Source organism: Emys orbicularis, chromosome 6 (genome assembly GCF_028017835.1).
Source record: "Emys orbicularis isolate rEmyOrb1 chromosome 6, rEmyOrb1.hap1, whole genome shotgun sequence".
Lineage (NCBI taxonomy): Eukaryota > Metazoa > Chordata > Testudines > Emydidae > Emys > Emys orbicularis.
In genome coordinates, this window is record NC_088688.1 from 13,455,356 (window position 1) to 13,581,340 (window position 125,985).

At 43.8% G+C, this 125,985-nt stretch overlaps 2 protein-coding genes across 2 annotated transcripts; one reads left to right on the plus strand and one right to left on the minus strand.

The window, feature by feature from the left end:
• Positions 1-8,486: 8,486 nt before the first annotated feature.
• On the plus strand, positions 8,487-46,411 carry LOC135880592 (elongation factor 2-like). The gene is made up of 15 exons (XM_065406935.1): positions 8,487-8,521; positions 18,453-18,667; positions 20,590-20,771; positions 21,249-21,460; positions 22,467-22,648; positions 27,241-27,346; positions 27,949-28,062; positions 29,297-29,435; positions 31,747-31,942; positions 32,241-32,499; positions 38,480-38,587; positions 40,068-40,421; positions 40,992-41,174; positions 42,861-42,993; positions 45,538-46,411. The coding sequence occupies exons 1-15, from the start codon at positions 8,519-8,521 to the stop codon at positions 45,729-45,731; spliced, it is 2,580 nt and encodes an 859-aa protein (XP_065263007.1). The 5' UTR covers positions 8,487-8,518; the 3' UTR covers positions 45,732-46,411.
• Positions 46,412-48,876: 2,465 nt separating this feature from the next.
• Positions 48,877-98,481, minus strand: PIAS2 (protein inhibitor of activated STAT 2). Its single transcript, XM_065406936.1, has 14 exons — positions 98,345-98,481; positions 91,442-91,916; positions 73,194-73,278; positions 71,687-71,737; positions 71,470-71,560; positions 70,394-70,528; positions 66,261-66,366; positions 65,077-65,150; positions 62,728-62,888; positions 59,184-59,317; positions 58,301-58,472; positions 54,912-55,051; positions 53,034-53,071; positions 48,877-50,928 (listed from the first exon to the last, which is right to left on the minus strand). Exons 1-14 carry the CDS (start codon positions 98,465-98,467, stop codon positions 50,746-50,748), a joined length of 1,968 nt encoding a protein of 655 aa, XP_065263008.1. The 5' UTR covers positions 98,468-98,481; the 3' UTR covers positions 48,877-50,745.
• Between the last annotated feature and the right edge of the window lie 27,504 nt (positions 98,482-125,985).

The window sequence follows — 125,985 nt, forward strand, 5'->3', positions numbered from 1 at the left end:
TTAACACCCTTGACATTTCTAAATCTCCCCCTGTACACTACAATTTTGCAATACAGCTTTTGCAATACAGCCTTTTTCATCACATTTCAAAGCCTGTTCAACTGGCATTTCTTTAAATACGTGCAATGCTTTACTTGAGAGCTTTGTAACCAGCATGGGGATTTTCTTGTCTTGACTTTATGGAACTCAGTCTTTCAAAGTAGTAAGATATTCCAAAGTACAATCTGATTCTTTGTATGCAGGCCAGAGCTTGTACCAGCTGGGTGTTTCTTGGGAAGAGACTCATAGACTTTAAGGTCAGAAGGGACCATTATGATCATCTAGTCTGACCTCCCGCATGATGCAGGACACAAAAGCTGACCCACCCACTCCTGGAATAATTCTCTCCCTTGACTCAGCTGTTGAAGTCCCCAAATCATAAGTTAAGACTTCAAGAGAGCGTACCTCTGGGCTGTGGGATCTGTTCATGCTTCATCATGTCCAGGTTATAACAGCCATTCTCTCTCCCTTTCTTGGGCTTCCTTTTTGTTTAGTTCCATGGTTCATTGGTGTGCTTCCTTGCTGCCTCCCTCTCCTTGGCTCTGAGCTCAGCTTCCCACCTCTAGTGCTCTTGGTCCTTCTCCATTTTAGCCATCTCCAAATTGTTGGTCTGCTCTGCTACCTCCAAGTTCTGTACCTCTGTCTCAGCCAGTTTGAATTGCATGGGGCTGTCTCTTTGACCACCGTTTCTTTTGTTACTTTAGTCTATCTTCTCATTTGACACTTTCTTTTGTTCTATTTCCTCGCCCAAAATAAACAGAAAATAACACTGTAACCTTTCTTTGACTGTTCCCAGCCTTCTCACCTGAGAATCAATTAGCAGGCTGGGTGTAAATCCTGTTCGACTACACCAGGATGACACTATGGGACTTCACCCAGACCACCAAAAGGTTCTGTCACTGCCTGACCTGTAACCCTGGGAGCCTTGTGCTGTGCAGCTTTGGTTCACAGCCCCGACACCAACAGCCTGATCACAGCCCAATGGTCTCATCCTGAGCTTCCACCACCCAGTTACTCCTTGCCAGGTGGCATCAACAACCCATCCTGGGATAGTTTTGTAATAAACAAGAATACATTTATTAACAAAGAACAGACAGTTAAATGATAATACGCAAGAATAGAAGACGCAGATGTGGTTACAAGTAAAACTAAACAAAACATGCTTACAAGTGACTATAACTTCTGCATGTTACAATCTTTGTCTAAACAGGTTTCTCGTGTATAGTCAGATCCAGCTACTCTTGGATTTCAGGCCAAGAGGATACACTTTTCATGAGCTCATAGGGCACTGCTCCCCCTTTGTCCCCTAGATAATGGATACCAAAATGGCTTTCTGCTTCTGCTTCTATTTCCCAAAGTCTATTGCAGGGGTGGCCAAACATACTGACCCTCTGAGCCGCATACGATAATCTTCAGAAGTTTGAGAGCCAGCACTCCTGTTGAAGCTCTGAGCCCTGGCAGGTGCCTACCATGGGGCAGAAACCCTTAGCTCCCCCCACCCCAGTCTGGTGGGTTGGTAATGGGGGGAGGGGAGGGAGGACTCCGTGAATCGTGCTTTACCTGTAAAAGAGCCACATGCAGCTTGCGAGCCACTATTTGGCCACTCTTGGTCTATTGTGTCTGTTCAAGAGACAGGAAGCTTTCCTGGGGAGTACAGGCTCCATCACTCATCCTAATTGTTAAATGGTATTTCCGCCCCTCTTGTTTTAACTTGACGGGGTTTTTTTACTTTATATGTACATGTACTTTTCATTGTTCTTGGAGGCATTACCTGGTTCAGTTTACATCAGAGACACGGGGAAACAAGAAAAACAACACCTTTGTTTAGGGAAGGCTTGGCTTTTGCACTGCTTGCAAAACACCTTTTAAGAACATATTTCCAGCATATTGTGACAGGTTGGATCATAGAAACCCCCTGGGGCTGCCACCTGCCCTGGCCGCTTAGGACTTAAGTGCTCTGCCTGGTTGAGCCAGACCCACTAGCCTGCTGCAAACCCAGACCCAGGGTCTGAACCACGTCCCCTAACAGCTGTAGGCTTAACTGAAAGCAACTTACAGAAGTGTTCCTGTCTTTAACACTCAGATGTCCAACTCCCAATGGGGTCCAAACCCCAAATAAATCCATTTTACCCTGTATAAAGCTTACACAGGGTAAACTCATAAATTGTTCGCCCTCTATAACACTGATAGAGAGATATGCACAGCTGTTTGCCCCCACCCCCAGGTACTGATACATACTCTGGGTTAATTAATAAGTAAAAAGTGATTTTATTAAATACAGAAAGTAGGATTTAAGTGGTTCCAAGTAGTAACAGACAGAACAAAGTGAATTACCAAGCAAAATAAAATAAAACACGCAAGTCTAAGTCTAGTACAGTAATAAAACTGAATACAGATAAAATCTCACCCTTAGAGATGTTTCAATACGTTTCTTTCACAGACTGGACACCTTCCTAGTCTGGGCACAAACCTTTCCCCTGGTACAGCCCTTGTTCCAGCTCAGGTGGTAGCTAGGGGATTTCTCTTGATGGCCGTCCCCTTTTTTGTTCTCTTCCACCCACTTATATATCTTTTGCATAAGGAGGGAATCCTTTGTCCCTCTGGGCAGGGCTGCCCGGGGGGGGGGGGGGGTAAGTGGGGCAATTTGCCCGGGGCCCCGCAAGCCCTGGCCCGGCGGCGGTCCGGGTCTTCGGCGGCATTTCAGTGGCGGGGGGCCCTTCAGTGCTGCCGAAGACACGGAGCGACTAAAGGGCCCCCCGCCGCCGAAATGCTGCCGAAGACCCGGACCGTCGCCGGATGAGTACAAGCGCCGCAGCTCCCCCACTTTGCCCCAGGCCCCCTGAATCCTCTGGGCGGCCCTGCCTCTGGGTTCCCACCCCTCCTTCTCAATGGAAAAACACCAGGTTAAAGATGGATTCCAGTTCAGGTGACATGATCACATGTCACTGTAAGACCCCAAGCCTTCATTCCTCCCAGCCTGACTCACAGGAAGGCCTGCCTGCAAACAGAGCCATCCACAGTCAATTGTCCTGTTGATGGGAGCCATCAAGATTCCAAACCACCATTAATGGCCCCCACTTTGCATAATTACAATAGGCCCTCAGAGTTATATTTCATATTTCTAGTTTCAGATACAAGAGTGATACATTTATACAAATAGGATGACCACACTCAGTAGATTATAAGCTTTGTAATGATACCTTACAAGAGACCTTTTGCATGAAGCATATTTTAGTTACATTATATTCACACTTATCAGCATACTTTCATAAAATCATATAGAGTGCAATGTCACACATACATCTACAATACTTTACACATACCCCCATACATACATCACACAAAAATAATAAACCAGCATTCTACCAATTTGCATACTATACATCCCAAGACACCTTTTAGATACAGATTATGGCAAAAGTTGGGGCAATGAGTGTGCCAGGCCTGTGAGTGATAGTATGGTATGCCCACTGTCAGTTGGCACTGAGGGACTCCCTCGGTCACAGGGTGCTAACCCTGGTGTGCTAGCTGTATTCCTACATTCTGCTTTTCCAAACACCCTTGCACATCCAAAACTGATCTCTTCTTGGGGCTTTCTGTTGCTCCTCTGGCTTCTGCAACGTATTTGCTTTTGTTGCATGTGTCTAATTTGGGGCATGATCCTACAAGCCCTTCATGCGCAGATATTCTGGGAAACTCCATGGTAGTTCCACATGCAGACAGCTCACATGGTCAAGGTTTTAGGTTGAAAGATGTTTGTTGACAAGGACCTATTCTTTCTACGTGATTGTAAAGGTACATCTATGGAGCTATATAGATAGCATGTTAATAAATTAATAAATAATAATAATAATAAATATTCATTTCCTGTCTTACATTTTTGCGTAGTGTTGCTCTATAGTTTTGAAACAGCTGCCATGTTCCAACCCAGAGGCTGCTGCATTTCAGAATTGGATAAAGAGATCTATGTACATGTTTTCTGCACTTCACAGCCTGGTCTGAAGCTTAGATCGTTGATATTCATAAAGGATATTCTTGAATGAAAAGCTGTATGAAAAAATATAAAGTGCCTGTGACGTTATCTAATTAAAATATGACCACGTAGATCTTTGTTGCTACCATTGTTATATAATTGCAACAAATCTTGTACAAAGTGTGGCATGTAAAATGTCTATGGAAAAGTTATGATTTGCTGAATATGATTATGCTATTGGCATGCATGTATTATTTTTGTATTTGAAGTTGTGAGTTTTGACTCTATATCTGTATTTCAAATGTGTTTGCTTCTGGGTAACACACACAAGATATTTAGCCAGCACATTGTGAAGGAACTATTTAAGTTGAATGGCCCATCAAAGAACACTTAACTCAAAATGGACCATGGGAGATGCCTATCTACACTTAATGGAATTTCTTGTGATGGCTTCTACTGTGACTAAGCGAAGCATGCATGGACATGTGACTTGCCCATGTGACTCCAAACACCATCTTGTTCCCTGTAATTTTCCACAGTGAGAACAATGGGTTTCCCTTCACTTGGCAGAAGCTATAAGAGGCCCTGGAAACAGCTCCATTTTGCCTCTTTCCTGCTCAAACATCTGGACTATGGACTTATACTAATGGGATCATTCTAACCAAGGGACTGAGGACCTTCCAACGATTTGGAAGCAACCAGAGACTTAACAAGCCAGCAGTTTATTCCATCACTACTATGAGCATGATCCAAGAATTTTGCATTTATTGTATGCATTTGATTCTTTAAACCAATTTTAACTCTCACTTTTCTTTCTTTTTTATAAATAAAGCTTTAGATACTAAAGGATTGACAACAGTCTGATTATTGGATAAGATCTGAGTTGTAGATTGACCTGGGTATGTGGCTGGTCCTTTGGGATCAGAAGAACCCTTTTGTTTGATGAAATTGGTTTTAAATAACCGCTCCTCATTAAGTCTAGTGTCTGGGTGTTGAATCCAGGACTGGAATACCTAAGGAGGCTGCATTTCTGACTTCTTGTTAGCCAGTGTGGTGAGACAGAAGTTTACTTTTGTTGCTGGTTTGGTACATCTCATGGAAGAATAACCACCAGTTTTGGGGTGTCTGTCCTCTTTCCCCAGCAGCTTGTCCTGAATTTGGTATTCTCAGTGGTGACCCATGGAGGCACGGTGACAGTGCCGTTCTTACTTGAATATCTTTAATAAAAGAAAAAGTTCCACAGGAACAGAATGTTTTCTTTGTATTTAAAGGGAAACTGTTAAGTTAATAATTTTAAAGTAGATTCCATAGCTAATGGCTATGACAGCTAGAGTCTAAATATCTGTTTAAAGCAAGCAAACAATCAAATCTAGCACTGTGCCACCAACATTTTACACAAAACCTTATGCCACCATATTTTCAAGATCAAAGCAATAAACTATCAAAAGAATGTTTTTAACTCCCCAGCAGGGGAAACTGCTGGCATGCTACTGATATGCAAAATAATAAATGTTGCTTCTGAAATTCCCCTTACAGGCAACTGAAGTTGCAAGGCTATAACCTACTTAAGACTGCAAGGTCTTTGGGAGCAAGGGGCTATTTTGATTCTATTGCTTGTACAGCCCCTATCACAATGGGGTCTTGGTTCCTGACTGAGGTACCTCGGTGCTACCATAATATAAATAACTCCACAGAACACTTTTGAAACAGTATTGGTGGCATGGGGGACCAGCTGGGTAGTGGGGGGGAACCGGCACTGGAGGGGGTGAGGTAGAATAGCTGGGGGAAAGCTGGCACAAGATGCTGGCTATGACATACCAGGGTACAATCCAAACTAATGAGCAGCTGTGTCACCTCTGCTCTGCAACCTTGGGTGCCTTACAATGCCTTGCTAAAGTAGTTCCCACTTGGGCCGCTCACAAACAGCATAACAGCATGTCAAGCCACATCCTGAGTGTTTGTGTGTAACTGCAGCGTGCCAGCCACACTTCAGTTACACTCTGGGCTCTCACTAGCCTGGGTCATACTGCAGGATGACCTCAACACACCCCCAGTCTTAGATTTTCCCCAGAAATGTAAGTCCTGTACTGCCCAGCCCTCTCCTGGACAGTACAGGTTATATTAGGTCCGTTATTTCTTTAAAAGGAATAATATGCACACAATTTGCCACCCCAAATAGATCTTCCCTGACACTTCACTATAAACACACTGGATTAGATAAAACAATACAAGTTTATTAACTGCAAACAGATAGAGTTTGAGTATGTACAAGTAGTGAGGCATAAAAGTCAGAAATGGTTACAAGAAAAATAAATATAAAACACTGCTGGTGCCTAACTTAACAAACTATGTTAAAATCAAAGCAATGTTTCCTCACCACATGCTCTCAGCAGTCTTATCATCCAAACGTCTTCGGTCAGGATCCCTTCCCCAGTTCAATGGCTGCTTCCTTTTTCCCTCCAGGTGCAGCAAATCGATGAGGGGTGGATGTACCTTGGGGTGTTTGTCCCCCTGCCTGAAGAACATTTCCCTCTGGGTACCTGGAGACAAAAAGTCTATGTGGAAGGATGTTCCCTGCTACTTTTTTCTCACTTGTTTGAGCTTCCTTTGTTTCCCTTCCTACTTGATGACTCTATTTACTGCTTACATTCAAATTAAGCAGAACACACATTCCCTTGTTTGAGACAGACCTGTTTGCCAACCTCAGTTTGGAACATTTGTTAATAACACCATACAGAGAAGTCTTATAACTTCACACATAATGTTGCCACACATAGTTTAACAGGATTATACTGATAAGCAAATGATGAGTTTTCAAATGACACCTTATAAAGTGTACTTTGTACAAAGATTATTACAATAGTGAGTAGGATGTGACTAAAGGGGTATGTTCTGTCACAGTGGCATAGGGAAGTTGGAGGAGCTAGGTGGTGGGGGTAAGGTGGCAATGGAGGGGGTAGGAGGAAGCTCATAGTGGGGGGAGGTGTAGGGCAGTGGTGCCGGAACAGGGGGCCAGGGGGCCATGACCCTCCCACTTTTCAAAAGTGGACGGGCCTGGCCCGTCCACTTTTCACCACTGCAAACCACGCCCCCTTCCCCTTCCCCTCCAGGAATAGATGGGTACTGAGGGCGAGCTGGCATGGGAGGGAATGGGGGGAAGCTGGCATGGGAGGGGGAGGGGGAGGGGGAGAAGGTGGAATAGCTGGGTACGGGGGCAAAGCTGGCATGGGAGGAGGGCAGGGGGAGGGTGGAATAGCTGGGTACCAGGGGGAGCTGGCATGGGAGAGGAACCGGGGAAAGGTGAAATAGCTGGACACTAGGGGGAGCTGGGATGGGGGGGGTGAAATAGTTGGGTACCGGGGAAGCTGGCACAGGAGGGGATGGGAGCAGGGGAAAGGTGATATAGCTGGTACTGGGGGGAGCTGGCACAGGAGGGGACGGGGGGAAGGTGGAATCGCTGGATACTGCAGGGAGCTGGCACGAGAGGGGAACTGGGGGAAGGTGGAATTGCTGTATACGGCGGGGAGCTGGCACGAGAGGGAACGGGGGGAACTGGCATGGGAGGGGAACGGGGAAGGTGGAATCACTGGGTACTGCGGGAAGGTGGCATGGGAGGGGATGGGGGGAACTGGCACGAGAGGGGAACTGGGGGAAGGTGGAATCAATGGGTACTGCAGGAAGCTGGCACGGTAGGGGACGGGGGGAACTGGCATGGACGGGGAACCGGCATGGACGGGGAACCAAGGGAGGGTAGAATTGCTGGATACTGCGGGGAGCTGGCATGGGAGGGGACGGGGGGAACTGGCATGGGAGGGGAACTGGGGGAAGGTGGAATTGCTGGGTACTGGGGGGAACTGGCATGGGAGGGGACGGGGGTGGGGACTGGCACAGGAGGGGAACCTGGGGGGAGCTGGCATGGGAGGGGACAGGAGTGGGGGGTGGGGACTGGCACGGGAGGGGAACCGGGGGAAGGTGGAATTGCTGGGTACTGGGGGGAACTGGCGGGAACTGGCATGGGAGGGGACAGGGGTGGGGACTGGCACAGGAGGGGAACTGGGGGAAGGTGGAATCACTGGGTACTGGGGGGAGCTGGCATGGGAGGGGAACCGAGGGCAGGTGGAATCGCTGGGTACCAGCAGTAGCGTGGGAACCATTTGTGGGGTGCTGAAAGCCACTGAACCAAAGTAACCCCGCTGTGTATGATGGAAACCAGTTCAAGCCAGGGGTGCTCCTGCACCCCCAGCACTTGTGGTACCAGGGGCCACTGGCGCTGGGTGAGGGGGCAGCTGGCCCCGCCCGTGAGGAGCAGCCCCCAGCCCGGCGGCCGGAGCACGTCCCGCCCGCGGGGGAGGCGGGCGCTCCAGCGCGGCTGTGTTGCCCCATCCGGAATCTCCCTGCTCCGGGCCCGGCTCCTCCTGGCTGGGTCTCGGCTGGGGCGGAGGCTCCTGAAGCGCAGCGGTAGCCCGGGGTTGAGGGCGGGGGAAGCATCCGGAGCCATCCGCCGCCATGGTGAGTGCCCCCCGGGCGGAAGGGCTCCGCAGCCCTCGGGGGCAGCCCGCCGCGCCGCTCCGCTGGGGCAGCGCCCCCCGCATGCTCCGGGGCGTGAGGAGAGGGCAGCCGGGGCTGGGCGCGGCCATTTTCCCCGCAGGGTCCCTCACACCGCGGCGTGTCTGTCCAGGGGCTGGCTGGGGGCCGCTGGCGTGGCCGGGGACTGGTGGGCCGCGGAGTCTGCCTGCGGCCCCGGGGTCCCGAGCGGGATTAGCCCCCCGGAGAGCCCGCCCCGGGGCTGCTGGAGCCTTACAGTGGGGTGGGAGCTCTGGGGGCGGGGACCTTCCCAAACAGCTGCTCTGGGCCTTACTGCTGCGTGTGCAGGAGTCACAATGTTCCGAACGGCCCATGACTCCGGTTTGGGGCCGTTTATACGGTGCTATTGCTCCACCTCACTTCCGGGTTCTCTTTCTGATCCCCTGATAATTCCTGTTGTTTCCATAAAGATGGCAGGCGTGTGAGTCAGGCAGCAGAGAGACATGCTGCTCTGTTTTTAGGGGGTGAAGGGTGCTGGAGATTATGACACAGGCTACGACTTCGTTTTGTGTTGTACATGTTGCCCATCCTTCCTTGAGCCACAAGTTCCCATACGGTTCTGGAGTTAAATAATAGCCGGCGCCGGTAGAGAGCGGTTTAGAAACACGGGTAAGGGAGGTAAAAGGTACCACACCACGTTAGACGAGATCTGAAAGGGGTTTTGTGTGTGTCAGTACACATCCTGTGTTATACCTGCTCAGACCTGTTGTGCCTGAGTCAGATCATCTGGGTTTTCCTAGGAAATTGGAGACACTGCTGGGGTTTTTTTTTTTTTAATTTATTTGTGTTTATTTTGTTGGCAAGCCAGCCCTATTACTTTAAATAGCACTAGCTGTTAATAATGCATCTCATCTCTGCTGAATATTTTTATCCTAGGGATCAGTCTGTAATGAGCCTGGTTCTGTGATAAATAAATGCCATCACGATTTTGCTCTTTTCTTTAATGTTGTTAAGATCTCTCAGTTCAGTCCTTCTATTTCTATAACTTTTTGGAGGGGGGGGGCATGACAATATGTACACCTTTTACTGGCTTATACCTCCCTTACTTGTGTTTACATCAGCAATAAGTTTAGATGGGGTTTGTACATATTTACTTTATATCACTGTCTGTTCCTGACTTGAAATTGGATCGTGGGTCATTCCTCCCTGCCTTACAGTGGGGATCTAAACACTTCCAAGAGAAGAGGGGGAAGCTTGTTATGGGGGGAGGGAGGTTGATTCTCCTGTGTCCCCGTGCTGCTGAGCCGGTGAGAAGCACTGCTGCAGTATTCAGCCAAGATGATGTCATGTAATTGCCCAGGAGTGATTCTGGTTTCTCACAGTTGTGGCTGTAAAATTTGTGGGGTTTGTTGAAAATCTGCTGTATTTTACTTGTGGAAGGGAGAAAAATACTCTACATTTTTGGATTGCCTTTTCACCTGCCCTGTCTCCATACTATTAAGCCCCATCTACTCTGTTGCAAGCTGGACCTACGTTTTGTGGCAGGATTCCTTTCTACGGCAGTCTGGTGCAGCATACTGGAAATTCAGCAGCAGCTTTGTTGAAATGTAAAACAAAATCCTGTAAATTAATTGAATATAAAGAATAACATTTTTTATGCTGTGTCCATATTTCCAGTTTTCTTTATGCCAAAAAATTTTGTATGAGGAATACGTTACAGTAACATAGAATTTGTCAGGGGTGGTTTTAGAGGTTTTTACAGTTGAGTAAGGTTTTAGAGGGGGCTTTTGGGACGCAGTTTGGGAGGAATGTGAGTAGTATACAGCTCGATAGCATTCATCACCATGTATTTTTGACAGGTTTCCACACCCCATTTTGGGCTTATGTCCTGCCCTCCGTTCCCATTTCCATTGGTGTCGAGGTTTGGCACAGTTGGCCATTTCGAATTTTTTTTTCCCTTATTTTTTATGTTTGGTCAGGGGAATGTTGTGTGATTGTGCTTTGATACATTTGGTTGATTATTTGGAGGAAAAGGTTGAAAGAATAGAGTAAGAGAGCTTAAAGGAAATGAGTTTTTTTGGTTAGGTTTAGAGCAGGGGTGGGCAAACTACAGCCAGCGGGCCGGATCCGGGCCCTCAGGGCTTTGGATCCGGCCTGCGGGATTGCCACCCCCATGGCGCCACGGGCCCCGCGCTGCTCCCCAAGTCCCTCCTGCACCCCGCACCCCAACTCCCTGCCCTGAGCCCCCTGCCGCACCGCTCCTGCACCCCAACCCCCTGCCCTGAATCTCCTCCCACAGTCCTCCCTGCACTCCTGCTCTGAGCCCCCTCCCGCACTCCACACCCCCTCCTGCACCCCAACCCCATTCCCTGAGCCCCCCCATACACCCCACACCCTTCCTCTGCCCCAACCCCTTGCCCTGAGCCCCTTCCTGCACACCGACCCCCTCCCACATCCCGCACTCCTCCCAACCCCCTGCCCCAGCCCTACATTCATTGCCCTGCATGCAATTTCCCTACCCAGCTGTGGCTCTCGGGCCAAAAGGTTTGCCCACCCCTGGAAAAAAGGAAAGAAAGCTTATTAAACAGAAGAAAGATTGTTTGGTTAGGTTTAGTAAGGAGAGATGATTTTTAAAGAATAGAAAGAGAGGAAAAAATAAGCACAGGGCAAAGAAAAAAGGTTTTAGAGAATAAAAAAAAATAACGCAATAAGAGAGTCTATGTTACTGAACACATGCAGAGCGAAACATCCTAGCCTAGTGACTGCCGGTTGTGAAATAACTGTTCTGGGAGACAAACCTTGGGAGCTATCCCCGCCTCTTGGTGGACCAATCAGACGCTGTTTTACAGCTACGTCACAGAATGCACTTTTTGAACCAGTCCTTTCATGCCAAGACTTTAAAACAAGAGCCTTTCAGAAATGGGCTATTGCAGAGTGGATTATTTAAAAAACTCTAACCAATGAGCATTGACTGTGTGTACAAAGCCACGTATTTTTTCGAACTGCGGCTTTAAAATCAGGAGCCTAGACACAACAGCCATGTCCTTTTACGAGACGCCCATAGACGCCAAGAAGCCTGAATTGCATATGGGTGGGCCAGCTCGTGTTCAGAAGAGAAGACCCATTTACACTTATTTTGCTAAAGAGGCAGCACTGAACCCCGCATTTCATCCTGAAATTGAACTGAAGAAACGGGAAGACTTTATAGAGTGGGAGGTGCTGGGGGAGAGGGGAGGGCAGGAAGAGGCACGGGGAGTGGGTGGAACGGGGTGGGGCAGGAAGAGGCAGGTCAGGGATGGGGGAAGGGGTAGAGTGAGGGCAGGGCCTGGGGCGGAGCAGGGGATCGAGCACACACACACCCCGGATACTGGGGAAGTTGATGCCTCTGCCTCTTTCATATCCAGAACATTTATAGAAGCTTATATGGGATGTTTGTAGTTGTATGTTAAGTCTCTTTTTAAAGCTGTAATTTAGAACAGATGGGCATATTTGGAAATAAACATTTAATTCCAGAATTCTTTGATCCTCTGGAGATAGTGGAAAGGAATGTTTGTCTCCTAAACCATCTAGACATGTCATAACTTAAATTGTCTGCAAACCATTATGTAGATTGTCCTGAGAAAGCTCTCTATGGGAACCCTACAGGGTGGTTCTGTCTTCTGCTCCTTTCTCTTCTCCCTCTAGACTTTATTCCTGGCTATTCTCATCTGCTTTTATAATTTCTACTTTCATCTTTATGCTGCTGATTTACAAGTCCCTCTTCCTATCCTGTATATCTAACTTTGTTGGTTTGATTTTATATAGCTGAAGTTTAGGGCCAGATTCACTCCAAGTTTGTTGATTTTGCCAGTGTAACCCTGCTGCAGGCTACCTTTATACATTGTAAGCAAAAAAGGCACAATTTTAATTTCTTTGTTTTCTAAAATCCTTCCAATTTTAAGAAAATGAGAATGTAATCAGTTGTGATTATATTATCATAAATGCACTGATTGCAATGATACATAGAAACATATAGTATTCTTCAGCTTATGAGAAGCTAGTCTTCACTGCAAGTTTTAGAAGGACTTAGAGGGGCCTGCCCAGGGAAGCATGCCCAGCAGCCTCCCTCTTCCTCTCTCCACATATTGAGCAGTAGTGAGAAAGCTTATAATGGACAAACTATGGAAATCTCCAGATCCTTGGGGCTCCTTTCCTAAAGTAGCTTGCACCAACCACAGCCAAGGCCACAGAGTTTAAGTCAGGGCTTTCCACTTCTCTTACATTCCACCTGCTACGGACACATGCACTTGAAACAGAGGGATCTGCCCTGGTTATTGGACCAGTGGCCTCTCCTCCCCATGCGAGACAGAAACCAGGAGGAGCCTCCCAGGTCTTCTGACACCAATATTCACTCAACTCTGAATCTTGACGTCTGGGAGCCTGCTTCTCCACTCAGTGACTTCAGTGGAACTACACTAGCAACTCCCCTGGAATTTTCCCCCCTTCCATTGGTTGTTGGTCCCCAAGGCTGGCCTTACCATGAGGCAAACTGAGGCGGCCGCCTCAGGTGCCAGATGGTGGGGGGGCGCCACTAGGACCTAGAGTGTAGAAAATTGTGTCTGCTGCTGGTGCATATGTATTCTCTCTGCTCTAGCTGCACAGAGATGGTGGAGTGCTGTGCTGGAGGAAGGAGGGCACAAGAGACATAAGCGACAGGCAGGAGAAAAGATGAGAGGGAATAACAGAAAGCAGCAGGAGCTGCAGGGAGAGAGAGGAGGAGCCTCTTATGTACCTCTGTAGCACCCCCAGGAGCCTGGACTGATTCACACCAGCTTCTCATGGAGCTTCCTGTTTCCTGCCGCTTCCCTGAACCCACTTGAGGAGAACAGGCAGTCAACTGAAGTAGTAGGAGCCAGTTAGCAGGGCCGGCTCCAGGCACCAGCTGAGCAAGCAGGTGCTTGGGGCGGCCAAGGGGAAGGGGCGGCACGTCGGGCTCTTCGGCGGCAATTTGGCGGAGGGTCCCTCGGTCCCTCTCGGAGGGAAGGACCTGCCGCCAAATTGCCGCCGAAGAAGAAAGCAGCGCGGTGGAGCTGCTGCCGATCGCGATCGCTGCTTTTTTTTTTTTTTTTTTTTTTTTTTTCCACCGCTTGGGGCGGCAAAAACCCTGGAGCCGGCCCTGCCAGTTAGGCCCTTAAGATGCTGATATCTTCCCTCACTCAGGGCCTACTACTAGCCTGCTTATTTGTCCCCTTCAACTGAGTGTTGAGAGCCACTATAGCTGGCACAGAACAGCAGTCATGAGTGAAAGAAGAAAACGCCCCTCTGGGGCAGCATTCAGAAAAAGCAAGCAAGCAGAAAAGCTTCCTTTATCTAAGCAGGAAGGAGCTCTCCTGAGATACATAGACACAAATGTTCACGGTGAGCCTTCCGGCCCCAGTGAGGCTGTGAGTGGTGAGGAGATGCCTGATCTTCTAGTTAGAGTGCAGGTGACCTGGCAGCTACTGCAGCATCCATATCTCCATCTCAAATGGATGTAACCATGCACATTCCTGAAGAAAAGTGTAGATCAGAGAAGAGTGTGGTGGAGGCACAAGAAACAGCTGCTGCTGAGTTTAGTTCCTTAAGTCTAGATGATCCAGGACTGTGGACCCACTTGAGCAGTAGCCTGAGAGACTTCCTTGTACTGCATGGGCCACAGCAAGTGAAAAACTTCATGTTCCCCAAAGACAATGAAAATAGAAGTTTCCATCCAACACATTACTGGCGTGAAATCCCCAATAGTGACAAAGTGGAGAGGCCATGGCTTATGTACTTAAAAACCCAGAATGCTGCATACTGTTTTTGTTGCAAACTCTTCCAGTCTAACGTTCCAGCCACATTGGGTTCTACAGGAACAAAGGACTGGAAAAAGCTGGCTAGAAATCTGGCATGCCATGAGAAGGCTGCAAATCACCAGAGAGCATTCCATAGGTGGAAAGAGCTTGAGATGAGACTAAGGTTAAAGGCCACCATAGATGATCAGCATCAAGAGAAGATTGCATCAGAGTCTGTACTGGCAAAATGTTCTGAAAAGGCTCATTGCCATTGTGAGAATGCTTGCTACCCAAAACCTAGCACTGCATGGCACTTCAGATCAACTGTATGTGCCAAACACTGGAAACTTCCTTAAAATTGTGGAGCTGATGGCTGAGTTTGATGCAGGAGCATCTAAGAAAAGTCACCACTCAAGAAATGTACACATACCACTACCTTGGAAAAACTATTCAAAATGAGATCATACAGTTACTGGCAACAAAAGTCAAACAGAAGATTGTGGCAGATCTGAAGTCAGCAAGATATTACTCTGTTATTCTGGACTGCACACCTGACATCGAAACAAATTACTTTAATGGTGCGTTTTGTAACAACAACAGAACCTAGTGAAAATGTCCCTGCAATGGTGACTGTCAGAGAGCATTTTCTAGAATTTATTGACATTGATGATACTACAGGAACTGGTATCACAAATGTGCTTCTTAAAAAGCTGGAAGATACAGGAATTGCGATAGCTGACATGAGAGGTCAGGGCTACGATAATGGTGCCAACATGAGAGGAAAGAACAGAGGAGTGCAGACACGGATCCGAGAGTTAAACCCTCGAGTTCTTTTTGTCCCATGCAGTTCTCATTCATTGAACTTGGTGGTCAGTGATGCAGCATCAGCTTCTAGTGAGGCTGCTGAATTTTTTAATGTAATTCAAAGCATCTATGTATTTTTCTCTGCATCAACTCATTGATGGCAAATTTTGAAGCAACATCTGGGAACAACTTCTCTGACACTGGAAACCACTGAGTGCCACACGATGGGAAAGTCAAGTGGAGGCGATAAAGCCTATCAAACACCAAATTGGGAAGATAGATGATGCCATAGTTCCCATAATGGAGGATAATGCTATGACAGGAACTGTTTGTGGGAAAAGAGTGGCAGAGGGAAATGGAATCACCAGAAACATACATAACTTCAAATTTCTGTGTGGCTTAGTGTTGTGGCACGACATACTGTTTGAAATAAATGTGCAATACAGTCAGTTGAAGAACGTTTCATGCAGCTCAAAGAACACAGCAGTATATTTGGGATGTTGTATGACATTCCAAAACTCCTCACTATACCTGAAGAAGACCTACACCAGCAATGCAGGGCACTAGAGACAGTGTTGACACATGATGACATGCGCGATATTGATGCGAGTGATTTAGGTGATGAACTGAAAGCCCTTTCAAGATACATTTCAGCAGGATCAACTCCAAAGGATGTTCTGGAATATATGTGCACAAATAAGATGACCACCCTCTTTCCAAATGCTTTTGTTGCTCTGCGCATACTTCTAACACTTCCTGTAACAGTTGCCAGTGGAGAACGCAGCTTCTCCAAGCTGAAGTTAATAAAAACACATCTACACTCCACAATGACACAGGAGAGGCTGGTCGGCCTTGCAACCATCTCAACAGAGCATGAGCTGGCCCAGACTGTGGACCTTCAGGAAGCAGTTCAAATCTTTGCAACCAAGAAGGCACGGAAATCACCACTTTGATTATTCAAACAGATAAAAATGCCAGTGTTTACTATGCAGACAAGAAAAGTTACATTTGCTGTTCAGGTGTTTGAAAGTTAAGTGTTACTTAAAATTTTTGAACAAGGCATTTTAAGTTGTTAGTTCTCCTTTATTGGGGTAGGTAGCAGAGCAGTACCATGAGAGGAGTAGAAAAGGAAGAAGGCAGAATTGAGACCTTTCAAAGTTTTGGCCCAAGTGATGGGGTATAGGGGTGTCATTTGAGCTCCCCGCCTCGGGTGCCAAAATGTTGTGGGCCGGCCCTGTTGGTCCCCTTCATCCCGCCCTGACCCTGCCTAACTTCACTCTTCTGCTGTTGTATTTATCTCCTTTCCCCTCTACCACTCTCCTCTGTTTCCCTCTACTGTTTACGTACCCCCTTCAGCCACTCCCCCAAAAGCAATAGTAATATAAATAATATATTAAACATGAAAAAGCAGACAAACCCTTAGAACTGACATTCCACGTGCGTGGGATTAACTGAATCACTTTGCTTGTATGCTGTATGCCTTTCCCGTGTCATTAATTAATATTATTATTATTTATTTGCATTGCAGTTTGCATCTGAGGCCCCAATAAGGGACGGGGGCTCAATTGTGCTAGGCATTGTACAGATATATAACAGACAGTCCCTGCCCTGAAGAGCATGTCCTTCATCTGTTTTTTGTCTTTTCAGATCTCTTCGGGATAGGGACTGTATCTTCCTATATGTTTTTACAACACTTAATACAAAGCCCCCTGCCCCCCTTCCTGGTTGGGCCTTCGGTTGCTACTGTAATATAAATAGTGATGTTGGAAATACATGGCATTTCAAATCTGCAATGTACAAATCTTCTCACTGATATCAGTGTAACTCAAATGATAGGAGCAGCTTTAACACCTTTTAGAGAACATCCAGTCCTGCGAAATAAGTGTGTGAAATGTAATACTTTTATTCAAGCTGACAACTAATACTGAAAAACTAAACAGCTGCATGGAAAGCAACTGTGTTAAAGCAAAGAATACAGAAAATTTAAGGCCATGTCTACACTACCACTTATGTTGGCAAAACGTATGTCATTCAGGGGTATGAAAAAAACTCCCCCCTAAGCACCATAAGTTTCGCCAGCATAAGCACTCGTGTGCACAGAGCCAACATAGCTACTGCCTCTTGTTTAGGTGGTTTTATTGGTTTTATGATGTCGACAGGAGAGCTGTGCTGTTGTAAGTTCAGTAGTGTAGACGTGGCCTAAACAGGTAATGTGACTCTGACCCTTATTTCAAAAAATAAATAATCAAAACAAATATAGTATAATTGTAGGTATCCAAATTCCCTTTGTCTGGTTATCTGAATCCAGGTGCATGCCCATGTTAGTCACTAGAACTTCTGCTTATCTGAATGCCCAGTTAGCCAAAAGTTTGGGATGTCCCCCAGGCCCTTTGGATAAATGGGAGTATACAGTACATTGTTTGCATGTGTATGTGTAGAAATAACTTTCTACTTATATAAGCATTATTGGGGGGGAGAGTAGCAAACCAGGTATGTTTTTGAGAAAATAAATGATAAAGTTAAAGGAAATAAAGATACAATATTTACATAAATTAATAAAATGGCTTAGTGTAGGCCTGGCCTAGATTCCTATGACATGCAAGTAAGGGTATCTACAAATATAGAAGGAAAGGGTTTAATTAGTGAGAGCACATCTCATAATACTTTTGTTTTGTTAGTTATCTATAGCCACACATGTGTTTCACCTAAACTCTGTATCTCCTGACTTGTGGGAAATAGGAAGGGGTGACATTGGGCCAGCTCATGCTGCCTCAGCAAGTTGATACATTTTTTAAAGAAGTTGCCAGTTTGTGCTGTGAAATCAAAGTAATTTTTAAAATGAAGTTTCTAGACTTCAAAGTTACAAAAACTATCTGCAAAATTCCCCCATTTGGTAAGGGAACTCCCATCTTTTCATGTGCTGTAATATATATACTGCTTACTGTATTTTTCACTTCATGCATCTGATGAAGTGGGCTGTAGCCCACGAAAGCTTATGTCCATATAAATTTGTTAGTCTCTAAGGTGCCACAAGGACTCCTCGTTGTTTTATCTGCAAAATGTGAACTGAGTATATCTCAATGCAGTGATGTCTGTAACAATAGCTCAGAGAGTTAGAAACTACTCCATTCAGCTCTTTTGTATTTGAACTCTGAAGCCTAATGATGATTTAAAATGTCACAATTAACAATAATACAAAATAAGCAATTTTCATGAGGGGAAATGTGTATGTAATTTGCTTCAGATGTCAATGAAGTATAAAATACTATCTTTTTATTCTATAGAAGTCATATATAGCGCTGGTTCTTTCCCCCCTTCAGGTGAATTTCACTGTAGACCAGATCCGAGGGATCATGGACAAAAAATCCAATATCAGGAATATGTCTGTGATTGCTCATGTTGATCATGGCAAATCGACACTGACAGACTCTTTGGTATCTAAAGCAGGTATCATTGCTTCAGCCAAAGCTGGTGAAACACGATTCACAGACACTCGGAAAGATGAACAAGAAAGATGTATCACAATCAAGTCTACGTAAGTACCATAAAGTTATTTTTAACCTTTGTCTGAATCTTGTAATGCAACACTGTAAAATTTCCTCCTCACAACCCCCCACACACTCGGATTTTTCTGAGCATAGGGGGAGGGATAGCTTAGTGGTTTGAGCATTGGCCTGCTAAACCCAGGGTTGTGAGTTCAATCCTCGAGGGGGCCACTTAGGGATCTGAGACAAAAATCAGTTCTTGGTCCGGCCAGCTCCAGGGTTTTTTGGGGGGAGGGATAGCTCAGTGGTTTGAGCATTGGCCTGCTAAACCCAGGGTTGTGAGTTCAGTTCTTGAGGGGGCCACTTAGGGATCTGGGGCAAAAATCAGTACTTGGTCCAGCTAGTGAAGGCAGGGGGCTGGACTCAATGACCTTTCAGGGTCCCTTCCAGTTCTATGAGATAGGTATATCTCCATATATTATATTATATTCATACATGGATCAATGTTAGTGTTAATAGAATGAATGTTAATAGGCCATGCTGTCTGATGACTGTATCACCATACTTTGCTTAAAGCATAGTAGCGATTATTTTCAGAATTCCTTACCTACCGAAGATACAAATGTTAGTGCTATATTCATTTTATTAATTCAACTGACTATCAAAGCATTGCTACATCAATGCCAGGACCTTTAATTTACAGGATAGATGGGGATATCTTCTTTGTTAATTATTTGCTGTTCCACTTCTTTCTTTTGAGTCAATATGTCCTGCAGCTATGCTTCTTGAATTGAGAATATATATTATATTCTCCATATAGATGTGACGATCTTTATTTTTAAAGTGCGAAATCATCAAGTGGAGTCTTATGGGTGCACTCTTCTCCGAATGTAATATTTTCTATTTGTTACTTGAAACAGCACACATTTAAAATGAAATCCACGAATTGACATTTCATTCTTTTTAAGTATTAAATTTTTGCCATTTTTCTTCACTCGAGCACTTAGAATTTAAATTTAAATACTGTGATGGCTTTTAGTTTTAAGAATCTAATATGAATGTTTTTAAATGATTTTAGTTTGTAGATAACTTGTAGGTAGTGCTAATTATATTCGAGTTATTTTTGTAACAAATACTTCTGTAAAATGGAGGATATCAGGGTTCAGCTTATAAACACATGTAGTGGTCTCTCCTACTTGCTTTGGGCCAGATTCTGACACTTTTACTCATAATGAATAGTACCTTACTCTGAGTAGTTCCTTTGATCTTAACAGGATTACTTGCAGTAGAGTAAGGGTATGTCTATACTACCCGCTGGATTGGCAGGCAGCGATCGATCCAGCGGGGGTCGATTTATCGCGTCTAGGATTTATCGCGTCTAGTCTAGACGCGATAAATCGACCCCCGAGCGCTCTCCTGTCGACTCCTGTACTCCACCGGTGCGAGAGGCGCAGGCAGAGTCGACGGGGGAGTGGCAGCAGTCGACTCACTGCAGTGAAGACACCACGGTGAGTAGATCTAAGTACGTCAACTTCAGCTATGTTATTCATGTAGCTGAAGTTGCGTAACTTAGATCGATCCCCCCCGCCAGTGTAGACCAGGCCTAAGATACTACTCACTGACCAGAGGTGGCAGAATCTGGCCATTTGTGATGATTGAGAATAGCATCTCGACATGTGACATATGACTCAGTGCAGCAGTGTCAACCAGTTGAAAATAAGTTTATAGAGCAAATGATTTGCTGACAGCTATTCTGCTATGTTGGTCATGAATCAAAATAGAAATTCCTTACAGTCAGAGCAAAATATTGGATCCCAAGAATTTTATGAGCCCCAAAATAGTGTTGAGTAGTTCCTCTTTCATTTTCCTTTAATTTATGTATATCATGATGATCGTGTTTTTTAAAGAGGAGCTGCAGGAGACTACATAATGTAGGTTTAAAATTACTGAAATAAAATGTTCTCTCCTGCAGGGCAATCTCTCTGTACTATGAACTCTCGGACAATGACTTGGCCTTTATCAAAGAGTGCAAAGATGGTTCAGGTTTTCTTATTAATTTAATCGACTCCCCTGGACATGTAGATTTCTCCTCCGAAGTTACAGCAGCTCTTCGTGTCACTGATGGTGCCCTTGTAGTTGTTGACTGTGTTTCAGGTGAGTGTGCTTTAATTACAAGGTTTTGCTGCATCAGTAAAAAAAACCTGGTGGGTGACTTAATGCACTGGCCTTCTTGCTTTGAAGGTTTAGTTTCAGTTTGGAACTAGACTGAAAATGAATTGATGGTGGGTCTTAGTCCCTAGCATGTTCTCCTGTTCACATTACAAGGGATGAATCTGACCATTCAGGCTCTGTGGGTGAAGTGCAGAGTGGCTGGGGAAGTGAAATCCATCCTCCAACCCAGCATCAGCGTGCAAGGCTGCCGCTCAGACTCCCCATTTCTCCTCCCAGCCTTTTACAATTGCTATCCCATTTTATAGACTGGAATAATACCTGCAGCCTGTCCCTGCCAATTGCACGAAGCACTGAGGCTACACAAGGAATTCTGTGCTAGGATTCTCTGGCCAGTTTATATAGCGTAAAGTGGTCTTAGCAGACTGAAGAATCTGAACCATTGACTTTTTTTCCTCTTAGGGGTGTGTGTTCAGACAGAAACTGTTCTGCGTCAAGCAGTTGCTGAGCGCATCAAGCCAGTACTGATGATGAACAAGATGGATCGTGCTCTGTTGGAGTTACAGCTAAAACCAGAGGAACTTTATCAGACCTTCCAGCGTATTGTGGAAAGTGTCAATGTCATCATTTCCACCTATGGAGAAGGTGAAACTGGACCGATGGGTAATATTATGGTAAAGAAAACTCAAGTTTTGCTTTAAATGATACCAAGAATTAATGTATCAAGAAGCTTCTGTGGTAGTTCACACTTCCTTATCAGGATCTCGTCGCAAACGTGTTTGTAGATTTTATATAGGAAAATGAATTAAAATATTTCCACAGTGGAAGCTGGCAGTTTCCTGAACTCAAGATCCTCTGGCCTAGCACATGAACATACCTCTGATCAGCCCCCTGCCGCCTGTATTGCTTCATCCTCATGCAGAGCAGGAAATGCACCTTCATTGGCTCTGTCTGATGGCCAGGCTGGTCAGACAAACAAATACACTGGTCCATTAGGGCAGACTGGGCTTATGCATTGCTTGCCAAGCACATAACTCTAGCATATATTCATAACTTTCTATGCACCCGGTACCTATATCATGCAAGAATGTTAATGATCAGTGAGTTATTAGTTTTGCACTGATATCTTACACAATATCTTTTAGATACAGATTATGATAACAGTGTGTTAGGTGTAGTAAGTATGTCAGGCCTGACAAGAGCTGCTGCAAAGAGTACTGAACTACCAGATGGCCTCTGTCGCAACCTACTACGTCATGGTCTGGTGGTTAGAACAAGGGTTTATTAGCTAGGATTGTATCCTAGGCTCTTCCACACGGGGGTTCAGTGGAGCTGCAGATACCCAGCCACTAAAACTCAGACCACTTTGCCTAACTTTAGGCACGTAGGTTTCAACTTCCAGAGGTAATTCAATACCAAAAATTCACAGAAATTCATGGAAATATTTGGAAGGCTTTAAATACACTTTCGCTGTAGATATCTTTGTAAAATATAATCAAAACTCCTTGGGTGTAATTGGATTAGCAAAATGGGACAAAATAGAACTCTTGCTTCAAAGTAAGATCCAATAAGACCAGTCTTGTCAAGACTGCGGAATATTTTGGGAGTCTCAGTCACATGCTACATCCCACTGAAAGCAAAGTGTCTTGTCACAGGCATTAACTATCATTCTGTTTTTAGATTGATCCCCTTATTGGTACTGTTGGGTTTGGCTCTGGTTTACATGGCTGGGCATTTACTTTGAAGCAGTTTGCTGAGATGTATGTGGCCAAATTTGCTGCCAAAGGTGAAAAAGCACAACTCCCTCCAGCCGAACATTCAAAGAAAGTAGAAGATATGATGAAAAAGCTTTGGGGAGACAAGTGAGTGATGAAATACACATGTATACATAGGCACATGCTTAGATACCACAGCGATAGGCTGTTCAGGAATATCTTAATGAAGTGTATATATTTAGCACAGTGGCTTGGTTTTCCCTCCCTCTTTAGGACCCTTTAAGAACTCATAATTAGGGCCCTACCAAATTCACTGCCATGAAAAATGTGTCACGAACCATGAAATCTGGTCTTTTGGGTACTTTTACCCTATACTGTAAAAGTATACAAAAGTACACGTCGTTTCTCAAACTGGGAGTCCTGACCAAAAGGGGGTCACAAGCCTATTGTCAGGGGGTTGCGGTATTGCCACCCTTACTTCTGCCACGCCTTCAGAGCTGGGTGGCCAGAGAGCAGCAGCTGCTGGCTGGGTGCCCAGCTCTGAAGGCAGCACTGCCACCAGCAGCAGCCCAGAAGTAAGGGTAGCATGATATGAACACATCCATGAAATTTGCTATTTATGCCTTGACCAACTTGCAAAAACTGTGTGATTACTCCACGATTTAAGTAGACCCCTACTTATAGTTCAAGAGTAGTTCAACCAGTCTCCACAAGGGGTCCCATTTATTTAGTCCACAGGGTACTCACTGGCCCTCCAGGCCCCAACCCCAGTTCAGTCTCTCTCTCTCTGTAGTCAAAAATACCACAGTGTATTTGAAAACAGAACACAGACTCCCACCATCTTCACCCCAGTTTCAGCTAGACACAGCCCCGTCCTGCCTGAGGGCCTGTCTGCTTCCCATTACCTCCTGCCTGGAGTCTGTCCTTCTCTGCAGGCCTTTGCTATCTGTCCCCTGCTTCTTGGGCAGGATCTCTCCTTGCCTTGAAAGCTTTCTCCTGAACTTCCTCAGCTTAGTATCAGGCTTCCTGCCTCTAGCAGTCTCAATTACTCTCTCATCCACCATCCCCTGCGTTGCCTGCTGCACTTTATATAGGAGTCCCCTGATTTCTCTCAGGTGGGGCTCATGTTGTAATCAGGGCTGGTTTAGCCCCAGGCTCTCCTGCCCCTGGGCAAGGCACCCTGTTACTGTATACATATTTAATGCAGACAGTTTGAGGAGAAGTAGCTTATGCTTTTACAAAAAATAAATGTTAATGAGCAGCCTGAAGAACTAGACATAGTTAACATGTATGGCTCAACAATATGTCTGTGCGCATGTGTGTGTATATATAAAACTATTAGGAATACTACACGTATGTGATACAAATATATTCCAGAGGGGGATTCTGATGGCATAAACCATGGGGGGATTGGGGGAGAGAGAGAGAGAGAGACTGGATTTTTGCCAGAACTTGAGGATGGAGTTTGCTTTTATTACAACGTGTGGATAAAATGAATGTGCAGCAAGTTAGATTATGGGCCTGATCCAAAGCCCACTGAAATCAGTGGCAGTCTTTCTATTGAATTCAGAGGGCTTTGTGTTACCCAGGGTTTTCGGAACCCAAAGCAGTGGTAACTTAAATGTTTCTCTCCAGGCGGTGTCAGGAATAAATCAGTGGGGACACAGCAACTCCATCTGCTAAATGATTGGCACAAACCAGAGTGCTTTTACCTAAAAGTACTTTTTTCTCAAGTTTTAAAGACACACACATATATGCTCTAGCGGTAGGTTCAGAGTATCCCAAATATTATAGTTACCCAATGTTTGAAATGGTTTCACGTGATCAACAGCCAGGCTTTGGGGGGCCCTCCTTTTGTCCAGCTGTTGGGGAGTTTAGGTGTCAACTCCTTGCCCGAAGAAAAGCTTCCTCCGACTGCTCCAAAGCGTATTCTTTTGCTTAATTTTTTTATAGCTAACTTAAACAAAGCATATAACTCATAGTGACTCCTAGTGGGTCACAATACTAACTCCTAGTGGATCACCAATTTTCCTAATTTTAGCAAACTACTCATTATTTCTTCTTATTAAAGCATTTCTGGTATTTCTAGTTATAACAACAATCAAACAGGAGCACTTAACACCAACTTTGGCTGTCCAAACATTCCTTCCATTTTCATGATACGTTACCTTTTTGTCCCATCCTCTGATTCTGATTAGCAAAATGGCAATCATGCAGCTGTTTGGCCTTGCCTCTCAGAGCCCTAAAATTATTTCTAGCTATGTGGTATTTGGTTTTCAGCTATAAATGGCTGGACACACAAAATGGCTGACTGCAGTAATATCAAGTTCTGGGGTTACACTTGGACCATGCCTTGTAGCAGGAGGAATAATTATGCACAAATGAATTATAACTGCATTGTTTGGAAGTTACAGGCTAATTATTAGAAGATGTATTAATGCTTAGAAAGAAATTTTCAGGTGAAAGGCACTATGGAAGTGCTTTACAGATGTTAAATAAAATCTAATATCACTCCATGACTAGGGCTATACCAAATTTGCAGCCATGGAAAACACATCATGGACTGTGAAATCTGGTCTCCCGCTGTGAAATCTGGTCTTTTGTGTTTTTACCCTACACTATACAGATTTAATAGGGGAGACCAGGGTTTTGCAAATTAGGGGTCCTGACCCAAAAGGGAGTTGCAGCGGGGTCACAAGTGTATTTTGGGGGGGGGGGGGGGTCGCAGTATTGCCACCCTTACTTCTGCTCTGCCTTCAGAGCTGGGAAGCTGGAGAGCTGTGGCTGCTGAGGATCCAGCTCTGTACGCAGCAGCGCAGAAGTAAGGGTGGCAATACCAGACCATCCTTACTTCTGCTCTGCTGCTGGTGGCAGCTCTGCCTTCAGAACTGGGCTCCCGGCCAGCAGCCGCCGCTCTCCAGCTGCCCAGCTCTGAAGGCAGCACCGCCGCCAGCAGCAGCACAGAAGTAAGAGTAGCAGTACTGTGACCCCCCACAACTCCTACAATTACAACACCCTGAACTTTCAGATTTAAATAGCTGAAATCATGAAATTTACAATTTTTAAAATCGTATGACCGTGAAATTGACCAAAAAGGACCATGAATTTGGTAGAGCCCTATTCATGAGATAAGCAAGTTTATGGGGATATTTAGCATACAGTTGAAGTGATTTATCCAAGATAACAAAACGTATTTTAGGTAGACCTGAGATTAGAATTCAGGAGTTCCTGGCACCCAATTCTTTGCTCAAGCCACTAGACCAATTTCGGTGATTGAAAACACAAATCTAATTCCAGAGCATGGGTATCTCTTACAAAACAAAAACACTTGCTCCCTGTACTTCTTTTATCCAAAGCAACTAACTCTTCTCCCTATGAATGGAACAGCTCTGAAATGTTCCAAGTAGGAATCTCTCCTTTTCCTACTATTTTAGTGCCCTGTACATAATTCAAGGTGTTCCACACTGAAGCACAGTCTTGTTCTCAGAAAGTGATTGATCAGTAGAAATCTGGAAAACTTTTCAAACCATGGATGATTATCATCTCTTTAAATATTTTTCCTCTAAAGCTCAAACTGGATGAGTAAAGCACCTTAAACCAGTGGCGGATTAACGCATGGGCCCCATGCCCAGGGGCCCCGGCCAATCTGGAACCTGTTGTAGTAGGAAGAGAGCCTGAGACATAAGCCCTTGTATTAGAGGCCTGGTATGAGGCAAGACCTGCTTACAAAATTTGGCAAGAACAGGGCTAATAATGCAGAAATACACATTCCTAAGAAGTGCTAAGCACCAGAGTACTTATGCAAACATATTCCAATATTAAGTGGTACCAGAACATCCCAATATTAAGGATGGTATAAAAACATTCCCCAAGGATAACAGGAACACACTGACCCCTTCTTAAAGATAAGGCTAGGATGACAGTACGTAACAGAGATGTTTTAATTGAACCAACATGTACAAGGTGTTGGGTAATAAATAGCTACGTCAGGGGGCTGTAACTATGTCAGAAGCAGTACTAACTTGTTTGTATCAGGGTATAAAGATGTATCTCAGAGGGAGTACTTTTGTCCAGCCGAGGGGGGAATGGAAAGTCCCGTCATTCACTGAGCTGTGTCCATTGTCACAGGCATACATGTCTTAGTATTCTCGTCGAGTTTGCCAGGTGCTATTACTGTGCTTTGTTGACAGTAAACCTGGCCTGGTGCCTTTGTACCTTAACGGATCTTGTGGTCATTGAGCGGTTCGCTCAAGGTCTGCTGTGCCGGCTGTCTGTGCAGAGCTGGGGCAGCACACAGGGAGAACACACACACGCAGCCGAACATCTAACCGCACCTGTGTAAAAGTAGGGGCGGGGGGGCCCACTGGTGCTGGAACGGTAGCTCCACCCCTGCTCCTCTTCCCCCTGGGGCCCCACCTATTCGCCAGGCTGGAAGCTGGAGCTGGGCTGTGGTAAGAGCCACCAAGGGAGCCTGGGCTGCTGTGGGGAGCCCCAGACCTTTCACCTGCTCTGGGCAGGGGCTGGGGTGCCTGAGAGCAGCCCCCAGCCCATGTCCCTGCTCCCCGGGGCGCTCTGCCCAAGGCTACTACACCCAGGTTAAAAAGTGGGTGGGCCATGACCACCCTGGCCCACCCAGTTCTGGTGCCCTCAGGCCCCTGGAGTGTGGGAGGTCCAAATGTTCTTTGTGCCCAGGGCCCAACTAAATCTTAATTCGCCTCTGCCTTAAACTTTTTATTTAGATATTTTGATCCAGCAACCGGAAAATTCAGCAAATCAGCCACCAGCCCAGATGGAAAGAAATTGCCACGGACGTTCTGCCAGCTCGTTCTGGATCCCATCTTTAAGGTAAAACAGAAAGTTAATCTGTAGCTGTCCCAACTTCTGGCATTTTCATCCAGTGGTATAAGTGTAGGATTCAGCCTAGAAAAAGACAGAAGCTCACTCACCAAACGTGGGCTCCAAAAGCTGGTTATCTGGTATATCGCAGAGTGTGTGCAGTCCCTGCATTCAGGAATTTATGATCTAGGTAAACTACATACAATGGCACTAAGGAGAAAGAAGGCAACACAAAGTCTGAAAGAGGAATGGAATGTGGCACAGGTCTTGTCGTTCTCCATTAAAAAAAAAATTGTTAGTGCAGTGAATTTGTTTTAATATACAAAAGAAATTATTTTGGTGTTATCCAAATCAAAGGTTTAGGAATTATCTTTCATTGGGAGGCTTAGAAAATAAGTTTGGTGTAACTATCATTTTTCAGATCTTTGCAGGAAATCATGAATTTTGTTTTTTATAAAGAACAAAGAATTATTAAATAAAAACCTAAATTTGGAGACAGTGTGAGGACATTTTCAATCTGCATGTTACAGATCCACTACTTACAGCAATATGTCGGAACAGATTTAAGATGTATAATGGTAAATCTTCTTTTACCAAACATTTCTCTGTAGATCTTTGATGCTGTTATGAACTTTAACAAGGAAGAGACAGCCAAGCTGATAGAGAAACTTAACATCAAGCTAGATGTTGAAGATCGAGACAAAGAAGGCAAACCACTTCTGAAGGTATTTTAAAAAGATTTAATGTAATCATTCAGTTTGACTTTTTTCCTTTAACCCAACAGTCAGGATTAATGGAGTTGCAACATTTGCTGCTGGTCCCCTTCTATTTTTGCTACACAGCACAGCCTTCTAGAATACTTTGTGGGTCTTAGAAGGACCTACCTTATTTGTCAGTGGCAAATCTCAAAGTTTATCAACTAGTCATAGGGGGCCAAACAAAGACAACCTTGTGTATCTAGAGTGCCCCAGTTGACAATAAATGATTTGGAAGTGTGAGCCCTTGAGATATGAGAACAGGACTTGAGTCTGATACTGCACAACCAAACAAAGGCATATTGGTTAAGAGGGAGAGAACTTGGATTCACATTCAGATAAGCAATAAATAAATAACTGAAGAAAACTGCTAATGCAACACACACACACACACATATGTATTTTACATTGGTTGCCTTGAGAACTATAACTTTTTCAAAGTTGCCTCTGCATGTTCCCACGTATGGGATGAGCTTTGGGAAATGTCTAGAAAAGCAGTGACTATTGGGACCTCACAGGTACCGTTTTGCAGCACTCAGTGTTCAGAGCAGAGGCTGTAAGAAGCTTTATCTCAGTTCTTCTGCTAAACCCCAGAGTCCTTAAGGGTATAAGACTCCATGGAAGAGGGAAAGGCAGGTGGGTGGTGTGGATGTGCAGAGCCAGCCGTCACAAAGAACTGCAATTACTACTGTAGAGCACAGAATTAATAACTCATAGAAATGTCATGAATAATGGTGTAATTGGGTATCCCTTCTACAATTTTCCACAACTGATTAGTTAAATTTGATGGCAAAACTACACATAGAAAATTTACAGTTATACTAATGGTTTGTCAATAAACATTAAAACTGCTGCTTCCATTCACAGCTTCAGAGTTTAAGGTGGCCCGAAGCATAGCTTCCTCCTGAAATGTAGTGCACCAGCTTGGAAAAAACTGAGTTTTCAGAATGCTCCATTTGAATAATTCAAATGTGAAGGTTTTCATTAAAAAAAGAAAAAAAACAGGCAATGAGTGGAATAACTGCTTAGTTAGATTAAAGTCTTTTGAACTTTTAAATGGTCCCAGGAGATTAGTTGTCCTGGTTTTTGCCCCAACTCTGTTTTTGGATAGTGTGTAGAAGGGCATTCGTTATTTCTGGGGTCAGTTGTTACGTTTATCATCTCAAATCTAGTTAAGTGAGGATGCAACTTTTGTGTTTCTCAGGCTGTGATGCGCCACTGGCTGCCTGCTGGAGATGCCTTGCTTCAGATGATCACCATGCACCTTCCTTCCCCTGTAACGGCACAGAAATATCGCTGTGAACTTCTGTATGAGGGGCCACCTGACGATGAAGCTGCTATGGGTAAGGAGGCTGCTCTTTGACTTTGCAACACTAACTACACAATGCCCATAGCAAAGATTAAAAATATGTTGTTATCCCCAACCCGTGGAGTAAAACTGACTAGGTGACAAGCCACATAAATCTGGCTCAGAGTTGGTTATTACATTGTGCTGGCCTTTTTTAAATTTAATTTGTTCCATTACTCTGTGTTTGTACGATGGGGCTCCAAACTGATTGAGGTCTCTAAGTACTACCACAATACAATTGTTCAGTAATGATAATTGAATGTTTTCATGCTGCTGCACAATTCACTTTAACTCCTTATCTGCTGGATGGTCCTTAATTCAGTCTCTGAGAATACATGGGTGGGATGAGTTTGGAGGACGGTGTGCACTAACCCTGGGATGTACAGCACGAAGCAACACAACAGCAAGTCTATCATTGCAGCATTGGTTATTATCAAATATGGAATCCTGCTGTCCCACCCCAGAGACATGACGTGTTAGGGGGCTGTGCAAGTACGCTGTTCACAGCACCCGCTCGGACTCTTCCAGTCAGTTACCCAGGCCGGATTAGTTCAGAGCACATACCCACTTTGTGGAGTTCTGATCTATTAAATCACTTCTTTAGTTGCTGGAATTCATGCCCACTCCGGCTCCATATAAGAGTCTTGATAGGTTTTCTTGCCTCTATTCAGGAGGCGCTCTTTCCTGGAGCTGGGTTTGTACTTCAGATGGTTTCTCCCAAGCAGGAGTTCCCCAGCTCCCCTCTTGGAGCTGTGGTGGTAGCTTAGGCCAGCTGTCGGGCCTTACCCAGCTGCTCCTTTTCCCCAATTAGTCCTCAGGTTCATCAGGCAGGCCTTCTGCTGTGAACGAGGCAGTATATATGCTGATCCCCTTCCTAAAGATCATTCCAATTGGCTGGGAGAGAGGAGAGCCTTGTCCCACCCACTCGGCAACGCTTGTGGTCCCTTAAAGAGACGGTAATGGTATGTCCTCCCAACACTAATTCCCAGAACCACTTTCTCTCTACCAATATATCCGAGTGTCCTTGTATCAGACCTCCCAAAATCTTAAAAGGCCACAACAGGTGATGGGGATGGGTTGATCTGTAGGCCTGAGCATGCATAATTGGGCAGACTACCCCATCATGCTGAGATGTCTTGGTTATTTGTATCAGACCATACCTGGAGAATCATGATGGGCACCTGCTCCTCCACTTCCAAACTCCTTATGTGGAGTCCCATATTAAACTATCATCACCTCCATCTTGTTCAACATCTGTATGAAGCCACTAAGGGAAATTGTGCATTACCATTACATCAGAGGCAAATGGTGCCATCTCCCAGCTAACCAAAGGCTTAGCTGAGATCAGCAACTGGATAAAGAGTAAATGGCTGAGGCTGAACCTGGGTAAGACTGAAATGATGCTGGTAGGGAGAAGGAGGCACTGTGCAGAACTCATCGTCTCTATATTGCCCTTCATTGATAGCTTCTTCTCTTAGGTCACGAAGACAGTCTGCAGCTTCAGTGTCCACCTGACATTTCACTGCTTTTAGAAACCCAAATAAATATTGATCCAAAAACCATCTAGATTTGGCAAGAAGATTGCGCGGCCTCCTGTTGGATCTGGACTTAGCCATAGTGAACCAGGCATTCATGACCTCCAGACTTGATTTCTGAAACTCTCTGTACCTAGGTCTGAAACAGGTGACCACTTTAAAAACAAATCAGTTGGTCACTAATGGCAGGCAATCTCCTCTGTAACAGACCACTGGCAACATGTGACTTCAGTGCACAGTGTGCTGTTTTGGTTCCTGGTGAGTCAAAATCAAAGCTTTTGCCCTCCTCTTCAAGATCTACATCCAAGTAGGCCAAGTTACATGAGGAACCACCTCACTCTGTAATCTTGGCTTTCCATAACACGTGTGTTCTACTAGAGCAATGGAACTTGCAACCAGAAAAGTAAAACTTGTGCTTGCAGGAGACAGAGATTTATTGATGATTGGCCGAATTCTGGAACTCACATATGGAAGACATAACGTTGACCACAAACAACCATGCCTAAAGAGGAAAACCCAAAACCCACTCCTTTGAGCTAGTCTACCACACTATACACCTGCCACACACATACATGCCCTCTGGACTGGAAAGTAGGAGAGCTGTTAATTATAACTTTAGGCATATTTAATTTTGGAAGGCATTCACAATAATGGGTACCATATGAAAAACAAGGCTTATAAAGTGGAAGGGGAAGGAAATGCTCAGTAAAGTGTTAGGCCTAGTTTTAAACAGATTTTGAAGCCTCATTGAAATGCATTGTTTTACTGTAGGTATCAAAAACTGTGATCCCAAGGGCCCTTTGATGATGTACATCTCCAAAATGGTCCCCACAACTGATAAGGGACGTTTCTATGCCTTTGGAAGAGTCTTCTCTGGTATTGTTTCCACTGGACAGAAAGTTCGAATCATGGGACCAAACTACACACCTGGCAAGAAGGAAGATCTCTACCTAAGATCTATTCAAAGGTAGATGGAAATAGTTTGCTTCTGTTGAAGAAGAATGCATGCATGCATGCAAAAAAAAAAAAAGGTCAAGATGCTTGCAAAGCCTATTTTTGGGAACCTAATTAGAGGAGGATTGTTTACTTTTTTCTATTAAAATACCAAATTTGTATGATTTTTTTTTTTTTGGCTTACATAACAGAAAATGAGTACCAGAAGGAATGCAGGCAAATAAGGAAGTTTCTATAACTGCCTTTTAGGTATAAAAAGGCATTGTTTCAACAGATATTTAAGGACTGTTACCCAATCTCTGTCTTTATAGAACCATTTTGATGATGGGTCGTTATGTTGAGCCCATTGAGGAAGTACCTTGTGGCAACATTGTTGGTCTAGTTGGTGTTGACCAGTTTTTGGTGAAGACGGGTACAATTACCACCTTTGAGCATGCACACAACATGCGAGTGATGAAATTTAGTGTTAGCCCTGTTGTACGTGTTGCTGTTGAAGCTAAAAACCCTGCTGATCTACCAAAACTAGTTGAAGGTCTAAGGCGTCTGGCCAAGTCTGATCCCATGGTTCAGGTGAGTGTTAGTGTTCAGGTGAGTGTTAGTTTTAGAGTTGCTGGTTTGCTGTGAAGTACTCCTGAGGGACTAGACTTTATTCAAAAAGAGACTTATTCATGATAGCTTTCATAATCTGATGTTTAGAATCTGCAGCCATACCACTTACGTTTTAATCATTTGAAACTGAACAAGCTAAGCAGGAATGGGCCTAGACAGAACTTGGATAGGAAGTCTCTAAGGAAAACCCAGGTTTTGCAATGAGTAGTATTGGTATTCATTAGGCAGCACTCTTCCCTTTGATTTAGTATTGAAACAATGTCCCAGCATGATGTTGGGAGTTGCTTATCTTTCAGATGAGATTGTAAAACCGAGATCCTGACTACTTGCCATTACAGATTTTCCAAGTGTGGGAATGTGGGGATGGTATTAGTCTTAGGCCTGGTCTACACTACGAGTTTAGGTCGACTTTAGCCGCGTTAAATCGAATTTAGCCTGGACACGTTCACACGACGAAGCCCTTTCTTTCGACTTAAAGGGCCCTTTAAACCGGTTTCTTTACTCCACCTCCGACGAGGGGATTAGCGATAAAATCGGCCTTAGGGGGTCGGAATTGGGTTAGTGTGGACGGAATTCGACGTTATTGGCCTCCGGGAGCTATCCCACAGTGCTTCATTGTGACCGCTCTGGACAGCACTCTCAACTCAGATGCACTGGCCAGGTAGACAGGAAAAGCCCCGCGAACGTTTGAATTTCATTTCCTGTTTGCTGAGCGTGGAGAGCACAGGTGACCACGCAGAGCTCATCAGCACAGGTAACCGTGATGGAGTCCCAGGATCGCAAAAGAGCTCCAGCATGGACAGAACGGGAAGTACGGGATCTGCTCGCCATATGGGGAGATGAATCAGTGCTGGCTGAACTCCGAAGCAGTAAACGAAATGGCAAAATATTAGAAAAGGTCTCCAAGGCCATGAAGGACAGAGGCCATAACAGGGACGCGTGAAAATTAAGGAGCTAAGGCAAGCCTACCACAAAGCCAGAGAAGCAAACGGAAGGTCCGGGGCTGAGCCGCAAACATGCCGCTTCTACGCGGAGCTGCATGCCATTCTAGGGGGTGCAGCCACCACTACCCCAACCGTGTGCTATGAGTCCCTCACTGGAGAAACACACAGGGAAGCGGGTTCGGGGTATGAGGAAGATGAGGATGAAGATAATGTAAATAGCTCACAGCAGCAAGGAAGCGGAGAAACCAGTTTCCCCAACAGCCAGGATATGTTTATCACCCTGGACCTGGAACCAGTAACCCCCGAACTCAAGACCCTGTGGGCACACAGGGGACCTCTGGTGAGTGTACCTTTGTAAATATTACACATGGTTTAAAAGCAAGCGTGTTTAATGATTAATGATTAATTTGCCCTGGCAATCGCGGCCAGTACAGCTACTGGAAAAGTCTGTTAACGTGTATGGGGATGGAGCGGAAATCCTCCAGGGACATCTCCAGAAAGCTCTCCTTCATGTACTCCCAAAGCCTTTGCAAAAGGTTTCTGGGGAGGGCTGCCTTATCCCGTCCGCCATGGTAGGACACTTTACCACGCCAGGCCAGTAGCACGTAGTCTGGAATCATTGCATAACAAAGCATGGCAGCGTATGGTCCCGGTGTTTGCTGGCATGCAGACAACATCCATTCCTTATCGCTCTTTGTTATCCTCAGGAGAGTGATATCATTCACGGTCACCTGGTTGAAATGGGGCAATTTTATTAAGGGGACATTCAGAGGTGCCCCTTCCTGTTCTGCTGAACAGAAATATTCCCCGCTGTTAGCCACGCGGTGGGGGGGAGGGGTGAAGTGATCATCCCAGAGAATTGGGTGTGTGGGGGAGGGGAATTAGTTGGGTTTGTGCTGCACGTTAACCCTGAAACCGCAGCCCCTCCTTTTACATTGCAAACCCATTTTAAATGGCCAACCCAACGGGTGCTTGGTATGGTTAATGAGAGCAGTACTGTTTTAAAGCATCCCCACATGTTAACAAGGTTAAAAAAGCCAAAAGACTGTGTCTTACCATGGCTGCCTGCAAGCTGAAATCTGTGGCCTGGCACTGCGTGAGTGATCTCTCACACCAAACCAGCAGGCCCTCAATATAAGAGGAAAAATGCGACCTTGTAACGAAAGCACATGTGCTGTGTGATGTGAACAGCAAAATTTAACGTGAAAGAGTGTACCCATTGTTCTCTAAAATGTATCTTTTTTAACCACCTCTCCCTTCTCCACCAGCTGCAAATCTTTCTCCTTCACAGAGGCTAGTGAATATTCGAAAGCGGAAGCGAAGGACGCGTGATGAAATGTTTACAGAACTACAGACTGCCTCCCACGCTGACAGAGCACAGCAGAATGCGTGGAGGCAGTCAATGACTGATTATAGAAAAGCCCAATATGAGCGAGAGGAGAGGTGGCGTGCTGAATCGCGGGCTGAAGAGGAGAGGTGGCGTGCTGAATCGCGGGCTGAAGAGGATAGGTGGCGTCAGCTTGCTGACAGAAGGCAAGAATCGATGCTCCGGCTGCTGGAGCATCAAACTGATATGCTTCAGCGTATGGTTGAGCTGCAGGAAAGGCAGCAGGAGCAGAGACCGCCGCTACAGCCCCTGTGTAACCAACAGCCCTCCTCCCCAAGTCCCATTGCCTCCTCACCCAGACGCCCAAGAACACGGTGGGGGGGCCTCCGGCCACCCAGTCACTCCACCCTAGATGATTTCCCGAGCAGTAAGTGTTAAAGTTTTAAAGTTTTAAACTGCAGTGTGTCCTTTTCCTTCCCTCCTCCCCCACCCATCCCGGGCTACCTTTGCAATTATCCCCCTAGTTGTGTGATGAATTAATAAAGAATGCATGAATGTGAAGTAACAATGACTTTATTGCCTCTGCAAGTGGTGCTTGAAGGGGGGAGGGTAGGGGAGGGTGGGGTGGTTGGTTTACAGGGAAGTAGAGTTAACCGGGTGGGTGGGGGGGCGGAGATTTCATCAAGGAGAAACAAACAGAAGTTTCACACCGTAGCCTGGCCAGTCACAAAACTAGTTTTCAAAGCTTCTCTGATGCGCACCGCGCCCTGCTGTGCTCCTCTAACCGCCCTGGTGTCTGGCTGCGCGTAATCAGCGGCCAGGCGATTTGCCTCTACCTCCCACCCCGCCATAAATGTCTCCCCCTTACTCTCACAGATATTGTGGAGCGCACAGCAAGCAGCAATAACAATGGGGATATTCTTTTTGCTAAGGTCTGAGCGAGTCAGTAAGCTGCGCCAGCGCGCTTTTAAACGCCCAAATGCACATTCCACCACCATTCGGCACTTGCTCAGCCTGTAGTTGAACAGGTCCTGACTCCTGTCCAGGCTGCCTGTGTACGGCTTCATGAGCCATGGCATTAAGGGGTAGGCTGGGTCCCCAAGGATCACAATAGGCATTTCAACATCCCCAACGGTTATTTTCTGGTCCGGGAAAAAAGTCCCTTCCTCCAGCTTTCGAAACAGAACAGAGTGCCTGAAGACGCGAGCATCATGTACCCTTCCCGGCCAGCCCACGTTGATGTCGGTGAAACGTCCCTTGTGATCCACCAGGGCTTGCAGCAGCATTGAAAAGTACCCCTTGCGGTTTATGTACTCGGTGGCTTGGTGCTCCGGTGCCAAGATAGGGATATGGGTTCCATCTATCGCCCCACCACAGTTTGGGAATCCCATTGCAGCAAAGCCATCCACTATGGCCTGCACGTTTCCCAGAGTCACTACCCTTGATATCACCAGGTCTCTCATTGCCCTGGCAACTTGGATCACAGCAGACCCCACAGTCGATTTGCCCACTCCAAATTGATTCCCGACTGACCGGTAGCTGTCTGGCGTTGCAAGCTTCCACAGGGCTATCGCCACTCACTTCTCAACTGTGAGGGCTGCTTTCATCCTGGTATTCTGGCGCTTCAGGGCAGGGGAAAGCAAGTCACAAAGTTCCATGAAAGTGCCCTTACGCATGCGAAAGTTTCGCAGCCACTGGGAATCGTCCCACACCTGCAGCACGATGCGGTCCCACCAGTCTGTGCTTGTTTCCCGGGCCCAGAATCGGCGTTCCACGGCATCAACCTGCCCCAGGAACACCATGATTTCCACATTGCTGGGGCCTGTGACTTGGTCTAGGTCCATGTCCATTTCCTCATCACTCTCGTCGCCGCGCTGCAATCGCCTCCTCCTCGGCTGGTCCTGGTTTTGCTTTGGCATGTCCTGGCTCTGCATATACTCCAGGACAATGCGCGTGGTGTTCATAGTGCTCATAATTGCCGCAGTGATCTGAGCGGGCTCCATGATCCCAGTGCTAGCTATGGCGTCTGGTCTGAAAAAAGGCGCGAAACTAGTATCTGAAGGACCAGGGGAAGGAGGGAGGGGCGAGTGACGACATGGCGTACAGGTACAGGGAATTAAAATCAAGAAAGGTGGCTGTGCATCAGGGAGAAACACAAACAACTGTCACACAGAATGCCCCCCCCCCCGAGATTGAACTCCTAAGCCTGGGTTTAGCAGGCCGTTGATTTGACGGAGGGAGGGGGGAAGGAAATGAATACAGAACAAATCTATTTTTTACATCTTAAGACGACGGTGCAGCATGACTGATAGCCCTCGGCATTTTCTGGGTGCTTGGCAGCAAATACTGGGCGCTTGGCAGTTAGCCTTCAGGCCTATTGCACGATCTGATACCCACTGCAGTATGATGATGACGGATACCAGTCATAATATACTATCTACTGCCAAAAGGCAAGGGGTTGCTGCTGTGTAGCAATGTAGCCCCATGTCTGCCAGCCCCATGTCTGCCAGCACCCAGATCGCCCTCGGCCTCTTCTGGGTGCTTAGCAGAAAATACTGGGCGCTTGGCAGAAAATAGCATACTACGACTGATAGCCATCATTGTCAAGACAGTTCGATAGGACAGAGCATGTCTGCCCAGGTGCCCATGATTGACAGCCACTGCTGTACGACGAGGACGGTTACCAGTCGTAATAAACCATCTACTGCCAAAAGGCAAAAGGTAAGGGGCTGGTGCAATGCAGCCCTACGGCTGCCAGCCCCACAGCTACCAGCACCCAGATCGCCGATGAAGGCTACCAGTCATGCTGCACCGTCTACCGCCAAAAGGCAGTTAGCTGCTGCTGCTGTGTAGCAATGCAGTCCCACGTCTGCCGGCACCCGGATGACATATGGTGACGGTGAGCTGAGCTGAGCGGGCTCCATGCTTGCCGTGGTATGTTGTCTGCACAGGTAACCCAGGTAAAAAGGCGCGAATCTATTGTCTGCCGTTGCTGTGACGGAGGGGGAGGGGCCTGACGACATGTACCCAGAACCCCCCGCGGCACTGTTTTGCATCATTCGGGCATTGGGATCTCAACCCATAATTCCAATGGGCGCCAGAGACTGCAGGAACTGTGGGATAGCTACCCATAGTGCAATGCGCCGGAAGTCGACGCTAGCCTCGGTACTGTGGACGCGGTCCGCCGACATAATGCACTTAGAGCATTTTATGTGGGGACACACACAATCGGCTGTATACAACCGATTTCTATAAAACCGGCTTCTATTAATTCGATCTAATGTCGTAGTGTAGACATGCCCTTAGTGTCTGGCTAAATTAATGTGGGCAGTTTCTGCCTGCCTGCCTGAATTCCATATACAGTTCCAATGTTATGGAGCGCTCTTCACTTCCTATCATAAGCTACTGTGTAGTTTTGCTGTATGATGTTAGACCACCTGCAACATTTCACTGGTGGGTAAGGTGATTCATTGTTAAGTCCTTGGGATGAAAGGCACTTCATAAATGTAATGATATTTGGTTAATCTCCACAATAACAGCTATTACTAAGCAATTTTAGAAAAAACCAATCACAGATTAATCTAACAGAAAATGCCTGTGGAATGTTCTGATTTAAATTACTTTAAGAAACAATTTTTTACTCTTTCACAACTAGTATTTCATGTTCTAGTGTATTATTGAAGAGTCGGGTGAGCACATCATTGCTGGAGCTGGTGAGCTGCATCTAGAAATTTGCCTTAAAGATCTGGAAGAAGATCATGCTTGCATTCCAATCAAGGTATAAAAGGCTTCTTTTGTGTTTATATCTGCAATGTACAGAATATGATTACACATTAAGGATGGGATTTTCAAAGGGTATTTGATGCAAATTGGGCACCTAACTTCCTAAGGCTTCTTTGAAAATACCATGCTAATTTCACAGACATCTTCATTTGCACTAAGAAACGTATTTGGCCGTGGAAAAATATTTCTGTTACTAGGATTCCTTCTCACTGGATATTTTCCATATTTATAAGTCCTGAGTGTTTTTTCACAGAAAATCTTGGAATCAGAAGATAATAATCCTACTTGTCAACACACCGCAGTTCTTCTGCTTCATTTTATTGTCTCAATGAAATTAGCAGTCTGTAGTCTGTGTCAGGGAACACTTGTACTAGTGAATGGAATTGGCTTTAAAGTCTGCCTTGAACAAAATTACTCCTGGGGGTGTTCTGCGCCAAAAAATTAAAAATTCTGTGCCCAATATTTTAAAATTCTGCATATTTTATTTGTCAAAATAACACAATATAATCACACCAGTTTCAATTATTTTGATAATTTATTTCAAAATACCTGTCAGCAAGTATGTCTGTAACAATACAGACCAAAAAAAAAAAGATTCAGGAAATGTTTTTTTGACAAATAAGATTCCTTACTAGGCATATTAATACAGAACTTTGGGTAATTCATTTAAACTACTATACAGAAACGTATTTCCTGTACCCCTCAGAAACAGTGCAAAGGCTTGGGGGAGCCAGGGGTAATGGAGGAGCTGAGGCAGAGGGAAGGAGCCTGGGAATGAACCCTGGAGGACTGTTGGGTGTGGGTGGGAAAAGTATGGAAGTTTCTTTTTGGGGAGAAGGGGATTGTTAGAGAGTAGGGAGGCCTCCCCCATGCAGACTCCAGCAGACCTCGAGCCTCTCCCATTCAGTCAGACACATCTGCCCCTATCGCCATGTGGCCCTGGAGTCACCCTCCCATTCAGCCCCTGGCTCAATGCTGTCACCCCACTTGCTCCTGAGCCCATGCCCCAGTCTGTCTCCCCCCCCCCCCCACTAGCCCTTCTGAGCCTCAGTCTGTGACACCCCCTCCAACAGCCCCATGTGCCCCTCTCTGCCTCTGAACCTGGTTCCACAGGCAGGCTGCTGTGATGAACGCTGTTTCTGCCGGTCAGTCAGGTGTTCTGGCACCACAGCAGCCTCTGGTGGTCGAAAGGCAGAACTGCAGCACTTCTTGGGCAGAATGTATTTTCTGGGGGGGGGGGGGAATCTGCACCGGACATGATTACTGTGTATGTGCAGTGGCATAGAATTCCCCCAGGAGTACAAAATAAAACCTGCTGCCTAAGGCAAAGAAATGATTTAGAACTTTGTTATAAAAAGGGTAAACAATACAAATGTGGGAATGACGGGACATAGTTGGTTCCTTTTGTAATTTTAGTGTAAAATGTTGGATGTTCACTATTACAATTTTATTGGAATTTATTTGCTACCTCACAGAAATCAGACCCAGTTGTATCTTATCGTGAAACAGTCAGTGAAGAGTCGAGCCAGATGTGCTTGTCCAAATCTGCCAATAAACACAACAGGCTGTATATGAAAGCTCGGCCCTTCCCTGATGGCTTGGCAGAGGACATAGACAAAGGAGAAGTCAGTTCCCGTCAAGAAATGAAGCAGCGTGCCCATTACCTGGCAGAGAAATATGAGTGGGATGTGTCTGAAGTTCGTAAGATCTGGTGCTTTGGACCTGATGGAACTGGTCCAAATATCTTGGTTGACATCACCAAGGGTGTCCAGTACCTAAATGAAATCAAAGACAGTGTTGTTGCTGGCTTCCAGTGGGCAACAAAGGAAGTAAGTATGAACAATAGTTTACATGCAGGATATTATTAAATATTAAATATCGCTCACATTATCCAAACACCTTTTTATCTACTGATAGAATATATATGTAACCTTTAGGAAAAGACAACTTGTTTATTAGAACTGTTAGGAAATTACACAAAACTATGAACAGTTTCAGCAAAGAACAGAAAAAAAATTGAAACTCTATTTAGATGGAAGATTTCTAGTGACTGTAAATGCATGGAATTCCTCCACCCAAATATTAAATAGTTTGCAGTCTACGAGTGGTTGAACTTTGATTCCAAGTGCAGCTTTGTTGTGAAAACGTCTGTGTTCTTAAAACTTGCATTTCCACGTTGCAATGAATAGTTCTTCTGTTCCTTCAGGGTATCTGCTCAGTACCAAAAGGAGTGTTTATGACTCTAAGTTGAAGGTCAAGGTGTCAGTGTAAGCACATTGTCAAATATATTTCCAAGTGAACTCCCATATCTGTAAAAACGTTCAAAGTAGTAAAAAGTTACAGTATCAAATCCACCATTTTCCTTTCAATTCTGTAAAAGGCCATTGACTCTCTTGCAGGGTGTGTTGTGTGGGGAGAACATGAGGGGCGTTCGTTTTGATATCCATGATGTTACTCTGCATGCTGATGCGATCCACCGTGGTGGTGCGCAAATACTTCCCACTGCCAGAAGTGTCCTTTGTGCCTCTGCTCTGACAGCACAGCCCAGACTTATGGAGCCCATCTATCTCCTGGAGATCCAGGTATGTAAGAGGGTGATGTAGTGGAGACATGAAAGGAATGTCATTGTACAAGTATTGTTTCTGGGTTAAGAATGTTGCACTTGCTGTGTTTTTTTTTTTTTAGAAATTGGTCCTGTGTTCTGAAGATGGTAGAGTTTGAGTTTTGTGTGTCTGAAACAGGGTCAAGTTTGAGCAGTGACAGCTATGTGCATTGTGTTAAATCACACTGTTCTTCATGAACTGCCAGTGCCACTCAGGGAAACTAAGAACTTGTTCTGCCTTTCTCTTCTGTCCTTTATTACTAAGGACATTCAAGAGAAAACAGGGATAACTGAACCCTTGAAAAAAGAGGGTGTCCATGCAAGTGTCCTGAGGACCTAAACCAGAGCAGAAAAGAGGGCAGTATACGCAGCTCTAGTTCTAAATATGTCTCTGTATACTTAAACAGCAGTTTTGTCTAGAGTTTTGACCTACTCTGTAAGGGCATGTCTACACTGTGATCTTAAGTCAACCTGTATAGCCACCACAGGCACCAGGAGCACTTCCACCAACTGAAGAGGGGCAGCGTTGGGAGACTGAGAGCCTGGGTGGCAGCCCAAGCTGGGAGCTGAGACCAGGCAGCAGCCCAGCTGGGAGCTGAGACCAGGCAGCAGCCCAGCTGGGAGCTGGCTTTCTTATCAATTTCACAACTCTGATGTAAGGAACACAGTGTCTACATCGACCCTAAGCACTAAGCCTCTCGTGGAGGTGGCGTTATGTCAGTATAGTAGGGCATATACATCGGTGGGAGCAAGGCTGTAGCGCAGACACGGACATAGTTAGGTTGACGTAAGCTGCCTTATGTCAACCTAACGCTGTAGTGTAGACCAAGCCTTACGCTGACTTCGCTTTTATTTGGGGGGGAAGAGGAGGAAGGGTTCAAATTACTTTGTTTGGTAAATACAAGACCTCAGGAAATTTCTATTTGTACTAAAAGTATGTATTACTTTCTACAGCAAAACACATACTGGTTTGCCTTAAAAAAAAAAAAAAAAAAAACATAACCTCAAGTTCAATGCCTGCCATAATTTAGAAATGTGTACCGGTAAAAATCCCCTGCCAGAAAACACGACCAGTAGAGTTGCTTGAATCACTTCACTTTCCCGCAGTCCCCCCGGCCAAGTGAGGGCATCGCAGTGAAGAATTGGATCTGCTTGCTGTGGCTACTGCTGCAAAGCCGTTCTTTTTAGCACCTGTAGTAGTACCTTGACTGTTTTAACATAGCGTTATCAGTGTGGGTCAAGCTCTCTTTTACATAATTCCATTTACATGTTTACCTTCGTGTGCACTTAGTTTTAGACAAATGATGGGAGTCCTGCCTATCACTGATCTGCCCTTTCACTAAAAGATGTAGAGAATTATTATTCTGGGGCAAAAAGTGAGCAGCAGTTCTTTACTGAACACTACCATCTGTGGACAGTGTGGCACAAACATATGCTGCAGTCCAGTCTATTGTAGACACAAATGACGTGCTGGGAATTGTACAACCTGAGACTGGTGAAGAAGCGCCTTGGAGAGATTTGGAGGAGGGAAGCAGGCACACAGAGAGGTGGTTCCAGGGTGGGAGAAGAATCCAAAGGGATTGTCTGGTGCGAAGTTTAGTGCTGCTATGTTCAATGACCAAGCCACTGCTATCTGTATGTAACTTAGTAACATTTTTCTTCATAGTGCCCCGAACAAGTGGTTGGTGGTATCTATGGTGTGCTGAACAGGAAACGGGGTCATGTCTTTGACGAATTCCAAGTGGCAGGAACCCCGATGTTTGTGGTCAAGGCTTATCTACCTGTAAATGAGTCTTTTGGTAAGGAGGCCAAATTGTCTTTAGCCAACTCCTTGTACCTTCCTTAAGTATGTCTGGAGGTGGGGGAGGACTTCCACCAAAGTGGCTGGGAGTTAATGAAATGGGAATTCTTACATCTGACTTCCTTCCTGCTGTTTTTTGCATCTTCAACCACCTTCTCTGCTAGGCTTTAGTAACTTCTTGGCACCCTGTGCGGACACATGCAACTTACTCTTCCCAGCTGAGGACATTCCAGAGTGACCAGGACGCTACTTCTGTCACTAAAGATATTTATTAAAAGCAGGACCTAAGGCCCCTCTTATGCTGTAGCAAACTTCTGTGTAACACAGAGCTACACCAGCGTACCACAGCTGAGGAGGTAGCCTGATGTATTAAACGAATAATACAATCTACATAGCCTTACTGATTAACTTATTATATCCCTTTCCGTCACTGCCCATAACTTGTCAGTTTTCAGGGTGGTTTTTTTTTTTTTTTTTTTTTTAACTGAAACTGCCCTTTTGCAGTGGGGATGTGTTCAGTAGTGAAGCTGGAGGCTTTGCCAGCTGTAGTGTAGGGGGACAAGATAATAGATGGGCTTTTGACATAGTCTGAGACAGCTAGCTGTTGTGAGAAGCATATTAACTGGATAGTTCTGCTGAAATTATCAGTATGAAATGAGTATTTAAAGGATCATCTTTAGGTTTCAGAGTTAACATTGTAAGAATAAGGCAATTCACCCATCAGACCTATTATTTGTTTCTCTGGAGATTCAGACAGACATTACACGGGTTTCTTTGTTTCCTGTTTGGAAGGTGCTATTTGCAATCAGAAGTTTGAACTTTTTCTAATGATAGGATACATTGTGTAGGTTGCAGATTATTCTGTACCTTGAGTCATAATTTAAACCAGAGCATCTTGTTGAAACCCAAATTCCGAAACAGTTGCACCTAGATTTCCTTGGTATAGGTACGGCTTGTCATTCTCAGCTGATGAACTGAAGATGTTCAAAAAACTGATATTTTCCCTATAGCTCATACTAAGTTGCATTCCCAGGAGTACTGATATCGCAGTTAGTAAGGAGCTAGTCACATAGCTGAATTGCTGCAGCGGGGGGGAGGCAAGGAGGCAGGAGTTGTTTTGTGAAGAGGGAAAGGTGAAAAAGTCAGTCATCCTTTTTTAATAAATATACTTACATCCAAAGTAGTTCTGATGCATATGAATTGCTCATCTAGGGAAAAAGGGCAAGATCCACAAAGGTACTTAAGTCCATCAATTAGGTGTGTCTGCCATTCAGCTGCCACCTACGTTTCTGCTGATGGGCATGCACAAAAGCCAGCAGCACTCCTGCCACTGGGACCACAGCTTTTGCTGAAACCCTGCAGTTTCTCATGCTAGTTGTCTTCCACCTATCTCCCCATAGGGCCTGATACTATAGGCACTCTCAGAGCACAGCTGTGGGTTTGGGCCCCATCCATGAGACAGGGGTGTGGGTCCAGAATGCACAATAACCCAGGGATCAGGGTACTCTCATCTGTCATGAGGGAGTAAAGTTCAAGTCCCCAGCAGGGACTGAACCTGACTCGCCCCTCAGCCCAGGTGAGTACCCTGGTTGTAATGGAGTGGGTCTCTTCTCCCCCATCCACCCGCTCTTCTTGGCATTTCACTCATGGCTAATTTAGGCAGCTCCCCATTCAGCTTGCTGGCTTCTGCAGTGCTTACGTCTCCCCTGTGCATTGTACAATGAATACAGGTGCCTAAGTAGAGTCTGAGATTCCCCCAGGAAGCGGAGTGCCTAGGAGTTAGCCATTGCAATACTGTTACTAGCAGTTCAGTTGTAATTACAATTAGGTGAAAAGTAAATAAGAGGTTAATGTGTTCAGTTAGAAACCTGGAAAAAAACAAAATGGTAAACTTCAGGCATCAGCCTGGCCTCGGGCTGGTCAGTTTCCTAGAGGTTGCAGTTGGGAAAGCACATGCATACAGTACTGAACCATACAATACTTTCTGGCTGTTGGAAAGGAAGAGTCAAGATAGGACTGCTCCATCCTATCCCCCAACCTTTTTTCTGGTTTCAATGCTGTTGCTTTCCACTAAGAAACCAGCACAGAGCAACAGCTTGCATTGGTAGCAGGAGCGGTAGGTGTGAAGGAAGGATTAGAGGTGCCTGGCTCCTGTGTGAAGTAACCAGGTGCCTTGTGTGATTATCACTGATGTTCTAAGAATTAAACAGTGGACAATAGGGGGATTACAATACAACACTGGCTATTTTAATTATTTAGTGCTTTTTTTTTTTTTTTTTTTTTTTTATCATGCTCTTGCCCAAATTGAGCTTAGCATCTCGGTGTTTACAGAGCTAGAAAGGAGAGGTTCTCTCTTGTACAGTAACTGGAGTTCACACGGTTTTCTCGGTGGGTGCTCTGCTCTAGAGCAAAACGCACACTTCAAGAATCTCACTCAACTGTGCCATTCTAGCAAAAACTATTCAATCCACAGTAGGGCTTCCAACTCTGCCTAGACACAGCAGGTATGACTGGCTGACTTTGCTTCCTCCCCCCCCACCAGGTTTCACTGCTGACTTGAGGTCCAACACTGGTGGTCAAGCTTTTCCGCAATGTATCTTTGATCATTGGCAACTTTTGGCTGGAGATCCTTATGATGCAACTTCTCGTCTTGGGCAAATTGTGGCTGAAATACGCAAGCGCAAAGGCTTGAAGGAGGGTATTCCACCTCTGGACGACTTCTTAGATAAGTTGTAACCACCTTCTCTGCTTATCATATGTTACATTTCCTCAAAACCAGGAAGGAAGTAGGAAGCTTTGAGAACATCACATTGAATACAAACAATCCAGCATATTGCAGTTAAATCATGTTCATTGCCAAAAAAATAAAATTATTTAAAAAAAAAAGTTACATTGACTAACTAGAGGGGTTATTTTTGTAAGCAGGCCACTCTGTAGTTACCTTTGTGAAAAGTGTAGGTAAGTGGGAACTAACGGCCTGAAGTTTTTTTAAAAGAGATTCTCTCCATTAACACGTAGTCTGTTTCACAACTGTCCTGATGTAGAAAACAGTGGAGGCAGCCGTTTTACTATAGAATTATGCAAGAATTCTTACCTAAATTTAGTTTTTTCTTCTTAGTCCCCTTAAAGCTAATAATCTATTTCACATACCCCTTTGAAAACATACATGTTCTTGAAGATATAGTGAAAGTGATCTTAGAAACCAAGCCTTTTAACACAAGATTAAAGTTGTGAATGAACCTAGATTATCTGTTTTGGTATTAGGGAAACTCAAGTAGACAATTAGAAAAAACAACCCACAATTTCTTACTAGCCTGTTCCAGTTTCTGAAAGAGTTAAATAATGCAACTAAAAAGGTGTTAGGGAAACACCTTGTCCAGAGCTCCTCCAACTAATAGCCATCATCAGTTTGTGGGGGTGAGGCTCATTTGGCTTTTCTCTACCACTATTTTCTCTACCCAGAGTAGGTAATAGTATAGGGATTGATTTTTTTTTTTTTTTTTTTTTTTTTTTTTAAATAAACAGTGGTAGAAACTACTTTCCTCTAGCAGCTGAACAGTATCTGGCTATGTTCCGTTCAGTTACACTCAAAGAAGGAAAAAAAAAAAAAAAAAGTTCTTTTACAGTGGAAGCTAAATAGAAGCACTCTTACTTTTCTCCATACATTTTATTACACTAAAAAACTCAATATACATCAATCTTGGTATGAAGCAAAGAACATGCTGAAGTACAAAGCCTTAAATGTTCCCCCTTCTCCCCCTATTGCATGGGTGAAATAAGGGTACCCTATGCTGCCCAATTCAGCATGTTCTCCAACACTGTGAACTCTGTTCCCTAGAGTACTCAAAATATTCAATATAAACTTTCTACCAGAAGGGTTGGTATGGCTGACATGTCAAAGCAGTCTGTTAGGAACCCTCCACAAACGTCTTAGCTAGTAGCTGCTGTATGTACAGCTGTATAGTATTAGAACTGTAGCCAGCTATAATTTGTCCATGGAAGTCTTTCAATTGCATTCATGGCTCTCACTGTACTGTTGCACTTGATATTTAGAACTATGCTTTCCTATTAATTGAATGTAAACCTTGCATAGGCGTCCATCAAAAAGTTTTGCCAGTTTTTAAAACAAAATAAGCCCAACTTTGAAAAACAACTGCCATAACTCCTCTCTCATTCTACAATTGCCAGTTTGCAACTGACGAGGAAAACAGCGATGGTCAAAATTGAATTACGTTTGTCAAGCTAAACCACACACACAGCTCAAGCTTGACTTCCTCTCAGTGCTTGTAAGCTTCCCCAAGAAGAGCTGTGTTTGAAAGTGGAGACTGCATTTGCCCCCTAATTACTTAACGTAATGATCATTGTTATACGGCTGAACAGCTCCTCTCCCCAGTGCACCTGATTTATACTAATGAAGCGTTTGCTACATACCAACCAGTGGTGCCAAGGAAATACTTCAATTCTGTTGTAAATTCCATTGCTATGTCTCTCACAAAGAATGTACTGTTGAGAAACTGAGCACTGATCAAAGCATAAGAAAAGCTGAGAGAGGGATTATCCCCCTCTACTGCAGCCTCTGTAGGGGGCCGTCTGTCAGGATACATTAGGCCATCAAGCACCCATGCAGCCCACCGTTGGAGTGGGTTTGTCAGGTGAATCATTTTTTCTTGTCCCTGGTTGCAGAGCAGCCCTTTAGAGCCCCTTGTATACTAGTGTATCCCGGGGGCAGCTCTAATTTACACTCTGCCTACAGCAGGCTTCCTGCCAACCAAGAATTGGGCAGAGGGGAAAAGTGTGGCTTAAAGCCACCTTTTGCCTCTTGGGTATGGTTGGTGCTGGGACTCCTGGAGATATGGCACAGAATCTGTCCTGTGGACTTCACCAACGCATAGCTATTTCTCATTACTGCACAGCCAGTTCTTCAAATCCAGTCCAGGTCAAAGGGTTGTTGTGGGCTTTTGGCTCTCCCTAGATCCAGTTTTACTTACAGGAAAGAATCTTCACTCAACTATACAGGTCAAACCAGACATCACTTTTTGGACAGGGACTAAGGCAGTTATACCACATGACTTTGGCTTCTGGCAATGGAAGCCAATACACTAGACATCCGTCTGAGAATGAGTGAAAAAACAGACTATACTAGTTGCTGTAGAATTGCATGCATCACTGGCAAAACCTTCCGCATATAGTTCTCAAATGGTGAAGGGACAGCTTGTCACTTCATTTCACGGCTGCAGTATGGATGTTCCAAGCAAGCGTAGGAGGCACAGGTACACTATGCAGTACAGACATACCCTTCCACCCTGCTCAAATGGAAGGGAGCACGGAACAAATCTGCTGATCATGGGCAACTCTAAGTATGTTTCCTCAGTTGTCTGCTGCTCTGAGAAAAGAAATAACCTTTCCCTCTAATTGAGCAGATACAACAGACTGGGAAATTATAGAACTGCATATTGCAATTCAGTGCTTCGCATGTTAGTTTATGATCCACTGTATCAGAATGCCAGTGTTGGTCACTGACTTCTACTCCAGTCATCTTAGTGTATGCACAACATGCCTCAGGCGGCACATGACCAGGATTCACCACTGAATTTGGTCCGCTGGTTGGATCATTAGCTTCCCCGGCCCAGGTACTGACAGAGTGTGACAAATGCTGATCCATGCCAGTGACTTAGTGCATCTGCAAAGTACCATGTGTTCTTAGTACAAGAGAACTTTTAAAAATATTGTTTATCTTTAGTGTCCCAAAATTAGCATGACTATGCTATTTTTACTTCAACTATGCAATTAGTATAGGGGAAAAACACTAATCACCTAAAGAAAATTAGAAACAATAAGCAGCTTGGCTTTATTAACAAATCATGCCAGAAAAAAACTTGCTCATTTAATAGGTACAAAGTTAGTGGACAAAAGGGAAAAGAGTGAGGGGGTGCACTATTAAGATTGACATGAACTGAAGACTAGCTGAAACAGCATACAAAAAAGCTACGAGTACCAGATGCCGATTATTTGGGGTGGGAGTGGAGGATGGCAAAGGGATGTGCAATAAGCCCTGTTTTAACATCTCCTGTATTTACACTTAGTTCAAATACTATAGTAACAAGTGCCGTAAGTATGGCTTTCGGAGGCGTAAACCACACTGAACCAAATGCAACACTTCCCCATCTAGTACCTAAAAGATATTAGGGAAGAGACAGGAACGAATGAAAGTGAGTTGTTACAGGAAGAATTTTAAATATAGTCAACAAACACTATACTTGGAAAAGGTGCAATGTCAAGACATAGACAATACCAAGATTCCAGCTCTAAAGCAATGCATTTCCTTATCACTTTCCTGGTCTGTAACCCCTTCCAACATCCAGGACTGAGATCATCCATAGAATATCATGTACAATTCTGGGTACCACCAAAGAAAATATCAGGTAAGAGGAAAGCAAAGATTCAAAAAAATATTAAAGGGAGGGATTAGGAGGAAAGATTAATTATAGTCCTGATCAGCAAACCCTTCTAGACACTATACACAATAGTACTGTTAAGAAACCTTGCATGATTTGGCCCTATATGTATATTTTGACCAGGCAGGGACAGTGTCTACACCGGTTTGATGGTTATCACAACAAAGAAACCCTCTAGTCTACCATGAAGTTATAACAAGGAGTAATGGGCTGAAAGAGTGAAGAAAGTTTCCCAAATGTTGTGTCACACTGTGCAATAGCCAAAAAGGCGGCTGAAGCTGTTTGAATCATTTAAAGCTCAACTAGACAAAGCTTTGGCAAATATGCACAAAGAACAATCCTGCACTGGACAAAGGACAGACTAGACAGATAAGAAACTACTTCGTGATTCCAACAGCTGCACTGAAGGACAGACAGTTTAGTTTTATGAACTAGTATGGGATGGCAATTACATGAAGGAAGAACAAGGATTTCATAGTCTGAACAGGGTTTTTTTTTTTTTTTTTTTTTTTTTTTTTACTTTCCACCTTATACAAGAGGCCTGGCCAGAAGTTAAAGGACTACAGCCAGGTTCTGCATAGCAGTTTGTTTGTTGTGTTTACACTATGAATTGAAAGCACACATTAACATCGGTATGATGAAGGGTTTGCATAGTTTTTCTCCAAAATACACAAGGAAGAACACTTTAGGAATTTGCATTCATAAGTGAACAACACAATCAGGAAAAATCTATTTACAGGATTTTTTTTGCCATGGAAGGGGAGGAAGGGGAAAGAAGGATGTAAGGAACAAACAACTATAGCACAAATCATGGCTATTTCACAAACCTTCATTATTCTAAATGAAGTTTATTACAGGCTGCAGTGAAAGAATTCAGCACTGCAGACTTCTGCACCTTTTTCTTGTATCCAGGATAAACATATGCTGTTTTCATTCTAGAGTGGTTAAGTGCCTTTTTTATTTAAAAAAAGTTGTTGTTTTTTACATTATTGCTGTGTAGGAATCCATCCAACAACAAAACAAAGTCAGTTTCCCCAGAACAAGCCAAAGGGTACATTTGTTCTGACTGTCTTTTTTTACTCCAAATATTTTGTGACCAAGAAAAAAAAAAAAAGAAGTTCTAATCATTTCAGTTCCTACTGTAGATGTAGTTATACTCGACTTTCAGAAGGCAACAGAATCAATCAGTCTTCTTAATAAATATCAAAATAGCTTCCAAGACACTGCAGTTCCTTCTCCAGGCATGACGAGCAGCTTTGTGCAATTACTCCTAGAGTTTTTTTGCTGCCAGTGTTTCAGTCCAATGAGATGATGTCAGGAATGCTGCTCCCACTGCTGGTTATGACTCCTGTCTCGCTCCTGCTTGAAGAACTAACGTGAGTACTGCTCTCCTGGTGGCTGGTAGATGTGATGATATTGCCAGGGGTGCTGCTCGTTAAGGTTGAAGTGAGACTATCCAAAAACATGGGAGGACAGTACTGCTTGAAACAAACAATGATGCCGATAAGGAAGAGACTTAACTGCACAAGGGAAAAGTAAGCTCTGAGGATGCATCTTCCCTACAACAAGTAAGTTAACTACAACAGAAACTTGCTAATACATGCACAATAAGAACCAGACTTTTACAAACCAGCAAGCAAGAACACAGCAAGCAAAGAATGCATCAAACTATATTCTGCTCATTTATTTGAGAAGGCTAGGTTAGTTTTAATAACACTTCATTACTTCTAATACATATGCTACAGAACATTTACTGGCATACAATGAAATCTTAGTACAGAGCGGTAGCAAGGTCTTGTGTTGCTACGACATCTCATTAGTGGAAAATTTACCTCATAATTTGCAGATGTGCAAGTATAAGAGGGTCTCCTGTCATTTGTGTAATCACCTTATATTTACATAGCACCTTTAGTCCTCAATGACACAAATGTGCTTTGCAAATTCAATGTCTACAAGAATCACTTCATCCACACCACTGAAGTGCAGCCACTTAACAGCAAGAGATACTTGACTCTTTCTAAGAACGTTTTACCAATGACAAATGGGCTGTAATAGTCTGATTTTTTTTTTGGTAAACTAAACTCATGCAAATTCAAAATAGGTTTCCTGAATTGGCAGAACCTCCTTTTAAACTAGCATTATTATGGTTGAATACAGCAAGGAGCGTTTAAGGCACTAAATCTCTAGTAGGTTTTAATGAGTCCATACCCAAAAGGGATCGGAACATCTTCAGTCTTTACCTACTTGATGCACCCTAAAAATGTACTGTACTAGTTTTTAAATTGATTCATTTCTTACTTTTGTGGTGTCTTCAAAACTATCCCACCCTGGGACCTCAGGTCACAGCAATAGTTTGGAATCAAACTGTAATGTCTGAATTGGCTGGAGGAGTTGCTTTACAGCAATATATTCAATCTATATCCTTTGTGTACAGCCTCTATCAATCCCAGCTTGGCAGCCTTCGGATCCCCAACTCAGAGTCCCCTGCTATATGGCCCATCTGCAGGGGCGTGCAGAAAGGGGGGCAAGAGCTCCCCTCCCCTCCCCCCCAATCTGTGTTTCTGCAGCCTTGGGCCAGGAGAAAATGGCAGGGCTGCTGGCTGAGCTCCTCCTGCCCCCACCTCTACAGCTGCAGCCTGCTGCTTCTCCTTCCCTGCTTTTGGAGTCCCCTGTTGCCTCTGCCTCCAGGCCCTGACTCACCTCAGCTGTGTCTGCAAAGCAGGCAGCAGCGCTGGGAATCCAGGAGCACAGAGGAAGCAGCAGGCTGCAGCTACAGGAGTGGGGGGAGGAGCCTGCAACCAGGTGCCCTGCTGCTTCCTCCTTGCCCATGCTGCAGGGACATGGAGGAGTTCTGCTGCAAGGGGAGATGCTGCTTCCTCACTGCTGGGCTGCCCCACCAGAGGCATCTTGAGAAATGGGGGGAAGGGAGGGTCCACACATTTGTGTGTGTTTAGTGTCCCTCCAAAAGTGTTCAAATTTAAATTCTTGTGCATGCCCCTGCCCATCTGACACAGCTACAGTAAGTACTTCCTCTTTCTCCAAGAGCTGGGCAGAGGACAGCTGTCCTGAAAGCTCAGAAGAGGATCACAATCTCTCTCAAATCCTAATCTCATCTTGTCTATTTGATTAAGATCAAGATCAAGTGTAGTATCCATTTAATATCTGATATAGCCTCCTGCCTACACAGGGGAATGGATTATAATAGGCCTGATACTCCACTACGTAGAGTCAGTTACGTTACAAAGGGATGGAAACTCATGTTTCTGGGAAAAGGACGCTAGCTACCTACCTACCTGGGGATTGGGGGGGGGGGGGGGGGGGAGGAGAGAGAGAGAGAGAGAGACTTCCCTTATTGAAAAGTTATTCTATACTGGTCTATCATGGGATGGTTTGTGCCTTCCTCTCTCAATGTTTGGTACTAGCTACTGTTTGAGACAGGATTCCTGACAGTCTGGACCAGTCGGGTGGTCCGATTAGTTTGCAATTAATTTTTCTGAAGTGTGTAACCATGAAAAAAAACAAAAAACACTTAAATTAAAAAAAAAAACCAAAACACAGACATCAATGTAGCCAGGAAACATACCTGTGGATCAACTGGGATTAATGAAAGAAAATCCAAACCTAGAAAAATAAGAGATTAATGTTGTCTCCTCTGTTATCAATAGTTGTACAGCTTTAAGAAACATTTTATCACCATTAATTGCTTAGTGTTAGCTATAGAGTACTTAGTGAAGGACACATGGTAATACCTGTCTCAAATTATCAGGAGCCAGGAAAAATAAAGTTGTCTAGTTACAAGTGGGGTTTTTCCCCTACATGTAGGTAGAGTGATGATGGTGTATTCACTGGATATACTGGGGTGATTTTAACATGGTTGCATAGATGAGGAGGTAGCTAATTGGAGATATTGCAAGTGTATGCAAGTCTAGCATAGCACAAGATTCACTGTGTGACCGTAACTTTTAATCAACTGGACATAAAGTGTGTCAATATTAAGCATGCTGTAGAGAAGTAAGGTCACAACGTGACCAAGTCCACAACCAAACAGCAGGCCTCTCCTCCATCCAAAGGCAGCCAGCAAGGAAACACTTCTAACATCATCCCTATTGTGTTGAAGCAGTCTGGAAACATTAGGAATGGAGAAGCAGTTCAAACGACAAGCTTCAAGGAGCAGTGACTTAATTTCTTCCATCTTATACACCTTCAGTGCTTAAGCATTTAGGGCAGAACTTTCAAAAACAGAAGCCTACCAATGCTAGACACTTTAGTCTTGTATTTAAAATGCTGGCCTTGCCTTCTCCATATTGACAGAAAGAAAGACAAAAGAACAGAGAATGGAATGGGCTACTGTAGAACTCACCTCCTACTCCCTCCCTTGCCAGCCAGCCCTGGCCTCCAACCGGATCTAGGCAAAGGTGTTCCCTCACCAGCAGGCTGTCTGTCCCCCCACCCTCTGAGAAAATGGATGGGAGATTTGATTCAGGAGATTTCTCTACAGAGCCCATAAGGGATCCACAATTCTCATTGTGAAATTCTAGAACTTTAATTCTCTCCTTAAGGTTAAAATGAACTAAAGGTGACCCGAAGGCTTTTCTGAGTATTCTACAGAAAGACGCTGGGTTTTCTTAAGGGAGGCATGTTGGGAGGGAGGGAGCAATAAAAGAACCAGAGAGCGCAGTGAAACACAGAGGAGGTGATCTATCGCAATGCCATCATCCAGGTGGGGGCTGGAACAGGAAAAAAAGCCACAAGTGTAGCAGGGAGGACATGGACAGGTCAGGGAAAGGGGTGGGTGTTGGCTGAAACCATTTTCCAAGGCTCCGTGTACTAGTGTAGGTAGAAGGAATCCCAAAAATCCTCACAAACAGCATTCTTGTAAAGAGCGAGGATAGAAAATACCACCATTTCCCACCTTCTGATTGCTATTAGCAGCACTGTTGAAGAATGCATCATGGGCATTTAGGGGATGTCTAGATAAAAAAGGCAACAGAGGTCAGAGCTTACACATTGTAGCTCACCTTAATCTTTTTCCTAGGTTAGACAGAGTAACACTAGGGACAACCTCAACCAGCTAGATCGAGGTAAAAGGTCTAGAGGCAAGGTAAGGTTGAGGTGAGCGGTCACGACTTTAGATGCTTACTCTCCCTATCTTGTGTTTTTGAAGCACATCAGCCAGGTGATCACACTAATGAAACCTAATCCATCACAGTGAGACTTCTCCTCTTGCTGATTTACCAACACACAAACTCGAGTTTGTGCTCATTAGAGCAATGTTTTTGACTTCACCATTTTGGAAGCTATACGACTGGAATCTGAACATGAAAAAAAGACACCCTAGTGACCTGCTTGCACTGTTCTGGTTTAGATGTAGCATCAGTGCAGTGCTCAGTACGGCAATACCTCACTAGTTATTAATGAGAGCGTTGGAATATGTTAAAAAAAAAAATTAACCACCACCTACCTGGCAAGTCTGACGACATACTGGATATTTGTGAGTGGTGGAATGGTACTGAGTAGTCTGTTAATGAAGGAGGAATAGCAGCAGGATCAACCGTTGTCACACTGGGCACTCTTACGGTAGATGGCTGATACATGAGAACCCTGTTTTAAACAGCATGGGAAATTACAAACAATCTGGCTGTTAGTTAAGAGGAGAGAAATTCTGCACCACAGTGCATTCTCATTCACAAGGTCACTATGTTACAACACAACTATAGTGTGGCTACTCACTACACAGTACTCCACTCTAATCTCCTCTTTCATAACAGTCTTCATTATAACATGAACGTATCTTGGCTCTCAACAGCAGCTGTGACATAAGAGCAAGTTGGCATTAAAACAAAGTACAGTGCTGCAGTCATTTATAACACTATCATCCAGGAATATAAATGGCCATTTGTAAGTGAATTAAGTACTCTGGGGAAGTGAGGAACTGACAGAACTGACTGGAGCCAGGAACAGGACAAGCTGGCACTTGTTTAAGCTTCCCCACGTACCGCTATGCCCATGTTTCTCAATGCTGACTTCTAGTGCCACATAAAGTTGGTCCAGCATTTATCAGTCCTCTCTTACCAATGTATGGTATGAAAACACCAAACTCATCTTCATTCACAACTTAAAGCAAGAGTTAAATTCAGCTCTCCAGAGGTGCAAGACAGTACAGTAATCCACTGGGCCAACTATCCCCTCAAATATTTGAATAAGATCTTTTTGTAACCCCAAGTCAGTGATAGAACCTTACACAGGAAACATGCCAGAATGCATACATTTCTAGACACTGAAAAAGACGGCTTAAGAGACATCTTAATTCTACAAAAGCATGTCTGAGGTTTTTGTGCTCAGAAAACAGACAGGAATACTTCAGACCAACATAGGACATAAACATATGGCTGGTTGCACCCATCATGCCAAAAAGTGGCAGCAGCAGCATTATGAAAGGAAGTCATTGGCATCTGACATTACTATTAAACCTATTCTTTCCTGAAGATATTTAGAATTATTTACATTTGCAATCAGTACTGAAAGAGGAAGAAGTCTGGCAACAGGACTCACCTGCTGCTCTCAACAAGTGATGGGACTTCAAAGAGGGTCACCACTGGAAATCTATGAAAAGTAATTTCTACTATAGACTTGCCAAAGAGCAGTAAACACCTGTTGTTGCAGAGTGAACAGGACATGCTCAGTACTTCAGCAGGTGGCAGAAGGGAGAAAAGTAAGTTTTGGGCATGAAGTGAAGAATTTACTTGAGGAAAGGACATGAGCTACTATGCTGTGACTCTCAGATGATGTAGGAAATTTGATCATGACCAGTTAATGATGCCAGAAGGTTGACCCTCTGGAGTGGGTTGGCGGAGCAATGGTCAGCTCTAATAATGATCAGCCTAACAATAGAGTAACTCCTCACTTAAAGTCGTCCCGGTTAACATGGTTTAGTTGCTGATCAATTAGAGAACATGCTTGTTTAAAATTGCGCAATGCTCCCTTATAACGTTGTTTGGCAGCCGCCTGCTTTGTCCTCTGCTTGCAGGAAGAGCAGCCCATTGGAGCTAGCTGGTGGGGGCTTGGAACCAGGGTGGACTGGCAGCCCCCCTATCAGCTCTCCTAAGTTCCCTGTGTGGCAGCTGCCCAGCAGGCTAGCAATTGCCAGCAGTTCAGCTGTCCCTCCCCCCACTGCCATGTGCCGCTCCTGCCCTCTGCCTTGGAACTGCTCCCAGGAGCCTCCTGCTTGCTGTGCGTGGGGGGGAGGGGAAGGGGGGAAGAAGGGGGCTGTCAGGGTGTGTCCCTCCCCCCTGCTTACCCCTTCTCCATATAGAGCAGGACAGAGGGAGCTTGCTGGCTGCAGCTGCTGTCTCAACTTCCTGATCTACTTAAAAAAGCAATATATTTAGAGTGGTGTAAGCGTACTTAAAGGGGCAATGCGCATCTCTCTCTCTCTCTCTCTCTCTCACACACAGGGTGTGTGTGTGTCTCTGTCTGCCATGCTGTCTCCCCTCCCTCCATTCGTGCTGCCTTGTAAAGTGTGAGGCTACATTAACAATGTGTTAACCCTTGAGGGCTCAGCCGAATGCTAGTTCATCATTTACCAGTAAAGCATTCCCTGGGAAATATCCCATCCTCTTCCATCCTCTAACTTCACCACCTCAACCAAGCTTCACAATCATCATTGCTGTGTACAGCATTAAATTGTTTAAAACGTATACTGTGCGTATATGTATACATAATATAGTTTTTTGTCTGTGAAAAAAAATTTCCCTCCCCCCATTTACATTAATTCTTATGGGGAAATTGGCTTCGCTTAACATTGTTTCGCTTAAAGTCGCATTTTTCAGGAACATAACTACAACGTTAAGCGAGTTACTGTACTCCCCTTCTTTAGATGAGTATCTAAAGGTCTCTCAGGCCCCCAAAGTACTCCAACTGAAATGCCCTGATGGGAAGATGTAGTCAGGGACTGTTGCTGAGTGATATAAAAAATGGGAGGGACCCAGAAGAGAAAAATGTTGGTAACGGTAAGTAATTTCACTCGAAGTTGGGAATCCTGTGTCTAGCTGGGAAAAACAGGGGGATGATGAGATAAGAGAACTTTTAGGAAGTGGCACTTCTGACAGGGCCTGACAAAAGCCACTGAACAAAATCCATCCCCCTTGTAACTCTATTAAAGCAACAGAATTGTATCCCGGAATGAATATGGCCTCCTTGTTTTTAGCAGGATGGCTTTTTGCCATCTCTGCCAATCTTCTGGAGTTGGGTTTTGTGGTTTTTTGGGGGGTCCTTAACTCCCATTGCTTCTTCTATCCCACTTAACTCTCCTCTCTCACACACACAGTGTTTTCTGTCTCTCTTCTGGCTGATGATCAGGTTTAAGAAATTCAGCTGCATGCAGACTTTGGAAGGAAAAATCTAGGAGTTGATTCAACACAGTACAGTGTTTCCCTTCCAAGGCTGACATGCTGGACTTCAGCATATCAATGAAACAGCACTATAGGATTTCAGGATGCAGGCCCCCTTTACTATTTGTGGTATTTTCAACCCTTAAATGAAAGCTAGTTTAGCAGGAATGCATTAGCATTTTGCACTGGGGACCCCCTCTGCCACAGCTATCACATCAAGGGAGTACATTCTTGCATACACAACAAGTGAGGGCAAATCTCCGTGTGATGTAAAACTATATAAAATAATCACCTGTACAAAGATACCATATATTAATACAGCTTTCTGCAAGAAGTAACCTAACAGAAGTTCTGATGTGGAAATTTGGAACTGCATCCAGAAGAGATATTTACAAGTCCATCCACATGTTAGCTTATCTGAGACATTACAGAACAACAACTAACTTTAAAATTAACAAACCCTTTGGTTGGGCTTCCTGGTGTTTCAGACATAAATATGCATTTCCTTTTGGCAGGAGGATCTTCCTCTTCATCAGAAGAGCTTTCTCTTGTCAAGTCGATAACATCTACTTTCTTCTTGTTTACCTCATTGGCCACTGTCACAGAACATGGTTTGCTGACAATAGTGGAACCTAAAGGAGAAGCATGATTGTTTAAGCAATGTTAACATCAGCCGTTTCCATTTGTGGTATGAATAGCTTCTCAAATTCTACTGTACTTAACTGAAACATGGGCCTTTTGGCCTCTATATAGGAAATCAGAATTCAAAAGCAACCTTGGGATTACTACTCCCCGCACCAAAGACTGAGAGCCACAAAGGCCTTATGTACACTACCGCTTAAGTCGACGTAAGTTACGTCACTCAGGGGTGTGAAAAGACCCCGCGTGATGTAACTTACACCAACTTCATGCGGTATCTACACCGTGCTATATCGCTGGGAGAGCGCTCTCCCGTCAACTTATTGTGTCTTCACCAGACCCGCTAAATTGACGCCGCTGAATCAATCGCAGTGGTGCCAATTTAGCGCTGTAGTGAAGACCAGCCCCAAAAGACCTAGATCATCCAGTACATCTCTGTGTTACCAGAGGGGAACAAATTGCTTCTTGTGCCTCTCCCAGTGATAATGAACAGTCCATTTCCCAAAAGAATCAACATGAAATAGTTTTGTTTGTTTTTTTAAAGAGAGAAAGGGATGTTCTTTTAAAATCTAAATGGGTGAAGGGATACCAAGCCCCCAAACTCACTGCTGGTAGCTAAAAGGGTTATCCTAGTTACCTCTGAGAGTCTATAACGTTTAGAGATATTTTTATCCGTTTGATATTCAGTACACAAATATACATACTTTCTATTTTGGTACACTGAGGACTGGACACTTTCAGAGCTTCCTTCTTAGGCCTCATAGGACACCAAGAACCATCCTCTTGGAATTTAATCTCATCCACATCTGAACATTCATTAAGGATTTCCATAAAGAGCCTGGAAAATAAAGTTGAGTTGCTTTGGTTTTGTTTACAGTCCTGAGCTAAATCAGAAGTGATGAAATTAAAAGCCAGCTATAATGGAGTGTGAATTGCATCAAGGAAGCTACGGAGAAAAAAAAACAAGTTTCATTTACCTGGGGTATGACATTACACTATCAAAGAAACTGAGGAACCACCTGATCAGCATCCTATACAGCAAACAGGAAAACATCAAAAGAGAGCTCTCCAACCTGGAGACTTTCATAAATAAGCAACCTTCCACACAAACGGACTTTACTAAAATAAGACAGGAGATCTACATTACACACTTCACCTCTCTACAAAGGAAAAAAAGATCGTAAGCAGTCTAAAATCCTACCTGCCACATGGGGCCACAACAGTGGTACCCCTAACTCACCCAGCAATATCGTCAATTTATCCAGCTACACACACAACCTGGCAGAAGAGTCTGCCCTATCTCGGGGACTCTCTTTTTGCCCCACCACTCCCACAAACGTGATACAGTTCTGCGGTGATCTGGAAGCCTACTTTCGCCGTCTCCGACTCAAAGAATACTTTCAAGATAACACTGAACAGCGCACTGATACACAGATACCCCCCACACCAACAGCACAAGAAGAACGCCACATGGACTCCTCCTGAGGGTCGAAATGACAGTCTGGACCTATACACAGAATGCTTCCGTCGACGTGCACAGGCAGAAATTCTGGAAAAACAACATCACTTGCCTCATAACTTAAGTCGTGCAGAACGCAATGCCATCCAGAGCCTCAGAACCAACCCTGACATTATAATCAAAGAGGCTGATAAAGAAGGTGCGGTTGTCATCATGAACAGGTCTGACTACCAAAAGGAGGTTGCCAGACAACTCTCCAATACCAAATTCTACAGGCCACTTTCCTCAGATCCCACCGAGGAATATACTAAGAAACTGCACCATCTACTCAGGACACTCCCTACACTAACACAGGAACAAATCAACATACCCTTAGAGGCCCGACCGGGGTTATTCTATCTACTACTCAAGATCCACAAACCTGGAAACCCTGGACGCCCCATCATCTCTGGAATTGGCACTCTCACTGAAGGACTGTCTGGATATGTGGACTCTCTACTTAGACCCTACACCACCAGCACTCCCAGCTATCTCCGTGACACCACTGATTTCCTGAGAAAACTACAATGCATTGGTGATCTTCCAGAAAACACCATCCTAGCCACCATGGATGTGGAGGCTCTCTACACAAACATCCCACACACAGATGGAATACAAGCTGTCAGGAACAGTATCCCTGATGATGCCACAGCACAACTGGTTGCTGAGCTCTGTGACTTCATCCTCACACACAAGTATTTCAAATTTGGTGACAATATATACCTCCAGACCAGTAGCACCACTATGGGCACCCGCATGGCCCCACAATATGCCAACATTTTTATGGCTGACCTGGAACAACGCTTCCTCAGCTCTCATCCACTCACGCCCCTTCTCTACCTACGCTACATTGATGACATCTTCATCATCTGGACCCATGGGAAGGAGACTCTGGAAGAATTCCGCCACGATTTCAACAGCTTCCACCCCACCATCAACCTCAGCCTGGACCAATCTACACGGGAGGTCCACTTCCTAGACACCACGGTACAAATAAGTGATGGTCACGTTAACACCACCCTATACCGAAAACCCACCGACTGCTATGCCTACCTTCATGCCTCCAGCTTCCATCCCGGACACACCACACGATCCATCGTCTACAGCCAAGCACTGAGGTTATAACCGCATTTACTCCAACCCCTCAGACAGAGACCAACACCTACAAGATCTTCACCAAGCATTCTTAAAACTACAATACCCACATGAGGAAATAAGGAAACAAATCAACAGAGCCAGATGTGTACCCAGAAGCCTCCTGCTGCAAGACAAGCCCAAGAAAGAAACCAACAGAACTCCACTGGCCATCACCTAGAGTCCTCAGCTAAAACCTCTCCAACGCATCATCAGTGATCTACAACCCATCCCAGACAACGATCCCTCGCTTTCACAGCCCTTGGGAGGCAGACCAGTCCTCGCCCACAGACAACCTGCCAACCTTAAGCATATTCTCACCAGCAACCACACACCGCACCATAGTAACTAACTCAGGAACCAATCCATGCAACAAACCTCGATGCCAATTCTGCCCACATATTTACACCAGCGACACCATCACAGGACCTAACCAGATCAGTCACAACATCACCGGTTCATTCACTTGCACGTCCACCAATGTAGTATTACGTCATCATGTGCCAGCAATGCCCCTCTGCTATGTACATCTCTACGTAAAAGGATAAATGGACACAAGTCAGATATTAGGAATGGCAATATACAAAAACCTGTAGGAGAACACTTCAACCTCCCTGGATACACAATAGCAGATTTAAAGGTAGCCATCTTACAGCAAAAAAAACTTCAGGACCAGACTCCAAAGAGAAACTGCAGAGCTTCAGTTCATTTGAATGGCTGGGAATGGCTAGCCAACTACAAAAGCAGTTTCTCCTCCCTAGGTGTTCACACCTCAACTGCTAGAAGAGGGCCTCATCCTCCCTGATTGAGCTAACCTCGTTATCTCTAGACTGATTCTTGCCTGCATATTTATACCTGCCTCTGGAAATTTCCACCACATGCGTACGATGAAGTGGGTATTCACCCATAAAAAGCGTATGCTCCAATACTTCTGTTAGTCTATAAGGTGCCACAGGACTCTGTCACTTTTTACAGATCCAGACTAACACGGCTACCCCTCTGAAACATTACTCTACAATCACACCACTGCAGCTGTCCTGCTCTATGGATTTCAAGCCTGTTCAGAATACCACATCCAGCACCCACTCCACCTGGGGAGCATTACTGGTATTTATGAACCTTTTCAGGGGAGTAATAGGGATTAAAGATAAAGTTAGAGCCTTGGAATAAATGCTTGACACTGATTTAAGCAGTTACAGAATATTTTACAGTCCAACTCCATAAAAAGATTTCAGAAGTACAGCCTGCCTATGTAAACACCTAGTGACATGGTGGATTCTCCATCACTTGAAGTCTAAATCAAGACTGATGTGTTTCTAAGAGATCTGCTTCTAAGAGATCTGCTATAGCTCAAACAGAAGTTTGAGGCAGGAATTACTGGAGGGAGCTCTATGGTCTGGTGTTATGTAGGAGGTCATTTTAGATGATCATAAAATGGTCCCTTCTGGCCTTGACATCTCTGAATATTCAAGGAAATAAGTTAACATTGAAATAAGATAGCCAGAAACTGCAAATCTCAATTTTGAAACCATAGCATAGGTTTGTACTTGCTGTATTCATATTCTAAAATACAGAACTACTGTAAAAAAAGGTAAATGACAAACTCAGTCTCTTACCCATCTAATATTAGACTCTCATAAGCTGCCTTTTTGTCACAGACAGGACAAATCCAGGTGGGCTTCTTTTCATTCATTTGTAGGTAAAGAGCAGCATCAAAACATTGCAGATGTGTGCAGGTAACAGCACGGCATGGGATTGTCAGTCTCATTTTTCCCAGCTGCAGGAGATGCAATAGAAACAAATATCAGCATGACAGACAAGAGGGAACCAAAATACATTTTCGGAGATAACAATGAAATAAACCAGTCACAGGATAAGAATGGTTTCCTGCTGGTAAATAAATGCCCAATCCCAAAGTCCTGGTATGTCCATAAATCCTATCAAAATCAACAGGAGTTGTATGTGCAGAAAGAATACAGGATTGTCTCATTCACAGAGACATCGGTTTTGCCTCTAAATGTCAAGGCCCAGCAGAGGCGTTTTTAATAGCAGATTGTGCTGGCCCTATGTCAGTGTTCTATTGCTATGATTTTGTTACAGTAAAATGCTTGAAGCATTCATAATATTTTGTACCTTTTATCCCAGGATCTCAACGTGCTTTATGAACACGGATTAGTGAAGTCTGACTTCTGAATTGGTATTATACCCACTTTATATGGGTAAACTGAAGAACAAAGCCGATCACTTAGCTGGTCACAGTCACACAAACAGATTTGTGACTGAGCTGGGAATAAAACCTATGAGTTTTGACTCCCAGGCATCTTGTTTTTGTTAAAAGATTACACTTGTCAGAACTATAAAGGGAAGGGTAACAGCTCTCCTGTGTACAGTACTAAAATCCCTCCTGGCCAGAGACTCCAAAATCCTTTTACCTGTAAAGGGTTAAGAAGCTCGGGTAACCTGGCTGACACCTGACCCAAAGGACCAATAAGGGGACAAGATACTTTCAAATCTTGGGGGGGGGAAAAAAGGCTTTTGTGTGTGCTCTTTGTTTTTAAGGGGTTGTTCGCTCTTGGGACTGAGAGGGACCAGACATCAATCCAGGTTCTCCCCATCTTTCTAAACAAGTCTCTCTTATTTCAAACTTGTAAGTAAAAAGCCAGGCAAGGCGTCTTAGTTTTACTTTATTTTCTCAACTTGTAAATGTACCTTTTACTAGAGTGTTTATCTTTGTTTGCTGTACTTTGAACCTAAGACAGAGGGGGGTCCTTTGAGCTCTTTAAGTTTGATTACCCTGTAAAGCTATTTTCCATACTGATTTTACAGAGATGATTTTTACCTTTTTCTTTAATTAAAAGCCTTCTTTTTAAGAACCTGATTGATTTCTCCTTGTTTTAAGATCCAAGGGGGTTTGGATCTGTTTTCACCAGGAGTTGGTGAAAGGAAGGAGGGGGGAAGGGTCAATTTCTCCTTGTTTTAAGATCCAAGGGGGTTTGGATCTGTTTTCACCAGGAGTTGGTGAAAGGAAGGAGGGGGGAAGGGTCAATTTCTCCTTGTTTTAAGATCCAAGGGGGTTTGGATCTGTATTCACCAGGAGTTGGTGAAAGGAAGGAGGGGGGGGAAGGGTCAATTTCTCCTTGTTTAAGATCCAAGGAGTTTGGATCTGTATTCACCAGGGAATTGGTGAAAAGTTTCTAAAAGCTTCCCAGGGTAGGGAATGGTGGCAGCGGACCAGAACTAAGCTGGTAGTTAAGCTTAGAAGTCCCCATGCAGGCCCCTACATTTGTACCCTAAAGTTCAAAGTGGGGATACAGCCTTGACAACACTACTACAGACTTGCAGCATTATTTCAATCTAAACAGGCTCAAAGAGAATCCCAAAGTTATTTGTAGGTCTTATGCTTCAGTTTGTAGGTCTTATGACATTCAGTGTCAAAGTGGTCAAGAGTTGGCTTATTCTTATAAAAAGGTGGTAGTTTGGTATAGTAGGACGGACATTTGAATCAGGGGATCTAAACTCTAGTCCCAGCTCTGCCATTTATCTGCTGAGAAACTCTGGACAAGTCATGTCAATTTTTAATGCCTCAGTTTCACCCTCTCTTAAAAAAAAAAAAAAAAAAAAAGGGCGGGGGGGGGAGGGGATGGGGATAACAATACTTCCTCTCCTGTTTAAAAGGTCTTGAGAGGTACACATGATCAAGTATGTTGCACTGGATGCTCTCACAGCACTTTTATGCTTTAACTTGTTGACTACTGTTTGTATTTAAAAAAAATACCACTTATTATATTATAGAAATTCCTCTAACAGTAAAAGCTATTTTACAAAGTTCTGAGTTGTGGGTCCTTTTTACAATAATCCAACTTTGAATTTAAGATGAACAAAAATAAAGAATGATTCCCCCCCACCCCCAAAAAAAATAAAAAATAAAAACTTAATTGCATATTATACTTCACAACTTTACTTACAGGACACATCAGAGATACCCGCAAACTGGTTGTGGCAATTTCGCTATCAGGATCAGCCGTCAGCTTTTCTTTAACTAGTACAATGAAAAACACAATTTAAATTACATTACATAACCATTATTAAAAATGCCATTCTCGCCACTCAGGTGTTTGAGTATCTACTCAATGATTAGGGGGCTGGAGCACATGACTTATGAGGAGAGGCTGAGGGAACTGGGATTGTTTAGTCTGCGGAAGAGAAGAATGAGGGGGGATTTGATAGCTGCTTTCAACTACCTGAAAGGGGGTTCCAAAGAGGATGGATCTAGACTGTTCTCAGTGGTACCAGATGACAGAACAAGGAGTAATGGTCTCAAGTTGCAGTGGGGGAGGTTTAGGTTGGATATTAGGAAAAACTTTTTCACTAGGAGGGTGGTGAAGCACTGGAATGGGTTACCTAGGGAGGTGGTGGAATCTCCTTCCTTAGAGGTTTTTAAGGTCAGGCTTGACAAAGCCCTGGCTGGGATGATTTAGTTGGGAATTGGTCCTGCTTTGAGCAGGGGATTGGACTAGATGACCTCCTGAGGTCCCTTCCAACCTGATATTCTATGATTCTATGATACTCATTAATATATTGCTTAATTTTCATGTAAAGTTGTCTAAATTGAGAAGCTGGGAAATTTGCTCACAGCAAGTATCAAATTTGCATTGATTTCCTAGTTTTAGGCCCAATCCTGCAAACACTGGCAGGCAGAGTACTCACTGCCATCAAGAGTAATCCCACTGATGACCCACAGCAGTTAGCACTAAGCACAATGGTGTTTGCAGGAGCGGGCCCTAACCTATATATAGGCTGAATCAAATACAACCTTTGAAGGGGGCCTCCAAAAAAGTCTTTACACTTCACAGGAAGGTGAACGGCACCTCATACATGTGGAGAGATTAATGGATATTGATGTCAACAGAAGTGCTACATTTTACAGCCCACCACTGCAGAGGTGCTCTTAGCAATATCAGGAGAGAGTCCAGACACTGAGTAGGTGTTCCCCTCATGGTCTGGAATGAGCAAAAGCAGTGCAAGCTCTCTCTCTCTCTCTCTCTCCTGGGGATAGAAGACTTCTGTAAATCTGCATGCTGTAAATCTGGTACCTTTCACCAATTCTAGATTAAAAAGCAACAAAAGTAGAAAAATTCAACCAACTTACTTAGTGCTCTGGAATGGTCTGGGTTTCTGATACCTTTCATTTTTAACCTCTGCAAAAGCATGGCTGACGTGAGCTGCCGAACAAGATATACAGACATGGAGTAATTCTACAAAGGAAGAAAAATATGATTAAGGATGAGAGTTTCCCTGCCTTTTATTTGAAAACAAAAAACAAAACAAAAAACAACCAGTTTTATTTCATGCAGTAACCGACATACCTCACAATACAGTAAGATTATAAACTATGCTAGCAGAATTAAATGTAAATCAATTCTCTGTTAGTTCAATAAAACAAATGGTCACACCTTTTTGAAATATTTTTATAGATTAATGATGGTGCAGAAATGGAATTTCTTCCTAAGTAAAGCTATTTATTAGTTTGCTGACCAAAGTCTGAAGCTATTGCAATCAGTGGGATAAATTCACAGTTGGTTCAAGACAGTGCACCTCTTCATAAAGTTCCACCCTCTTACACCAGCAGAGAACTTGGCCAGATGTCAAGTCATGTGTGCCAGTTTTATGGTAGGTATCTCAAAATGTGACCCAAAACAGAATATAAAACTATTTATATAAAAGCACATGCCTGCCCACATAATCATATTAGTGCACATTTCAGACTAATACTAACACTATTACTTTCTCCCACGTCTCTTTAGCAGGCTCCCAAGTGAACAACTGCAGGAGAGTAATATTACGTCTAGACATCTCCAATACCAGTAGTAGAGTGGATCAGAGCTCAAGACGGGAGTTTGCTTCTGGGAAAAAGTAATAATGTACAGATAGATTATTTAATTTCGTCTATCCTCCCTCCAGTATGCAATAGTTCTCTATAATACAGTTGTTACGTTGTGCAGACTATATGGTTTTATAAAAACTTGATAATAAGTCAATATAATGTAACTGGGATAGTTTTAGAGAAAATACGGTAATAAGTGAATGTAACGTAACTGGGATATGCTTCATGCAAAAGGTCTCTTGTAAGGTATCATTACAAAGCTTATAATCTACTGAGTATGATCATCTGATTTGTATAAATGTACCACTCTTGTATCTAAAACTAGAAATATAAAATGTAACTCTGAGGGCCTATTGTAATTATGTAAAGTGTGGGCCATTAATGATGGTTTGGAATCTTGATGACTCCCATTAACCAGGACCATTGTCTGCAGATGGCTGTTTACCTGTGAGTCTCCCTGTATATGTGTGTGCTGGCAAGTGAGTAATGAAGTCTTGCAGTGACATGTGATCATGTCACCTGAACTGGAATCCATCTTTAACCTGGTGCTTTTCCAGTGAGGGGGGGTGGAAACCCGGAGGGACAAAGGGTTCCCGCCTTATGCAAAAGATATATAAAGGGGTGGAACAGAAGAGAGAGAGGGAGAGGAGCCATCATGGAGAATCCCCTAGCTAACACCTAAGCTGGAACAAGAGCTGTACCAGGGGAAAGAATTGTGCCCAGGCCTGGAAGGTGTCCAGTCTGAGAAAAACTTACTGAAGCATCTCTGAGGGTGAGATTATCTGTATTTAGTTTGATTAGACATAGATTTGCGCATTTTATTTTATTTTGCTTGGTGACTTACTTTGTTCTGTCTGTTACTACTTGGAACCACTTAAATCCTACTGTCTGTATTTAATAAAATCACTTTTTATTTAGTAACTTACTCAGAGTATGTATTAATACCTGGGGGAGCAAACAACTGTGCATATCTCTCTATCAGTGTTATAGAGGGCGAACAATTTATGAGTTTACTCTGCATAAGCTTTATGCAGGGTAAAACGGATTTATCTGGGTTTAGACCCCATTGGGAGTTGGGCATCTGAGTGCTAAAGACAAGCACACTTCTATGAGCTGTTTTCAGGTAAACTTGCAGCTTTGGGACAAGTGATTCACACCCTGGGTCTGTGTTGAAGTGGACTGGAGTGTCTAATTCAGCAAGACAGGGTGCTGGAGTCCTGAGCTGGCAGGGAAAACAGAAGCAGGGGTAGTCTTTGCACATTGGGTGGCAGCTCCCAAGGGGGTTTCTGTGATCCAACCCGTCACAACAGTTATTAATATCTTGCATAGTCTAAATTGGATTAGAAGAACTGGATGCCAGTACTTCACCTGAAAGACTATTCCTCAGTACTACAGATCTCACCATCAGAAATTTTTCCCGATTTAACCTAAGTTTTCCCCTTCTTACCTTCAACCCTGTACTCCCAGTTATACTTCCTTTTACTATGTCAAATAACACCTCCACCTGTTCTTGTTATTTACACCCTGTCAATGTTAAAAGGCATATCCCACACAACTGTCACTCAAATGAATGAAACAATATTTAACTCACTCTTCCTGCAAATTAAGCACTCTTGGCCTCATAACTTTAGATGCTCTCCTCTGAACGCCCTCCAATTTGTCACCATCTTTTTGGTCAAACTCAGAACAGAGCACACTATTTCAGGTGTGGTCACACCTATTACCTTCCTGTGATGCAATATAACTATTATATTACAATATAATAATAATATATATATAATATAACAATATAACTATTTAAACACAGAAACACTCCTAAGTATTTAAAAATAGAAATGAAAACAACATTTCTTCCTTTGAAACCTGTTGGAGGAATAGTTATATCTGAGTGCACAAAAGTTGTCTACCTGCATGTGAGGAGACTGAGGGAAGGTGTGTGTGTGTGTGTGTGTGTGTGTGTGTGTGTGTGTGTGTGGGGGGGGGGGGGGGGGGGGGGGGGGGGGGGGGGAGAGGGAGGGTTGAATGAGTTCTAAAGCAGTCTGGATCATACTTATCTCTTGCAGGCACAAGTTCCACAATATAGATCCAGCTCCTGTGAAAGTTCTGCATTCACGAGGCTTCCACTACCAGTTAACAGATTTATCACTGGTGAATGTAGCTATTGTGGGAGGTTATGATCACTGAGGGAGAGGGGATCTCTCAGAAGCTGGGACCAATACCATGAAAGGTTTCCAATTTCAGGACAGAGACCCTGAACCAGACTACTGAATTCAGGGCTCAATCCTGCAAGATGCTGAGCACTCTGACTTGGATCTAGCAAAGCACTTCACCGTGTGCTTATATTACATCTTATAAGTAATCCCATAGGCTTCAGTGTCAGAGTACTTCGCACCTTGCACAAAGGAGCCTTGGCAACCAATGCAGAGAGAATACCGCATTGATGCATCTGCAGCAATCCATGTTGCTATGCAGATGGCTTGATATGTTTAGCATCAGTTGTAGTAACATTTTAGAAACTCCCGCACCCCAATCTGGGTCTATGCTGGTTATGTACTATGTGTATGTGTATGTATGTATGTATGTATTATGAACCCTGTAACCGACACTTGTAATCCCGCATAACCCAAGCCTGACCCCAGATATACAGTAGCTTCCTTCTTAATTTGTGTAAATTTGATTTTAAACATTAACTTAATTGTGAAATGAATGTTTTTATGAAACCAATTTTACTTATAAATGAACAGCATTTAGGTAGAAAATAGGCAACTCCCACACATGTCTGCATGAGGGTGGCTGGAGACAAGGCACGTCTGGTCATTTTCAAAATGTTTGCTCCTGTGCCCCCGGACTTCTCTTAGTGATCTTAATGGCCAACTGCCTATAGAAGACTCATGCTACAGAGCATTTTCTTTGTCACAAACTAGATCATCAAGTTAGGAAATGGCAAGTTCCTCTCATTACTACTCATTTTTATTATTCTTCATCTCACTACAAACAGTGAAAAATAAAAAATTGTTCTCTGAAGCAATTCTAAAGCCTTTTACATTATTGTTTTACTTTAATAAGTTTCAGGTGAAATGCTGGCACTGCTGAACTCATTGGAGTTTTGCCATTGACTTCAATGGCACCAGGATTTCTCTTATAGTCATTAATCATGCGCACGCCCTATGGAACTTTTCTGCAAGCCCTACGTTCTTGCAAACTGTTTAGCTTTTTATTAAGCTTCTAAAATAAATGTTTTCTTCCTAGCAAGCTACTGGATGGGAAGAGAGTTGAAATCTTTATAGTGAAGGAGTACAGGCAATTTATGTTAGCACATCTCTTGCCTGCAACAATCAAGAGGGGAAAGGAGTAATACTGAGTGAGGTTACTCTCATACTACAAAGAACATAGTTTACCTTTCCAATTTCAGATGCCCAAGAAATGGAGATCTGGTTTGGCACTGCTGATGATAATCTAACTAGAGATGTAATATTCAATGGGCGGCCAGGTCGCTTCTGCTCAATCCCATTTTTTGGTGGTGGAGCATATCCCTGCAATAAGGAAGAAAAGAAGTGTTTCTCTAAAATTTTAGACTGTACTCTGGTCAAACTCCGACTGTACTCTGAAATCTACTGAAGAGACACCATTACAAGGTTTTTGGAAAACAGAAGTTTTTATACCAAGTTAAAAATATTGTTTTCTGAAGTTAGTTTTTGGCATTCCTTTTGTATTTTGCCATCACAAATCATTTAGTTACTTACCCTTCTCTCCCACCCCAATAAAGCGTCTTGTAATCACTAGCAAAGAGACCTTTACTTCCGTCTAGTGACTGGGTACGCATCAAGTTACATGCTCTGTCCTGAAACTGTTATCAGGATAGAAAAGTTCTGTACAGCTTTACAGACCTGTACAAAGATTATCTGTAAATGGGTAAAGTTCTCCTCCCTTTTCATCTACCCTCAAGCTTCAGAGTTCTAGTGCATACGAGTCACAACCTTGCCCAAATGTTAATTGTTATGAAAACACCTGCCCATAGAAATGAATCTCACATTAGCCTTCTCTGTGCTAGGGAGATTTTGCAAAAAGTTTCCTACGGTTGTTAACATTGTTTGGCTCCACCACTATTGGCAATGTTTGAAGCCCTAGTATGTGTCTGTCCTTCATCCTCACCGTGAATATTGCTATATCCCCACAGCTATTTAAGAAGAATCTTTATGCTGCAATTTGTCTTTGTCACAAATGGACCAAAATAATTAATATCTACATAGTACTTTTAACGTGTAAAATGCTAAATATTAGCATGGGTGTCTTAGTGATCATCAGTGCCTGCAAATGCCCGATGTACAGATCAGTAACTACACAGGCAAATTAGGCATAAATTTGTGAGCATATTTTTGAAAAGAGTCAGGCCCTTTTTCTCCCCCACTTTAGACTTTAAGCAAACTAATCTACCAGCAAAAGCTACATATTGAATAGAATTTCAATAACTTACCGGCAATGGAAATAACTTCCCATTTACTTTAATGCACAAACTATTAGGATAGTTATCTTCTTGAGGGCAGCTAGTCTCTGCTAGGCATAACCTATTTCCAAAAGAGAAATTTCATTTTTAAGTGATGTTACACTCAGAAAACTATTTATATATGTTAAAATATACTTGAATTAAAATAATGAAGTACAAACTTAATGTAAGAAAAACCTTTAATCACCTTAGCTGAACTTGGACTGTGTAATCCCTCCTGCCCCCTGGCAAGAAGTCCCTGTTGGGGGGAAAAGAAAAAAAAAAAAAAAAGAGTCCATTGAGAGAGAGGGAGGGGGCGGGGGTTGGAGGGGAAACAAAATCTCACACCCCAATCTATCACATAGGAAAAAAAGGACAGACCTGCTCCAACATCTCTAGTTACTTTCGAGACTCTTAAGTTTCTCATTACTACACTACCCATGTAGTACAAGAACAAAGCACTTGTAACCAAAACAATCTATTTGTATTAAAAAGGATAAACTAGGTCTGTGCCTTCCCTCCAGCCAGGTCTTGGGACTCCAAGGAGGTTGTGTAGAGAGAGGGGAGGAAAAAAAATCTGACACCACCTGAGGGGGGAAGCCAGCCCGAAGGAGGTCCTCACTACTGCATTCCACTGACAAACAAGGATAGAGGGTAGAAGCAGCCTCCCACCCCAGCAATTAGTGATGTAAATATTGTTTTAAAAGATAACCTATTTAATAGATTAAACAGTTAACCGATTCGGGCCTCACATGCAGGCCTCTCTCCATTTCAGGTAGGACCTTTGTTCCGAGGATGGCGCATCTCCCCTCCCCCCCATGTCCCTGACAGATGGGACGGGCAGCTGAGCTCATACTGGGGGTGACACAACAGGCCTAGCCAGGAGAGCCTAGGGCAGTTGAGGGGGCCCAGTACCTCCCTCGCATCCTCAGTACCCAGGAAAAGGGAGAGGAGCCCCAGGTACCTAGTTGTCCCAATGTGGCCTCCGCATACACTCCATGCCACGCCAGCAGCAGCTTCCCTTACCAGCGTGCTGACCACCTCTGCAGCCAAACCCCTTCCAATGGCACAGGGAGAAGCCAGGGATGACTTTACCCCCCTGACGGGGCCCGCAGCCCCTTCCAACCCCCATGGCCAAACGTGTACACCCTGCCTGGCTGGCCGTGCCCCCTCCTCCCCGCGAAGCCCCCGGGGAGAAAACCCTGCTGGGCTAGTGTGTTAATATTGACCCGGCCCCTTTAAGACGGGGATGATGCCCACCCTTTCCTGGTTGCCATAATCACCTCTTGCCAGAACCTGGTCAAGACCCACGCGCATGGGGCTAACGGTTGTGGGGGTTAACGGTTAGACTACTACTTACCCGTTAACCGCTTAATATTTTACATCCCTACCAGCAACCAGGGAACATGGGGAAGAAAACAGTCTGCCACTCTTGCAGCAGCCATGAAGGCTATTTGATTTCAATTAATCAGGTCTCATTTTCTTATCTAACTCCCTGATGATGCAGGATTGTTCCCCAACATAACCATTATGTGTTTGTACAAACACTAGTTTTAGGTGTACTGAATAATAGGCTCCCACCCACCACTTTACTTGAAAGATTGTTCCACAGGCGAAGAGATGTGAAGGAAGGTTTTTCTGAAACTCCCCTGCAACTTTGCAAAAGCAGTGATTTAACACATGCTCACAAATAAATGCCAGGCATTCCCTCTTACCTGGAAATGCAGATTTCTCTGACTTGCTGAGGTGTTAAAGCAAAGATAAAAAACTTCTCTTGGAACCTCTGAATACTGCTCTGTACTGAGAGAAGACATGCAAAGCAGCTTTAAAACAGAATGGTCCACTAACAAAAGTCCAAATGATTGCAAGGGTGGTGAGTTAATAGAAGAGTCCACAACTTTGCTTTCTTGAACAAAACAAAGGTCACATAACAATGGAGTTGCTGTTGATTGCATGCATTTGTCAATGAGGAATGGATATGAATCATTCAATTATAGTCAGATAGCTTAATATTAAAATTACACGTAATACTAAAATGACATTTTTGCCTTCTTCAGAAGCTTGGAAAATAGGTTTATTTTATTCCTAGATTTTACAAGGGATTATACAGAGTTGGAGTGTTCCAAGATTTTAGCTGGGTGTCAGGCAAACATGCAAAGCAAACAGCAACCCTGCATTTCCTCCCACATATCCTCATAAAAATATAATAAGTAGAGTTTGAGCTATTACAGTAAGTAGTTATCAGACAAGCATGTGCACAAGCTGTTATTGGCCAGATGGAGAATAACGATTCACTGGAAAACTGCTTTAATCCCAGGAGTGGTGAAGGAAGTTACACCTTTGGAAAGTACCAGACCTCAATGCTAAAGAAAACCATCTATACGAAGACCTTGTCTACGCTACAAAGTTTTGTCGGCAAAAGCTGTCTTTTGCCGACAACACAGGGGAGGCGTGCACACACTACAAAGCTACTTTTGGCGGCAAAACACCGCTGTTTTGCCGACAAAATAAAACCACCTCAACGACAGGCATAAAGCATTTTGTGGCAAAGTTAAAATGACAAAGCATCAGTTGTTTTGTGGACATAACTGGCTTCCAGTTCCACCAGTATCCCACAATGCCTGCCGTGACCTCTCTGCTCACGGTTTTGAACTCTGCTGCCCTGCAGGCATGCGCCCCTCCCCTTTCAAAGCTCCAGGAAGTATTTGACAGCTGAGTGTGCAGCTCCCTTTAGGGAACAAAGAGCAAATCATTAATGTGGAATGCTCCTGTTCTGCCCTGCACTAGGAACACCGGGGCCGGGGAGGCGGGAAAGGGGAAAGAAGGAAACAACTGCTGTGCTGCTTTGACATTCCTCAGCAGGGAGAGCTCACAGAGCTGCTCAGGATGCCGCTCCCTGCAGCGGAGGAGGCTGTGGGAGAATTCGGAGTGAATCACAGAACCCCAGGCAGGCAGGCAGAGCGGAAGAGACTTGGAGAAGAGACTGCTGTGCCGAGCCGGGGGGAATGACGTGTGTGTGTGTGTGTGTGTGTGTCCCCCTCCCCCTGCCTCAGGATAGGTCAGTCAGCCTGCTGTCTCCCCTGTCCCAGACACACCACTCTCCTCTCCCTCCCCCCACGCACTTCAGTTGAAAAGCAGCTGACAATCTACTGGGATGCCTGGAACATGTGACTGAGAAAACTGGGTCATGTGACGTTGTACCTGCCCCATGAGGCACTGCAAACCCTTCCCAAAGCACCCTGCAGCTAATTGCACAGTGGGATAGCTACCCACAGTACACTGCTCTCTGTCGATGCAAGAGCTGTTAGTGTGGATGCACTCTGGTGACACAAGGAGCTAGTGTGGACATGCCACAGCACTTTTGAATTAAAGTGCTTTAATTAAAGAGGCATAACTTTTGCCAACAAAACTTTGTAATGTAGACAAGGCCTAAACGGGGATCCCCCTTGTGAATATTTAAGGAGGCAGGGAGGAAATCAGACTAATGGTAGAATCCTTTTACAGACGCCTACTTGGCCATTTGTGATGGTAATTATTTTAACATGAGAACAGGGTGTAAAATGTGTTACCTTATGGATTTCTTTTCTGGGACCGATCGCACCCATAATACTAGGTTTCAGGGTAGCATCCGTGTGAGGCCTTGGCTACACTTGCGAGTTACAGTGCTGTAAAGCCGCCCCCAGCGCTGTAACTCACTCCCCGTCCACACTGGCAAGGCATTTGCAGCGCTGTATCTCCGTGGTTGCAGCGCTGCATGTACTCCACCTCCCAGAGAGGAATAGCAAGTATTGCGCTGTCGCGGCAGCGCTGCGGCGTCAGTGTGGCCGCCCAATGCGCTGTGAATGGCCTCCAGAATTATTCGGCAATATCCCACAATGCCTGTTCTAGCCACTCTGGTCATCAGTTCCAACTCTACTGCCCTGGCCTCAGGTAACCAACCATGTGACCCACCCTTTACATTCCCCGGGAATTTTAAAAATCCCCTTCCTGTTTGCTCAGCCCGGCGTGGCGTGCTATCAGCGAATCTTTCCAGGTGATCATGCCTCCACACGCCACGCGAACCCCAGCATGGAGCAATGGCGAGTTGCTGGACCTCATCAGTGTTTGGGGGGAGGAAGCTGTCCAGTCCCAGCTGCGCTCCAGCCGTAGGAATTATGATACCTTCGGGAAGGTATCAAAGGACATGATGGAAAGGGGCCATGACTGGGACGCCCTGCAGTGCAGGATTAAAGTGAAGGAGCTGCGGAGTGCCTACCGCAAAGCCCGCGACGCAAACGGCTGCTCGGGTGCTCCCCCCGCAACCTGCCGATTCCACAAAGAGCTGGATGTGATACTTGGGGTTAACCCCACCTCCACTCCGAGCACCACCATGGACACTTCAGAGCCGGTGTGGGGGGGAGGAGGAGGAGGAGGAGGAGGAGGAGGAAAACAGGAGTGATGGTGGTGGGCCGGATGGAGACACCCCGGAATCCCTGGAGCCATGCAGCCAGGAGCTCTTCTCGAGCCAGGAGGAAGGTAGCCAGTCGCAGCGGCTGGTACTTGGTGGAGGACAAACAGAAGAGCAGGTTCCCGGTAAGCGGGGTTTTTTTTCGGGAAGGAATTTTTTCGGTGCGGGCTCTTTGGGAGAGGAGGGTTAGGCATGCATGCCTAGATGCGGAATAGTGCATTGATGTGGTTTATCACATCGCGGTAATCGGCCTCGGTAATCTCCTCGAATGTCTCATCCAGAACGTGTGCAATGCGCTTGCACAGGTTTATCGGGAGAGCCACCGTGGTCCTTGTCCCAGCCAAGCTAACGTGTCCGCGCCACTGTGCCGCGAGGGGCGGGGGGACCATTGCTGCACACAGGCAAGCTGCATATGGGCCAGGGCAGAAGCCGCATTGCAGTAGAAGACCCTCCCTTGCTTCCCAGGTCACCCTCAGCAGCGAGATATCATCCAGGACGAACTCCTGTGGAAAATGTTGGGACAGTGTTCAGTGTAGGTGCCCCCTGAAGCTGTTGGTTCTCCCCAAGGCACAGAAACCCAGAGGACAGTGCAGCCCTAAAACAATCAGCCCCCCTTACTCACCATTTTGAGGCTCCCGTGGGATGTGTGCGCTCTGTTTCGGACGGGAAAATTATGCTATTGTGTAGACCCTGTGTGTTTTCTATTCCTTAAGTGCAGGGGGAATCATTACTCTGTCTGGTATAAACAATGCTGCCTCTGTTAAATGTTGCATTTTGCCAATACAGCTGCATCAACCTTGAGACCTCAGCCGTCCCTCTTATCGCCTGCTCAGAGACTGCAAAGACTCAGGAAGAGACCGCGAAAAAGCAAAGAAGACATGCTGCAAGAAGTGATGCGGCAATCTATTAAAGAGAATGAGAAAGCACAGAACTGGAGGGAGAGAGAAAGCAGGATCCGCCGGGAAAACGCAGCGCACCGGCGGCAAAGCACCACGCACCGGCAGCAAAGCACGGATAGGCTCATAAGCATCCTGGAGCGCCAAGCAGATGCTATCCAGGAGCTGGTAGCCATGCAGAAAGAGGAGCAGTACCGCAAACTGCAAACGCCACCCCCCCCCCCCAGCCCTTGTCCCAAAACTCTTTCCGTTGTGCCCCACTCACCTCCAACCCACTTTCCCCAACTTCCGTGTTCTTCACGCCACCCGCTGCCTCCAACACCAGTATCTTCACCACCCAGCCCTGAAAACCACGACCCTTACCCTCTGCACTCAACCCCCATCACCATGCAGTATAGCTATCCTGAAGTGCAGCACTCACTGCACAGCACACCAGACAGGACATACGCGAATCTGTGATTGTACCGTTCCCCACTCCACCCCCTTGTTTCTTTTCAATAAATGGATTTTTTAGGCTTTGAAAACATTCTTTATTATTGCATAAAGTAAAAGACTCCTTAGCCCAGGAAATAAACAGGCACTGCAAGTCTGCTTGTCTGCTTAGCAAACACTGATTCCTAAAGATTGGAACTACTGCACTTCACTCCCATGCAGGGCACCAAATATCACTGCTGGTTTTCAGCCTCAAATTGCTCCCTCCAGGCATCCCTAATCCTTGCAGCCCCGCGCTGGGCCCCTGTAATAGCCCTGCTCTCTAGCTGTGCAAATTCATCCTCCAGGTGTTGAACCTCAGAGGTCCATGCCTGAGTGAAACTTTCACCCTTCCCTTCACAAATATTATGGAGGGCACAGCACGCGGATATAACTGCGGGGATGCTGTTTTCAGCCAAGTCCAGCTTCCCATACAGAGATCGCCAGCGGGCCTTTAAACGGCCAAAGGCACACTCCACAGTCATTTGGCACCGGCTCAGCCTGTAGTTGAACCGTTCCTTGCTGCTGTCAAGGCTCCCTGTGTAGGGTTTCATGAGCCACGGCATTAACGGGTAAGCAGGATCTCCAAGGATCACAATGGGCATTTGAACTTCCCCTACCGTGATCTTCCACTCTGGGAAAAAAGTCCCGGCCTGCATCTTCCTGAACAGCCAAGTGTTCCGAAAGATGCATGCGTCATGCACCTTTCTGGGCCAGCCTGTGTTAATGTCAATGTCAATGAAACGCCCACGGTGATCCACAAGCGCCTGGAGAACCATAGAGAAATACCCCTTCCGATTAACGTACTCGGATCCTAGGTGGGGTGGTGCCAGAATAGGAACGTGCGTCCCATCTATTGCCCCTCCACAGTTAGAGAACCCCATTTGTGCAAAGCCATCCACCATTTCCTGCACGTTACCCAGAGTCACGGTTCTTCTGAGTAGGATGCGATTAATGGCCTTGCAAACTTGCATCAACACGATTCCAACGGTCGACTTTCCCACTCCAAACTGGTTTGCAACCAACCGGTAGTTGTCTGGAGTTGCCAGCTTCCAGATTGCAATAGCCACCCGCTTCTCCACTGGCAGGGCAGCTCTCAATCTCGTGTCCTTGCGCCGCAGGGTGGGGGCAAGCTCCTCACACAGTCCCATGAAAGTGGCTTTTCTCATCCGAAAGTTCTGCAGCCACTGCTCATCATCCCAGACTTCCATGACGATGTGATCCCACCACTCGGTGCTTGTTTCCCGAGCCCAAAAGCGGCGTTCCACGGTGCTGAGCATGTCCGTGAATGCCACAAGCAATTTCGTGTCATACGCGTTACGTGGCTCGATAGCATCGTCGGACTCCTCACTCTCACTTTGGATCTTAGGGAATAGTTCGACAACCAAACGTGACGTGCTGGCGAGATAATTCAGTATACGCCTCAGCAGTTCAGGCTCCATTTCCTGCAGACAGATCGCGCTGCACAGAAACCGTTGAAAGATGGCACCAAAGGTGAACGGAAACAAAGGGATTTCTGGGATGCGAAGCGACGCATCACGGGGTGTTGGGACAGGACCCAGAATGCCCCGCACCCACGCCCCCTTCCTACAACTCACAGCGCCAGAATGGGAAAAGGTGCTCTGTGGGATAGCTGCCCATAATGCACTGCTCCCAATAGCGCTGCAATTGCCGCAAATGTGGCCACGACAGTGCGCTGGGCAGCGGTCAGTGTGGACACACTGCAGCGCTTTCCCTACTCAGCTGCACAAAGTCAGGTTTAACTCACAGCGCTGTACATCTGCAAGTGTAGCCAAGGCCTTAGTCTGTATCCGCAAAAAGAACAGGAGTACTTGTGGCACCTTAGAGACTAACAAATTTATTTGAGCATAAGCTTTCGTGGGCTACAGCATAGAATGGAACATATGGTAAGAAGAGTATTTTATATATATTTATTTTACACACACACACACACACACACACACACACACACACACACACAGAGAGAGAGAGAACGAACATGAGAAAGTGGAAGTAGCCATACCAAACTGTAAGAGGCTAATTAATTAAGATGAGCTATTATCAGCAGGAGGGGGGGGGGGGGGGGAAAAAAAAACCACCAACTTTTGTAGAGCTAATCAAGATGGCCCATTTTAGACAGTTGACAAGGTGTGAGGATACTTAACATGGGGAAATAGATTCAATGTGTGTAATGACCCAGCCACTCCCAGTCTCTATTCAAACCCAAGTTAATGGTATCTAGTTTGCAGATTAATTCAAGCTCAGCAGTTTCTCGTTGGAGTCGTTTTTTTGAAGCTTTTCTGTTGCAAAATTGCCACCTTTAAAGTCTGTTACTGAGTGACCAGAGAGGTTGAAGTGTTCTCCTACTGGTTTTTGAATGTTATGATTCCTGATGTCAGATGTGTGTCCATTTATTCTTTTGCGTAGAGACTGTCCGGTTTGGCCAATGTACATGGCAGAGGGGCATTGCTGGCACATGATGGCATATATCACATTGGTAGATGTGCAGGTGAACGAGCCCCTGATGGCGTGGCTAATGATGGTGTCATTTGAATAAATATGAGGCCAGAGTTGGCATTGGGCTTTGTTGCAAGGATAGGTTCCTGGGTTAGTATTTTTGTTGTGTGGTTGCTGGGGAGTATTTGCTTCAGGTTGGGGGGCTGTCTGTAAGTGAGGACTGGTCTGTCTCCCAAGATCTGAGAGAGTGAGGGATCTTCTTTCAGGATAGGTTGTAGATCTTTGATGATGCGCTGGAGAGGTTTTAGTTGGGGGCTGAAGGGGACAGCTAGTGGTGTTCTGTTCTTTTCTTTGTTGGGCCTGTCCTGTAGTAGGTGACTTCTGGGTACTCTTTCTGGCTCTGTCAATCTGTTTTTTCACCTCAGCAGGTGGGTACTGTAGTTTTAAGAATGCTTGATAGAGATCTTGTAGGTGTTTGTCTCTGTCTGAGGGATTGGAGCAAATGTTGTATCTTAGAGCTTGGCTGTAGATAATGGATCGTGTGGGGTGTCCTGGATGGAAGCTGGAGGCATGTAGGTAAGTATAGCGGTCAGTAGGTTTCCGGTATAGGATGGTGTTTATGTGACCATCGCTTATTAGCACATTAGTGTCCAGGAAATGGACCGCTTGTGTGGATTGGTCTAGGCTGAAGTTGATGGTGGAATTCCTCAAGGGGTTCTTTTCCATGGGTCCAGATGATGAAGATGTTATCAATGTAGCGCAAGTAGAGTAGGGGTGTTAGAACAATGCTTCCTTAGGGGACGAGAGCTAAGTCAGCCATAAAAATGTTGGCATACTGTGGGGCCATGCGGGTACCCATAGCAGTGCCGCTGACTTGAAGGTATATATTGTCCCCAAATGTGAAATAGTTGTGGGTGAGGACAAAGTCAAAGTTCAGCCACCAGGTTTGCTGTGACATTATTGGGGATACTGTTTCTGATAGCTTGTAGTCCATCTTTGTGTGGAATGTTGGTGTAGAGGGCTTCTACATCCATAGTGGCCAGGATGGAAGATCACCAATGGATTGTAGTTTCCTCAGGAAGTCAGTGGTGTCTCGAAGATAGCTGGGAGTGCTGGTAGCGTAGGGCCTGAGGAGAGAGTCCACACAGCCAGACAATCCTGCTGTTAGGGTGCCAATGCCTGAGATGAGGCGGGGGGGGGGGGGGGGGAGGGGCAGGATTTCTAGGTTTATGGATCTTGGGTAGCAAATAGAATACCCCTGGTCCGGGTCCTAGGCATGTGTCTGTACAGATCTGTTCCTGTGCTTTTTCAGGGAGTTTCTTGAGCAGATGTAGTTTCTTTTGGTAATCCTCAGTGGGATCAAAGGATAATGGCCTGTAGAATGTTCAGACTTGTTGACAAGTCAAGGGGCTCTCCATTTGTCCTCCCTGTCAGTGAGAAAAGGCCCATGAAATTTTCATCTCTTAAAACAGGGGTAGGCAACCTATGGCACGTGTGCCGAAGGCGGCACGCGAGCCTATTTTCAGTGGCACTCACACTGCCCGGGTCCTGGCCACTGGTCCGGGGGGGGCTCTGCATTTTAATTTAATTTTAAATGAAGCTTCTTAAACATTTTTAAAACCTTATTTACTTTACATACAACAATAGTTTAGTTATATATTATAGACTTATAGAAAGAGACCTTCTAAAAACGTTAAAATGTATGACTGGCACGCGAAACCTTAAATTAGAGTGAATAAATGAAGACTCGGCACAGCACTTCTGAAAGGTTGCCGACCCCTGTCTTAAAAGCAGAGAAGAGTGGGTGAAGGTTTAGAGATTTTGCCACTATGGCTCCAAAAATTGCCTATAAAAACTAGGATTGCAATAGGCAACTTGGAAGCACTGAACTGCCACATTGATTGCACCATTGGAGGCAGAGAATTTGGGGAAAGAGCAGAAGGGGCATGGCCAAGCCTCTGAGCCTCATCGAAAAGCCTGGGCTGCCAGTGTTTAAAGAAGGGAGTAGTCCAGAAATCTCAGATTGTGGGAAAGGTCACGATCCAGAAAATATTACAAGTTTTTCTTACTATGCAGAAGGGGAGTTAATGGTGGGCCTGTAGGTATTTTTTTGGGCCTGAGCTGGTAAAACTCTCATGATCATTTGGAAAGGCTAACGTAATACTCCTGCCTATGTGTGGTTTGGTTTTTTAAGATGATAAAAAAAACCAAAACAAAACAAAAAACAAAACAAAAAAACAAAAAAAAACCCCACCACTATATTGCTAGTATGCAAATATATGAACTACTCATCCCTTCAAAAAGTCATATGGGAATAACTATACTCCTTAGCTGCTCAACCATAAGAGTCTATTTACCCTCCAAATCCCTAATTCTCAAATACACACCGTGAGTTGTTTGTTCTTGGTCTCAAGAGCCTTCCTGGGTCTACTAAATGGGATTATGCATAATCAAAGTCTGTTTTATTTTAAAAACAGTTCTCTTACACACACACACACACACAAATCAATAGTTAATTATCTAGATATATTTCATGTAAAAAACTCATATGGAACTAATTACACCAAGTAAAGCCCTGTTTAGGGCTTGGCTGTAGCCAATCTCTAAATATTCATTTGTAGAGCTTGATGTGTACTTCATTCAAACTGACAGTAAAAATGGCGTTTTAAGGGTTCACTCTCAATAAAACTCTAGCTCAAGCATGCCTGGTTTACAAATTTTATTTTTATTTTTTAATTTTTTTTAAGTGTTTTTCTGGTCAGTCCTGCAAACAGCCTGGGAGCTAAACGTCAAGCAAAATTCTTGACTTCTGCATCATCACTGGTAATAATTCATCAGGCAAAATCCTTGCACTCATTGACAATTGTGCAAGGCTAACAGAAGTAAAACACTTCTATTGACTTCTATTGACTTCTATTAAATCAGAATATGCACAGAGAACACATCTGCTAAGTAAGAGTGGTGATGTTCCTCCCCACCGCCCAAAATCACTTGTACAGCCTTACTCCAACATGGACACCAGCTGAAACCACCTATGACTGTTCTACTATTGAACGTATGGCAGTGGATACATTTGCCAACCATGCTCATCATTTGACACCAAATTCTTCAGGAATTCAGGATAAATGCTATCCTTGCGAGCAGCTTTTCCTTTTTTAGTGGCTACAAGACCCTTGATTTCTTCTACTATGCAATACGGGGATATATAGGTGAAGTGGCAGAACTTTGTTGGATGTTTAGAATGAGCTCTTTCTAAACCTTCTGTCTAGCCAAACAGGTCAGTTTTGGTTTTTGAATTACAAAGGAGGGTGAGGTGATAGCATTGGCTGTCACTTTTGGTTGACAGTGTTTTTCCCAGGTCAGTGACTTCAAGCTCAGAGTAGTGCCCAGGCTTTACTACTAGAATGAGCGTAGTGAAGACCCTCCATTATTTTGTTCTATCTTTTCAGGCATGCAGAGTTCAATGACTATTAGTGCTTTTGCTGTGCCCAGATCATAGCTCTTCTCATACTCTTCAGCTGCCAGCAAGAAGCATAGACCATGCGATAGCTGTGAGGAACGTGTTTCACAGCACCTTTGGTAAAAAGATAAACAAGGCGGTCAGAGATTCCTGGGACTGACCAGATATGGTGCATCCTTTGTATAATTACTGTGGCATATGCAGTGCACAGCTAAACTGACATGCAGAATAGCAGAGCAGTGTTGGCTGCAAGCAAAGTTTCCAAGCACTGTTCGTGAAGCTTTCAGAGGAAAACCACTATTGTCTTTTATCAGAAAGCAGAGGTCCGGTTTGTGTTCAGTGTTCTATCTGCCAGAGCAAAAAGTCCCTGATTTTGAACTTAAACAAAGAAGGTAGACGTCTGCAAATGAGGTCCACCAGCTGCATCATGTCTGCTATAGCCCTATTGTGAGTGGTAGCTATTTAAGTCACCAAGGTACAAAGCCAAATGGGGGGGGGGGGGGGGGGGCGGCGGAAGAAAGAGAATGGCTGAAGCCTGTATTACCATTCAAGATTTGGAGGTCTGCAAGAATTCATTATGGTCAGTTGTCCAAGCTCTTACTGCAGCAACAGAAATTCCCATGGTCTTGGGATCCTCCAGGACTGAGACATCTTTAAGACCATGCCCAGGCCACACTTAACATCATTCACAGTAGCAATGAGTTCATAACCATGAACGTTGCATCTTGCAGTTTGCTTGTAGTCTGCAGCATGAGTTTCTTGGTAGATCATCAGCAGAGTTATTCACCTTGAGAACTCTTAAAAGATAGTCATACTTAGCAGGTGACAAGCCTAAAAAGCGGTCATGAAGTGATAGTCATTGCCCTCTACAAACATGGGAAGCCAACAAATGATGCTGCCAACAACTGCCCAATATCACTCCTCTTCACAATTTGCAAGTTAATGGAGAGGGTCTTACTGGCCCATCTCACCCCATCCTTGAGGATTATGGCTTTGAAAGGCTGAAAAATATTGCAGTTGAACACATTTTTTTAAAAAGTGACTTCATAAGCATGATACCCGGTAGGGAACAAGGAGAAGGGTTTAATTTCTTCAGGAATGCAAACATGTAGCACAATTATGCTTTTATATTGTGGCCAGCTTCTCAAGGTGGGAATACCTGTCCATTTCCTCTTCCTAGTTTTAGCATTAATTTTTATCAAGTCTCCCCATATTACCGGTCGTTCCCACTGTAATAATCATTTAAGGAAACTTTGCTGTTTGGTTCTATACTCTGTCTAATTTAACGTTGTCAAGGCTGCTTCCCCACTTTGAACTTTAGGGTACAAATGTGGGGGCCTGCATGAAAACTCCTAAGCTTAACTACCAGCTTAGATCTGGTCCGCTGCCACCATCCCAAAGCTGATTCCCTTCCCTGGGTAGCCTTGAGAGACATTCACCAATTCCCTGGTGAATACAGATCCAAACCCCTTGGATCTTAAAACAAGGAGAAATTAACCACCCCCCCTCCTTCCTTTCACCAACTCCTGGTGAATACAGATCCAACCCCCCTGGGATCTAAAACAAGGAAAAAAATCAATCAGGTTCTTAAAAAGAAGGCTTTTAATTAAAGAAAAAGGTAAAAATCATCTCTGTAAAATCAGTATGGAAAATAACTTTACAGGGTAATCAACTTAAAGAGCTCAGAGGACTCCCCTCTAGTCTCAGGTTCAAAGTACAGCAAACAAAGATAAACACTCTAGTAAAAGGTACATTTACAAGTTGAGAAAACAAAGATAAAAACTAACACGCCTTGCTTGGCTGTTTACTTACAAGTTTGAAATATGAGAGACTTGTTTAGAAAGATGTGGAGAACCTGGATTGATGTCTGGTCCCTCTCAGTCCCAAGAGCGAACAACCCCCAAAACAAAGAGCACAAACAAAAGCCTTCCCCCCCCTCCCCCCCAAGATTTGAAAGTATCTTGTCCCCTTATTGGTCCTTTGGGTCAGGTGTCAGCCAGGTTACCCGAGCTTCTTAACCCTTTACAGGTAAAAGGATTTTGGAGTCTCTGGCCAGGAGGGATTTTATAGTACTGTACACAGGAGAGCTGTTACCCTTCCCTTTATAGTTATGACAAACGTTATCTGTCAAGACTATCAGTTGCTTTTACAAATAAATACCTGCAACAGATTAAATAAGCATGAACCAGGAGCTTTTCTGTTAGTTTATATGGTAAAGAAACCTTCTAAAAATCCTATATGAAATCTGCACTTGGCTACAAAAGAATATCCCTAAATCAAAATTAAGTGTTTCATCATGCCTAAAACAAAAGCAGCTCCACAAGCCACCCGAAAGTGGAGATCACTAGAGGCACAATGCACAGTACTTTTAAAATTTAACGCCCTATAGAAATACTAACAACAAAATGAAGCTTCAATACCACTAGAAGATAGAGAGGTACTTAACTAGCATTGCTCTCAAAACATAGAGCTGGGATGCCATATTTCATTGCAGTTGCAAGATATGGTTTCACTTTCATTGTTTTCAAGGGCATACAGATCCAAAAAAATAAGTGAAATTTCACTCCAATATTAGAGTCATCTTTTAAAGAAAATGTACTGAATTCTGTAAGGAAAATGCTATCCCCGCCAACAAGCCATGCACATGTATATCAAAATTGACCCCAGATCTCTTTGGGAAGGTTTCCTATGCTGACTCTAATTGACAGTATTATAAAAGCAAAAGTGGTCCTTGTTAGAGCCCATTAGGAAATGGATACATAAGAAGAGAAAATATAATGCCACTATATAAATCCATAGTACACCCACCCCTTGAATACTGCATGTAGTTCTGGCCATCCCATTGCAAAAGAGACATACTAGAATTTAAAAAGGTACAGAGAAGGGCAACAAAAATGATCAGGGGTATGGAACTATGGAACTGCTTCCATACAAGGAGAGATTAAAAAGACTGGGACAATTCAGCTTAAGAAAGAGAAGGGGAGGGGGGGGGGAAAAAGGAGGAAGAGAAGAGGCCTGATAGAGGTCTGAAAAAATCATGACCGGATTAGAGAAAGTGAATAAGAAAGTGTTATTTACCACTTCACATAACACAAGAACCAGGGGTCACCCAATGAAATTAATAGGCAGCAGGTTTTAAACAAACATAAGGAAGTACTTTGCACAACCCACAGTCAATCTATAAACCTCATTGCCAGGGGATGCTCTGAAGGCCAAAAGAATAAACTAGATTATTCTATGGAGGATAGGTCCATCAACGACTATTAACCAAGATGGTAAGGGATGCAACCCCATGCTCCAATGTCCCGAAGCCTCTGACTGCCAGAAGCTGGGACTGGATCACTCGATAATTGCCTCTCTCTTCATTCCCTCAAGTATCTGGTAGTGGCCACTGTCGGAAGACAGGATACTGAGCTAGAGAAGACCATTGGTCTGATCCAGTATGGCCATTCTTATGTTCTTTTTTCCTTGTTAATGATCTGTGTCCTTATATTGGCACCCAACACCATAGTATATAAACATCCAATATCTACAAAGGCTAGGACCTTTGTCTTTAATCTAGCACATGGGGACTTTCATTTGAGCCATGGCTTGAGTACCTACTGCATACAGCCATATTTTCCAGAGTACTTCAGACCCGTTTCAACTTTTGGTTCATGATATACAACAGTGAAAAAACAGAAGTTATCCTGTACCCTGCCATTTAAGAATAGTAATATACATAGATTTTTGTGGATTGTTTATAAACACTTTAAGTAAAATTTATTATAATAAATGTCTTAATTTAAAAGAAAAACTGACACAACCACCAAATCTCAATTACAACTTCCTTGCAGTATGTTGATTTGTTTGTTCTTGGTTCAGTGCTTGTAATACTCAATATCAAGTCATTTTCAAGACCTAATCAGTTTCCTTTTTAGCATAGCCATTGTAGAGAAACAGTTTACATTTACCTAGATTCAAAAAAACTTAGTGTGTTCATTGCCTCACATTTCTCTGTCAGCAAACTCACTTACAGCCTGCTGTGCACCCTGGAAGATACAGACACTGCCAGAGGTGGTTGAAATATTGGGGAGAAAAAAAATTCATGCATGTTTTCTACCTTCCTCCTCAAAAACAAAAACCAACCAACCCAGAAAAGTTACACATACTACCATACAAACCAACCCCAAGATCTGGAACATCTAAAACGTTTCCAAAACCAGATCTAGCCACTGGCTAAAACCAAGACAGGTGCACTACTCTCTTCCAGGCTGTACCAATACACGAAGAAACTGCGTTAGACTACCTGGTTAGTAGTAACCCAATAAAGCATGCTATAGGGATATATAAATAGTTGGATTACACTTACATCCTTGTTTAAAGTATTTTTCCAAAAAGTTTGCTAGTTGAACACAATCATGCTGAAGATCTAACTGTGGTAGTTATTCACACTAATGGAACAAGCCATTACTTACCATCAATAATTTATTATATCATTAAGACATGTTCAGAGCTCTGAAAAATTAACAAGCCAAATAAGACACAGGGCTGTATTATTAGGGCTGTAAAGCGATTAAAAAAAATTTACTGCGATTAATCGTGTCATTAATCACAGTTAAACAATAAGAGAATACCATTTATTTAAATATTTTTGGATGTTTTCTACATTTTCAAATATATTGATTTCAATTACAAAGTGTACAGCACTCACTTTATATTTATTTTTATTACAAATATTTACACTGTAAAAAACAAAAGAAATAGTATTTTTCTATTCACCTAACACAAGTACTGTAGTGGAATCTCTTTATCATGAAAGTTGAAGTTACAAATGTAGATTTATGTACACCCTCCCCCCCCCCCCCCCCCCCCCGGAATTCAAAAATAAAACAATGTAAAACTTTAGAGCCTACAAGTCCACTCAGTCCTACTTCTTGTTCAGCCAATTGCTCAGACAAACAAGTTTGTCTACATTTGCGGGAGATAATGCTGCCTGCTTCTTGTTTACAATGTCACCTGAAAGGGAGAACAGGCGTTCACATAACACTGTTGTAGCCAGTTTCACAAGATATTTACGTGTCAGATGTGGTAAAGATTCATATGTCCCTTCATGCTTCAACCACCACTCCAGAGGACATGCAACCATGCTGATGATAGGTTCTGCTCGATAACGATCCAAAGCAGTACATGTTCATTTTCATCATCTGAGTCAGATGCCACCAGCAGAAGGTTGATTTTCTGTATTGTTGGTTCGCGTTTTAGAGTTTCCGCATCGGAGTGTTGCTCTTTTAAGATTTCTGAAAGCACGCTCCACACCTCCTCCCTCAGATTTTGGAAGGCACTTTAGATTTTTAAACCTTGGGTCAAGTGCTGTCACTATCTTTAGAAATCTCACACTGTTACCTTCTTTGTGTTTTGTCAAATCTGCAGTGAAAGTGTTCTTAAAACGAACAACATGTGCTGGATCATCATCCAAGACTGCTATAACATGAAGTATATGGTAGAATGCAGGTTAAAAAAAAAAAGGCAGGAGACAAGCAATTCTCCCCCCAAGGAGTTCAAACACAAATTTAATGCTTTTTTTTTTTTTTTTAAAACGAGCATCAACAGCATAGAAACATGTCCTCTGGAACGGTGGCCAAAGCATGAAGGGGCATATTAATGTTTAGCATGTATGGCACGTAAATACCATGCAATGCTGGCTATAAAGTTGCCATGTTAACGCCTGTTCTCACAGTCAGGTGACATTGTAAATAAGAAGCGGGCAGCATTATCTCCTGTAAATGTAAACTAACTTGTTTGTCTGAGCGATTGGCTGAACAAGAAGTAGGACTGAGTGGACTTGTGGGCTCTAGAGTTTTACATTGTTTTGTTTTTGAGTGCAGTTCTGTAACAACAAAAATCTACATTTGTAAATTGCACTTTCACGATAGAGATTGCACTATAGTACTTGTATGAGCTGAATTAAAAATACTATTTTTTATTTTTACAGTGCAAATATTTGTAATCAAATACGGTAATATAAAGTGAGCGCTGTACACTTTGTATTCTGTGTTGTAATTGAAAATGTTGAAAAACCATTCACAAATATTTAATAAATTTCAATTGGTATTCTATTGTTTAACAGTTTGATTAAAACTGCAATTAATCGCAATTTTTTTTTTTGAGTTAATTGCATGAGTTAACTGATTAATCGACAGCCCTAGTTGTTATATCACTCGCTCAGCACCAGCATGCTTGGTACTGTACAAAACCAGAAAACGATACAATCCTTGCCTTGTGGAGTTTACAATTCAAAAGATTAAGTTCAATTGAGAGAGAGTATAGGGATCACTTATAAGAGATTGCGTGAAGAAATGGGTTTTAAGGAAAGAGGGATGACAAAATAGTCTATCCTAGTCACAGGGGCAGGTACAGAAGAGGGGAGGGGGAAAAAGAAAGGAATTAGGAAAAGAAAAATCCCCACAATAAGCAGGGAGCGTGAGGGAAAATGAGAGCAAAGATAGAGGTAGAGACCACCTTATGTGCAGTCTTAGAGGCATGAATATTAAATGTGATGCAACAAACTGAACTGGGGGGGAGGGGGGGGAGAAGAGAAGCAGAAACCAACATTCACAAAGATACAATATTAAGTTTTCAAGGAGCTGAATTTAGACCCAGATTTTGAAGGTATTTAAGCCTTAGTGCACTCAGCGTTGCAACACCTACATCATTTAGGAGCCTAAATCTCATTTTCAAAAGTGATCTAGGCACTTAGAGCCTTGGACTAGATCACTTTTGAAAATGAGATTTAGGCCCCTAAAAAAATCACATAAGCATTGCAACACTGAGTGCACCAAGGCCTAAATACCTTTAAAATCTGGGCCTGAGGATAACCAGGACTTCAAATTGCTGAAGTGCACACAACAGCTCTATTCTGTACTCCAATAAAAACAGTCAGGGCATGTCTACGCTTGCCATTTAAAGCGCAAAAAGTCCCTTTTTCCATGCAAAAAACCACGAGAGCATCTACACTTGCCAATGACTTTTTGCAGTGAAAGTTTCACCGCAAACAGAAAACCACTTCCACAAGATGCGTACAGTTCTTACCGGTGATACTTTTGGGGTGATGTGCAAGTGAAGACACGTTCTTCCTGTTCACACGGCTTTTAGCCTCCTGAGGATATCCCACAGTGTCTAAGGTGACCACTCTGGTGAGCAGCTCTGCTGCCAGGTAAACAGACATCCGACCCTCCCCCTGTAAAGCCCCGGGAACTTTGAAACTCCCCTTCCTGTTTTCTTGGCAAGCGCTCACTTATCGGAGCAAATGATCCCCTGCTTAGAGCAGTGCTGAGCTACTGGAGCTGATCAGTGTTTGGGGAGAGGAGGCTGTGCAGGGACCCAGGATGCCCCGCAATCACCCCCCTTTCCCACAAGGCCTATCCTCAAAATGGAGAGAGCTGCACTGTGGGATAGTTCCCCTCAGTGCGCTGCTCTCATCGGCGATGGAAGTGCTGCAAATGTGAACACGATCTGATGCCTGTGGAAGTAAGTGAGAACACAAACCGGCCCTTTTCTTTTACAGGTTCCCTATCACTGGTGAAACTGACAGCGCAAAAACTCTGCAAGTGTAGCCATAGCCTCAGTCAATAACAGGTAAGGTGAACAATCTTTCTGCACAACCAACATTCATCAAATGATTAAATCTACTTCACTCATTTGGTATAATGTCAGATTCATTATGGAAGAGCTAGGCTCTTCACACCCTACCCTGAAAACAAACATCTCAAATTTTCTGTAGCTGGAGGACAGTTTGCTAGCCTTGACAACTTCCTTCTAGCAACATGACAGCGCAATTTGTGATCACACACATGGATCAAAAATTATTTTCCAAAATCCATTTTCTACTGGCCCTTGTAGGTTTCTCCTTGCTTATACTGATCATAGGTACATTTTGCTGCAAAGATCATATAGGAAGTAATTTCTTTAGTATTTTGAAAGGCAGAAAAGAACCATGATTTTGAGTGTCACTTGGCTGCAGGTAAAGAACATTATTGCTTCTGGGAGTGGAAATTAGAGCAATTTATAAAATGCCAAGCAGCATTTACTGTCTTTACAAAGTGGAAATATTGACCTCTATACAAATGTCTAATTTGGGAAGCTCACTATTTTATGGATCTGGATTTACTGATAAGATGTAATGATCAAAATGATGGTTGCTTTAGTCAGTCTTAAATTAAGCCATCTGTAGAGTTTGTTGTTAACACTTACCTAAACTTGTAGGTTTAATGAGAACATCAAGCACATCATAAAATGGGAGGCTTTTTAGCTGAACATCAGGATGGACAGGTGGAATTGGAGGTGATGGTTGCTGCATCTCAAAGTGAGGCTTAGTGTCTTGAAGCAGCACAGAACCAACAGGCGACGAAGGGGATTGAGGGGTGACTGAAGTAGAAGGTAGTGGGTGGATTCCAGCAACAGCCAAGTCAGGTTCCACAGGAGAGGAGCTACTATCCAAATTGAAAACTGAAGGTTTTATAGGTGACAAGTCAGACAGACTTTCAATAGTCCTTGGGTACCGACGCCTATAAAGCTCTCGGATTTTAATTTGAACTGCTGGGCTGCAGCCACTCTTCAATAAATGCAGTGCCCTCATCAGGAGGTCATGTTTGCGCCCACTTTTATTACGTCCAGCAAAGCCCAACAACACTTGTAGTTCAGAAACTCGGAAACTTGATACCATATTCTAAAGGGAGAAAAAAAGTTAAGGTTAGCACAGTACTCCCAATATGTATAGCATATAAAATTCATTTCTGAAAGTACATAGATTTTTATAGCTCAGGTTTAATATTTATTCTTTAAAAACCGGTAGTGCCTCTCCTTAAGTATAGCTTTGCCCCTTGCGCATCTTCAAAATTTGAGTATCATCTTGCCTATTCAACTAGACCAGTGTTTCCTAAAAAGTGGGATCACTTCCTCAGGTAGGATCAAAAGGAGGTGCAGTTGGTTTCATTCTCCTGAAGAAGGGCTCAGCTTTCCAGAGTCAGGGAAACTGTGAACTAGATAGATAACTAATTTTGCAAAATTTCATATGAATTATGAATTACCATTCAACTTTACTTTGAAAAAAATCAGTAAAATAAAATTTTAAAAAGGATTAGCAACTCATTTAAAAGGTAATTTTGATGACTTTTTTTTTTTTTTTTTTTTTTAAAGTACCCAGCATAGTGCATCTAGGTTCCAAAAAATAATTACATGGCATTTTATAATTAACTCATTAACTTTCGGAACTGTCTGATTTTATGCTTGAGAAAATTAAAAGGATACTGTCAACTTAAAACTTCACACCTACCTGACCTTTCCCCCCTATTATCACAAGTAACACCTAAAAAAATAAAATCTTTTTTCAGCTTGTTTACTTTGTGAATTTGAGAGTCCTCTGTGTTTAAACTGTTTACTATTTCTCCTACATATTCTGCTAGTCGGTCAGTTTCCCTGTTTGTGTGGGTCTATTCCACAGAGAAGATAATTTTTAAAGAGAGAAGGAAACATGACTGGAAAAATGTTTATGCAAAACCACAAGACTGGCGGGGGGGGGGAATAAATCAGAGGCAGGTTAGTACATGAAGCTACTTGAGATCTAGTCAGTTTAACAAAAAAAATTGCAAGTTGAGTGTTCCTTGAAGAGACTCACTCAACACAACAGGGGGACCAGTTACTGAGCTGGTGTTAAAACTCGAGTGGAACCCCGGTTATTCAATCTATTTGGGACTAGAGCCAGATCGGATAACCAAAAATCCAGATAAACCAGAGAATGGTTTCTCAAGCCCCGGCCACTGTCTGCCCCGGGCAGCTGGTGCTTTGATAAATATGGAGAGCCAGATAATGGAGGCATGGTTAAATGGGGTTCTACTGTAGTTTATTCCTGGTTCCCAGGCAATGTTCTGTAAAGCATGTCCCTCTATCTTACTAGGACAACAACTAAGAGCCTCATTTTCAAAGGTGTGGAGCACCCACACTTCCCATTGACTTCAGCTGGAATTGAGGGAGAAAGATTAAGGGAAAACAGGAAAACCAGACCATAAGTTTCTATTATTTCTTCCCTATTACCATTAAATACTCAACCTCAATTTTATCCTTTAATTACTAATCTTGAATATCTACAATTTAAATGTTTGAAGTGGGGTGTGTTTTTCCTAGACTATTAGCAGTTGACAGTAATTGTGATTGGAAAGGTAGTTTCTCATAAGTGTGCGATTATGTCTTGAACAGTCTTGATATCTTTTTAGTGGGAATTCCCATTAATATTTGGCTAACAGATGCCATCTAAACGTACTATAACAACTGGCTACAGTTATTTCAACAGTATAAATATGGAGAGGAATTATGTAGAATGATACATGATATTGCTACAAGTTACAGAATCGAAATTGCTGAAGGGAAGAATTAGGGTGAATATCAGGAGAAATTTCATGAGAGTGAAACACGGTAAGGTGTGGAATGTGGAAGTCTTCCAGGGGAAGTAGAGGGAGTCCCATGATCTGACACATTCTAGTATTTTGTCCAGGATAGTTAGTATTGTTACTTACAGTACATTTAAAGCTATCAGGGAGATAACCTAAATAGGAGTTTGAAATGGCAGGGACCTAGGATTCTATAAAATGTTATTTGTTTACTGCCAAATCATAAATGGTCTTGAATTTTTGAAAGTAAATAAAATATTGATATTGGAAACTGTTGACAATACATTTCAAGATAGTTTTATCCCTTATTTTGGTCTTAGAGTAGATAAATCCATCATATAATTGTGGACGAGGTAGGTAGGGAAAAAGTTATTTTTAGTCTAAACCACAGTTGCCTCCACCAGAACAGAGACGTAACACAGTTACTGATTTGTTATCCTACTCTTCCCCCCCACCCCCCATGGTTATATAGTTCCCAGCTCTGTATGTCCAATTCACATCACTCACTATACAGTTATTTCTCTGTAACAACTTGGTATTAGAATCACTATCATCATGATCTTTGAATTTCTATTTTTCAAATAAATTTACTGTGGATATGTAACAATTCTCACACTATACAGTATAATACATCTGCTAAAATTAGCACACACTCAGAATTCTCAAGTTGACTGCCCCCCAATAAAAAAAATTAAAAATCACCTCAAATTCTCACTCCCTTCAGGTAAATCAGAAAATCTCCAAAAACTATACATGAAAAAAATAGATCAGAGATATACATATCCAGCCATCCAGAAATGACTATCAAAAGGACATATATTTTAAAATCCTTCAACATATTTCCCTCCTTCAGGTCCAATCATGCTCCCTATGAAGTCAAATTTTTAAGGTTTGTTTTTGGGCTTGGGATAGAGATTTAAAGAAAACGTTGGGGCTTTTTAAAAATTAGCTTAAGTTAACAGTTTAATTAAGAGTCTTACAATGTATTTCAAATTTAGAAAAAATATTAAAATCTTATTTTCCTATATTAAAAAGAAAGATACTTAATTGGCTTAACATGCTCTTGGATGTCAGACTGTTTATATACAAAATGCAACAAAGAAATTTAATAGCAATGTGAAGTTCTTATTTTAGGTTAAGGGAACAAAACTTGTTGCCGATAGTATTTATGGAATCCATTTTGACTAATAGAATTTAAACCAAAATGTAATGTGGAAACTCTTTCACTCAAGGGTTAAAGAAATAGGCTATGCCTTACAGTACGCTTTCCATTTCCCTTCCTGCTGCTTGTGTGCATTCCCGAAAATTAATCAAGGCAAAATTTGCAGTCAAGCATGTATAGAAACAACTCATGCTTAATGTGGACATTCTAAAGACTAGCATTTTGCTATCGCATATTAGTATGAATGTCACAACCCGCAAGTTAAATGGAGAGTCAATGCACCTCAGATGCATCTTGTAAGTAGAAAAAGATGTACACCGCATTGATGCACAAAACTTGTGCTTTCGAAGAAAAATATTGCTAACATCGATTTTACTGCAAGTGATTAAACATGCTCATTAACAGAGCATTCCATTTAGAGCTGGATTCTGCTTTCCCTTTAAGTCAACGTAGTTTTGGATGTGTAAGGAATGCAGGATCAAGTCCCTATTTCATAATTTATTTCCTGATCCTGCAAACAGATCTGCCAGAATGGACCTTATGTTTCCCCATTAAAATCAACAGGAGCCTGTAGGGGCATAAGCATCTACTCTTGTGCATCTATTTGCAAGATCATGCCTTAGTAATTTCCAGTAAATATTTCCATTTACAAGTTAGACCTAATGTAGGTTCCAAAAAGTTGTTTTCATTTTTTTGTTTGTTCTCTAGACACTGCAAAACTAGAGCCTAGTTACCAGCGTGTTTTTCACACTACTGATCTGGGCTATTGATGGTACTTTCATGATTTACTTTTAATCTCCAGTCTCTCTTACATATAACCACCTTCACCCTTTTTTAATCGAGGATGCAAGCTTCAGATGTAAAAATCAAATCTCTTCCAAGCTATGACTTCATGCTTTGTAAAAGTTTCACCCAATCAGCTTCTCTTTTTTTGGGGGGGGGGGGGGGGAGGGGAGGGAGGGAGGAGAAAGTTTGAAGGAAGTTCTGTTGGACCATGTTTAAGTTTTAAACAGGAAAAATAGTCTGGGAACTTCAAGCATTTTTCCTGTGCTTTTATAATTCAAGTGTGTTTTTGCAAAAACAAGATTTTGAAGGTCATTAGATCCAAATAATATAGACAGGAAAGTTTCACCCATTTAAAAAGAAGTTGAAATCAAATAAGAAGTAGTTACTATTCAAAAGCTATTCATGATTGCTTTGAAAGCTCAGTCCCTGTTCACTTGCTAAACTTAAGACTTGAATTGAAACAATCTAGGGAATTTAGGTATTTTCCACTGAAATTAATGGAAGACATGTCTAAATCCACTACTCCACCTGGAAAAAACCTCAACCAAGAAGTACTTGAATCTCTACATTCTTTTTTCCCAACTCATCTTGCAGTCTGCAGACTGCTAATAGTGCTGCTGATGCACTTACATACCACCTTTCATCCAAAGATCTCAAGACTGTCACAGGCAATGAGTAGAGCCATATCAAATTCACAGTCCATTCTGGTCAAGTTCACGGCCACAGAATTTGAAAGTTAGTCAATTTCACATTTTCAGATGTTTACATCTGAAATTTCAGGGTGTTGTAACCGTGGGGGTCCCGACCGAAAAGGGAGTCATGGAGGTGGGGTGGGGGGGGGTCACAAAGCTGTTGTGGGGGGGGGGGGGGAAGGCATGGTCCATGGGATTGCCACCCTCACTTCTGCGCTGCCTTCCGAGCTAGGTTCTGAAGGCAGCAGCCCCGGAACTTCCTGCAGTTACTGGAGGTGGAGGTGAGTCTGACCTCCCCCGTGCTGCTGGGGGTCCTCCTAGCTGCTAGTCCCAGCTGGGGAGGGACAGGACTTGCTCTTCCCTGCCCAGCCCCAGAGCTTCCTGCAGCTGGAGTAGGTACCCCGAGGTGGGTCTGATCCCCCCCCCCCCCCCCAAGCAGCTGTGCAGGGGAAGATTAAGTCCCATTCATTCCCAGCCCGCGGGGGCGGGGGGACTAGCAACTGGAGCCAGGGACCAGGTAGGAGCCCCTGGCAGGGGTGCCTCCAGCCCTGCCCCTCCCATCCAATAGCTTGATTTCATGGTCTGACACCTGTTTCACGGCCAGGAATTTGGAAGGACCCTAGCAAGGAGAGTTTATGTGATTTGGCCAAGGTGGCTCAGCAACACTGTGACAGACTCATGAACAGAACCAGGCCGCCTGATTCCAGTTCTCTGCTCTACACTCATGTAACAAATTATGTTAGCAAGATTAACTCGAAAATAAGTATGTGCATTGAAATAAATGGAGCTATGCTTGTTTACACCATCTGATTATCTAGCCCTAAAAGGGAGGGCAAGAAGAATAATACAATTGATAGCTAATGAGGAAATGTATAAATTAAGCAGTAGGTTTTCAAAGCTGCATGCATCCCAGTGCATGGTATTGTAAACCATAACTGCATGCTTGTGTTGGATGCACACAAATCTCTGAAAACTTGGCCCTACATGCTAACCACTCAGGTATTAAGGAGCAACCCATAGTTTTTTTTAATCCTATGAAATGGATGATCTCACTTTTCATTCTTTAAATACTGCTTGTGTGAATTACTGGATCTTAAAACTCTAGAGTATTACAATTCATCTCCCCCCCCCCCCCCTTATTTAATATTTAAGGTATCAAACCTGTAACACAAAATCTCTGTTCAAATCAGTGGGATGTGTGTGTGTGCAGGGACTGCAGGATGAAGTCCCAAATGTTACAGATTACCTTACAGCTACAATCAGTTATTTTATTAAACATAATGAATGGAATGCTCTAAACAATGTTGAGATCTCTACAGCATATAGTTACAGACAATTGTTCACTGTCTAGTCACAGCTGCATTCCACCACTCAAGTTTCATCAAGAATTACACATTGGCTTTGGGTTAGAAATCATAAACCCAGAGCCCTTGATGCAAGTAATACATTACAAAAACTGAAAATGTGCACAATGGGACATGACAAGATAAACAAAATTCATCCACTTTATAATATGCAGTTTCCTTCCTGGCTAGCAACTGAGAACCCACGCTTTAAAATGCAGTATTCTACTGGATAAAATTAAATGTGTTAAGTGCAGTGGTTTTAAATTTTATACTTGAACTAGTGTTACACAGTATGGCAATAATACAGTACACTGTAGATATACAAAAATATGTTTTATATACCTGCACATCCCATAACCATTTTCTTACTCTATTTCTTAATACTAAAGAACACATATAGCACTTTACATGTTATAAACATTGTACAAATACTAACTAATCCTCACAATACCCTAGTTAAGCAGGCAACTATTCTCCCCATTTTACAAAGTGTGGAAATGGATGCAGAAAATTTAAGTATCTTGTCTATGGCTGCACAAGGATTCTGTTGTGCAACTGAAGTTTAAAACTCAGATGTTTGAGACTTCCAAACTTGCATGCACTCCTCCGTGTTTTTTGACTAGGATGTTATTAGTCCCTTGCGCTGTTCACTGATTAGATGTGTGTCAGCAAGTATTACCCAGTCAGAAAGCAGATGTAGTTTATTAAAATGAGATGCTACTTACTTTCCATTGTTTACAAGCCCTAACGAAACCTGATGTGGATTCAAACTTCTTTTTAGGTACAGAAATGTGGATCCACTTGAATTTCTTTCTGCTGGCACATTCTTCTTTCCTTCCAAATGGCATGACAGGTTCCCAATGTCACACCTAATGTTTCCTAATGTAAAAGGAATTAACATGTATATTCTTGTTCACCTAAAACTTTTCTATTGTCCACACAGATGGAAGTCTTGCAAGAGACACAAAATATTAAGAGAAGCACAAAATTGTGCTTCTTTCAACCTAAACCTTAAAGTTCCTCAGATTGCTAAAATGCTTTTAAAAGAAACACCATTATATTATATAGTTAAACCATCTTGATCAGAATTCATCTGATCTTTCCAGAATGTTAAGGCCTGTGAGAGGTAAGGCTTACACTGGATGTTTTTGGTGACAACTTTTCTCAAGACTTTCTTGAAACTACATTCAGAGTATTGTTTTGCTTGGGAAAGATAATGACCATTTCTACAAGAGACAACAAAAGCTTATACTTTAATGCAATAGCCTTTGGTGTATTTGTATGAAGTATAATAAAAAGCATTCAATTTTACAAACTAAATTGTACTGAGACAATCCGTGACACCTCTCCAAAAAAACTGGGAATATGGTGGCTCCTACAAGATTTCCTGGTTTTCTTTAACCACAATGAAAGGCTTCTTGCCTCCAACTCTTTGGTCGTGGCTCCCCACACAGTATGTTAATAACACAATCATAAAACACAACATAAAAATGCTCCTTCACCCCAGAAAACTGAGCACACTGCCTCTACAGCATCCCCATACTCTGCTGGCCTAAAAAAAACCCAGAATCAAGCTTGAAGTCTGAAATCTGATCTGCTGCTTCTAAACTTCAAGCGCGCTTACTAATAAAAATTGAGCTTTCCAAGCTGCCCTATTGTCCCTTCACAAGACAGAGACCACATATTGAGGTGAACAGCTTGCTCAGCATCAGTGCAGCAAGCAACTCTGCCATGCATCTGATGAAGTGGGTTCTAGACCACGAAAGCTTATGCCCAAATAAATGTGTTAGTCTCTAAGGTGCCACAAGGACTCCTCGGTTGTTTTTGCGGATACAGACTAACACGGCTACCACTCTGAAACAAACAATACTGTAGATTAATCCACAAAACACTAATTTAGGGAGGAAATTTCTGGAGGTTAATCCATAAAAGCGGTTTGAGAAGAAGCCATTCTCCTCCTTGACTATGGGGCATGCAAGAGTGGCTGTCAATAAGAAACTTCATACCTGTGAATTGAATTTCTGTAATTCAAATCCACTAATCCAAACAGGTGAGCTTCATGCTCAGTCTTTTAAACTGTGATTTATCAGTGGGAGTAAAGGCCTTAATGGCTAGACATGCACTGCACTTCTCTCTCCAGCAGCCACATAGGATCACAAAAAGGGATCCTAAACCACCACCTTCCCTGTGCTAAACAGACATCAAGATAGTCTCTGGACTAGAGAAGCCAGATCACAGACACCCCAGTTTACAGGTAAGATGAATAGAAATAGACACATCAGAGCCATCACTTTGGACCAACAGTCACTATCTAGCATTACCCTACAACTTTTACAAAGAAAGGGTAATCCAGGGGTTAGGCACTAGCCTGGAACTCAAGAGACCCAGCTCCCTACTCCACTACAAACTTCTTGTGTGACCTTGAGCAAGTCATTAAGACCTAAATGCCTCTAAAAATATGGACATTACTCGCTCAGCAATGCAAGGCCTATGTGACTTAGGAGCCTAAGTTTCACTGAAGTCAATAGTATTTAGGTCTTGCAATGCTGAAATACTTTTTAAAAATCTGTGCCTGAGTGTCTCTGTGCCTCACTGTCCTATCTGTAAAATGGGGATAACAACATTTCCCTCAGAGGAAGTGTTCTAAAAATATCTACATTGAGGATTGTGAGGCAGTGAGGTGCTATGATAATGGGGATTTTTTTTTCTAGCAATGTATCTTATCTAAACCAATAACTGAGGCAGGAATATAAACTGGGTATGAGGATAAGGGAAAGCATCGTTTTTCTCATCAAATCCTACCCTCATCATGGAAGTTGGAGGCTCCTATAATTTACAACGAATGTGATCTTGCCCCTATTTTCTACTGCAGTGGTTTTTAAACTTTTTAAGCTTCCAAATAATGCAGTTGACTGTGTACTCCCATTGGAGGAAGGGTCATAATATACCTATGAAAACGGGGAGGGTCGGGGAGAGGTTAAGGTCTGTAAGGGATAACATGATGCATTGTCTGCCAATACAGGATTTTTCTCACATGCCTCGATGAAATTTTACGTACCCCTAAGGAGTACGCGTATCCCAGTTTGAAAACCACTGCTCTACTGGATCATTTAATTCACATTAGTAATAATATAAAGCTTTCTTGGATCATACAGCCCTCTATCAGCCATAGCAAGGGACAATCTACATAGATGTGTATGGTTTATTAGCGCACCATACAAATCACATCCCTGCCTCAAAGGGCTTACAGTTAAAACTACTTTAGCTATGCACCTGCACTGTAGTAATATGCTTAAAGACCACATATAACTTACTTCCTGCTATTTGGTGTTATGAAGAGATAGAAAATAGTGGGGAAAATAAAGCAGCACTACCAACAATCGAATTGTAGAAGGGGGAAATTTACAGAAGTTTCCATCTATAGAAGTATGGAGAAGGAAGAGTCCCTTCCAGACAATAATTTAATAATTTAAGCTGTGTCAAAACCTACATCGTCTAGTGAAGAAACTCAGAATGTCCACCTTTACACTTGACATTTCAGATGTATATTTCCAATTCACTCAACGTAATTAGGGACTAGATGGAATGAACTTTATGGGAACTTTTTATCTTATACCTCCTTTGAGACAACACCCATTTTGCTAAATCCTCCTTTCTATTGCAAACTGCAGGTGGGCTAAAACAAAAGACCGACGTTTCCTGGTATAGAGTTTGTAGAGAGACAAGACAATCGATAGCATGACATGGGAAGGGGGGTTGAACACTAAACAAGCAAACCCAAAAAAGCCAACAAAACAAAACCACACCTATATTGCCTTAAAAAAAGAAAGAAAGAAAGAAAGAAAGAAAGAAAGAAAGAAAGAAAGAAAAAAAAAAAGTCTTACTAAATCAAATCAGAAAGAAAGCCCATATTCGGGAAGACCAAAATCTGCTCTTCCCTCAGATCCTATCTGGATTAGTCCTGTGGCACCTTATAGACTAACAGACGTATAGGAGCATGAGCTTTCGTGGGTGAATACCCACTTCTTCGGATGCATGCTCCCCCCGCCCCCAAAAAACTGCATGCATCGGAAGAAGTGGGTAATCACCCACGAAAGCTAATGCTCCTATACGTCTGTTAGTCTATAAGGTGCCACAGGACTCTCTGCTGCTTTTAAAGATCCAGACTAACAAGGCTACCCCTTTGATATCTGGATTAGGAATTTTGTGTGAAAAAATTCCCCCACCAGAGCTATGGTTCCAACAAATTGGTCAATGTTAGCACTGGCAGGAGCCCTAACATAGGCAGAGCTCTGGCAACTGACAGTGTTTCCCACATGTTAGTTAAACCTGGTGAAAAGTGGCCTGGCTACTAGAGCCTTCTCTACACCAGGGCTCCCACTGGTGCTAGCCCTGGGGTTCATGTTAATTGGTGACAGCAGAAATCCCTACCATAGACAAAGTTTAAGAGCTGTTCTGCAAACCTCCTACACATAGAACTCCCACTGCAAGCATGGCACTCTTGCAGACTTGGGCTCTACTTACTAGAACTAAGAATATGAAAGAAAATGTCATATACCAAAAAAAGATGTTTGCAGATGTTTTAAGGAAATTAAAAAGATGTTTATATTTTTAAAAAAGCAGAAGTAGTCAGCTCTTTGCATTAGACTTTTAACAGATATTTCAAAGGAAGAAATGTGCTTGATGTTGAAAGTGTTTACAGGAGTTCAATGTAACTATGTAAAAAGACATCAAGTGAAAGAGGGTAGATGGAATAGTTCTGCCACAAAAAAAATACCGGTTTCCATAGCCCTTGCATTTGTGCATATTCACAAATTTGCATTCAATTAATGTATTTCCATGGCAAATTTAACCTCTCAAATCTGATTTTAAAAATCAGTTTGAGTCCCCCTCTCCCACAATTAATACAAAATGATACACATTTCTGTGAAACAGAGAAAAACGGTGCCATACATGACGGCAGAATTGTTTCCTTTCAGATCTCAATTGCAAATCATCTCACTTAGTAGGCAGAAATTTTCTATACTAGTGTAAACTGGATGTAATCATAAGGATGATTTCAAGATGTCGGAAAACAATCTCAACATGAAAATGGAAACCAGAATTTGCAAGTTTTCCACTCCTCCACCTCTTAAAAAAAAAAAAAAAAAAAAAAAAAAGTAAGACAATAGAAAGCATTTTTCTTGAAGTCAAAGAACATACAGGTGAGGACTACAAGGTCGTTGAGATGTGCTAATGAATGATAGTGTGTGTGTGTGTGCGCGTGCGCACACAAAGCACCTTAATTTGAGGCCTGCATTCATCTCTAACTTCAAGTCACATTTAAAAGATAGCTCAAGTGTCCTCCCTTTTTTAAATCATTTTGATTATTTTCCGGTGAGAATTACTGGCAGCTCTCTTTCTTTCTCCCCCCACCCCCAAAAAACTGACTAGGATAAACTAATAGTAGTATAAAATAGCCAAAGATTAAAAACAAAAACAAAAAAGCCACATTCACATTGAATTGTGGGGGGAAGAAGGGGGGATTTCTCTCCCCGCTCCCATCTAACTCTGGTAAATAATAAAGAGAGAGATCAGCGCCCAGGCATGCAATCACAGAAAGCTCCAGATCTGGGGAGCAGGAGTAGGGCACCTCCACTTTGCCCCTGCCCCCAATCTCCGTTTGAGAATCATGAATGCAACCTGGACCCTCAGCAGTGTGGGAGCACTGGGGGGGGGGGGGGGCACACCCTGAGGCGCAGATTGGGAAGGAGATGGGGGGGAGGGGGCTAGTGGGTCAAGACCCTGCGGGGCTGGAAGGAGGGGGGGGGGCAAGACCCTGGTGGGGACTGGCAGATGAAGTGGGGACCCCCAAAAGGCGCGAGGGAGCAGGTGAGGAGTGGGGGGGGGTCAGACCCTATATCAATGACCGGCCCCGGCTGAGGGGTCCCGCCCGAGCTGTGGGCGCGGGGAGGCCGGCCGCTCTGGATGGCAATGGCGGGTGGGGGTAGGGGTGGTGGGGCTAGAGATGGATTTTTTTTCCTCACCCTCAACGCCTCGAAATCCGCCATTTTCTACCCGCTGCCGCCGCCGGGCGCCGCCGCAGCCGCCACCATCCTGCACCCTCTGTGCGCCCCCCACGTGACGGGGCGGGCTCCGCAGCCCATCCGGCCCCGCTGCGCACGGGGGCGGGACGAGAAGGGGCGGGGGGCGCTCGGCCACGGGCCCCTCAGCGTGCGGGGAGAAGGGGTGGTTTCGTGCCCAGGCTGAGGGGACACGGCATCCGCTCCCCCACAGCATCTCCCTTCCCCACGGCATCCGCCTGCCCCCTCCCCACAGCATCTCCCCCACAGCCTCCGCCTGCCCCCTCTCACCCCACCTGACAGCACCCCCTCCCCCACAGCATCCCTGTACCCGGCAGCACCCCATGCCCTCCCCACAGCATCCGCCTGCTCCCTCACACCCCACCTGACAGCATCCCTTCCCCCACAGCACCCCGTACCCGGCAGCACCCCATGCCCTCCCCACAGCATCCGCCTGCTCCCTCACACCCCACCAGACAGCACCCCCTCCCCATGGCATCCCCCTTCCCCTCAACATCCACCTGCCCCCTCAAACCCCTCCCCACAGCATCTGCCTGCCCCCTCACACCCCACCTGACAGCACCCCCTCCCCCACAGCACCCCATACCCCACACCCGACAGCACCCCCCTCCCCACAACATCCCATTCCCTCCCCACAGAATCCCCACCCAAGAGTATCCCCCTTCCCCACAGCATCCGCCCGCCAGCTCACACCCCACCCGACAGTATTCCCTCCCCACAGCATCCCCATACCCCCCTTCCCCACAGCATCCGCCTGCCCCCTCATACCCCATGCCCTCCCCACACCCGACAGCATCCCCCTACCCCCTCATGCTCCCCGACAGCATCCCCTCCTGCACAGCACCCCCATGCCTAACAGTGTCCCTTCCCCACAGCACCCCCATGCCTAACAGCCCCTGCCCACAGCATCACCATATCACCCATTTCACCCAGTACCTGACAGCATCTCCTGCCCATGGCATCACAGTTCCCTCCCCCCCACCCCCATCACATACCCTCCCCACAGCATCACGTCCCCCATCTCTCCCTGACCTGACACCATATCCCCCACATCCTTCCCCACAGCCTGTGTTCCCCACTACGTCCCTCCCCCCTCCCCACCTGGCACTGTTCTCCCAACAACATATCCTCCCTACAGCCCACCTGGCATCATCCCCCATTGCCACATACCCTACCCTCTACATCACCATGTCTTGCCCCTACTACATACCCTGCCCACCTGACACCATCCTCTTTACCACACACACCCTCCCTTCAGAATTGCTACATCCCCCACCACATAGCCTCCCCACCTGGCACTGTCCCCCCTGCAACAAGGCCACCCCATAGACATCACTATTACTGTCCCAAACACAACTGTCACGGTTGTCCTCCCCCACCCCCCATGAGGCCTCCTTACAGCATCACCTTTCCATCATGCCCCCCTCTCAACCTGGCATCATCCCCTCCTCTTCTTGGCAGCCCCCTGCAATGAGGCTTCCACACAGCATCACATCTTCTCCACTAGGCACCGTCCTTCCACATTATGTGGCCTTCATACAGCATCATGGCCTGACCCCCCCCCCCCCCCCATGACCCCACTGCAGTGTTGCAGTCTAGTTCAACACTTGGCTTCCCCTCACACCACCATCTGCACAGCATTACTTACTGTCCCACTCTCCCAGAATATCATCACAATACAACCTCCAAATATAACTATTCTTGATTGTATATGGCACCCAAAGTATTCTAGGTGCTATGTGGACATATAACAAGAGACAGTCCCTGTCGTAAACCATTTACAATCTAAAATCTACCATGTCACACTGTAAATTGCCCCCTATGCCTGGAATATCTTCCTATAAAATCCACCACTTCTACCAATCCCTCATCTTCAAACCCTCCCTCTTCAGTCCAAGACAAGAGAATGGACAGTCGTTCAGGTCAGGGAACATCACCATATATGTTTGTAAAGCCCCATAAACCTTTACAAGTATTGTGGTATGAGATACAATATACAACAAAAGGAGTTTTAGAAATATACAAGATCGTTGTTTTCAAAAGAGTAATCTACCACTATATGCGGTAATAGGGAAATACTTTAAAATGCTTTTTAACTAATTCACAATGGAGTCTTCCTCAAAATTGCTATGTATTTGTACTGCAGCAGTGCCTAGGGGCCCCAGTCATGGATCAGGGCCCCTTTGTTCACAGAATGTATATTAAAAGACGTCTCTGCCCCAGAAAGCTTACAACTGAAGTAGAAAATCACAGAATGCACAAGACTTATAAATCTTGTTTGACATGATGGAAAGATAAGCACAACAAAAATCTTAAGTAGGAGTCTTGAACTAGCTCTAGTTCAAATCTAGTCCAGCTAAATAATGAAAAGTGTTGGTTGTCCATTTGGTGAATTCAGTTCTTAGTGAATAAGCATCCCGATCACAAAAGCCAGAAGACCAGGAGTTATTTGGCACTATTGTCTGTGGAGTTAGAAAAAACAAAGAAACTACCTCCTCACCCCACAAACCATCCTTCTAGGTCTGGACTAAGGCATATGAAAGGAAGTGGTAGCACATATAAGGAAGCTTGCACTAACACTGTACCTGTTCTGTGGATAGAGGATTTCAGCCACCAAACTGTCAAACATTTACCAAAGAAACCCTTAATTTCTAACAAGTCTTACAACATATGGGTGCAGAATGCATTTATCTATATTTTATCTAAGTCTTTATTTATAGTCTTACCTATGACCTCTCCTGCACTGTAGTATCTGTTGACGTACTAGCCTATTTTACAGAAGGGCAATGGAAGCAAAGAAATTAAGTAACTTGCCCAAGATCAAAGAGGAATCCAGATCTCCAGAATCCAGATTAGAATCCAGATCTCCTGAATCCCTGTCCAGCGCCTTAACAGGAGTATTTATTATTCTTTTGGACAGAAGTGTGTGCTTCAACTATTGAATTTTTGTTTATATAAAGTGATGTTATTCTATTAATGTGAGGGAAGGTAGCATAGCTATCATAAGTCTGAACATGTTAAAGTGCAATATTTATATATATTGGAACGATTATCCCATAATTTCATTGCTCTCCGTTTTATCCATTTACTATCAGATACAGTCTCATCACAACAGAAGTGATGAGATACATTTTATTAATAAAAAATGAAGCAAAAAATGTCACCGGCAGTAAACTTTGAAACAGAATAATGGGTCTCCTGCTGCAAAAGGAAATGCGGAGACATTTACAGCAAAACAAACATTGAGGTGCAACTGAAAAGCATATTTTCAAAAGCAGCCAGAGATAATTATCTAGTTACAATAATTGCCTAGTCACAATATTCAGTTTTGTTGGCAATGTTGCTGTTAAATCAAACTGATTTATTAAAAGGCAAAAATGGAGCCAACAAACAGGCAAGCAACCAGACCGGTTCAAGTAGCGAGACTGAGAAGACACAGAGAGGCATTAAAAAAGGAAAGATATAGGCTTCCTGCCCCAGAAGGCTTTGAAATTCCAAAGTTTCCCGCAGTCAGCAAGAAGGGGCACTTTTATTTTAAGCTTGAAACAAATATACAAAATGTTTTTAAAAACATTTCAAAACAAAGGGCTCTAGACTATATGAGTTAACCAGAGCCTGTGCAGCAGGCCACGCTGCAACAAGTGCGGTCAGGAAGAATTCTGGCTAACTCTTCTGGGGAGCACATACTGAAGTGAGAATTCCACTGCCCTGGGACAGAGAACAACATGCTCTGCTGACCATTGAAGACTGCAAACATTGCACTGCCCTTGATCTTTTGGGGAGGCTGGTAGTGCTACGCCATACACAGCAGCTATACTCTCTAGTCACATTGGGATCAACAACTCTAGAAGATTGCATCATGTTATAACCTTTAATGAGGAGTCATATTAATTCAGTGTTAAACACAAATTCGCAGTCAGTTCAGACAGGGACCTTTGTGTTTAGCATCACGTCAGCTGGTTGCAGATAGATCTCATGGTTCCATCAAGGTTTAACCATGATTAGGGATGACTTGTCCTGTCTACTGACTGTAAACTCATGTTTAACAATGTTAGTTGCCACAACTCTTCAAGATTGACTAAATCAGGTTGTAGTATGACATTTGTTTATTTATTTATTTTAGCAAAGACAAGCCCATTGTGGCTAGCCTAGGGGAAGGAAGGCTCCTGGTGCCCTTGTCCCATCCCTTCTGCACAACCTACCATAATCTGGCTCAAAAATTCAAGATAATGAACTAAATAAACCCATATAGCATCTGAAATTCTGTACTAGAATAAGTTGCTAGTGCAAAAAGTTAGACCATTACACACACATCATGCAGCCCGCCCAACCAAACCAGATCTTATTCATGGAGGTTAGGTGCATCAGTGACTATTAGCCAAGATAGTCAGGGATGCAATCCCATGCTCTGGGTGTCCCTAAACCTCGGACTGCCAGAAGCTGGGACTGGATGAGAGCGGGGAAGGATCACTTGATAATTGTCCTGTTCTGTTCAGTCCCTCTGAAGCATCAGGCACTGGTTACTGTCAGAGTACAGCATATTGGGCTAGATGGACAACTGACCTCATCGAGTATGGCCATTCTTGTGTTAGACCCTCCCCCCCATCCCCTGCAATGCACCTCATATTTCTCCCTTCAGCTGCATATGGAAACAAACATATTCAAGACAGAGATATAAAAGACACCAAAGCAGGATATTTTCCTCCCTCACACAGAGGAACACCAGGCTTCTCTAGCCTCTTCCAATTCACAGCCACATCTGTCTATCGACCCAGCAACCTATAGAAATCACATTTCCCAATGTCAGGTGAGCTATATAAGCAAGCAGACTGTTTTTGGAATGTTTTGACATCTAACATGTTATAAGACAAGAAGAAATAAAGTTAGTTTACCTTGCTTTCCAGTCTGCTGTCTCCCACTTTTCTTTTGGCTTCATTTCCCTCTTGTTAACTCTTCTTTTCAATCCTTCCTCCCTCTCACTTCTGTTCTCCAGTCTTCCTCCCAGGCTTTTCTATTCCCTCTCATCACAGACCTCCCCACTTACCATCTCCTGCAATGTTCTTTCCCTCCCCAGGTCCCACTCTTCTTTTCACAAGTGTTCTTCCCCCTCCAGGGTCCTCCTCCCAGTCTCCCCTTTTTCCTTCCCCAAAGCTGCCTTCCACCCTTCCACCTCATTTCCTGCTCTTCACCTTCTCAGGACCCACTCCTTCATGTTCTTCCTTATACTCAAGGTCTTGCCCCATTCTCTTCCTACCCCAGGGCTGTCTTTCAATTTTCTACTTCTGGGGGTTCTCCCCCTTCCCTTCCTGGTGCATCAGCCCTTCAGCATCCCCAAAGAATTTCAAAATACACCTCTACCCAGATATAACGTGACCCGATATAACACGAATTCGGATATAACGCGGTAAAGCAGCGCTCTGGGGGGAGGGGCGAAGCTGCACACTCTGGCAGATCAAAGCAAGTTCGATATAACGTGGTTTCACCTATAAGGCAGTAAGATTTTTTTGGCTCCCAAGGACAGCGTTATATCAGGGTAGAGGTGTACCCCTTGTGCATACAGACAAGCCCCAGCCTTTCATTGTCCCCACATACAAAGGCATACCCTCACCATCACCCCCAGATATTCAGCCACCCTGAGCCTTTGCCACTCCCAGCAGCCTACTAGGACTTCAGGCCCCCCCCCCAAACCAACCCCTCATCTAAGCTTTAAACATGCTTACCTCAACTGTGACTTTTCTTGGCAGTTTCTTCCACCTCCTCCTTCTCCTCAGCCTCTTGGAGGCCCCTGCCCCAGGAGCATCTCCCACACTTACTCCTTCTGCCCTCTCTTGTTTTGTAGTGAAAGGCACAGGGCAAGATGAGGAGACAGCTATCTGTGGAGCAGACACTGTGCCTTGCTGTGAAGTAGCCATTAACAAAGCAACCCCTCAGTACCTCTTACTAGTAGGAAGCCAGAACTGCAGGGTTTTCTATACAAACACTGCTCAACCTGGGGAGCTAAGCCTCTAGAACTAGGGTACTCTCTCCCCTCATAGGGATAGGCTTGTTAATAGAGAAATACATCATTAGCTTAATAATAATCTTTTCAAGGCCATTTGCCAAGAATGCTGGTTAATACTGACTCTCCCATGGTTTTGTTGCCTAATAAAATATTGATAGCATGAGTAAAGCCTAGATGGTGCCTGCAAGCCAGGGTTTAAGCCCTGAACTAGGCAGTTAGAAACCCCACAGCTGCTCACAGCAATCTAACAAATTAGGTTTATGAGCATTACACCCCAACAATTTCCTGTGTTCTTTAGCCTTACTGATCGCAGGTATATGGATGATGACTACAAACTAACAGCAGGGACAGGCTGTGTTTTGCAGCTGAAACAATTTACAGGCTGAATGGGGTTCACTATGTTTAACCTTCAAGCTGCAAGTTCTGAGTCAGATTCGTTGTCTTGTTACACTTGTGCAAAGAGAGTGTAACATATTAGCACCAATGAAAGTGAGAGAATTCTAATTTAGTAGCATTTAACACCCTCTTTACACAGGTGTTAACAACTACACAAGGGAAAGCCTTGTAGAGAATCAGGCCTACTGCCTATAAGTTCAGTTTGTGCTCTACCCGTTGTAAGCCGTATTCTTCTGTTATCTATAGCTGAAGAAAACTTAATTTTTGTTGGAAAGACACCCATTATACCTTATTCCTGGAATAACCTGTAGCCCTGATGATTGGCACAACAAAGCTTAGAAATGGAAGGCAGCAGTATAACTCAACCCTCTATCTGTTGTACCAGCTGATAAAAATAATCCATATACTATAATTCTAAAGGCATGTTATCAGGTTAAAGTAATGCTTCCTTGGTTATAGTACTAATAGTAACAGCTTAAAATGAAACAATCTAAATTTACTATTCACTACTTACTTTTTGTCCTTTGCTTGGCTTTGACAAAGAAGTGTGCCCTGTTTTACTTTCCTATTCTCATAACTAGCACAGTGCTCCAAAGTAGTGGTTGCAAACACAACAGGAGAATGTTTAATATCAAGAAATACAATTGTTTAATTGACCATTATTAATTTAATTAAAATATTTCTATTAAATGGTTTGGTATGTTTTTCCCCTCTACACACCCTAGATTTAGGGCCTCGATTACCTGATTGCCCACTTCCTTGTAAACCACTAAATTGCCCACTGCAACCGTGAGCCGTGGGACTTGCTCATGCAGAACCAGTTGCAAGATAGGGGTTTGAGCTTTTATAAACACTTTACAGCATCGGAGATAGCCTCACTTGCTATGTATGTGTGTGAGTCTGCAGAGTTTTTTGTGAATGATTTATTCATGGTTCTTCCGTCCATGAGAGAGTTAGGACCAGATTTTCAAAAGGTATTTAAGCACCTAAAGATGCAGGTAGACTCTGGGTGGGATTTTCAAAAGTTCATAGGTGCCAGAGCAACCAGCTGCCAAAATACCTACAAGTGGCTAGCTCCACTAGGCCTGTGATGTCTTTCATGGGGAGGGAGAGCTAGTACTGTGACCCACTGGGCATGTACAAGATGTAAGTATTCACAGCAGCCCATAGTGAGCAGGAGAGTGCAATGCAATTCTGCCAATCATGCACTTTAATGGTGAGTAGTCACATCAACCCAGTTTCCAGGCCATGGATGCACCCGTTATATGTCCCACTGCCTGTGCATGGACAACAGCACTATTGTAATATACTGTCCAGTACTCCAGGGCATGTCCCCTTCTCCCATCCCAGGAAAGCAGCCTAAGGATAGTCCTAGCTGTATGTCATTACTGCATGGGTCCATGGATCCTGAACCACTAGGTGTTGGGGCTGATTTTGCACCACTGAAATCAAGCACAGACTTAGCAAAGTATGTTTATTCTCTTGCAGCCATCACACCATCCCCAGCCCCTGATCATTGAGCTCCCTTAGAAGTATGCCAAACACCACACCAGATGACCTGCTCCTGCCACCCAACCAGCTATCATTATCCTCAAGCAGCGATGCAGATACCTGTCATCAGAGGAAGGCTCTGACACCCTAGGACTAAATTTGTCTAATGGCATCTCTCAAATCTGTCACTAGAGCAGTTCCACAGCCACCCACCTGTGCTTGTCCCATGCCGCCCCTAAGGAGGATCTGGTAGGCTAGCGGATCCCACACCTAATCCTGATGATGGTGGCCAGGACTCTCAGGAGTAAAATCCCTAGGAATGCATCAAGGTCTTGGTGAACCAGAACAAGGCCATGGTGTGGCAGATAGCGGGGTTACAAAGGCAGCATATAGAGGCTCACCGCTTCACTGGGGCACGTGGACTGTGCATATGAAATGACCTGCATGAGCTGCACAGGGTGTGATAGATCATTACTGCTTTGCATTCTAAGCAGGACGGCCAGACTACTGCTCAGAATAAGATAGCTGATGTGGTCATGCTGGTGGCCACCCTGCAGAGGGAGTCGCACATTTTTCCCAGTGAGGCACCCCAAGATGCATAGTCTCTGCACCAAGTAAATATACCTGCTGGGGACCAAATGGAATAGCAAATAGCTCTAGTGGCAGTCCATTTTTGACCATTAAAGGAACAAAATTTATAAGATGGCATTTTAACCTGCATGCATAGAGATGACATGATCAATACGCCAATTACAAAACACCACTCATTAGCTTTGGCTTCTTTACAAACAGCCTTTTACTTGGTGAGTTAAGAGGAGGGATATGCTTAGTTTTAATACCATATCTAAACCATATATTGAGCAAGCTATATTAAATGCAAAACATATTTTAATGCAAAGTAATGATTATGACTTCAGAGCTAAAATTAAAAATAAGGAAATGTAGAAGTTAACCCTCCAGGAATATTAACTCAGTTACATTGCAGTGTATTTTCATTCCTGCTAAGTGTGTAGTTTAATGCATATCTATTTACTAGACTTAGACAATAAAACATACATGGTGTGCAATGTGGACCACGTTAATGTTAACTTCTGTATGGAGTTCAACTTTACAACCTTAATGTTGCAGCAGAGTAAGTTTGTTACCTTTTACCTACTGTGCTTGAGTTTTTTATTTTCATCATTCTTAAAGAGAAATTCCTATGTATAATGTTAGTATTCATGGGATTCCAATTATGCTTCCAGGCTCACATCCCATTAGTGTGAAATGAGAGAAGATGTTGAGTTCCCATGTTTGCTTGATTGGAGATATTTTCTGCAAGGCTGAATTAAAGGGACAGCAATATATTAATTTTCACTGGGACTCCTATTCTCATGATGGAAGGAGAAAGAAATAGATGCCACAATCCTGTCAATATTTACATATGTGCTTTACTTTAAGCAACCATACAGTTCCATTCACGTAAATGGGACTATTCATGTGCTTAAAGGATCAGGGCCTTTAAAAAAAAAAATCAGAATTTGTAGAGGTACGGTTACACCAAAACCAATAAAATTACTAGCGCCACAATACTTTCACTCCTGACATTTTTCCTATCCCAGTTGTCAAGGTTTGTTTTTTGAGGAGGGGAAAGGGGGTTTGAAACCACTTAGCAGTCTATTCTCAATCTTGTATAGTTTAATCCTATTATCAGCCCTACATCTGTCCAGCTGGATGGAGAGAAAAATATACAAAAGTGATATTACAAAGAAGCATACAGGCCTGCTCAGGCACTGTTAAAATCAACACGCCAGTCTTAAATGCCCATTTCTTCTTAGTTGTCTATATGGTATCTTATTCTTTTTCAAACATTGTCTTCTACAACTTGCAAAGGCACTATTCAATAGGTACTATTTTATACATGCAATTTTTCACACTATAGAAGTTTTTGCTGTAGCTCTGGCTAATAATAAAAAAAAACATGATTCATGTTTTTTAATGGGAAGAGAATATAGTTTTTACCTCTTACTGAACAAACAAAACCAACCTTTAGCCTGAGGCCAAATATGAGCAGTTTCATCCCAAAAGGAAAACTTTTCAGAATCTAATGGAAATGGCATAATTGAAACCATTTTGCAATCTTACCTATAGCTTTCAGTATAATGATAGCTACAATGTATTTGTATTTTGAAGATTCCTTTTTTAAAAGTTGTTGGAAATACCTGTCATTGTTTCAGAATCTTCATTCAGTGAGTAGAACTCCAGGTCTTTCTATAAATAGTGGTTTTGATTTTCAACTACCAAGCAGCAGTCTTATCTGATGCAAACTAGAGATTTAGGATTGGCTTTACCATTAGGGCCTTGTCTATGCTAGTGACCTGAAACATTTTTAATTAAGCCACCAGTTGTATTGAACTTGTTTTAAATTCAATTGGTTCAGTGCATCCACACCCACCAGGCTCAATTATCTTTGGATAACTACATGTCATCTGTACTTGCACTGTCCTAAACCAATTCAGCTGCTGTGCCCCCTAGGTATCATCTATTCGGGCACACTACCTCCACCCCCCCTTTAAGTCCCTCATATTATCCTCTGCCCCACTCCTACCTGCCTCAGCCACATCCCCCATATTACCTCCCATCAGAAATACCTCCCTGACCCACTAATCTCTCTGGCTCCACACCTCCTCAGATGGCAAACAACAGCTGGTTTATCAGGTGCAAGTGGTGGTTTGTAAGGGTGGGCATGTTCTGAGAGGTGTCCCATCTCCTTCTGAATATACCCTGCTATGGACAGAGGATGAAAACATGGGGTGAGCACATTCTGAGGTGTGTTCCATAGCCATCAGAACATGCCCTGCCACAAGGGGTGCTAAAGGCAGGGTGGGAACATGTTGACATGGGTCCTACACTGCTCAGCACGTGCCATGATGTGGGGCCAGGCATGGAACTAATGGCAGGGTAGGACTGGGCATGGAACTAATGGCAGGGTAGGGCCAGGCACAGAGCTAATGGCATTGTAGAGCCGGGCACGGAGTTGGTGGCAGGGTAGGGCCGGGCACGGAGCTAATGACATTGTAGGGCTGGGCACGGAGCTAAAAGCGGGGGAGGGGGGCGCTGGGCACACTCAGACCGGTGCCCCAGGCCAGTCGGAACGTGCCCGGCGAGGAAGGGAACTAACGGGTTACTTTTTCCTGGCAGTGCCCACTAGGTGCTTTCCAAACCCTCCGAAGGGCGGGTCGCCGGGTCCCGCCCCAGCAGCGGGGGCAGGAGCAGCAGCCGGCGTAGTGTAGGATACAACTCTGTGTAGTAATGTGTGTACTGAGCATGCTCAGTACATCTGCTGACTCCACTGCCCTTCACCCTGCCCTTATACCCGTAAGATTCTGCGGACTGCTTTTGACAGGGGTTAAAAAGTGGCAAAGGGGGCGAATCGGAGCAGGGGGTGGCCAGGGTCGGAGCAGAGGGGGGTAGCCGGCCAGGCGGCGCTGCTCAGAGCAGCTGGGACCTTCTGCGCACCACGTTCTCAGCATACAACCACCTGCTCACTTCCTCAGTAGTAAAAAAAAAAAAAAGGGGCCTTGCCACTACCCTATATGACGATTGGCCAGTTAGTCAAGCAGCCCCATCTTTTGATTGGACAGTTCTCAAGATCGTTCCCCCACCTCCCGGTGCTCTGACGGGTTAGGGCTGCGGACAGCGCCCGCTGATTGGTCAGTTCTTCAGATAGATCCTCCCCCTGCACGGTGTGCAGATGAGACGCTGTGGGGTGGCTGTCCCGCGTCCTCGAACGGGTTATACTCTCCCGCCCTTGCCGTGAGCGAGGTGGGCCTCTCCCCGCATAGCCCGCACCCATGGAGCTTTCCTACCAGACGCTGAAGACCACCCACCAGGCCAAGGAGGCGGTGAGTGCTACAGAGAGGCCGCTGCGCTTCTCCGTTACCATGGAGACCGGGCGGCTGGAGGCGCCATTACCGCGCATGGGCAAGAGAGACCGGCAGGAGGAGGCCTCCGCAGAGAGGGAGGTCTCAGCCAGTGCGCAGGCGCGGGGCGGTCTGGGCTCCTCGCTGCGGGTTGTCCGTTTCGGGCCGGGCCGGGCCGGGGCGGGGCGGAGCAGAAACCCGGCACCCTCAGTAAGGGGGAGTCTCCCCAGTCCTGGGGCGTGGGCGGTGTCATCCCCTATCTCCCTTCACTTGTGGGAACCCATCCTCCTGCTAAAGCAGAGACCCCCCCACTTCGCCCTTTGATCTCCTCTCCCCACCCCCGCAGACAAATGGCGGGGGGACCCACCGTCCTACACACACCCCCAGGACACAAAAGGGGGAGGGACCAGGGCAGTTAAGAGCCTAGGAGCTTTTGAAAATTTCACTAGGCACCTCTCTCTCTAGCTTTAGACTCATAGGACTGGAAGGGACCTCGAGAGGCCATCTAGTCCAGTCCCCTGCACCCATGGCAGGACTAGGTATTATCCATCCCTGACAGGTGTTTGTCCAACCTGCTTAGGGTGACCAGACAGCAAGTGTGAAAAATCGGGACAGGGGATGGGGGCGGGGGGGGTAATAGGAGCCTATATAAGAAAAAAACCCCAAAATCGGGACTGTCCCTTTAAAATCAGGACATCTGGTCACCCTAAACCTGCTCTTAAAAATCCCCAATGATGGAGATTCCACAACCTCCCTAAGCAAGTTAGTCCAGTGCTTAACCACTCTGATGGGAAGTTTTTCCTAATGTCCAAAGTAAACTGTCCTTGCTGCAATTTAAGCCCATTACTTCTTGTCCTATCCTCAGAGGTTAAGAAGAACAATTTTTCTCCTTCCTTGTAACAGTTATGTACTTGAAAATTGTTATCATGTCCCCTCTCAGTCTTCTCTTCTCCAGACTAAATAAACCCATTTTTTTTTCAATCTTGCCTCTCTAGACCTTTAATCATTTTTGTTGCTCTTCCCTGGACTTTCTCCAATTTGTCCACATCTTTCCTGAAATGTGGCGCCCAGAACTGGATACAGTACTCAACTTGAGGCCTAATCAACACGGAGTAGAGCGGAAGAATTACTTCTCATGCTTACAACACTCCTGCTAAAATATCACAGAAGGATGTTTGCTTTTTTTTTTTGCAACAGCGTTACACTGTTGACTCATATTTAGCTTGTGATCCACTATGATGCCCAGATCCCTTTCCGCAGTACTCCTTCCTAGGCAGTCATTTCCCATTTTGTCTGTGTGCAACTGATTGTTCCTTCCTAAGTGGGGTACTTTGCATTTGTCATTATTGAATTTCAAACTATTTACTTGAGACCATTTCTCCAGTTTGTCCAGATCATTTTATTTTGAATTTTAACCCCGAATTAATTGAAGGTGTCTAAATACCTTTGAAAATCTGTCCCTTAGAGTTTTGACCAAAGCCGTGGGATCTCAGAGTCAAAGTTACAACACAGGTGTTCCTGCAGGGCCAGCCTTAGGGGCGGGCGAGCAGGACGATTGCTTTGGGTTGTTGCTGATTATGTACTCTATGTATCATATGACTTTTAAAAACTAACTTTATGTGTGTGGATAATCTAAGCACTATACCCAGATGTACAGACACTCTTTTCCCAACCTCTGTATTATATAATTTTTTTAACATTAGCTTTAATAAAAATTTTAAATCAATTGAATATTTGATACAACTTCCATGCCACAGCCTCATTTGTATCAGTCAGGGCAAAGGGTGAAATCCTGGCCCCGCTGGAGACAGTGACATAACTCCCATTTACTTCAGTAAGGCCAAGATTTCTCTGGATGTGTTTTGTAATGATGCCCCAGATATAGAATGTGCTTCCTATAACTATTCACATTGCTCAGTCCATTTCATAAAGTTAATGAAATATGTTGTTGCTTTTCACTGTTATTAATCTTTGAATGTTTCCAGTGTTTGATCTGCAAATCACCCTGTAAAGGGTGATGTGTAAGGGCTTGTCTACACGTACAGCGCTGCAGCTGCGCTGCTGGAGCAAGTCTAGTGAAGACACTCTATACTGACGGCAGACAGCTCTCCTGTCGGCATTATAAAACCACGCCACGAGTAGCAGAAACTATGTCGGCGGGAGTAGGTCTCCTGCTGACATACTGTGCTGTCCACGCCTGTACTTACGTTGGTGTAACTTACGTCACTCGGGGGGTGGTTTATTCACAGCCCGGAGCAACATAAATTACGCTGACATAAGCTATGTCTACACTACAGCTTTAGTGCAAATTGTGCAGTAATACTTTGCTAATTCACATATATGACTGGGAGAATTATTGCTTATTAATTAATTTGTAAATTAGTGAGCAAGTGGACAAATACAATAAGATCAAGGATACTGAGTCACAGAATGTACTATACTTTAAGTATAAGTTCAGTTTTAAATATGTGACCGTTCATAGCACAATAATATATATATCGCAGTATATTTTGTGAAATTAATGAAGCCTTAGTAATGTAAGACATGGCTTCAGCAAAATTGATCATATCTTTACTGAGAAGGGGAAGAGATCAATGTTTTGTGAGTGCCCATTGTGGAGTGTCTGGATTAGTAAAGTGAGAATTAGTAAGGTTCTATTTATATTAGAGATCATAACTCATATTTGTAATTTTACATTTCAAAATCAGAATGGTCCAAGTGTCTTGTGCAGCATTTGTAGTGTCAAATCATAAAAATATCATACATTATATTGATCTTTAATCTGTAAATGAGCTGCCATGCACATTTTTTCTCTCTCTGCTTCAGTTTCCTCATCTGTAAAATGGGAATCTTGATATTGACCTCCTTTGTAAAGCTCTTTGAGAACTACTGATGAAAAATGCAATATCAGAGCTAGGTATTATTATCATCATCATTATTATTACGTGGTATTATGCCATTATTACTGGGGGAGCTGGCAGTGACTCCTGTATTTAGGTTGTCTTACATTTTTTCCATTATAAAAGATATTTGCAACCTTTTTTTTGAGAAATTCTAATACCGCCATTGTTTCCAGCAGGCCTTTTCAATTTGGCAGAGAGAAAGTTCTCGGGCTAGAGAAGTGCCTTTTCTTTGCCCCATGAAATTCTGTTAAGGTTTAGCTGTTACAAACTGTTTAACATTTGCCTTTCCCCTTCTCTTGCTTGTGTTTTTCAGGAAAATTTTGTCAGTGTGCTGAAAAAACTGAATATTAGCTTAAAAGGCCGGGCACATGCTGCTGACAAAGCAGCAGCCCATACTGTACTGGGAATGCCTGGGAGCAGCTGTATCAGTGGGGAGGTGGAGTGTGAAGTGGCGGCCATGCTGCCCCCTGACTACACTGACACATACCATCCCCCACCTCTGGGGGCACCAGATGGGGCAGAAACTTTCACAATTCCTGAAGGTGGGGGAGGGGAGAGAACTGGGCCAAGCGCACGCCCCCGCCCCCCTTGAGGCACCATATGGGATAGGATTCCCCTACTGCTGAAGGGAGAGAACAGAAAAGGAGCCAGGCAAGGATATCCTTAGTGGCCTCTGGGATAACAGCTTTGTCCTGCTACTAGCTACTGAAAGGTATCCTGCAGCTGGAGGTGTAATTTCCATCTCCGGTAGATGTACATGAGCTAGCTTTGATCAAAGTAAAGTGCTAAAAATAGCAGTGTAGCTGCAGTAGTATAGGCGGTGGCATGGGATAGCCAGCCAGGTACAGTCAAGTCCTTGGTAAATAATCAAGCAGCTTGTTCACAGCAACGCTGCCATTTTTAGCGCTCTAGCTTGATCAAAACTAGCATGTGTACCTCTACCTGAGCTGGAAATTATACCACCAGCTACAGTGTAGACGTACCCTTAGCTCAGTGACCCCCAAACTTTTATGGTCACGCCCTCGCCTTAACTGGTTCCTGCCCCCCGGGAGCTGTGGTTGAGGGCTGGGGGCATAGTTGCGGGGTTGAGAGCACAGGGCCAGGAGTGGGGGCTGGAGCCACTGATGGGTGCCATGGCCGGGAGTAGAGCCGGGGGCTGAGGCCGGGGCCAGAGCTGTGGCTGGGGGCAGAGCTGGGGGCAGAGCGGTGCTGAGTGGCGCTCCTTCCCTGCCCCCCATAGGGGCTGGTCCAGGCCCCATTGTGCCCCCCCAAATGTTCTTCCATTTCCCCTCTAGGGGCGCACGCCCCACAGTTTGGGGACCACTGCCTTAGCAAGTCCTGTAGCTCAAGTGGTTGAGGTTGTGCTACAGTCCTAAAGTTTCTGGATCGCACCCTGCTGATATATGATCGGGGGGTTGTTACATAATATAATTTGTTTTTACCCTTTTCCTTTTAAAAAACAGGAAATTACATACAAATAGACTGGTACAAAAAGTTATTTAGATTGTCTTATTTAGAAAGTCAAGGACTAGAAAGTTAGGAAATGTCAGGTTTATGGTTGGCCATGCGACTTTAATTCAGGTTCTTTGTGTATATGGATTATGATACAATCTTTAATTACAAGATCACATACTATTTTTTTTCCACCAGACCCTTGCCTTATTCAGTGCATAGGTTGCATGCACACAGGCACAGAATTAAAGTGGCAAGGGCAAATGTATATCTGGCACTTTCTGTCTTTTGAGTGAAGTACTTTGCAACTAATACTTTTAATTTTTTATATGTATTATACATAATAATGTAGAAAATTAGGATAAAATAATAATGAAGAATTCTAGTTAAATTAATCCCTGGTGTATGTGGAGTTACACTGAAGTCCCTGAAATCAGTAGAGCTACACAAGGAACTAATTTGACCCATAACCTGTACCTTTTTAAAAAAAAAAAAGATTTGGAATTAAATATGGGAACAGTTCAGTTTTAAAATTAAACTGGTTTACAAACTCGTGTCTCTATCAGCTACAAGGAAATGAATACATGACATTTTTATTCTGTTAATTTAGAAAAAAACCACTAAGTGTTGGAGCTAATTAGTGAAGTGCTCAACTATTTAGCTTTTAAAACAGGATCATGTTTAAATGCCTTAAGCTTTTATTAATTGCATGAACCCAAAAAATTCTCTATAGTAATTGAAAATGTAATTACGCACATTTTTTGTTCATCTAAGAATAGGAGCTTATTAAACTTTAAACACTTAAACATCTATTGAAATACCAATGACTATAAACAACATGCCATTCTAAATACCATACTAATTAAATAGCAAGGCTAAATCACTATAAAGCTAAACTGAATTTTAAATAACTTTTTACTTGTAAGTGCTCCTTTTCTTTCACACATGTATAAGATTTACCACTTCCTTGCTAACCAGATCTGAAGTCCCTGGTGTGATAGTAGTTTGCTTTCAGGCTGTCTGCCTGTATGGAATGGACTGGGCGGGGTGACTGAGTGGTTCATTCGATTTGTTATGCAATAGAAGATCCATCCTGTAAGGTTTTCAATGGCTTCAACTCCTCTTGACTTCAGCGTGGCTCATCAGCACATCACAGGATTGGGATCAGAGGCTTATATCTCTATATTTTTGGTTCCGATCCAACCTCGGTTGATTGTGAATGAAAGTTGCTATCATCTGATTGGCTCATTGGTGCCCTATGTGAGATGATTCGGTAGTCTTGACTCTTAGGGCTTGTCTACACAAACATTTAGTTTTGTGGGAAGCTGGGGGGTGAATCTACCCCTCAATTGCTTGTTGTGGACTGTCTGTGAGGACCCTGCTGACATGCATTAATAGTTCATTCATGTGCTTTGATCTAGTCATCATTGAAATGGGATTAGGTCAGAGCACATTAATGTGCCTCAGAAGGGTCCACATGAGCGGTTGCTCCATAGCAGGCTCGTGCTGGGTAGATTCACAATCCATCTTGCAAAATTAATTGTTTGTGTAGGGAAGCCCTTAGTTGAGTCCTCAGTGGACAGGTTTCTACACCACAATATTAATCGTCACAAGTGGCACTCTTGGTGTCAGTTTCACCAGACGACAAACAGTGAATGGGCCATGGAGACTAAACTAACCTTTCATTTTTTAGGAGACGTCTTCATGGGGGAATTTTTGGCAAAAAGGCCTACCGTCGCTATCGACAGTGGGCGCAACAGTGATGTAAACAGCCTTAGAGCATGCCTACCAGATCGGGCCCCGCACAAGACACAGTGGAGGAGGTGGCGCCGCCACTGGAATGGGAAGGGAACTTAGGTCTCCAATGTGAATGTGCTAACCACTAGGTTGTAGAGTCGTTCATGCTGTCTCTGGCTCAGTGAATATTTAAATGTTTATATAAAGTGGAACCACTTCAACAAGAGAGACTGGGACAAATCCTCCCAGAATACCCTACAGCTCTGTGGTTAAGGCACTCTCCTGGGAGGTGGGAGTCCTGGGGTCAGATAGAGTGGAGATATCAATCTGAGTCTCCTACAGCCTGGGTAAGTGCTCTATCCATTGGGCTAATGGATATAAGGGGGCACCACAATCATCTCCAGTAGTAATAACTCCAACCCCTCAAGCTGTAATTACAGAGAGACAAGTCTTCTAGGATGAATTGTAAAAGGGTCCCAATTTTAAGATTATTTTCAAAACTCTGTCTATGAGAGAATCCCTCATCCCACCTGTGCCAAGGTTTGTTTTAATTTGCTGAGAACATGCCACAAAGTTAATCCATCTTCTCTTTCAGCATCCCTGCCAATGCACTTGTGGTTGTACAAGCAAATTACCCCAGACCAGAGCTTAATAATAATAATCTGCACTTTTCATCCTCAAAGTGCTTTATAAAATATTAATCTTCACAATGCCACTTGGAGATAGGAAAGTATTATTGTACTTGTATTAAGGACAGGGAAACTAAGGCAGAGGGAGTTGTAACTTTCCTAAGGCAACAGAAGTAGGGCATGTTAGAGCTCAGGTTGCAAATTTAATACCTCTTTCTTGAACCGCCTCATCTTTCTCCCTTTAGAAATCTGAAATTAAGCATATACACCATCACTTAAGTAAAATGAGAAACAAGTACATTTTCAAATCCTGGGAAAATTTCATGTAAAAAAATTTCCCTCTTTTCCACTAGATGGCTCTGCACTTAAATCAAACTTCCAAGGGAAAAGAGTATGATAGCTGTGATGACCCCCTGCCTTGCCTCCCAGTTTTTCTACAGATTAATAAAAGCCTTCTGGAACAAACAAAGGGATAGTCACCAGCTTTAAAATAAAGTAACTGACCATATTATCTCAAATACATAAGTCAGAAGGTGAATGGCATTGTCGTTAGATGTTTGGCTGCGTGTGTGTTCTCTCTCTGTGTGGCATCCCTGCTCTGTGCAGGTAAATGGCATGGCAGACCTCGAGCGAACTGCCCAGTGACCACAAGATTCGTTAAGGTACAAAGGCACCCGGCCAAGTTTATTGTTGGCGAAGCATGGTCTTAGCTCCCCAAATCAATGTCTACAGTTACACTAGCACATGTATGCCCGTGACAATGGATGCAGCTCAGGGACTTTCCATTGCCCCCTCTGCTGGCCAAAGACACTCCCTCTGAGACTCAGTTTTATATACCAATACAAACAAGTTATGTATTGCCCCTCTGACGTGGTTAGTTACTGCACCCTGACGTGGATTGTTACCACTCATTACCTTGTACATGTTGGTTCGATCAAAACATCTCTATCCATTATACTGTCATCCTGACCTCATCTTTAAGAGCGTGTTCCTTTTATTTTTTTGGGGGGTGTTTGTACCATACTTGGTATCGGGGTGTTCTGGTACCATCCTTCTGGAATGTGTTTGTTTGAGTGCGCTGTGCCTAGCCTTTCTTAGGAATGTGTGTATTTTTTGCAATACCAGCCCTGTTCTTGCCAGGCTCTGTGAGCATGTACGCAGGCGGAGCCTGACTCCTGTTTTTACAGCCTTGCTGACTTTGCTTTATATTAGCAAAGCTTTGACCACTACTTTAGCCCAGATAAAAGGGCTTATGTCTCAGGCTCTCTTCCTGCTACAGGCATATGGTACCCTCCATACTGCAGAGCGCAGAGGGGAGCAGAATAATTCTAATCTGACCAAGAAGAGGAAGGTTGGCTATGCACTATGTTTGACCACCCAAACCACATTTTGGTATCTTTCTTCTTTCTGTGGTTGCTGTGATAGAGCACAGTTCTAAGAGACAATGGAGACAAAGGGGAACTATCCTTCTACATACATACTCCTTTTTTATGTCTATTGGGACTTAAAATGATAAAGTAGTTATGAACAGTGGTAACTCTGTGGCTTGTCTGTGAGCTCCAGATGGACAGATGCAGCAGAAATTAGTGCTGTGGCACTAAAGGACACAGGGGCGGGTTCTATCGTGGATAGGTCAAGGATTTGTGGGTTTATCTCCTGCAGATCTATTCTCTACCACTTTGGCTGGACACTTCCTCTTCCGGATCCATTCTGCCACAGGGCCCACCTCTTGGGGGAACAATGTGGCAATGTGCTAGAAGTCCTGGTTTTATCCTGTCCTTTTGTCTTTTAAGGAACAAGGGGGAGGATTGATCCCTAAGGTATCGTAGCACTGGTATTTTATTTATAGTAAATGTTATTCAGTGAAACCTGCACTGAGTCTCATCTCTAATATGCAGCCCCATTTTAAGTGAATACTTTCACATATCCCTAGGTTTTGTATACAATTGGTTCAAATTTTGTACCTGATTTCAAAGATTAACCTTTACACAAACCTAATTTCCATGTGGAAATACTAGGGTTGTCAAGCGATTTAAAAAATTAATCGCGATTAATCGTGCTGCTAAACAACAATAGAATTCCATTTATTTAAATATTTTTTGAAGTTTTCTACATTTTCAAAGATATTGATTTCAATTACAACAGAATACAAAGTGTAGAGTGCTCACTTTTTATTTATTTTTTATTACAAATATTTGCACTGTAAAAAACAAAAGAAATAATATTTTTCAATTCACCAAATACACCTCTACCTCGATATAACGCTGTCATCGGGAGCCAAAAAATCTTACTGCGTTATAGGTGAAACCGCGTTATATCAAACTTGCTTTGATCCACCGGAGTGCGCCCGCCCTCCCCCCCGGAGCACTGCTTTACTGCGTTATATCCGAATTCGTGTTATATGGGGTCGCGTTATATCGAGTTAGAGGTGTACAAGTACTTTAGTGCAATCTCTTTATCATGAAAGTTTAACTTACAAATATAGAATTATGTACAAAAAAAACCTACGTTCAAAAATAAAACAGTCTAAAACTTTAGAGCCTACAAGTCCACTCAGTCCTACTTCTTGTTCAGCCAATCGCTCAGACAAACAAGTTTGTTTAAATTTGCAGGAGATAATGCTGCCCGCTTTTTGTTTACAATGTCACCTGAAAGGAAGAACAGGCGTTCGCCTGGCACTGTTGTAGCCGGCGTCACAAGATATTTATGTGCCAGATGTGCTAAAGATTCATATGTTCCTTCATGCTTCAACCACCATTCCAGAGGACATGCATCCATGCTGATGATGGGTTCTGCTCGATAACAATCCAAAGCAGTGTGGACCGACGCATGTTCATTTTCATCATCTGAGTCAGATGCCACCAGCAGAAGGTTGATTTTCTTTTTTGGTGGTTCGGGTTCTGTAGTTTCTGCATTGGAGTGTTGCTCTTTTAAGACTTCTGAAAGCATGCACCACAGCTTGTCCCTCTTAGATTTTGGAAGGCACTTCAGATTCTTAAATCTTGGGTTGAGTGCTGTAGCTATCTTTAGAAATTTCACATTGGTATCTTTGCATTTTGTCACATTTGCAGTGAAAGTGTTCTTAAAACGAACAACCTGTGCTGGGTCATCACCCGAGACTGTTATAACATGAAATATATGGCAGAATGCGGGTAAAACACAGAGCAGGAGACATACAATTCTCCCTCAAGGAGTTCACTTACAAGTTTAATTAATGCATTATTTTTTTAATAAGCATCATCAGCATGGAAGCATGTCCTCTGGAACGATAGCTGAAGCATGAAGAGGCATTTGAATCTTTAGTGCATCTGGCATGTAAATATCTTGCGACACCGGCTACAACAGTGCCATGCGAACGCCTGTTCTCCCTTTCAGGTGACATTGTAAACAAAAAGCGGGCAGCATTATCTCCTGCAAATGTAAACAAACTTGTTTGTCAGCGGTTGGCTGAACAAGAAGTAGGACTGAGTAGACTTGTAGGCTCTAAAGTTTTGCATTGTTTTGTTTTTGAGTGCAGTTATGTAACAAAAAAACTACATTTGTAAGGTGCACTTTCATGATAAAGAGATTGCACTCCAGTATTTGTATGAGGTGAATTGAAAAATACTATTTCTTTTGTTTATCATTTTTACAGTGCACATATTTGTAATAAAAATAATGTAAAGTGAGCTCTGTACACTTTGAATTCTGTGTTGTAATTGAAATAGATATATTTGAAAATATAGAAAAACATCCACAAATATTTAATAAATTTCAATTTGTATTCTATTGT

Excerpts from the sequence above, each read along its gene's own strand:
- PIAS2 (XM_065406936.1), bottom strand. The coding sequence starts at position 98,467 with ATGCCATTTGGAAGGAAAGAAGAATGTGCCAGCAGAAAGAAATTCAAG. Across the intron at positions 71,738-73,193 it reads AGAGAAATCTGCATTTCCAG|GGACTTCTTGCCAGGGGGCA; the intron begins GTAAGAGGGAAT and ends TCCCCCCAACAG. Across the intron at positions 55,052-58,300 it reads CCAGGAAGCCCAACCAAAGG|GGTTCTCATGTATCAGCCAT; the intron begins GTTTGTTAATTT and ends TGTTTAAAACAG.
- LOC135880592 (XM_065406935.1), top strand. Across the intron at positions 20,772-21,248 it reads AGTTGTTGACTGTGTTTCAG|GGGTGTGTGTTCAGACAGAA; the intron begins GTGAGTGTGCTT and ends TTTTCCTCTTAG. Across the intron at positions 21,461-22,466 it reads GACCGATGGGTAATATTATG|ATTGATCCCCTTATTGGTAC; the intron begins GTAAAGAAAACT and ends TTCTGTTTTTAG.